Genomic DNA, 144,179 nt, shown 5'->3' with positions numbered 1-144,179 from the left:
TGAGGAGCTGCTATACTATTTTCCACAGTGGCTGTACTGTTTTACTCCAAATTAATTTTTTTCAACTATTTTGTTTTTCAGATCAAATATTTCCTCTTTTTTCTTCCTTGATTGTCTCATATCTGTTTCATATCATTAATATGCTCTATATTTTTGTCTATATTGGATAGGAGTTATTCTAAATTGTTGACTGAAAATTCCACTAATTATGATCCATGTGGCACGTATTGTTCTTCATTTATAGTAGCTGTACTCCTCAAGTCTATAGATATTAGGGCCTGTAAACATGTGTTTTTTTAAGGTGTTTCAGCTTCTCTGTCTGACAATGTGTGTTGAACAAAAGCCAAAATCCAAGTAAATATTGTACTCCTCCTGGTATTCTAAGGAATACGAAGGGATAAACCCCAAGAAAAAAGTGCCAGATCACAGTCTATGGCCAGGACTTCTCCTTAAGAATCTTAGGGAAACTATTTGCAGAATACTTCTCTTTGGGTGTTTAGAGTTGGAGAAGAGAAAAGAGTATGTGTCCAAGGCTACTTATCAATCCACTCACACTTGCCTTCGTCAACTCCTTATCTCTGGTGCCAGCTCCTGGACCATTATAAGTCAAGGTGCCATGGAGGCAGGAGTAGAACTTTAAAAATTCCTTTCAGCCTCTGCTCTCAGTTCTGCCTCCATCCTTCCACTTGCAGGTGCACAGAAGCACCGCTTTGATTGTGGAGACCTAGGTCTCTTACTAGAAGAAGGGGGTGGGTGAGAGAAATATACTCACTGCTCTGGTAGTATTTTCACTCACACCAGTGAATCCTATCCATCCTATACCAGGCTGCACCATTGAAGCCTATTAGTTCCCTGAATGTATCTTTAATCTTCAATTATCTAAAAACCAATAACAATTGATAGACTGAGTCCACTTGGAGGTTTCTGATAACTTCTCTCTTTGATTACCTAAGAGGGGCTACGGGTGGTTTAAGGGAGCAAAGGAAATTGATGCAGTTGTGCCGACTTCAAGAAGCACGTTGTAACATGGTGGAAGGGCTCAGAAGAGCTGAGATGAGATTGTTATTTGGTGAATTTGACACTGAAGGAAACACAATTAGTGGAGTTTCTCCATCTGGTAAGCACCTACACTGGTTGGGATAGAAACAAGTCATAGAAACAACTGCAGTCAAAAATCAGATTGGACTTTTATACTAGAACCAAATATTCTAAATGTTAATGACTCTTATCCCTGGGTGGTAAAATTGTGTATTTCTTTTCCTTCGTTTGTCAAACATTATGAATTTTCAAAATGCTCACCATGAGCTTCTATCAAATGCATAAATAATAGAAAACACATTTTAAGCTGAAGACTTACAGCTTTCCCACCATTCTCTTTATTAAGTGAACAAGGAAAAAATTTCTTCTCTTTCTGCCAAAGCAATTATAAGAGATGCTTGACTATGTAAAAAAGAGGATAAAATTAGCCTTTAGGAAAGTATGAGAAAGAGTGTGAGTTTTTGGCCAAAGAGGAGTAAGTTAAACAGAAGAAACTGGTCTTGAAGACAGTAGACAGAAATGGTTTCTGTCCATATCAGGCTGAATTGTTACACAGGTGATCTAACTGGCAGATTGATTGAATAAATTAATTATGAGTACTTTTAATGATATCTAGATAGGGAAAAGAAGTTGGCATAATCTCACTCTATAAAATACAAGCTACTTTTCAGTGAATTTTCACATTATCTGGTGCTCGACTAATTTAACTAAGTATATAAGGTCTTCTTTATATTTAACGTAAAATACTTATTTCCAGTATTGATGAAGGACCTACGTGACTCTAGAAAGAATTTGTAAAGTAGAAATTTTTTGGTCAATAAAAAGGGTTAAAAGAATGACTCAAATGCTTAATATAATAATAGCTCATCTACTTTTTCTAAATGGTAGAGAACAGTTCTTTAATAGATAAAACATACTTAGAAAAAGCTATTTTAAAAAGTAATTAAATAATCATATGGTATTTTAATTCTTTTATTTTTGATAGCTGTTATTGCTATCTCATTATTCTTTCTTGTATCTACAGTTCTGAGTATGTTCTTCTGTATGAGATCCATACAGTGAATAGTTGCTATTTAATTAAATTAATTAATTAACTAACTAGTTAATTAAAGGTTTTACTTATTTATTTGACAGAGAGAGACAGAGAGAGTGAGAGAGGGAACACAAGCAAGGGGAGTAGGAGAGGGAGAAGCAGGCTTCCTGCAGAGCAGGGAGTCTGGTGCGGACCTTGATCCAGGATCCTGGGATCATGACCTGAGCTGAAAGCAGACACTTAACAACTGAGCCACCAGGTGGTCCAATAGTTGCTATTTTAGTTGATGAAGAATACACCTGCCATATGACTGACCCATCCAACTCCAAGATATGCCCAAGGTAAATCAATGCATATGTCTGTACAAAGACATGTACATAAGTGTTCATAGAATTGTATTTGTAGTAGCCTGGAATTGCAAACAACTTAAATATCTTTCGACAGGGTCAATCAACTGTGTTATGGGCTGGCATACTATTCAGCAATAAAAATAAACTATTGAGACACAGAAAAACACAGATAAAACTCAAAATAAGTGTGCTGGGAAACAAGCCAGACCAAAAGTCTAATAACATATATTAAATTGAAGCTAATCTATCATGACAGAAAGCAAAACAGTCATTGTCTAGGGATGATGGAGGTGAGGGAGGGGTGGGAAGTAGGATAGACTAGAGTTAGCTTTATGAAGTACATTTCTTTTGTTTCTCTGCATTCTTCTGTGTTGACTTTCTACTTTGGTGTCATTGAGTTAGCTGTTGCAGGTTTGAATCTGACATCCTCACAAGAAAATAACTGGAGGATGGGGCGCCTGGGTGGCTCAGTGGGTTAAGCCTCTGCCTTCAGCTCAGCTCATGATCTCAGGTCCTGGGATCCAGCCCCGCATCGGGCTCTCTGCTTGGCGGGGAGCCTGCTTCCTCCTCTCTCTCTGCCTGCCTCTCTGCCTACTTGTGATCTCTGTCAGTCAAATAAATAAATAAAATATTTTTAAAAAGAAAAAGAAAAGAACTGGAGGAAAAGAATCTATCTCTTCTTGTGTATTGATCTTAAAAGAAAAGAATTTATTTCCAAATCCCTAGCAAACTTCCTGGGGTAGAATGTTTGGAAAAATAGCTACAGTTGCTCTACTCTGTATGCATGTGCCTTGTAATGTGACCTCTCAGATACTCCCATCCAGAGATGGATGCTAATTTTCCACTCATGAAACCTGGGTTTGCCTTTTTTCTTGCTTTGGCCAACAGAATGCAGCGGAAGTGACACTGTGCCCTTCTGAGTTTAAGCTTCAAAAGGCTTTTTTATGCCTTTGCTTTTTCTCTTGCAAAACTGTTCAACTTCAACTTGAACAACAAGGGCTTGTCTGCTGGATGAGAGACACATGAAACAGAAATGAATCTTCACAGCTGAGATCATTCTAGACCAATCATGAATGCCCAGCAAGTAGGCAGTTCTCCACAAATACATAACTGAACCTACCTGAAACAGAAGAATCACCAGCTAAGACCAGCCTAAATTGCCAACTCACTGAATTATCAAGTAAGCAAATGGTAACTGTTTAAAATTACAAAGTAGAATGTTTTATTACACGATAAAAGCTAAAATCCACATCAAACCTCATTCCATTGGCCTGAGAGGGAGTGGTTTTGAGAAGAGATGGGCTAAGTGAGGAAGAGGGACAGAGCTGGAAAAAGAAGGGCTCCCTTAGGAGAAAAAGGGGGAGGATATTGGTATGCAAACAATCATATGCATTTTAGTAACTCATGCCTTGAAATTTAAAATAGTACTTCTAGGTCAGAGGAGCATTGCACACAGTGATGGTTTTTAACTAAAGAGCCATTGCTTGCAGCTCTTTATGAACAGGGAGGAAATAATTGAATTTTGGTGGTGATATTTGTTCAATTTAATTCTGACTCACTCATTAGGAGGAAAAATGTGCTTTGGGCTATTTTGCAAAACCCAGTACTGGGATTATAATTTCCTTTACTTTGTTTATGAAGATTTAACTTACATAATTACATGAAAAATTACCCAGCAGATGTGTGTTTTCAACAGAATTCCATAGGGTTTCCTAGTATAGGGCACTTTTCAAATCGATTTTAAATTAAAGTAATTTAAAAGAGGAACAAAACTTGTATGCATATTCCTCCTGTTGGAATTATCAGTAGAGTATGGGGAGACATAAAGAATAAAAGGAAAGTAAAAGACTACTCTTCGGTCCATAGGAAACCTATAATTTAAGGTATCATGTCTTCCATTTGCTTTCAGATGTGATTATGATGGATTGTGCTTCAAAGCAATTATAAAGTTTCCATCAGCTGCATTTACATGGCCAATTATATGAATCTTGTCAACCTTCTGGCCCGCTACATTGTTGCTGAAAAAATCTGGTGAGTACTCATATACAGAACTTTTTTTTTTTTTTTTTTTTTTTAAGGGCATGATTATGTAGCTAAGGAGGCTCCTATTTTCAGCTTGGGCCTGTTAGAATGTTTCAGCTGGACAATAGTGTCTAAAGCAAGATAGATGCCTCATCATAGCACAGAACAATAGAAAGTCACAGGGCTACACACTTTGTTATTATATAAATTCAAGCCTTAAAGGAGGATTATATATTCTCTGTGCCTGTTCTTCCCCTTGAGGGTTTTCTTTTCAGATGGGGGGAAAAATACATCAGAAAACTTTTTCCTTTAAACTCTCACAGAAAAAAAATATATATATATATATATATATAAATAAATAGCTCAGGTTTTCCACTGAGCTATTATCAGTTTTCCACTGATAATTACCTATGTTTCTTGAAAATCACAGGTAACATTTATCACTTTAAACATCCATGCATTATAATAGGCTTAAGTAACATATAAGATACAGGTGAATCTGTGTCTGTCCAATGTCTGGGACAGAAAGCCATGGGGATCATCGGGATACAGGCATTTGTACAGGAAGGTCGAGTAAGGAACAGGGGCTGGTTTACCAGGAGCCTAGTGAGAGTCATACAATAAAGCAGAAACAGGCAAGAGAAACCAAAGGGAGCTCACACCAATAAAGAGGAGTCAGGGTGAGATCAGGGGTTAATTCCAGACAGAAAACTGAGAGCCGGGATGTTACAAATACCTTGGGGACAAATTTTGTTTGTTGTTTGTTGTGTCTTGGGAAGACTCTGTGTGTGTGTAAAAAGAGACAGAGGGGGGTGGGGAGAGAGAGAGAGAGAGAGAGGGAGAGAGGGTTGGGGAAGACCAGAAGTTCAAACAAACAGAAATTACTTGGTCTTTAGAAATTGGCAGGACTGGTCAACTAAGAAGAAACATGAGGCATCAACAGCAAAAATGATCTCAGGAACATTCCTTCCTTGTTTCATCTTAGAGCGGTTCATATTCTTCCTGTGAAGACAAGAGTCAACACCAAACAAGGTGGGGAGGGGCGGGATACCACTAGGTAGAAGTAAATGAGAATGTGAACAAACAGGGTACTGAATTAGTAAAGAATAGGCAATTTCCGGTTTGGGAGAAATCAAAGGCCACGTTTCTCTCAGCTTCTCTCCCATTTTCTCTTTATTTTTTGAATCTCCCTAACCAGCGGTATCTTTCAACTTTTCCTCACTGGGTGCCTAGTTTAATAATGGACTTTCTGCTCCTCCTCTCCCCTCAGAGCCATCAGAAGTTGCTAGAGACAGAAATGAACGATTCTGCAGGGATGCATTTATTTGGTACCGTTATACCATCATAGACTGCTGCACTCATTGTATAAAACCTCTGTGCTTGTTCTAGCTTTTTTACATTGACATTTCATCATTGGTGAATCAAAAGGAAAACCCAGTCTTGCAAGAGAGGCATGTGAGGTCTTCCCAAGACATTGTGTAGCCAAGCATCTACTCCACTTATACAAAATGTTTAATTGAATTCAACAAAAGCAATTCAGTTAAGTTAGAATTCTTTTTTTTTAATCATATAAATCAGGGTTTATAAATAAATCTGAATGCCTTTGGGAGTCAGGCAAAACACACACACCTATGAGGTGACCAGGTATGATAATACATTCACTTTGTATAAATAGGTGAACCTAATGCAGATATTATGGATAGATATTATATATCTATATGACACACATATATATGTATAGAATACATATAATATGTATAGAATATATAGGTATAGAATACATTTAATATGTATTCTATATCATCACTTAATGTAAATAGAGATAGTAGTTCACCAAGTATGAGAGTGAACTGGTATGAGAATGAAGTTCCTCTGAAAGTCACACAGATGTAATTTTGTTAAAACTTCCTTGTTCGTCAGATTTGATCCATGGGTCTCTAGTCTGACAAATCAAAATTCTGATATTTATTGAAATTTCTAGCATATTTTAGTAACACATGGACATAGCCTGTTTCTTTTTTTTAATAGGAAAACCAGGAAGAAATAAAATATAAAAATATAGATCAGTGAAACATTTGCCCAACTATATTCCATGGAATTCTGATTAGCAGGATGTTTATAGGGATTGCAAATCAATAAGAACTGAGTTTCTAGAATGGTGGAGGCATGCAATACGCATGTACGAAGAAATATATAATATAGTATGAGACCCTGAAGAGTGCTAGAAAAGAAAAATGAAGTGGGGAAAGGGAATGTTGTATGCAAAGCGTGGTGCTGAGGTGATATTTTTGATAGGATGTTCAAGGCTCTCATGAGTTGAGCTTGGAAGCCGACACCTAAATGAGCAAAGACTTAGAAGAATGTTCTAGAAAATTAGAAATGACTAAGTGCCTGAGGCTGGAGTGAGTGTGGTTCATTAGAGGGATAACAAGAAGGCTAATGTAACTATAGCTCAGTGAGCAGAGGGACAGTTATAACACCAGATCAGAGAGTGAGCAGGCTACTCACCATTGGCCTTGGAGGCCAAGGTAATGATGTAAGCTTTATTCTAAGGCCAAGGTAATGATGTAAGCTTTATTCTAAGACTCCACGAAGCCATTTTGACCATGAGAGGGTTCTATACTCACTTAGGTTATAAAAACCATCATCTAACTGTTTCGTGTATGTGAGACCCAGAACAGTCAAGTATTGAAGCTCAGAAACCAGTCACCATGGATGCCTGGCATCTGAAACCTCTTGTCTCAGAGCCTATTGCACTCACGACCCTTCAGCTTATCTAGACAATTATTAAGTGTTTTTACAACATACACAATAAACACAGAGGTATATTAATGATGAGGGAGCTGCTGTACATTTGCTATTTAGGAACCCATTAAATATAATCAAAGGAATGAACCTGTAATTGTGCAGAGGAGTAAAGGGAGAATTTTAGTATAGGAAAATCTCTTCAGTTTTTCTGAGAATCCTCTCATTCACACTGACAGTTTTAAGACCAGTTTTGGAATTGTTAGTGTCTCCTTTAAGCTTCTCAACTCCATAAAGTAGAAGGAAGTGCAAAGATCGATGTATTAGATCAGAGCTTCTCAACTTTAGTACCACTGGCATTTGGGGCTGGACTGTTTGACGTCCTTGCTGTGGGGAACTGCTCTGTGTATTTGCAGGATGTTTGGGAGCATCTCTGGCCTCTACTTATTAAATGCCAGGAGAATTCTTTCTCCTTGCTCCCCACTCCCCCCACTCAAGGCCCAGTCAAGACATTAGAAAATGTCTGTCAACATTGCCAAATATCTTCCAGAAGAAAAGTTGCCCCTGGAGAACCACTCTGTTCAATGACAGGAATAGTCTGTACCAAATCTTTTCTAACAACTTAAAAATATATATGAACATGGCAACAGCATGTGGAAAGCAAACCTGTACTGAAAAGCATCTAAACTGAAACACTCCTGGGAACTCAAGGCAGATTGCCAAGGCCTCGTATCAAGGTCACACTCAGTTCATTGAATCTTGATAAAATCTGCTTGAACTATTTTTTCTTTAATTGAAGTGGTTCCTATGGCTCAAAGATAACTCAAGCAGGGCAATGACAAACCTGATGTCTTCACCCAACTGGTAACTAGAGGGGTGGAGATGAGACTCCGATCTGCCTGACTCCAAAGCCTATTTTTTTTCCAATACATTATGCTATGTTCTGTCAAGAAAACCAAGGATTCGTTTTTATAGTATGCTCTGGATTGTAGTTTGAAAAATTAAATAACTATTAGCTATCTCTTCCAAAATGAATTTCTTTTTTTCTGAATTGCAATTATTATTATTAACAATAATTTATTATTATTATTTATTATTTATTATTTTATTATTATTATTTATTATCATTTCTGATTGCTATTATTATTAACAATAATTGTCACAGTAATAAAATTTATTATTATAAATTATAAATTTATAGTTATAATTTATAAATTATAAAATAATTTATTTTTATTATTTATTATTATTTCTGATTGCAATTATTATTATTAACAATAATTGTTACAGTAATAAAATTTTAAATAGCATCAAGTGACATATGCCGAGGACTTACCATGTGTAAGGCACTCTGAGAAATGTTTTATGGGTATGATTTGAGTAAATACTCATAATAACCCAATGAGCTAGATTCTATTATTGTCCACATTTTACAGATAAAATTTATAATTAGGCAGAAATATTTCTTAAATAAAATATTTACTAGATAAAAGAAATATTTACTAAATGCCTGGACCTTCATTAAATCCTTCATATGCATTTAGTCTTCATAACACTTTTATGAGACACAAAGGATTTTCCTTTCCATTTTGCAGATGAGCAAACGGACATGTAGAAAAAAGAAGTAACTACTCAAAATCTTGGAAGTCATGTAGCTGGTATTCAAATATGTCTTTGACACCAAATCTACTATCTAACATCCTAAATATTTGTTATCCTTTCCTGGTATCAGTGGTACATTAAGACATGAAGACAGTCGTGAGTGGATATAAATGCCTTTCCTCTCACAAAGAGCTAGCAGTAAATACTTTCCAAGTGATTTTGTTCCCTTTTTCACATTAAATCTCTTTGTATAGAAACATCTTTCTTAGAAAGGAGTTCTATCTTTGCATGATTTCTCCCTTTCCCTGTACTCTCCTGCCTCCCCCTACCAGGGGCTCAGACTACAGAGTGCAGAAAGTGCGAGGACACAGAATAAAAGGAAATGTCAACCAGTAAGAATTAGACTTCACTTCCTGTCAGCAAGTACAAAAGGTGAAAAGTGACATTTGCTTTGGCAAGCCAGAAATGCTTATGTTTCTAGTCACACTCTATCTTTATTCCCTCTTCCAGGCTTCATCTGAAAAGTGTCCCCATTAGAAGCACAGGAGAGCAACAGGCCAAAGAACACATTCTCCCTTTAAATATGGGGTGCTGGAACAGATCTTAATTTATTAAACCAAGATTGAAGCTTGATTCCCTCTGTCTCATCGAAATATTTTGACAATGATAAAAATACATGCATTTGACTTGTCACTTATTCTTCAGGATTCCTTCTGTCATGACTCATAGAGACTACAAACTCATAGGTACTACAGCAGGAAATATAAAAGGGGTTTATTTTTTTCCATTCTAGAGGTGTTCTATTCAAATGGACTGTATACGAGGTGTCTGGATGACTCAGTCTGTTAAGTGTGTCTGCCTCCAGCTCAGGTCATGATCCCAGGGTCCTGGGATCGATTGAGCCTTGAGTTGTGCTCCTTGCTCAGTGGGGGCCTGCTTCTCTCTCTCTCTGTGAAGCTCCCCTTCTTTGTATGCATGTGCTGTCTGTCTCAAATAAATAAATAAAATCTTAAAAAAACAACAAATGGATAGCCTAACAATTTGCATATATATAGCTTACGACACAAGCCCTCATGTTCTGATATAAGAAAGATGGCTACATCAGCCAATGATAAACCATGATTGAAAAGTAGAGTCCATTTATTAAATCATTGATTGTAAAATGACATGACCACAGAAAGCAGATGTGTAACCGAAACGGGTAAATTGAAACACCATAAATGATGGTAGAGAATGGTGGGGAGTGTGGTCTAAGTCGGTATATATGTTTTCTCTGAATCAGGCGCTCATGACTCGACGCTAGTAGGATTTTGTTATGCAAGAATGTGGGCTCTGTGTTGCCAGATTTTGATTTATAAGAGGAACCGGAAATCCATATTTTCAAGTTAAATCTTCTGACATTAAAGTGTTGTTAGATTTCTTTCTCCTTTAAAAAAATACTACTTATTCTGTTCATATGTAACTTCACTTGTAACGGATGGATATTGATTTTAGAATGTAGGAGCTTTGTGGTATTTTGCACCCTGCTCTATTTAGGGAAGCTTTTATAAAGGCTTGATGAACCTCAGTATTTGAACTCACTTGAATGGGCATCACTTGGGAGTGGAGCTTGTTACAAATTCATAACCAAAGAAATTCCAGTTTGGTGGGTTGGAGGTGAGGCCCTGGGATTCTGCTGTGAATGACAGAGTAAATATACTTTAAGTGCTATCTTAAAAAGTGAGATGGAGGGGCACCTGGGTGGCTCAGTGGGTTAGAGCCTCTGCCTTCGGCTTGGGTCATGATCCCAGGGTCCTGGGATGGAGCCCCACGTCGGGCTCTCTGCCCAGCGGGGAGCCTGCTTCCCATCTCTCTCTCTGCCTGCCTCTCTGCCTACTTGTGATTTCTGTCTGTCGAATACATAAATAAAATCTTAAAAAAAAAAAAAGGTGAGAGGGAGGAACCTATTGGATCAGGGATTGACAATCTATGGTTTATGGACTAAATCCAGTCTTCTGACTGCTTTTATATAAACAAAATGCATAAAAAATAAAAATGGATATAAACAAACAAACAAACATTTCTGGGAACATAGCCACATCCAATTCATCCATGTATTGTCTAGAACAGTATCATGTGACAAGGGCAGAGGTATAGTTTTGATAGAGACTGTAGGGGCCTCAAAGCCTAAAATATTTACTATCTGTCCCCTTTATATAAAAGTTTGCTGACCCATTAGACAAAGTAGGTCCTATGTCTTCAAATCTCAATAAACGTATGACTTCTCAATATTACCCGGGTTCATAAAAATCCTGTAAAAAGGATCATATTACTGATGATGTTGATTTATAATTTGGTTTTGTCCAAAGCATTTCTCCTAAGCAAAGACTATCTTGTTGCTATGACAACAGTTACAGAAAGCTATATAGAGAAGAAAAAAAGGCAGCAAAACCAGTAAATGTTAGACTAGAGAAAAGGACAGTAAAAGGCTTGCGATTTGGTTTTGACTTGCAGGGGTGTAAACACAAGCATACCCACATTCTCCCCCATAGGTGAAATGGTTCCATATGACTCGGAGGATCCCTGCCCCTCCCACAGGCCGTCCCCTATTACCATCTCCACAAACACCATCTGTATGTACTGAGGAAGTGATTTCACAAATAAATGAGTCATATGCCAGAACTTTTCACTTGTCAGTAGTGTGGATAATGGGTTTATGGAGGATTAAAAAATAGATCAATGTTGAATTTCAGTTATCTTATCCTAAATTTATACGAATCTTATTATGACTGAATAGTCCCACAGAATCTGAATAGCTCTCATATTTATCAGTTTATTAATAGTCATGTAAGCCAGCTACTCCGTCGCTTCCATCTCAGCAAATGCCACAACCATATACCCTTTTCCTCAGCCCAAAAACCCTAGAGTCAAAATTAATTTGATCTTTTCCTTCTCTAGTCAAATCCATATAGCCACATCTCAGCCCCTTCGTGCTACCTACCACTCTGATCCAAGCTGCTATCATCTTGTCACTGGCCAGCTGTGGTCACCTTCTTATAGATCTGTCTACATGCTTGCCTGCCCAGAAGAGAGTCTCCACTCAGCAACCAGAGTTGTATTTTAAATACATAGATCAGATGACATGGCTCAAAATGCTTTCCTCCGTATCTTCACATCACGGTTAAAGATCCAAAATCCTTCTCATGGCCTGCCAGACCCCACGGATCTGGTCTCTGAGGACATCTCAGTCCTCATTTCCTATCACTCAGCCGGTGGTTACTTCTCTCTAGCCACAATGGCCATCGTCTTGCTTTTCAGATGCTTAGACACAATGAGTTCATTCCTGCCTCAGGGCCTTTAGACTTGCTATTTACCTCCAGCAGGAAATCTCTTCCTACAGTCCTTTGCTCTATGCTCTCTCTTATTCATGTCTTCTTCCCAAGGGGGACCTTTCCCAAGCATCCATCAATCTTTATTCACTTTTCCTACATTATTTTTCTTGATGGCATTTATCATCATATGAAACCCTATTTTACAGTAACTTGTTTACTAATATTCAGTGTATCCTACTCAAATGTGCCTTTCATGAAGGCAGAGAGCTTGTCTGTGTTGTTTCCTGTTTTATTCATAGCACCTAGACAAAGCATGGAAGAGTAGGCATTCAAATTTTACTAAATGAATAAATGAAAGAAGGGATGAATATAAATTTCAGGATTGAATTTCGATTGATTTTACTCTTTTTTTGCAGGATTTGAAGACATCAATATCTTGTACCCTGGGCCTATCAGGGCAGTAACTGCTTTGCATCCAGAAAAACATACCCAACAAAAGGATTAGATAGAATGGAAATACTTAACATAAAAAAAGTCCACTCCAGATTATTTAGGCTCATTCTAAAAAGATAAAAAACAAAACGAAACAAAACTAAGGGTATAAAAACTGAGTGCTCTGATCAGCAGAAAAACCAGAAGGGGCACCATTCCTTGGGGAGACTGTAGGTCAATGGCCATGCCCCACTATGCACTTCAGCCTTCTCCTGCCTCACAGTTGCCTGTTGTGTCCTTTGCTAACCCTTGATAGTTTTAGTTTCTGAATTTTCCATATGTAGCTGGTCATCTCACAAATACGTGAGGGTCATGAGGCTGAATGAGGTGAAGGAAGGTGACTGGGCTATTAATGCAAAATCTCTCACTTATCAAAACATACACGCATGTGTATGTACACCCGCACACGTACCCATGTACACACACACACACACACACACACACTCGGTGCAGGAGTCAGCTTATACAGAGATAGCACTTCATATCAGTTAGACAAGGGGGGTTTGGTATAAACATGGTCCGGAATGATCCAAAGGGCTTAAGGATTTCATGCAACCTCAAACTCTGTTTTGTCATTTGCACTCTAAAAGGTACAGGAGATGTAGATGACTGTGTAAAAATTCCTTGAAATAATCAAATGATCACTGATCAGACACTGATCATTTGCATATTGATGATACTGGGGTATCATGGAAATTGAGATAGACTGTAGCAAACTTCACATTGCCTTTAAGTAAGGTTTTTTAGGGAACTTTTTCTCCTCCAAATTTTTGCTTTGCAAAATTTATAATTTATAATTTCCTTTAAAAATACATAAACACACATAAATTTGTTTTATCTGTATGTATATTTTATATATGAATGTATATATACTATTCGTCTCACAATTAAAAAATGTAAACTTTTATCATATTATATCTTTTCTATAGTACTAAATAATTATAAAATCTGGGTTAAAACTTGTAAAATGATTGTAAAAACAAATGTGGTAGTCATACCTGTCTAATAGTAAATTAGGAATTATGAGTTAAGTAAGAATATATCTTTACAAATAGTTCTGATTTTCATTTTTATATTATTTTAAATTATTTTTCTCATAACAAAATCATTACAAAAAAATCAGGAGGAAAAACAGATATACATCCCATCTACTCATTATTAATAGCTTGAAGTATAAGCTTCTAAGTATTTTTCTCTTTATTTTTAGCATTTGTCAGCTTTTTCCAAGGGTCTGATACATGCATGCACATGTATTTTTTTTTTTTTTTAGAGAAGTCAAGTTGTATATATTATAAGGTAACATGCTTTTCGGTTTCTTAACTATATATTATGGACATCATTAAAAGTAAAAATTATGCTATTTAACTTTAGGCATTTATAAACATTTTATAAGAATTGTTCTTTATAATGTTTTTAATGGTTGCATGAGATTATATGAAATATTTAGCACTTATATAAGTAATCTTTTGTTAGTTTAATATTTAATATTTCTAATGTATTTAAATAATTCATGGAACAGACAAAATCAGTTGAAAACAAATTAGAAATTTAAGGATAGAAGTCCCTTGATCCCAAATTCTAAATAGCACGTAGCCATGCTTTAAGAAATATTTTCCAAAATGCCTATTGTACTTCATTCTCAACATGTTAGGAAAAAAGAACCCAGATTCATAGACTTACACATTTAGTTTTTGACCAGAATGTGGTTCTTAACACAATATAATTTCAATGTCAAGTATCAGCTGACTGAGTGGAACAGGACCATGCAGGGATCACAGTATAAGGAAGAGAAGAAGTGGTCTTGCCATCACCTGGAGTCCTACTTTGCTAGGACTAATGTGGACACTGCATTCCTGATTCATTTTTGGTCTTTGTGTTTGTCCTTAGTGAGTTTAGCTAGCTGGGAAAGGAAAGGTGTGAAGGACATTCCCAAGTTGCTTTTACTCAAATTATGGAAAGACTAAGAGATCCTGCCAGTGCAGTTTCAAGCCCCAGATTGCTCCCAGAGAATGAGTCTAGCTGGGAACATGAGCTATAAACATCTACTGGATCTCTGTACATAATGATCATACTCGCCAAATAAAAACCAAAACACATTCTATGCATGACCAGGGAGACTTGAAATCTGTACTTTTTTGGAGAATCTAGGAAATTCAGTACAAATCCAGGCATTTAATTCTTAGACTTAACCTCAGCTTGAGTATTTTATTATAGGATGAGATTTCTATAAATGTAAGGTCTCTCTGTGTTGTTGTAATTTTGTAGTTGGAGGATCTTCATGCAATTTATTATTCATTAATGCAATTTTCATAGAATTTATTATTCATCAATCTTATTTAATCTTCTTGCATATGGAAAATGCAGTTTTGATATGATCTGGGAGGGGAATAGATTTGAGTAATGCTCTGTTCTGATCCATTCCTGAGTGTCTGGAGGCAAAATCTGCACTGCTCACCAGACGTTCTAGGAGAACACCCATTGGAGTGTGGTAGGGATTAATGGAGTGACCTCAAGAAGAAAGGAGTCTCTCCAAGAGACTAGGTATACTCCTGTATGGGCAAAATCTGAAAGATTAATCCTAATGGGCTACGGAAATAAAAATGTAGGGAATATTAGTGGGGAATTTCCATGAGAAGTGATTTTTACTAAATAATTCTACCTCTTGACTCCCTTGTTCTTTTTGTGAAAGTGGAATGACTTACCTGACCTTGGGATATAGCCACTGGTCCATGTACTCAAAAATATGTAGCTTGTCTTTCAAAATTCCTGAACGGAGAATTTAATTTCTGATGTTTTGTCTCTTTCTGAGTTAGTAGGATGAAATAATTTTTCCAAGTGAAACTGTTCTACAGACTGAATTTCCTCTCCCATACCCTACCCAAAGATCTAGCCCGATGGAAAGGCAGGAAAAATTTAATGTAGTTGCTCACATTTAACTGATTTTTCCTACTTAGACTTTATGATACTGAGTTCTCTGCTGACGTTTTTGTCTTATTTCTCAATTGGTTCAGAACTTAGGTGGGGAAGGGAGGTGCTATTTATTAGATTTTCCTTCTCAAAGACACTAAAAGTAGGTATTATTATTATTCTCAATTTTATAGTTGAATGAACTGGGGCAGAATAAGACTATGGAATATGTCCATATTTGTACACATGAATTTGGATTCAAATTGATTTTGTCTTTCATGTTCTTAACCAGTACAAGATGCTACCTATTAATTACAAGATGCTACCTTTCAATTATTATCAAAGAGCATAATTAGTTACCATATAATGATTTATTTAATTCCATTTTACAAAGTAATTAGCTAGAGATATGAATTATTACTACGTGGATTTTTACTATCCAATTCTATAAATCTTCATCTTGACATTTAAGAATCTCTGTTAAATGAAACTCCAGGTAGTTACTCCTACCAAAAACTAAATGAAAATTCTAAAATAAGTCTCTTTAACTTTATTTAGGAAAAAAAAAAGTTAGAAAAATAGCACATATTTGTACAGATTCAGTCTTACCCGCAGGGAATTGACATGTCAGGAGATGTTATTTGCTACCAATTCAAGTAGCAGCTGCCAAAAGCTTAATTGCCTAGACACAATTTTTCACTCCCTGGGACACATTTTTCACTCTTCTTCAATTTGCTATTTGGGGTTCTGATTTATATTTGTGTAAGTGCCTGCAGTAGAAATTTATTTACCTTAGGGGTCTAATGTTCTCAAGTACTTTCTCCTTCTGACACAATTTCTTTTGTGGCCCTGGACACCAGAGAATGGGTTCTTGCTGAGGGACAAGCCAGATAATCAGGGATTGTCTAGTCTATTAATAGGCATAGGAAGATTTTTCTATACTCTTTTGCGGCCCACCTCCCAGTTGTCCAACATAACAACTATTTGCTCATCTCCCTTTTATCACTAATTGCTCACTGTTACCTAGAGATACCGTTTTTTTTCCCCCTCTTTAGTAGCAAACACAAATTCCATATAGACATCTCTAATCCAAGATCGATAATTGCAGAAAAGATCTTTATACCATCTTCATCACCTTGACAATGTCCTTCTGGAAAGGAAAACGATCCTTGATCATCAACAGAATTGTTAGACCAGAGAAAACCACACCAAAAAGCAATTTGTGAAGAATCATTACCATAAAAAAATGCCTAATTTCTCTTCCAAATATATGGTTTCTTTGCAAAACAATCCATGTCATTTCTTGGTAATTACACTGTACATGTGTTTATGCTGTCAAAAATCAGGATGATGAGCGATTAGCTGTTCTTGTTTCATGGACCCTTTTTCCTTTCATCTGAAAACATTGATTCTTCGTTGTCCTGCTTGTGTTGTTTTCATTATGAATCTATCAAAAACAAATGTTCTGACTACGTTAGCTGAAATTTTAATGAAAGCCTATTAGACTTGGCATAATTTCATGCTGAATCTGCAGTAAAGAGCTCTTCCAGAGGCAAGAGAGAGTGAGGTGGATATACCCTTTCACACAGCAGCATTTCCATTCCCCTTGCACATTTTCAGACCAGCAAATGCCCTCATTAATGTGTATGGTTATTGGTACCGAACAGTGAGGCACATGTTTAATAGAAGCCCACAGATGATTCACCTCGGTTCAAGGAGGTCCTTTCGTTCTTCCAGGAGATTGGATCAGCATTTCTAATATTTGCCTCACAAGCAAAAGGGTGAAGAAAAGGGAGCAAGAAAAAGAAAAGAGCTTGGCAGAAAGGGATTAACTGAGATGGGCCATTACGGGGATACAAAATTACAGTAAGAGAAAAATTACTCACAGGCAATATTACTAGAGGGAGGGAAGTCAATATTCCCAAAAGGGGATACTGACATTTGGGCTCCTGAAACGCTATGTTTCTGTTTCTGCATTTCAATTCTTTCTTTGTTTGTTCTATCATCATTTGACATATTTTTATTGAATTCCTACGTGGTACTAGACACTGAACTTGGCTTTGAGAATAAAAAAGAAAATAAGACAGGAGAAGGTTCCTGCCCTTGTGGGTCTTATATATAACTTAATAAATCATTCTATAATTGCTTCTATGAGAAAATTACTATCTCGAATAGGATCTCTAGCTATACTAAGAAAGGCTTCTACAAAGCTGAGGATTATACAACAGTGTTATCGGAAATGAACAACCTATACACACTCAGAATTGACCCCAAGAAAACCATCTCACATTGGACACTAAGACAGCTCGGAACTCCTGATCAATCCACAAGTATCTTAAATGACACTTTAGTCCATTATCACTTAAATGAACACTTTAGCCCATTATCCTCATTAGAAAAAGATAAGAAGTTTATTACATTGCCCCCAAATTGTTTTAACTATTACAAATCTTCCTTGGGTATGAAGGTGAAACAACCCTTCAATTGTAGCATCTGGCACCAGAACAATTTTATTGTCGTCATTGTTATTTTTTGTCTTTTTTGTTGTTTTGAGCTGTTTTTCTTTAATTTTCTTTCTTTCTTTCTTTTTTCTTTTTTCTTTTTTCTTGAAAAAAGTCAGGTGCTATTCGATAAACATCACAATACAGTGTGAAACCCTAAAGGCTTGTGTTTCAACTAGAGCCAAAGTAATAAAAAGAAAATTTAGGCGTCTCTAATATTGTAAAGACAGGATTTTTGTAATCGTTTCTTGATATTGCTGGAGGCTCCTGAGAGAAAAGAATAGATAGAGGAGAAGGAGGAATCGCAGCAAGATGGTTAGATGCTGGAGTATAGGAAATGAAAGTCCGGATGAAACCTCCAGTTGGCGGTAGGGCTAATGTGGCAAAAACTGACACGTCTTGTAAACGATTTAAATTATGAGACTCAAAATCTTCTGTAAACATTGATCCAAAATATTTTCCTGTGTGTATGTTTCTTTGTTTTGTGAATTTGTGGAAAACAATCAAGAAGGATCCATTTCACATCAGAAGTACTCGATGCAGAACAAGAAAAGCGCAGGCAGAAGGAGGAGTACGAAGCAGATAACCGGCAGAATGTAAGCTCACTGCGCAGCTGCAAAAGTCTTCAAGAGGACTTGCAGTTGCCTCCAGATATGAATTAGAGAAGTCAATCTCCTTTGGATAGGCTCTAGATTTTACCTATGAGAGTTTCACAGCCAAATCAAGATGAGATATACCTATAGTTCAAGTGTGTTTCATGTGACACCCAATAATCAATGACTGGAGCAAAATATTTTCACTCCTTTGAAATTTAAAACCCATTTCTTTCTTTTTTTATAGCCCATTTTCAAATGTAACGCCACCTGCACTAATTCTCCTGAGAGGGACTCGTGTGATAATAATAAAACAGGCACCATTTATCCTTATTTTACAAGTGAGAAATGGAGGTCAAGAATGATTAAGGGATTTGTCAAAGGTCACATGCATAGAGAATGAAGTTGTTTATGAACCCACACTGTCCCAGTCTCAATACTAAATGTTGTCTATTGTTGTCTATCGGATAAATTTTAATAACAATTATCATGACTATAATTACAGGGGAAAGAAACTCATTTACATCTTAACTATGAAAGAAATAATTAACAGATTCCTAAATTCAAAAGCAGAATTTTAATAAAAGTTTCTAGTGTGAAAACTAGGTCATTTGCATATTTTTCTTTGACTTACATACCTAATTGCCAGGGTATTTGCATTTTTCTATCTGGTTTTGCCAGCATATCCAATTCATCTACATATTCTTCTTCATCTAGTTGCTGAAAATGGGTGGCCTTTCCTGCCCATAATTAGAATTAACTTCAGCTTCAACACACTTCAAGAAAGGGAATTTTACAGAGCATAAAAAAATACTTTCAGACTCAAATCTTGTCAACGCTTTTAAACAATGAGTAGTTATTGTGATATTCTTCTCAAAATGCCCGACACTGTATAAAGCAGGGTTCATATTGAAGGTATTCTACTAACACATTCATACAAATACTTAGAGGTGAATAAAGAGGATTTATTTTTTAATGTACTAATATTTTAACACAGGCATGTGGCACCAATGGGTTATATATTCTCTCTCAGTTCTCATAATATCTATCCCACTTAGCTGACTTTGATATTAAATCTCTAAATTTAGAAATTAAAAAGAATAGAAATCTGATTTACTGAAGTGGATTTCAACCAATGTAATTAACACTCCACAAATGCTCATAACAAGTGCCGCTTCCTGACGGCGAATGGGAGAAGAATGAGGTACAAACAAGGCAGCTGCAGAAGAACGGGAGCAGGGTGGGGGGTGCAACAGTCTTTTCTATGGTCCCCTCTGCTCCCATTCTCTTGCTGCTGATTTGTTTGTGCCTCGTTCTTCTCCTGTGCGCCATCAGAAGGCGGCAAGTGGTGCACAAACAGGGACGTTAAAGACCTGATAAGGCAAGATGCAAAAACTGGTTTTTCTAGGCAGGTGGAGAGAAAACAACTATTTCCATTTTCTTATCAAGAACAGACCAATAATTGAGATTACTTTGTCTTTTTGAACAGAGCAAAAATCGACTTTCTATCTTATACCAGTGTCTTTAAAATTTATTCATTTCGATCATAGTCCATCCTGACCACACCTAAAACTCGTTTCCAAAGATTTCCCTTCACAAACCTTCTACAATTTTCCTTCACCTTCAGATTTTGTCCTGAGGCATTTCTTTCCAAACAACCATCTCATTTAGGACAGAATTACCTTCTTTTACCTTCAACAAAAATGCATTCCCATTCCTCATCTTTCTTACATATTTCCCACTTTTCCACATGCAGAGTTGCATCCCTTATTTTGGTCAGTCTTACAGTTAGCAGAACTTTTCACTCTTCAGAAACTTTAATCTCCAGTGAAGACCAAGGTATAACCAGATATGAATTGTTTCACCTGAATTCTTAAATGTCAAATTTGTGAATCAGTTAAGCACAAAACATGCTTACCAACAGATTTAAATATTCTAAGTTCTTTCCAATAAGTCAAAAGCACAAACCTATGCCCAGCAATCAATGCCTTAGCACTTTATCCCATTTGGAAGAGACCTTGATGTCCAACAAATTTTAATTCCATTTATCATCTAAGCAAAACTTTGAAGTTTCAGGTTACCAACGACTTGAAAGTTATCTTAACAATTACCCATGAAAACTTTGAGACAGACAATTAACTATCAGTTTAGTCATCTTTTTGTTAACAAATTCCAACAGAGATAATATGAGCTTATTTGACCTTCAGCAAACTGCAATAGAATAAGTCTTATATTTAGTGCTGATAACTTTAAAGATGTGTGTATCTTAATTAAATCAACAAAATTAAATTACTTTAAATACTGATTTATGTTCCACCTAGGCCCACCCCATTTTCAATTTCTGGCTGAGACACTGAGGTCTGTAAAAGCTACAGAAGAGAGTGAATAAGAGTCCAAGTAGACCGTATAATATTCGGAATTGGTTTTCCTTTAGCATGCGGAAGTTTTAACTCATGACTTACTTTTTCCCATGTCTGTGAATCTAAAGTCCCTAATATAGGTTCTTTAATTACCTTTAATTAAAGGTTCTTTAATTACCTTTAAAAGCTCCAAAAGTTTGCCCTAGCTGACTTTTGCTTCCCCCGCCTTTAGGAGCTCGTCTCAACAAACACACGTAAGGGCGATATTCATTTGTGCTTTTTATATTACCCATGCCCTGCCATAAGTATCCACCGTTCACCAGCGGGAAAAAGGCACGGCCATGCAAAGACTCACTTTGGGGCTTTTTCTCCTCTTTCATTTCAAGTCCCTCATCTCGTTTCTTGTCCCTGTTTGGGTGCCACTTGCGTCCTGACGGCAGCCCTTGCCTCCAGTCTTTTCTACTGTCGCCCTCTGGTCCCATTCTCTTGCAGCTGACTTGTTTGTGCTGTAGTCTTCTCCCGTGCACCTTCAGGAAGCAACAACAAGAAATTCAGGATTCTACAGTTTTTGTGCTTAAATTACAGTAGGTTTATCTAAACAAAATAAATAAATAAAACTGAAATGCATATCATTTTACTGTTAACTCATTATCTCTACAGTCCATGTGCATTTGCAGTGACTTTTACCTTTATCCTGAATATCATGGGCAAGAGGCCTTCTGTACCCCTCAGCTTGACTCAACTTCAGGTAGGATTCTTCCTGATTCTAGGCTCCTGACCTCCCTCTTCTTAGAGCATTTACTTTAGGGCACTTTTCGTTCTAAATTCTTTCTTTGCTCCTTTGAGATATAAATCTTCTCTCAGGCTCTTACAGTTTTATAACCCAGAATGTCTTTCTCAAGGCCCTGAGAGCCATGCCTTTCAAATGTAATCACCCAAGGAGATATCACTCCTATCTCCCAGCCTCTGTGGGAGCATAGTAGCTTAACTTCTGTTAATTAACAAACATCCGTGTCCAATCACATTGACCACATACTCCCCAGATATTCTCCAGGACTTTACTATGAGCTCACTCCAGTGCTTAAAAACAACCCCAGCTTTTTGTTTCAGTGGAGCTAAATTCAATCTTCCGCTCTTATTGCAATCATCTTGAGTAGTGTTCCTTGCTTTAACTCTCTGTGGTGCAATTTTTCTTTGACAACCTCTGCCATTGTTATTGTTATGATTTTTGGATCAATTACCATGTGCTAAATACTTTGCTGAGTGCATCACTAAAGGGTGTCTTATTTAATTCTCACAATAACCTACAGCTTATTCTAGGGCCCATTTTATAGATGGGGGAACAAAAACATGTAAGAGTTAAGTAACAATACACTCTCTATAAAGGGGCACTTGGCTTTCAGAAAGGAGGGGGAGGGGAGAGAACGAAAGAAGGAGCAGAAAGGGAGAGTGGGGACAAGAGGGGAGAGAGAGAGCTGAGACACAGAGAGAGAGAGACAGAGGGAAATTATATGAATAAGCAAAAACCTTCCCTAGGAAATTCTGGGGTCTAGGGCCAAATCACACTGCCTCTACACACTGGTTATCTTCACATAAAGTTTTTAAGGAAATAAAATGATAATCATGAAGAAAAATTCAATTAAACTTTCAAATCAAACTTTACCAGAGTCCTGTCATAAGGAATAATACAGGAAACTCAGCTAATAATAAGTGGGTAGAATTACTTCTCATTCTTTATGTATTTTATATGTATAGTTCCACTGGGGACTTCATGATTTGGAGAGGAGATAGGCAACACAAGATTCAATATCAACTCTCTTTCTTGGTCTCTGGATATGAGTGGTAAGTAATTAAAACAACAACAAACTAAACAGCAATAACAACTCTCTTTTTAACCCAAATGTACAGCATCTTACCTGCCTATTTTTCTCTATTTTAAAACATTGAATTCTATATAAATACAATTTTAGTAGTGTAGTGCACATACCTGGATCTGGTACACAAATCTGAGTGACACAAAGATCTGTTTTTACCATTTTCCACACTTATACTCATGGTTGGTGTAGACACAGTTATGACAATGTTATGTGTAATGTCATCTTATATTCTTTTTCTCCAGATACCCCTTTGTGTGTGTGCATTTGTGTGCATGTGTGTGCACGTGTGTGTGTGTGTGTGTGTGTGTTTATGTGTTTGAGTGTGAACAAGATCTGCTTTCCTTGGACTTCCAAGAACTTGGATATTCACCTTCAGACACTTGTTTATATCCTAATTTTAGATGGTTATAATCTATGCCTTTTATATATTCATGCCCACCTTTCTCTGGGACTATGTCTACATGTCCCCCTGCTCATAGCCTAGTGAAACTGCATTATTTGCATGATAGAAGAGTACTTCTACTGTATCTTTTACTACAGCATAACTGACCCACTTTTCTCCTCATAGCAGATCTTGCCGATAATGGTATGTGCTGTTCTTCCAAATGAAATCTATCCTTCAACTTCAGCTTCCATCTCAGTTTTAAACCTAATGGCCAGAATCTGAAAGAACCATAGAACACTTGAAAGAACTTCCCAGAAACAATGTGTCTTAAGGGAGAAATTCCAAGTGGGATGTGAAGTCTGAATTTGCTCTAGGATATAGAGACCATATGTATAAGCTAGAAGACGGAAAATTCTACCTGAGGACCGACATTTGGTTGTGTAGTTGTCAGTACTGCGGGCTGCTGGCTCTGACTCCCACTTTGGAATGGATTTTGCAGATTCTTTTCATGGTTCACCATTTCATGCTCTGCTTCACTCATTGAGACCCCCATGGTCTACCTTGTGCCAGAGCAACCTGTCTCAATCCTCAGGACAAGAACTCATGTGTGACACAGAGGAAATACTGAAATGTCAATAGTTTCCCAGCCAGTGGCGGGGTCTGGTTAACAGAAAGGGGATGGCTTGGAGGAGTGAGTCATGAGAAATATATCTTGGGCTTAGATACTTACTTGCATATGTTAGAGCCCTCCACTCAGATGCTTCAGGGAAATACTGGTCTTACCTATTTGAGGAGAAGATTGTGAAGAGGGGGCAGTACTGATTCTGTCACCCATATTGTGTCAGCCCAAACCACCACATGTATTGGTTCTCACCTGGTCTAGAAACTCTTTGGACCTCTTAGTATATTTCCATTTTCCATTATGGCTCTGAATACATATAGTGACCCATTTTTTTTTAAGATTTTATTTATTTATTTGACAGAGCGAGACAGGGAGAGAGGGAACACAGCAGGGGGGCGGGGAGAAGGAGAAGCAGCTTCCTGTGGAGCAGGGAGCCCAATGCTGGGCTCGATCCCAGGACCCTGGGATCATGACCTGAGCCAAAGGCAGACACTTAACGACTGAGCCACCCAGGCGCCCTGTGACCCATCTTTTTACTGTTTATTTTAAGGAATTCCTCGCTTTCCAGGTTCCATAACAGTGAAGAAAAGATGAGTGATGTCAGTTTTAATTCCTTATTGTTGGTTTCTAATCACCACAAACTTTGTAGCTTGAAACAAAACAAATTTGTTATCTTATGTTGCTGGAGATCAGAAGCCCATATTGGGTCTCGCTGGGCTAAAAGTAAAGTACTGGTAAGTCTGCATTTCTTTCTGGAGGTTCTAGAGAAGAATTTATTTTCTTATCTCTTTAAGCCTCTTAGAGACTCCTAGCCTTCCCAAGCCCTTAGACCATTTTCCCCATCTTTAAAGCCGTCAATGTTGCATTTCTCCTTGACTGTCCATTTGTAGTCACAGTTCTCTCTGACTCGTCCACTTCCCTCTGCCACTGTAAGGAGCCTTGGAATTATACTGAGCATACCCAGATGATCCAGGATAATCTTATTTTAAAATCAGCTGGTCAGGAACCTTAATTCCCCTTTTTTTATGTCACCTAACATATTTACAGGTTTTGGTAATTAGCCATATTTGGGGAGTTAGGCCCATGATTCTGCCTACCACATCAGTGAAGCCCATCACCCCCAACAGGTTACCTCTAGCTCTGCAGGTATATCTGCTGTCAGTTTTCATTACTTGTTTCTTGCAGTATCATTAGGACATAAGCACCGATGTCAGGCCTGTCATTTTTCTAGTTTTCAATGTTCACTTGATCAACATCTCAATTTCCATCTGTTTTTCATATACTGTGTTTAGTCCTCCTAGAATTCTGTTGCCTGGGAGACACTCACAGGATTGGAAACATGTCAACAAACCTGGAGAGATGTTGGACTTTACTTGGAATTGTGAAACTTGTATTGGTGTCAGATAACATAGTTTGGAGAAAAGGATACAAGTATGTAAAGGGGCTGCCCTTCCGAGAAGTAGTTAAGAGAAGTGAGATATTTTTAACATGTGGTGGTTTAAAGATTTATCTCAGTGATGAACTAACACAGCCTAAAACAGGCACTTTGTATGCTGTCATTTTTATTCTTTTTAATGAAGCAGAGTTATGATGGCTTTAAAGAAGGTGTAGAATTATAAATTGAACTATTTAATTATTATATTCAAAAACAGCAGGTGTATGGTACAAATAAACTGTGGACTAACAAGAAATCACTGGTTGTCACTTCTGTAAAAACAGAGGAAGAGCACTAAGCAATTACATAGTTTGGTGCTGCCTATCCAAGCACAACGATTCTTGTTGATTGTCTCTAGCAATTAGCATTTTCCATTTCACAAAGCAATTATTTATATTCCTTTTGTCCTAATGGATTTTATTAATCACATCCATCAACCATACAAACAGCATTTATTAGCTCTGGAAGTAAAATATTTAAAAGGTTGCATTTATTTCTTTATCAGAGAGGCAAACACTAATTGAAGAAATCTCTTGAAACCAGGTCTTTCTGTGTGGATCAGATGATACTGGCAGCCCAGAAAGGAGATAATGAAAAAAATCTCTGCAGAAATCAGTTCTGGTTCTCTGCTGAACTCCCCATCTGGATTTCTCTGTTAAGTGTCCCAATCTCCTTCAAAATCATGCACTAAGGATCTCTGTGTGATAGATGGCTGCAATTAAAAAAAAAAAAAATTGCCATCTGGTACTTGTAAGTCACTATCCTAGATGTTAGAAGGGTACATGTAGATGGATAAGAAATCATAAATGTCCTCAAAAATGTTGAGAGTGGCAAAAATCCTTAACAGCTAAAACAGAATGAAGGTAAACTAAAGTATGACCGAGTGGTGTGAAAAAGGTCTAGGTGGGAATGGATCAAGTGAAAGTAAGAGGAACTCCTGGAATGAAGATGATCTCTCAGAACCATCTTGAGATTAACTGATGGTTAGATTAATGAAAGCACAGCGTTGTGGCTGGGCAATGAAGGACATATGGAATTTTGATATGTTGAGATAGGAACAGGGGTTGGCAGAGACAACATATTTCAAACGGAAGAAAGTGAGCAGCATTGCAGGGTAGAGAAAGTCTTGTAGTACGTTCAGGAAATGGTGAATGGGAACAACAGTCCACCTGCTCTTTCTTTATCCACAGATGTCTCTGGACACCATTCTTCACACTGTAGCCATGCTAATCTTTCAAAAAAAAAATGCAGATATGATCCTGTCCTTCCCCATCTTAGAAACCTTCAACGGTTCCCAATTGTTCTCAATAGAGACTGATAAAGATTCAATAAAGCCTTAAACTGCCCCCACACCCATATGACCTGGCCCCTATCAAAACTTCCAGCCTCATCTCTTATTTCCACTTATATTGGAACCCCTAGTCACATGCTTTAAACCACTGCATAGTCTGACTTCCATTGGTACAGAACCCCTATGGTCTCACTGCTAATCTCCACCTTTTTACCTATCCCTACACAGGTATGACGACTTGGCTTTCTATAGTTGTTTTTCATCTTGACTTGACAGTTGAGGATTCTTTAGGGCTCTAACCGCAAGGCAGTAAACATATTTAGACTCAAGGGACTGAGTCTGCTCCTTACTACTTTAAGGTGTCCTCACTTGTTTTCCTCTTCTGCTTAGAATGATTTCATTCCCTCTAATAACTCCTCATCTTTAGAGCCGAATTTCACCTTCATTTCCTTAGGGCACTCCTTTGACACAGAAGACTTGATTAAGTCCTTTGGTTAGATAATTTTGAGGCAGTTGTACGTTTCCTTTTCTCATTAAAATTCCAACTGAAAACAAACTTTGAAAATTGTCTGCAATATTTAACTTGCCTTCAAGATGGTTTATGTTTCAGAAGACTGCATATGGCTTGTTAAAACAGTATTCTGTGTAGTACCATAGGGCCTGGCAACTGGTGAGTCCCAAATAAATGCTATTAAATAAATGAACGTATGAACACATGAGGAGATATGATTAAGAGGGCAGGTTAGATCCTGGTTGGGAAGGACCTTGAGTTCACATCTAAGGATTTTGTGTAAAAAATAGGAGGACATTCAAATCAAAACCACTTTGAGATATCACCTTACACCAGTTAGAATGGCCAAAATTAGCAAGACAGGAAACAACGTGTGTTGGAGAGGATGTGGAGAAAGGGGAACCCTCTTCACTGTTGGTGGGAATGCAAGCTGGTGCAGCCACTTTGGAGAACAGTGTGGAGATTCCTCAAGAAGTTAAAAATAGAGCTTCCCTATGACCCTGCAATTGCACTACTGGGTATTTACCCCAAAGATACAGATATAGTGTAAAGAAGGGCCCTCTGTACCCCAATGTTTATAGCAGCAATGGCCACGGTCGCCAAACTGTGGAAAGAACCAAGATGCCCTTCAACAGATGAATGGATAAGGAAGATGTGGTCCATATACACTATTATGCCATATACAGTATTATGCCTCCATCAGAAAGGACGAATACCCAACTTTTGTAGCAACATGGATGGGACTGGCACTGGGTGTGGTGAAAAAACAATGAATACTGTTATGCTGAAAATAAATAAAAAATTTAAAAAAAATAGGAGGACATCTGCATTTATAAAAATATTTGTAGGCAGAAACTAATGTTTTGATGTGAAAGGGTAGGGCTATTCAATAAATTATAACTCCCTTTTCATCCAGGCTGGAGTCCTAAATCAATTCAAGATAGATACAGAAATCTGGGTCACATTCTATTTTGTTTTCTGTGTATATAGACAAGCAAGTTCTTGTTCTCCACTTCGTCCCTTGTCTGCTCTCTATGTCAACAGTTTTTCTTATGGAAATTCTCATTTTTTCCAGCTCCAACAGCCTGTCTTTCTCTATTATACTTGTATTTTTCTATTGTTTCTTTTCTAATAGTAACAATGAAGTATATATTCCCCCAAACTCCAGCCCCTCCTTATTTCTTTGGGCCGGTGTTTGATTCTTAGAGACACAGCCTTTTAAATTGTCTTTCTTAAATTTTTTATCTGCACTATTTTGATTTTTTTTTGCATTTTTAGAAAAAATTGTGGTAAGATCACTTAACGAGAGATCTACCCACTTAACAGATTAAATATACAACATAGTGTTGACATCTATGCACAATGTTATACACCAGATCTCTAGAACCTACTCATCTTGCATAACTGAAATTTTATACCTGTTGACTAGCAGCTCCCCATTACCCCTGTTCCCAGCCTTTGGCAAACTCAATTCTATGGTTTGCTTCTATGAGTTTGACTACTGTAGATACCTTGAAAGTAGAATCATATGGTAATTTTTCTTCTGTGACTGGCTTATTTCCCTTAGCATAATGTCCTCCAGGTGTATTCATGTTGTGGCATATCACAGGAATTCCTTCTTTTTTAAGACTGAATAATATATTTTTGTTTGTTTTTAAAGATTTTATTCATTTATTTGACAGAGAGAGGCACAGAGAAAGAGGGAACACAAGCGGTGGGGGGGGGGGGGGGAGAAGCAGGCTTCCTACTGGCAGGACGCCCTATGGGGGCCCGATCCCAGGACCCTGGGATCATGACCTGAGCCGAAGGCAGACACTTAACCATCTGAACCACCCAGGCACCCCAAGGCTGAATAATATTTAATCATATGCATATGCCACATTTCTTAACCCATTCATGTGTCAATGGACATTTAGGTTCTTTCCACATTTTGGTTTTTGTGAATAGTGCTGCAATGAACATGAGAGTGTTAATATGTCTTTGAGGTCCTGATTTCAGTTCTTTTATATAAATAGTATAGCTGGATCGTATGTAGTTCTATTTTTGATTTTTTGAGGAGCCTTCATACTATTTTCAATAGCAGCAGAATTATTTTGCATTGTTACCAACCATGTACTAGTGTTTCCTTTTCTCTACATCTTCACTAATACCTGTTTTCTTTTTATTGATAATAGTCGTGTTAATAGATGTGGTGTGTTATCTCATTGTGACTTTGATTTGCATTTCTGTAATGATTAATGACTTAACATCTTTTCATACACCGGCTGGCCATTTGTGTGTCTTCTTTGAAGAAATGTCTATTCAAGTTCTTAGCACACTTTATAATTGTATTACTTATATATTGCTGTAGAGTTATTGTTGTTCTTTACACATTTTGGAAATTAGCCTCTTATCGGATATATGGTTTGCAAATATATTCTCCTATCCTGTAAGTTGCCTTTTTACTCTATTGTTTCCTTTACACTGCAAACCCTTTTTAATTTGATGTAGGCCTGGTTGTCTATTTTTGCTTTATTGCTTTACTTTTAATGTTTTAACCAGAAAATAATTGTCAAGGCCAATGTCATAAGGATTTCCCCGCATGTTTTCTACTAGGAATTTTATAGTTCTTAGGAACTATAGACTTACATTTACAACTTTAATTCATTTTGATTTGATTTTTGTGTATGATGTAAGATAAAGGTACAATTTCATACTTTTGTGTGTGATTATCCAATTTTTCTAATATACCATTCTTGAAGAGATGATCCTTTCTTCACTATGTATTCTTGGACCCTCGTCAAAGATCAGTTGACTATATAAACATAGATTTGTTTCTGATCTCTTGATTTTGTTTCAATAATCTATATATCTGACTTTATGCAAGTACAGTAGTGTTTTAATTATGGTAGATTTGTAATATATAATGATATCAGGAACTGTGATGCTATTAGCTTTGTTTGTCTTTTTTAAGGTTGTTTTGGCTATTCAGAGTTTTTTTGTGGTTCCATATAAATTTAAGGATTGTTTTTTCTGTGTCTATAAAAATGCCATTTGGGGGGCACCTGGGTGGCTCAGTGGGTTAAAGCCTCTGCCTTCAGCTCAGGTCATGATCCCAGAGTCCTAGGATCAAGCCCCGCATCAGGCTCTCTGCTCAGCAGGGAGCCTGCTTCCCCCTCTCTCTCTGCCTGCCTCTCTGCCTACCTGTGATCTCCCTCTCTCTCAAATAAATAAATAAAATCTTTAAAAAAAAATGCCATTTGGATTTTTGTAGAGTTTGCATGAAATCAGCAGATCTCTGAGCAGTATGGACATTTTAACATTAAGTTCCTATACATGAATATGGGATGTCTATTTATTTGTTTATATCTTCTTTAATTTATTTCATCAATGTTTTATAGTTTTCAGTGCATAAGTTCTTCATTTCCTTAGTTATGTTTATTCTTTTTGATCCCATTATGAGTGGGATTACTCTCTTAATTTCCTTTTCAGATAGTTCATTGTGTTTAGAAACATAGCTAATTAATATGCATCCCTATATTATTGCAGCATTATTTACAATTGCCAAGATATAAAAATAATCTAAGTGTCCATCAATTGACAAATAATAAAGAAAATGTAGTATGTGTACACACACAGGTACACATACAAGCACACAGGAATTTTATGCTGCCATTAAAAAGGGATGATCTTGTGCTATTTAGGACAACGTGAATGGACCTAGAGAGTATTTTGCTAAGTGAAATAAGTCAACTAAGAAAGACAAATACCATATGATTCTATTCATAAGTGGAATCGAAAAAAACAAAAACAAAAAACAAACAAACAAACCCACAAATGAATAAACAAGCCAAAAGCAAAATCAGACCTATAAATACAGAGAACAAACAGATGGTTGTCAGAAAAGAGGAGGGAGGGAGATTGGAAAAAAATGGGTGAAAAGGGGTGGGAGATACAGGTTTCCAGTTATAGAATGAATAAGTCACCAGAATAAAAGGCATAACATAAGGAATACAGTTAATGATATTATAGTAGTGACATAATGAGACAGATGGTAGTTACACTCCTGGTAAGCTTAGCATCATGTATAAACTTGTCAAATCACTAATTTGTATACCTGAAACTAATGTAACATTGTGTGTCAACTATACTCAGATAAAACAAACAAACAAATAAAAACAAAAAAACCACCACAACTAATTTTTTATGTTGATTATGTATCCTGAACTTTACTGAATTCTTTTATCAGTTTTAACGGGTTTTTTTTGAGCCCTTTGGGTTTACTGCATATAAGATCATGTCACCTGAAGACAATTTTATTTCTTTTATTTGTTTTTCTTGCCTAATTCCTCTGGCTAGGACTTCCAGTACTATTTTGAATAGAAGTGGTGATAGTGGATATCCTTGTCTTATTCTTGGTATTAGTGGAAAAGATTTCAGCCTTTTATTGTTGTGTATGTTACCAACAGGCTTTCATATATGACCATTATTATATTGACTTAAATTCCCCTCTACTGTTGAGAATTTTTGTATAAAAAGATGTTTTATCAGATGTTTTTTCTATATTCATCAAGATGATCATATGATTTTTATTTTATAGTCTGTTATATGATATATCACATTAATTAATTTGCATATGTGTAACCATCCTTGAATACAAAGGATAAATCCCACTCGATCATTCTGTACGATCTTTTAAATGTGCTGTTGAATTTAATTTGCTAGTATTTTGTGGAGAATTTTTACATCTCTATCTACCAGGGATGTTGCCCAATAGTTTTCTTTTCTTGTAGTGTTTTTGTCTGGCTTTGTTATCAAAGTAATGTTGGTCTCATAAAATGGAAATGTTTGAAAGTGTTCTCTCCTCCTCAATTTTTTTGAAAGAGTTTGAGAAGCATTAGCCTTAATTCTTCTTTAAATGTTTGGTCAAATTTACCTGTGAAACCATCTGACCATGGACTTTTCTTTGTCAGGAGATTTTTTTCATTGTTTATACAGTCTCCATTCTAGTTATAGATCTATTCAGAGTTTCTATTTCTTCATGATTCAATCTTTGTAGGTTGTAGGTTTCTAGGAATGTGCCCATTTCTTCTAGGCTATTCCACTTTCTGGCATGAATTATTCATAGCAGTCTCTTATGATTTTTTTTTTATTGCATTAGTTGTGATGTCTCCAATTTATTTCTGATTTTATTTGAGTAATCCCTCTATTTTTCTAGTTAAAGTTTTGTCAACTTCAAAAAAAACCTTCAAAAAAAACCCCTCTTAGTTTTATTTATTTTTTAAAAATTGCTTTTCTAGGGGTGCCTGGGTAGCTCAGTGGGTTAAGCCTCTGCCTTCGGCTCAGGTCATGATCTCAGGGTCCTGGGATCGAGTCCCGCATCGGGCTCTCTGCTCTGCAGGGAGCCTCCTTCCTCCTCTCTCTCTCTCTGCCTGCCTCTCTGCCTACTTGTGATCTCTGTCTGTCGAATAAATAAATAAAATATTTAAAAAAATTGCTTTTCTATTCTCTAATTTATTTTTCCTCTAATGCTTATTACTTCCTTCTGCTAATTTTAGGTTTGGTTTATTCTTGCCTTTTTATTATTTATTTATTTATTTTTTTAGTTCCTTGGGATGTGAAGTTAGGTTATTTATTTGAGATCTATTTTATTTTTTAAGGTAGGCATTTATTGCTATAAACTTCCCTCTTAGAACTACCTTTGCCAAAACGTGTAAGTTTTGTTATGTTGTATTTTTATTTATATCAAGATATTCTCTAATTTCTATTTTTATATCTTTTATAATCCACTGGTTATTCAAAAGTATATTATTTTATTTCTACATATTTATGAATTTTCCACTTTTCCTTTTCTTTCTGATCTCTAGTTTCATTTCATTGTGGTCGGAGAAGATATTTGGTATCATTTCAATCTTTTAAATTCACTAAGACTTGTTTTGTGATTTAATGTGATTTATCCTGCAGAATGTTCTTTGTGTGCTTGTTAAGAATGTGTTTTCTGCTGATATTGGAATGTTCTGTATGTCTGCTAGGTCCATTTTACCCATAGTATTAAAACCCAGTGTTTATTTCCTGTCTGGTTGTCCTATCCATTTTTGATATTGAGGTATTGAAGTCTCCTAACATTATCATAATACTGCCTGGTTTTCCCTTCAGTTCTGTTGGTGTTCACTTTATATATTTAGGTGCTATGATGGTGAGTGGATTTATATTTATAATTAACATATCTCCTTTGTAGATTGATACTTTTATTATTATCTAATATTCTTTATCTTCTATGACTTAAAGCCAATAGCCATGAGGCTTATATGAAATATCCTAAAATTGTAGCAGTCTATTTTAAACAGATAACTTGTATTGCATTCAAAATCTCTATACACTTACTCCCATCAATAACTTTGTTACTGATTTCACAATTTATATGTTTTTATATTGCATACCCATTAATATATATATTTACTTATAGTTATTTTAAATACTTTTTCTTTTAACTTTTATGCCAGAACTAGAAGTAATTTACCCAGTACTATTACAGTGACATGGTATTTTGTCTTTGTGAATATATTTATTTACCTTTATCAATGAGTTTTATATTTTTTATGTTATCATCTTTTTATTTCAAATTGAAGAATTTTTTTTAGTGTTTTTTTGTTTGTTTGTTTGTTTGTTTTTTGTAAAGCAGTTTTGGTGATGATGAACTCCTTCAGCTTTTGTGTGTCTAGGGAAGTCTTTATCTTTCCTTCATTTTTGAAAAGCAGTTTTGCCAGGTGGAGTATTATTGGTTGAGAGATTTTATTCCCCCTCTCAGCACACTGAATATATCACACTTCTTTCTATTCTGGAACGTGTCAGAGAAACCCATTGGTGGTCTTATGGGGTTTCCTTATATGTGACAAATCACTTTTCTCTTGCTATCTTTGACTTTTAAATGATCTATCTTTGACTTTTCACAATTTTATTATAATTGTTCACAGTGTGGATTTCTTTAGTTCATCTTATTTGGATTTGGATGTACATTTTCTTTTCCAGATTTGGGAATTTTTCAACCATTAATTCCTTGAATAAATTTTATAGTCCTTTCTCTTTCTTCTGGGACTCCTATAGTGTGTTAATAATCTACTTGATGGAGTCCCAAAAATCCCTTAAAGCTATCTTCACTCTTTTTTATTTTGTTTTTCTGTTTGCTTCTCTGACTGGATTATTTCAAATGACCTATCTTTGAATTCACTGGTTCTTTCTTCTGTTTGCTTTAGTCTGCTGTTAAACCTCTCTATTGATTTTTCTAGTTAACTTACTATGTTCTTCAGTTCCAGAATTTTTCTTTGGTTCTTTTCAAAATTTCCTCTCTGTTACAATCTTCCTTTGGTCATTGCTCTTTTGAGACCATTGATCATTTTTATGTAATTTGAATTCTCTACCCAGTAAAATACATCCCAAAGTCATTAAAGATTGTTCTTTGTTTCACCTTGTTACATGTCTTCTTCATTTTTCTTGACTCTTGGTTGGTATTTACACATTCAAGAAACTGCCACTTCTCCCAGTCTTTCCAAATTGGCCTCCTATCTGCAAAAGCCATCAGTTAATGTGCCTTGTGCTTTTGTGGGCCTCTTAAAACTCTGTGCTAGTCCAAATGGCCATCTTTGTTCTTTGCTGCCCCCAGGTGTCTGAAGCAAGTGCGTGCCTACTAGTTCAAATCACCACTTTGCTCTCTGTAGCCCCCAGGGAACTAGCATAAGCTTAGCCTGTCAACTCTCTGAGACAAGCAAGATAGAAGATAGTCCTCAGGTTCCACCTGGAACAGTTGGGGCATTGTATTTGTAGTTCAACTTCTTTGCTCCTCATTGGGAAGCTGGGAGCTGGAGTGCATGGCCACTCATCATTCTATCATGACCCAGAAAGAAGAGCTGTAGTGAGTGCTCATATGCTAGTTCTGCCACTTTATTCTTCATAGCCCCCAGAAACTAGTATATACCTGGCTCCATCAGCTCTCCAAGAAGGTAAAACAGATGTCAGTCCTATAGGAAGCATCCAGACAAAGTTGGGAAGCTAGGTATGCAGTCCAACTCATCACTCCTGAGGAAGAAGTTGGAAACTGGGGGTTCTCTCCCAGTCATGGAGCACTGTGATGGGGGGGCTTGGTGAGAGGGTGTCTCTGCTTTTCATACTGGTTTCTATGTTGTTACTTTCACACTAGTCTGGGGTGAGGAGCCTCTTAGCTACTTTCTGGATTTTTCACAAAAGGAACTAATCCATTTGTTGCCATTGAATTAATTGGTGGCTCTCTGGGGAGGAGGAGAGTCTAGGACTTCCTATCAACAATCTTTTTTTTTTTTTTTTAAAGATTTTATTCACTTATTTGACAGACAGCGATCACAAGTAGGCTGAAAGGCATGCAGAAAGAGAGAGGTGGAAGGAGGCTCCCTGCTGAGCAGAGAGCCCGATGCGGGGCTCGATCCCAGGACTCTGGGATCACAACCTGAGCCGAGGGCAGAGGCTTTAACCCACTGAGCCACCCAGGAACCCCATTCCTATCAACAGTCTTGATGATATCCCTCCCCTGGAACATTTTTATTGAGTTATTTCTCTGCTTAACCTTCTGTTGGTAGAAGCCTTAATTTCAAGTCCCTTAAATATAAAAACACAGCAAGTTCTAAGTTTAATTAATACATTTGAGGCTGTCTGGTTCAACACTGCCCTTAAGAACCTGGAGAAATAGCAGTTCTTTCTCTTGGCCTTGGAGGTAATTAAAAGCAACATTAAAGAGGAATGGAATTCAAAGCAGGTCATCTAGCGTTACTTATCTCTATTGGTTAAAAATAATTTAAACCTCAACTTCTAATGTTCTATAGCACTTACAGATTTTAGATACCTATGAATTTTGAAGTCCTAGTCTCCTGATTCATATTTGATTAAAAACCCCAACAAAACAGTAACTGAAAATTTACTTTTTGCAAAGTGAGCTTTCCATGGGACTAAAAGAGTCTCTTTGCTAATAATCCTTATGGCTCTTGTGCTGATGGCATAGGTGCCTGAAGAAGTCAAGGTCAGGCTGCAGGGGACTGCACATCAAGACTCTTGCATCTCAGGTCTATAGAGTTCTATGCTATAGTCTGAACTTGTTGGGCCCCATTCCACATATAAACAACCAGTAGCCTATGATCCACACTATCAAAGCTGTAGGACTCTGCCAACTTTAAAATTTCACATAAATCATATTTAACAGAGTCAAATTCCTACATTTCTGTTCACTCTGTACAAGAAAGAAATCATCTCCACAATCATAAAAATCAGCTACCTGGGACAACAGAACCACTGCAGATTACTAAGGTAAAAACCACTCAATACTGATCTCACTTAAACTAATGCCTAAAGCCATTGTCCCAGTTGTACCAGTTATTTAGCTCAATTCCTATTCTACTCTGTATCTTTTCTAAAATTTTCCAGCCAACATGCCAACGTTTATATCTTAGAAGTTCTACTAAATACAACTTGTGTTTGTTCTGTGTCTGAATTGTGAACTATTTAAGAGGCATATGAATTTAGCAGATAAAGATAAAAATGTGAAATTATTGCTGATATTAGCCATATTGAGAAATGTGGTTTACATATTCCACCCCCACCACACACACACACCCTCAAGAGAGAAAAGATCCAAGAATTTCCCACACGGGCAGAGCCTGATCCCATAAAGTTAATCCAGTTCAGAGAGAGCAGACTAGACTGTACCTTGACACAGGCAACTGTGATGTCTCTCTCTCTCTCTCTCACACACACACACACACATACACACATACACACATGGGCAGGGAAGAGAGAGTCAAACCATGTAAGTAAAGTATTTTTCTTATTTGAAAATCACTCCTCCTTCTCTAGGGAGCAGTGATTGAAACATGGTTCAAAGTACGAGTAATATGAGAGATGGGAAAGTGATGTTCCCTTCTAATGCTGGGAACAGAGAGTCACACTATGGCCTTAAAATAAAAGGTCTTATCTGCTAGATGTATCTACTCTGATGGCAACATCTAGCTTGAAGTAAGAATATCAGTTATTGACTGGATCATAGACTGGAGAAAAACGTCAGGGGAATGATGTAGGAAATGTCCTCATCTGAGATGAAAGTTGTCAGGTTAACCTGCTACAGTTTACTGGGGGAAGTCAAGCCCTAAATAGCAACTGACCCTAGAAAGATAAAAGGTACTAAGAATTCTTTTATAACTAGGGGGCAGTGTCACTGGCAACACATCTTCTGACTACGATTGACAAACCAGAGTTTTATGTTGAATTTGGAGTCAAAGCCTGGTAACTATTACTCTGAGAACTAAATTCTTAACCTCAGATCATTGCTGCCTTGCTGAATCTGTCCACTAATATAAAGACATCCTAATGCTCTGAAGTAGAAAAACTACAAATCTATTACCTAAAATTGAGAACTCACCCTCATTTTGATATTCCCTTCCCTTATGCAGTTCAGGTCTTTTCTAAAAGCACCGGACAGTGAATAATTATACATTTAGTGTAAACGTTTCAGATCTGGATAAAGATTTGTAAAAAGTCTTTACATGCTGCCTCTTTTTCATAAATATTTCTTTGTGTAGTTCTAATTGATTCTTCATAGAATTGTTCTATTTATAAGTCGTATTACCAGAGAAAGATTGTCTTTCACTGTTGGAAATACTTACTGTTTCCTGGACACTTGGATACACATATAACAGTGCAATGTTGGCTTTGAGATCATATCTAGTATTAAAAGAAGTAGTTCTGATTTTAAATTCCAAAAACAAGTGTCAACCCTGTTAATGCCTCATCACTGTTATGGACTTGAATAGGTAAGATTTTACATAAAATAAAGGAAACATAAACAGCAATTTGTCAAGACAGAAACATTGCTAATGTGTGACAGACTCCTTTGGCATCCCTCCAGAAAGACAATATTCAAAATTTCACAGGATTGAATGTGGGTTTATAACATTTCACTGAATATAGGAGATGAGCAGTTATCTATTAGGAGCAATATTATCTTTGAAGATCAAGGACTCTTTTCTTTAGTAACAAAAATTTTTCCTACTTTGTTTAGAGGAATCAAATGAAGGCTTCAGAAGAAAAAATATTACTGATAATCATCATCCATTTCAAACTCACCTGTTGTGGGAGTAGTTTGAATGACTTACTAAGGATGTGACTTTTACTTAACAGCATATCTGGAAGAATTGAAAAGTGAATGTGGATGGTTAGCATGAAAAAAATTGTGTTTTAAGATGATTGCTCTGTTTATTCTAAATCAGGCTGGTTTAGAAAGTAGTTTAGAGGCAATTGTGGTTCTTGCTTTTGTTGACCTAGGACTTTCCCAACACAACCCACATTCTGGTGACAGAACCCAATGTCCTTGCCCTTACTCTAATCACATGGTAGGTATGTAACCCAGGACAACCAAGTATTGTTCTACCTGACACTGTCAGGTGACATCCTAAGTCTTGGGTCACATCACCAGAGAGATGTACATCAGAAGCTGTCAATTCTAGTATCCAATCTTCCCAGTCACACTGACAGATTGAGGTGAGCCCATGATGCAAGAAAACCAACATGAGTCTTCTCCAGGAGTTTTTCTAATTAGACCTGGAGAAAAACAATCTCTTCCTTTTTAGATGTCGTGTGCTGATTGTATATCATTCTAACAGAGTGAGACCGTGTTCCTATTCTCCTCGCTGTGGGCAAGAGCTTGTTGTGCAGTAGAGAATAAAGTGAATATTCTGAGGTAAAGCAGGAGAGAGAAAGACGAGAGTGAGGACACATGAATGCAAATATGAAGCTTAATGGTGTCTAAATTTCTGTCCTTTCCATGGTTCAGTTTTGAACAGTAGTACATGTCTGCTATTATTTACTTGTTTTTAAGACAATTACGTAGAAAGAGCTAACTAAAAAGGGATATAGCCTCAAGGTCTTGCAATTCTTCTCAAGAGCAGAAAGACAAATGTAGATAATTCTACTTTCCCAACAGGATTGAAGAATGAAATGAGTCCTGAGCCCTCAAAATATGAATATTCTAGAAGGGAGGGGAGGGGAGTGGTTACCTAGACAATGGAGCACTCCGTGAATCCAGGGCTCTGTGAGGGCACATATTTCATGCAAAAAATAGCAACTGGTTCTTGTGGCAAGATTTAGGAGGGGGGGGAGCAGAGTGATAAGATCATAAATTAATCATTTGTTGTACTTTATTTTATTCTGAAAATAATGATGCAGCACCACTGAAGACTCTTCCAAGTGAAAGAGGGTCATGTTCTGATATGTATTTGAGATAAACAAGCTTATCTTGTAACATGGGATATAAGCAAAAGAGGTTGATCTAATCACTTAGGACTGATCACTAATCAGGAGTGATTAAAATAGCTGAGGTAATAAACAATACAATATAAAATACAATAATAGTAGAATCATGTACAAAGATTGTTAGCAAGGCTGAAGAAGTAAACAGATTCAAAGAACTGTGAAGACTCAAAGATTTTGCTGCTGATTGAGAATGGTCATATATAGGCAAGAGGAATAGAGGGTGGTTTAGGGACCAAGTGAGAACAGGGGGAAAAGGTAATACACTTGGTTTTAGTCTTTTTGTACCACTTGTTCTTATGGTAATTCCAGATGGATAGTTCTAGAAAGTGGGAGGAAATGTAGACCTTATATTTAGAGGAGATATTACACAACAGAGAAGTATCAGCAAAAACAAATTTTTAGTTATCTCTATGAGATACAAATTTCAAAACCAATTATTGAGTAGAAAAGGAAGAATTAAAAAGTACTGTAATCAATTATTTAAGACTACCTAGATGATATTAAATTAAAAAGTACTGTAATCAATTCTTTAAAACTACCTAGATGATATTAAATTAAAAAGTACTGTAATCAATTCTTTAAGACTACCTAGACGATATTAGTTCTATCAAAAGAAATATTGAGAGGAGATTTTATGGGATTCTGAAAGGATAGAGCATGGCCTACTGTTTTTCTCTCCTCTCCACCCACAGTGTGGACTTAAATTTGTTTCAGAGAAGAGCCATATAGTCATTTACATTTCCTTATGTGGCAGTGAATAGATAGGTAGTCTAAGTTCTTCTGTTAAGGTGGTATAAGCCTGAGAAACAACAGTGTTGGTCCCAGCATGATCTGAGTTTCTGTAATTTGGTGCACTCATCTGCGACTATATGATGCCCTGAGTTGGACATTTCAGTCATCTTCTCTTGCTTTTTATGTGGGCATGTGTAGTTAACATATGTGTGCTCATATGTATACCTGTGTGGCTTGTGTGTCCACAGCATACGCATGCATGTGTGTATACAGGTAGGTATATGTGTGATCTCTTTCTTCCAAACTAAAATTACCTGAAATGAAGTACAATCTTGTTATTAGATGAATTAATTTAGCTAAGATATAAAATTAAATGATGTTTCAAGGTAACCATAAAGATGTGATTCCAATATGAAATATTTTTTGAAACTATGTTAAAGACTCAGCTTGCTGTTTAAAATGTAACAGTAGAGTGTGCCCAACTTAAACTAAAATTATGATGATATGTTTCAAGTAGATATTTAATAAACCAGATACACCAGCTTCAGTACCCTTGAGAAGGCTCATATAATTAAAATAGATGTTTTTCCCACTTACTAATAATTTTCAGTGAATTTTATTAAGGGTCTTATTTAATTTTTACCACCTTTAATGATTAATCAAACTGTACTCTAAATACAAGTTTATATCTTTTTGTTCTAACTGGTTGCTCAAAATGCTGAGGTTCTAATTTTCAGAAATTGCTGCTTTATTTTGGGCCATTACTATTTGAGAAATAAACTGCTGCTGTTCAGAGTTCTAGTAGCTCACACAATTAACCCTAAAATTTAAAAAACACATTTTTCATATTCTCCATTATATACAAGTATTTCTCTGTATTCTTCTGTAACAAGAGAGAAATGATGGTTCTTGAATACCAAACAATGTGTAAGAGTGTGGGGGTGTGTGCATGTCATTACAATATATCCTATGAAGTCTGTGTTCATTATTTAATAAATAAAGTGTCAAGGGTAATTTCCAAAGATCTATGAGCACATGGCATGCATAAGTAAGTTCATTATGGTAATACAAAAAGCTAGAGAATAAATATTTATAATTCTATAAAGACTGCTTTTTCCTCAAGTGAATCTAATTAGTATTTCAATCACATTATCTAAATCAGGTACATGATAGATTGAAGAGCTGTATCTATAAATATATCATACCATTCCTGAACTTTGTCTTATTAACTTTAAATTCCTAGGATAATTATTAATTTCATTGGCCATGACATATGTAAAATATACTACATTCCTCTAACATAGATGTTATAAATATCACTACATTTTGAGATAAAGTAATTAATTGGTTGGCTAAAATACAATGTGGGAAATATTTCTATGTTAGATACTTAGGAGTGTGAGATAATCCAAAAATTAAGAATTGATAAATCTCAGCTGAGTGACATAAGTCAAGCAGAGAGAGTCAATTATCATGTGGTTTCACTTACTTGTGGAGCATAAGGAATGACACGGAAGATACTGGGAGATGGAGAGGAGAAGTGAGTTGGGGGAAATCAGAGGGGGAGACAAACCATGAAAGACTGTGGACTCTGAGAAACAAACTAAGGGTTTTGGAAGGGAGGGGGGTGGGGGGGGTGGGTGAGCCTGGTGGTGGGTATTATGGAGGGCACATATTGCATGGAGCACTGGGTGAGATGCATAAACAATGAATTTTGGAACACTAAAAAAAATTAAATCAAATTTTAAAAAGAAATATATAGATGAATTATTCAATCAAGGAATTCCAGTTACACATTTGGAAAATTAAATATAATAGAAAATTGGTTTCAAATAAGCAGAAAGCCAAATTAATTCTTTGTCAAATATCCATATCATTAACTCTTTCTTCATAATATTTGTAACAAAATTAATAAAATTGTATGATTCTTTACCCACACACACAAAAATAATTGATAAATCTGCATATTATAAAGATGCTATTTGTATAATTACAGTCATTACAAAGTACTACATTGTCTTTAGTGTTCTGTTATGGATAAGGGACTAAAGACCTACAACATACCAAAAATGTATTTTTTCCTTTATCTTTTGCTTTTATTTCTGGCAGTTTGTTTTCCCTGGTAACTGAGCATGAGCATGTGGCAGGCACAGCAGGCCAGAATTTCTTCACCCAAGGAAAAGAATCAGAAGAATGATATACCACATGCTTTTTAAATAAGAAACTGAATTATGCACTCAATGAACAACAGAAAATAGTATTAATCATATAAATGCTTTTAAAATTAAAGAAATGGAATTATAATCACAAAAATTATTCCATTTTAAGGATTAATTTCTAGCTAATGTCTTTTTTTTTTAAAGATTTTATTTATTTATTTGATAGAGATCACAAGGAGGCAGAGAAGCAGGCAGAGAGAGAAGGGGGGGGGAAGCAGGCTCCCCACTGAGCAGAGAGCCCGATGCAGGGCTTGATCCCAGGACCCTGGGATCATGACCTGAACCGAAGCCAGAAGCTTTAACCCACTGAGCCACCCAGGCTCCCCTTTAGCTAATGTCTTTGTTTTGCCCAATTCTCTTTTTATATACTTGTTGTGTTAGTTATCCACCACTGTGCAACAAATTACTTAAAAATTTTAGGACTTAGAACAACAAACATGTATTATGTCCCAGTTTTTGTGGGTATGAAATCCAGGTGTGGCTTTGCTGAGGAGACTAGCTCAAGATCTCTAACATGGTTGCAGTCAAGCTGTTGACCAGAGCTTCAGTCATCTTAAGATTCATTTCCATGACAATGAAGATATTGTCTGAAAGAAGCCAAAAAAATTCACTTCTAAGCTCACAAGTGGCTGTTGGCAGGCCTCAGATGATCCTTTTCTAATTTCACTCAAAGCCCTGTGGTGTCTAGACAAGGCTTCCTTGGCAACTGGTTTCTCCCAAGTAAACAATCCAAAAGTGAGTCAGGGAAGGATTCAAATTGAAAGTTACAGTCGTTTTATAATCTAATATTGGAAGTGATATCCCATTACTTTTGCCATATTGTATTCATCAGAAATGAATCCTTAAATCCGGTTCATAAACCAGGGGACAAAATTACACAAAGGTATAATTCACAGAAGGCTGAGGTCATTGGAAGTTCTATTAGAGGCTGCCTACCATATCTGTTAGCTCTTTTTAGGAAATTTCTCATCCAGTTAGGTTATTTGGAGACATCATAGTTACTATATGAACATTAACTTACCATAATCCTCACAAGTTCTTGAATTCCTATGTCAGAAGAGTATTGAATTGTCACTTCGAACTGTTCATGATTCTCACCTGTCCTGTCTCTCATTCTCCTGAGACATGTTTAATTTTAGACATGCTTCTCAATCTCTTGCTAGCTCCCCTGCTTCATCCCTCAGTAGATAGTTGCACATTCCTATTTCTAAGAGAAAATAAAGCTCATCAAGCATTTGATCATTAATACTTTCCACTTCCTACCATATCCCCAGCACACAGATTGATAAAAGCATGTGTTCTTTCCTACTTTTTTCTTTCTGCATTTCAGAGGAAGATTTTATTTCTCTTCTTATAACTTTAGCCAGCCTTTTTGGGATTGGTAGAAGCAGGTCAGCTCTGTTTTCAATAAATGAATTAGAGTTCCCCAAGCCTCCCTAAAGAGATGAACCATTTAGGATGCTCTCTTCCCTGGAAATTTGGATTTGTTGGGTTGAGTCGTGGACCTAAGAATTTTCATTTTAGTCAGGACAGCAGGTGATTCTTGTCTTCAGGGAAGTTTCAAAGTACTGAGTAGCATCATTTAAGAGTAAGACTATTTATTAAATACTCATCTTGGGGAATGCATTTACCAATTACTATGGAGAATAAAACTATGTATTAGCAGAAAGTGTCCCAAAATTAACTTCTAAGAGATGAAACAAAACATTTCCTGAGTGAAAATAGCTAAGATGAAAATAGATCTATAACACATTTTAGTTACAAACAAGGTATTGGAGTTGTTAAGTGAATTAAGTGATTGCAATATTCTGGTAGATGTTCTTAGGGTAGGTGTTCACAGAAAGTTGTCTGAGTAATACTTTTAGTAACTTGAACATTTTTCTTTTCTGTTTCTAAGGACAGAAATGCAAGAACATTGTGATAGTAGTTTTGTTAAATTTGAGAAATGGTGAAGTTCAAGGAACTACATGGGTGTATTTGAAGTGAAGTGAAAACATGAGTTGTTATGACATCATTTAGGAAAGGTGAAGTTGGTGGAGGACCTCTGAAAACTTGATTTGATCTGTTACTATAACGCTTGGATTATTCGTAGGAGAAGGTGGATTTGTGACCCAATTATGCTTGAAGAAAACTAACATGTTATCGAGTATCTACATATCTGCTTCCAGGCTAAGAATTTTAAAACCATTATAAATTAAACTCACGGGCACACAGCCAGCGAAGTATTATTATACTCCTTAATAGACGAACAAATGAAGACTCAGATGTGATCAAATCACAGTGCAAGAAAGTGATAGAGCTGTGAAGCCAATCCAACTCTAAGCCAAATTAATTTCATTTCCTATTACTATAGTATTACAATGTCAGCATTTTTTTTAAAGATTTTATTTATTTATTTGACAGAGAGAGATCACAGTAGACAGAGAGGCAGGCAGAGAGAGAGGGAGAGAGGGAAGCAGGCTCCCCGCTGAGCAGAGAGCCCGATGTGGGACTCGATCCCAGGACCCTGAGATCATGACCCGAGCCGAAGGCAGCGGCTTAACCCACTGAGCCACCCAGGCGCCCGATGTCAGCATATTTTTGAAGTGTGTATCCAGGGTGGTTTGAATAGATGATCATTCTTGGAATCACATTGAAAGAGAAGGAGTGGGGGGAGGGAAACTAAATTTGCAAGCACTTCAAATGTTACATTGAGAAAGATAGTATTCTATTTGAGTTAATGATGAGGAATCAAAATGCTAGTGTTCTTCCTTTACAACTTGAAAAAAGCCTGACATTTTAAAGTTATGGGATATTTTCACAGGCATCATTTAACCACTTTTATTTGACTTTTATTTGTTTTCTTGAGAAATGAAAATTGAATTTAATAAAAATGGGATCTTTTGAATGTTTTTAATTAAAATAAAAAAAAAAGTTTTGCTTAAAATTTCCAAAATAAGGGACGCCTGGGTGGCTCAGTTGGTTGGGTGGCTGCCTTCAGCTCAGGTCATGATCCCAGCGTCCTGGGAACGAGTCCCACATCGGGCTCCTTGCTCCGCAGGGAGCCTGCTTCTCCCTCTGCCACTCTGTCTGCCTGTGCTCACTCTCTCTCTCTCTCTCTCTCTGACAAGTAAATAAATAAAATCTTAAAAAAAAAAAAAGATTCATTTAAAATTTCCAAAATAAAATAGGTAAAATATATCAAAGAATTATCTCCAAATGTCAGGATGAACATTACAGAAGGAGACCAAATAGTGTTTGATGTTAATTACAGCTGAATAGTAACATGATAAACTATTGATTTAGCATCTTTGAATCTCCTTTTAAAATAAAGTCATCACCTCTTATTACGTCTATTAGAAGCAACTTCTAAGGCTAGTTCTAGGACTATTCTACTTTTTAAAATCTAGATGGGGAATCTGAATCTGAACTTCTTTCTTCATGACCCAAACCTCACTGTGCCCACCACTGGTTCTTACTTTCCAGAAAATCCTCTGTCTATGACAGTTCATATCAACAGCCCACCCCACTTCTTCTGGTATGACTGTTGCTGTAGCAAATAACAACTATCCCACAACATCTGACTTCAGTGCCACCTCCCCGGGCATAATTCTCCAGCAGGCATTGTTGAAAAATCTTTGGCTCCAACTCTGACATCTGCTCTCAGACCCTCTCTGGCTGGTTCCTAAGACCCAGGAGAGTTACAAGGTTCTGATCAACTCAAAGGGCATTCTTTAAACACTTTAAAAGGTACAAAGTGCTCTAGACCTGTAGGAGATTCTTAGTAGTGCTTTTTCTCCTGAAAAGTTCTTATAGATCCCATTAGAATGGGTCATCGTTTAAGTGATGGCAAGACATTGAAGGGAAAACCTCAATTTTCCAGATGCCAAAGAGCTATAGAAGAACATATTTAAGGATGGATAATTACCTATGGAAATAATGCTATTTAAGGAGCAATAACATTCTTTTTCATTTCAATCTGATCATTCAGCTAAGAATAAAATGAAGAAAAAAATCTGCATTTGAGATGGGGATCATAGTGGGGCTAGAACTTGAGGAAATTAGGTAATAAAACATTAATTCCATTCCTAGTATGCATTTTCAGTTTATCCTTTTATATTCATGTTCCATGTGAACACTGAAATCCAGATGCATACTAATTAGTAATTAATATTCATCAACTTGTATAACAGTCCTCAACATAATGGTGATTAGCTTTAGATATTTATAGTATCATGATTAACTAGTTAGAGAATTGCATCATTTTCATTAGAATGACATTATGTTCCGTAGGAGAATTTGTGTTTTGATACTGAGAAAATGCAATAATGCTTTACAACTCTACATTTCAAGGCTACTGAACATATTTGTTCATATACCTTGTGAGTAGTCACTTCAGTAAAATTGAATGGATAAAGAATTACTTTCCAGAGAGATCTTTTTTTAGTCTTACTGTTGGTTTACAACGATCTCAGGAGCTTCCCAAGTGAAATCTGAAACCAACCTCCATCTGAAAAAGGAGGGAGAGACCCAAAAAAGAGACAGTCTACTCCAAATTGGTAAATGGAGGTTTTAATAAGCAAAGGGAACTTACCTACGAGGCCTGTCTTAGATGGCAATTAGATGAGTAGATCCCCACGCCTGCCACCAAATCTTAAGAGTTTATACAGAACTGTTAACTAGGTTCAGTCACATATACAGTGCAGGTGTTTTCAAGGGTGTTCTCATGTCACTCTCTCAAGGCTGTGTCTTTGGAGCAGCCTCTGGGAACAGGACAGGCAATCAGAACCTGTGTTTCAAGAGCAGGGGTAGGGTAATCGCCCAGGTCCCGCTCTGGGTGAACTGTTAGTCATATCTTCTTGATGACCTTCCCCAACATTTCCTTTATTGTGACCAGTTTTGTAATCTCATACACCTCCCCTTTCTGCAGTGGGCCCTGAATGGTCAGCAAGGGGTTTCATTAGCATGAGGCGGCTCCTTTGGAAGCTTTCTGGCTGCGTTGGAGCAAATGCCACAGCAATACAGACACATGTAAGAGAAAATAGAGATTAAGACAATAATTCCCCAAAGTAGGGACAGCTTTTTTATAAAAGCCCATGATCTGAACCATTGACTTATTAAGTCTCCTAAGCTGGGAGTTGACTCAGGGCATTTACCTGTGTTCTTATGTGATTTAATAAAAATGATACATGAGTGTATTTATCAGATAGGAACATGTAATATTTTGTTTGGATAATGGCATAGGTGACTCCTTGCGAGGCAGTAGTAATATCTAAGGCCATTTTATTTGAGGGGAAAGCTTTTCTCATTTAGAGCATTTCAGTGTTCAGAAAAGACAAGCTTTGTTGACTATCATTTAAGTGTTGCTGAAAGAATTTAGTTAAGGGCTTCTATGTGTACTATAATGTTCTCCAGGCCATTTTATTTTGGAGGACAGCTTATCTCATTAGAATCATTTCAGTATTTAGTAAGGACAGGATTTGTTGGCTCTCATTTAAAGTTTTCTGGGTGAATTTTAGTAAGGGCTTCTATGTATCCTTCTATAATATCCTCTAGGCAATGGAGGAAACAAGGATGGTGATCAAATGATCATAGCAGTGGAAAACAGTGCCTATCAGCCTTTGAGGGGAGGAAAGTTAATAGCTTTAAGAACTTGACCTGCTATACATGTTGGCCACTCTCAGGCATGAGAAGATGGACTGGAGATAGCATATGCTAGACCAGGATCACCCCCTCTTTTTTTTTTTTTTTTTGCCTCTTTCAATGGGGCATGTTCTATTTTGGGTATAATATGTTGGTGTCTGGAGTTCTCAGTAGCATAACACATTGATCCACAGTTAGATTTGGGACAATAGCTGTCTCCCATGACTCCCATACCTTTAGAATTTTTATCTTTATAGTTTTGGGTATTTCAGCAGGGATCCCCAGTCTGGCTTATGGGAAAAAACACCCTACTGGTTGGTTATTTAAATATATTAAAGCCTGGAAAAGTATTTTAGTCTATCTGGCTGAAGATGATCTAATTTGCTGTGTGTGTGTGTATATGTGTATATATATACACACACACACATACATATATATTTATATACATATATATTTATATATACATACATACACACACACATATATATATATATTTTTTTTTTCTATCAACCTGGGGAGATGTAACCTCTATTCAATGTCATGTATTTCTGTCCAGTCTTACATATTATGATCTGTGACCACCAATAATTATTCATTCAATGAGTGGTACTCAGTATTTTAATCCCATAATGGTGGCAACTTTTTTCGCATGGTGGCAAGGGAAACCTGGGTTAGGCCAGATGCAGTATTCATATAAACCAAGACATCTTTAGAGTCCTCATTAAGAGTGAAGGGGCCAATATAATCAATTTGCCAACCCCTCACTGGCAGATTCTTTTGGCATTTGCCTCGGGCATTTTTTAGAACACAGAGGACATATTGTTATAGTATTAACCAAGTAATTGCATTTTAAGGGCAATCTGGCATCCTTGGCAAATACCATCTTACTTGGGCATTGTGATGGACATTCCTTCCGTGCACCCAATCTGCTCTATCTACTGAAGGGTCAGTAGCTAGAATTCATACCTGAGCTAGGGCATTAGCTTCCTGATTCCCAGCAGGAGTCAGTGACTTATAAACTGAGACCTGGAAAACAGTGAGGATTGCCTCAGGGTCCTGCAGACAGACTCAAATGTCTTTCATATATCTTGCCCCCATAGTGCTTATTTATGATTATTCATGGCTGCCCATTCTCCAAGTTATAGAGTTAATCTCCTTAGAACAGCCTGTCATTGTAAAGGGTTAATGGCCAGGGATTATGAGTAATCACCAGCCAAACCTCTCTGACTTTAGTCCATTGGCTGCTGCCCTGTGTATTTGTTTTCATGCAGATGTGTCAGTGTTGGGCTGAATAGTAGTCAATGTGGGTGGATTTTCTCAACTGGACTTCTGTATACCAGGCATCAGCGAGAATATCCCACCCCCTCTTTGCAGGCTGTAGGCACTGCCACAGGAATAGGGGTGGGGCATCTGGATGATCTACACATTTGAGGGTCTAGTAGCACTTGCAGTTTTAGAGACAGTGAGCTGGTGGACAGGATGCTCCTCTTCTGCAAATAGGCATGCCATGTAGTCAGAGTGGGAGTTTGAGCCATAACAAAGGTGACTCAATAGAACATATTTTTATCTTTCCCCTTGATAGGAAGGGAAGTTCTTACCATGATGAGCTATTCCTCAGTGAAAGGCTCTGCCTGGAGGAGTGCTATATACTCAGTGAGAAACTGTTACTGTATGGGGGTATATTCGCTTCTGCCCCCATCCAGAACTAGGACCACTATCGTCCCTCACATATGAAGGCACAGTGATATTAGTTATCAGAAACTGTACTTGGCAAGTCTTTTCCATGAATCTCCTTGAAAACAAAGCACTTTTGGAGGAATGCTTTTTTTTTTTTCCTGCCAAAACATCAGCAGAAAATAATAACTGTTTGCCAGTAACAAAAGACTCAAAAATGGCCATGGTTAAAGATCTGATGAAAATTCATTATAATGCAATTGACAATGGAATTTGGTTATTTCTGTGACATACATTTTAAAATTACGACTGGTAACATTATATAAGGACATATCAGATCTTTAGCAATTTTATGTAAATATATCCTAAAGAAAGTTCAGCATTATTTTTAACAATGCTTTTTATGAAATTTAACATACATAAAAGCTACATAGTTTTAAAAAACTTAGTTCTTTCCATAAAGAAGATTAAGTTTTTAAGTGATCAAACACCTAATACAGACAAAACACATTACTCTTTTGTTTTCTAGGTAGGTTACATTTAAGGTAAATGCAAACGTTTGTTTCTATATATTCCTTTTATTAAGAGCAAACTGATAATCTAAGAAAATTTTCTCTTTTTTTAAATTTTTTTTATTTTTTAATTTTTTTTAAAGATTTTATTTATTTATTTGACAGAGAGATCACAAGTAGGCAGAGGCAGGCAGAGAGAGAGGGAAGCAGGCTCGCCACTGAGCAGAGAGCCCGATGCGGGGCTTGATCCCAGGATACTGAGATCAGGACCTGAGCCGAAGGCAGAGACTTAACCCACTGAGCCACCCAGGTGCCCCGAAAATTTTGTCTTTTTAACAGAGAGAAAACCCAATTCTAATTTTTAACCACTGTAATTTTGATTTTAAAACTATTTATTTATTTATTTTTATTTTTTATAAGATTTTATTTATTGATTTGAAAGAGAGCACACTGAGAGAGAAAGAGAGCCCAAGCAGGCAGAGGGAGAAGCAGACTCCGCCCTACCCTGGACAGGGAGTCCAATGTAGGACTCAATCCCAGGACCCTGGGATCATGACTTGAGCCAAAGGCAGATGCTTAACTGACTGAGCCACCCAGGCACCCCTAAAACTTTTTTTAATATAAATCCACTTTAATCCTAGCTTGACTATATAAATTTTTTTTCAATATTCTTTGCTTTATAAACTTTCTACAACTTCTTCTATCTACTTAGGTTTTATTAAAAACTTAGCCGTGAATCAGACAACATCCATTCATATGGTTAAAGCTTGTCAGTGATAATTATGATCTTATGGAGGCTGTGGACAGTATTTTGGGGCAAGGAAACTACCACACAGTCTATTTTTAAGCCTCCCCAGTTCCCTTCTTAAAAATTCAGTTTCTGTGGGTATTGTTTTTGTTAACTCCTGGGTGTTTATAATTGAAACACTTGATAAGATGTACAACTTCCTGAGACAGATAAAGAACATAAGATTTTTCCTAAAAGTTTTGGGTTAAATTGCTATTTACAGTTTTTCTTTGTATTAGAAATCTTTTCAGAGATTCCTTCTCTTAGCATCTTAATCAATCTTTTTCATAAACACTTGGAACTTAATCTGTGGCTGTTTGCACCCTTCTAGCTTTGCAGACCAACATGCAAAGATCTCTAACTTATTATTCTGCTCTCCCATTTTGTCTGCTAGCCCTGAAGCTAGCAGATTGGTGGACAGTCCCATGTCCTTCTCTAATATCAACTCTTCTTCTAACTCTGTACCTCGATCTTTAGTCTCATTGGTCATTGGTGGCTAGCACACTGTCCACAAGGGAGACCAGCCCATTGCTGTGCCCATCTATTTTCTTCTTTGTGACAATGTGGCATGCAGTTTTTCTGCATAGAAAAACTTACAACAGCCAGCATTTTCAGGGTACCCCCATATTCATGTGGTGGTCCATAAGCATCTGAGACCACTCTTCACAGATGGAATGATGTGGGGATTTCCCCCACAGATGCCTCTTCCCAAGGCCCATTTCTTAGGTCTCCTGGATGGCTTTCCAACTGTTGGCTCAAGACCCTCTTGGGAGTTCCTCAGTGAAATCTGAAACTGGGCTCTTAATCTGGAGAGCAGGGAGAGATCCAGGAAAGAGGCAGGCCGCTCCAGATTGGTAAGTGGCTGTTTTAATAAGCAAAGGGAAGTTACATATGAAGCTTGTTTGGGTGGCAGCAAGATGAGGGAATGCCCATACCCACCTGCTGAGTTTTAAAATTTTACACACACACAGAGAGCTTGACTGGGTTCAGTCAAGTTTCCTGTGCAAGTGTTTTCAATATCACATCACTGTCTCTGTGCTATGTTCTTGGAGCAGCCTCTGGTAGCAGGAAGGGCAAATGAACCCCACATTCCAAGGACACAGGTGTGGTGAGAAGCCTCTGATCATCCATCCAGGTTCAGTTTATGGGTCAACTGGTGTTCAGGTCTTCTTGGTGACTTTCCTGAACAATTATCTTCCTGACTTTTTTAATCCATGGGAGAAACTGATCTGTCAACAAGGATTCTGAAGTCCAGCTAGCCTCATTCTAGGCCGTGGAATGCAGGCAACAGGCAATAACTCTCAAGGCCCCATGCCCTCTCGACTTCTCAAGGACATAGCCCTAGCACTTACCTTTTGCTTCTCCTGCCCTCTTTGTTCTTTCTACTAAGTATTTTGCATCAACTGACAAACCTGTTATTCTACCACTTCAAAATGTCCTCTTCCTATATGCCTGTGTGCTAAGCATTATTTTTCTCGGCAACATCTTTCATCTCCCTTGATGCCACTGTCCCATTTCACTTTGGTCTAACAGCAGCCTTTGACCCAACCGATCATTGCCTGATTCTGGGTTTTAGAACACCACATTCTACTGGTTTTTCCTCTTACTTCACAGACATCTCCTTTTCAGTCTTTTTAGTCGATTATTTCTAATCTCTCTGAATTTTAAAATATAGACTTCTCACGGCTCTGTCCTAAGACTTTTTCTCTTTTCTACTTCATTTACATATCTGGTGATCTCACCCAGTCTCATGCCCTAAATTCTGCTAACATGTCAACAACTCCCAAATTTATGTCTATAGCACAGATCTCTTCTTTGACTTCTAGACTAATAAATTTGACTGAATACATTCCCACTCAGAGATAAGAATCTCAAACATAATATTTCTAAAATTAAATTCTTGATACTCTCCAGGAAAGCAGCTCATCCTACAGTCTTCTCTAGCTCTATTGAAAACTTTGTATTTCCAGCAGTAAACCAGACATGTTAAACTGATCCTTAACTCTTTCTCATACGCTGCATTCAATCATTGATCAAATCCTGTTGTCTTTACTCTCAGAATGCACTCAGTGCTGACTACTACTCACCTCCTTTATTGCTACTGCCTTGGTTCAAGCCACTCTCATTCATCCCTTGAATTATAGGTTCCAAACTGTACTTAAGCCTCTATGATCTATTATCAATACAGAAGCCTGTAAAAATTTAAGTCAGATCGTGAACCTCCTTTCCTTAAACTCTCCAGTGGTTTTCCTTCTAACTTGGAGAAAAGGCCCAAGTCCACACAGTGTCCACACAATCTAACCCTTGTTACTCTGGCACAATGACTCCCTTGTCTTGTGCTAGACATGCTGGTGTCATGACTGTTCCTTGAGCAATTAAGTGTCATTCCCACCTCTTTCCACACTTGCTGTTCTTTCCGCCTGGCATGCTTTCGTCCTAGATAGCCTCATGTTCTATTTCCTTATTCTTTTTCCCAGGAAATACCAATATTTTAGTGAGGGCTTTCTTGACCACGCTATTTAAAATTATCCCCCTTTAGAATTTCCTCTTCCTATGCGCTGCTTTATTTTTCTCTATAAGACCCATCACCTTCTAACATATCATGTAATTTACTCATTGATTTTCTTTACTATCTTACTGCACTGTATTTTGTTTTTCTCCTGTATAGCTCTCTTTTTAGATTCATTTTTTATTTATTCTATTTTTCTACGCTCATTTGTTGCTCTTCACATAGTCTTTTACTGTTTTTTTAAGTGGTTCTAGAGATTACAACTTACATATATTACAGTCTAACACAATTTTTACTTTTTATTGCTTCCCAGGCAATGCTCTGATCTTAGAACACTCAATCTCTGTTTGCCACCATTTTATTTTTTGTGCTATTGATTTTAGTCATTTTAATTCCACATGTATTTTATACCTAACAAGATGTTACTCTTATTGCTACGTTCAGTCAATACTCATTTATTATTCACTCACATGTTTAATCTTTGCTTTGCTTTTTATTCTTTCCTGCTTATCTGTGATTCTCCCTGAGATCACTTTTCTTCTATCTGAAGAACTCTTTGTAGTATTTCTTCTAGTGCAGATCTCCTGGCAGCAGATTTTTCTCAGTTTTTGAATAGAAATGTCTATTTCAAATTTATTTCAAAAGGTATTTTTGTGGAAATAGAATTCTTGGTTGACATTTCTTTTCTTTTAGCAGTTTAAAAATGGTATTCATCAGGGTGCTCCAAGTGGCTTAGTGTGTTGAATGTTCTACTTTCGATTGTGGCTCAGGTCATGGTCTTAGGGTCACGAGATCAAGCTCCTCTTCAGGCTCTGGCACAGCAGGGAGTCTGCTTGAGTTTCTTTCTCCCTCTGCCCCTTCCTGTGAGCAAGCTTTTTCTCTCAAATAAATAAATAAATAAATAAATAAATAATTTTTAAAAATTAGGGGCGCCTGGGTGGTTCAGTGGGTTAAGCCTCTGCCTTCGGCTCTGGTTGTGATTTCAGGATCCTGGGATCGAGCCCCACATCGGGCTCTCTGTTCAGCGGGGAGCCTGCTTCCCCCTCTCTCTCTCTGCCTGCTGCTCTGCCTACTTGTGATCTCTCTCCCTCTGTCAAATAAATAAATAAGAAATCTAAAAAAAAATTGAACAAAAAATAAAAATGGTATTCATCATCTTCTCATTACTATAATTTCTACTGATGAGTTATCAGTGCTCTCATTTCTCCTTTGAAAGAAATGTGTCTCTTCCTCTCCTCTCTCAACTTGGTGGCTTTTTTTTTTTTTTAAGATTTTATTTATTTATTTGACAGAGAGAGAGATCGAAGTTGGCAGAGAGGCAGGTAGAGAGAGAGAGAGGGAAGCAGGCTCCCTGCTGAGCAGAGAGCCCAATGCAGGCTCCATCTCAGGACCCTGAGATCATGACCTGAGCCGAAGGCAGAGGCTTAACCCACTGAGCCTCCCAGGCACCCCAACTTGGTGGCTTATTTTTGCATTTTTCTTGTTTATTTTTAAATTCAATTTATTTAAACTAAAACTAAACAAAGCCAGTACACCCATTTCTCTACCGCTCCTCTTCTTGCCTTTGGCAATCATCAATCTGTTTATTTATTTGTTTACTTACTTATTTTTATCTATTTATTTATTTTAGATTTTACATATTAGAGAGACCATGTGGTATTTATCTTCCTCTGTCTGACTTATTTCACTTAGTGTAATGCCCTGAGGTTCATCTATGTTGACACGAATGACAAGCTTTTATCTTTCTGATAATTGAATAATGTCATTTTATATATATGAATATCTGGAAAGTGAATTGTCTGGGAAGTGAACAATTTCACATATATATATGTATATATAATTATTCACACATATGATATATATATTCATGTATATTTTATATATAATATAGTTAATGTATATATTATGTATTTGTATATATAAAATATATTTTCACATCTTCTTTAACCATTCATCCATTAGTGGATAATTAGATTATGTCCATATCTTTGCTATTCTATATAATGCTTCAATAAACATGAGGGTGCATACATCTTTTCGAGTTAGTGTTTTTCTTTTCATTGGATAAATAGCCAGAAGTGGAAATGCTGAATTATATGGTAATTTTACTTTTAAGTCTTTGAGAAGCCTCCATAATCTTTTCCATACTGGCGGTACCAATTTACAGTCACCCAAACAGAACAACAACAATTTCCTTTGCTGCGCATCCCCACTAAAACTTATTATTTCTGGTCTTTTTGTTAACAGCCATTCTGACAGGTGTGAGGTGATATCTCGTTGTGGTTTTGATTTGCATTTTCCTGATGATTAATGATGTAGAGCATCTATTCATAAACTTTTTATCTTTCTGTATGTCTTCTTTGGAAACATTTCTATTGAGATCTTCTGTCCATTTTTTTTTTAATTGGATTTTTTTGTTATCAGGTTGTATGAGTTCTTTATATATTTTGGGTATTGACACCTTAATGAATATATGACTTGTAAATATTTTCTTTCATTCAGTAGGCTGCCTTTTCATTTTGTTCATGGTTTCCTTTTTTGTGTAGAAGTCTTTTAGTTTGATTTTGTTCCACTTGATTATTTTTGCTTTTGTTGTTTTTGCTTTTGGTGTCAAATCCAAAAAGTCACTGCTGAGACCTATGTCAAAGAGCTTACTGCCTGTGTCTTCTAGGAATTTTATGGTTCCAGGGCTTACATTTACGTCTTTAATCCATTTTGAGCTAATTTTTGAATGTTATAAGATAGCAGTTCATTCTTTTACATTTGACTGTCCAATTTTCCCATTTATTGAAGATACTGTCCTTTCCCCATTATATATTTTTGCCTCCTCTGAGGTGAATTAATTGACCATGTATGTGTGGGTTTATTTCCTGCCTCTGTATTCTATTCTATTGATCTATGTGTCTGTCTTTATTCCAATACTGTTTTAATTACTATAGTTTTGTAATATAGTTTAAAGCCAGGAAATATGTAGTTTTAGCTTTTCTTCTCAAGATTGCTTTGTCTATGTGGGGTCTTTTATAATTTTATACACATTTTGGATAATTCTATTTCTGTGAAAAATGTCATTGAAATACTTGTAGGGATTATACTGAGTCTGTATATTGCTTTGGTTAGTATGGACATTCTATCAATATTAATTCCTCCAGTTTGTGAGCATGGAATATCTTTCCATTTATTTCTGCCTTCTTCAATTTATTTCATTAATGGCTTATAGTTTTTAATATAAAGTCTTTAACCTTATTGGGTTTTTTTTCCCCAGAATTTTTTTTAATGGAATTGTAAATGGGATTGTTTTCTTAATTTCTTTTTCTGATAGTTCATTATTAGTGTATAGGAATGTCACAGATTTCACATACTTATTTTGTATCCTGCAACTTTATTGAATTTATAAGTTCTAATAGTTTTTGATGGAATCTTTAGAATTTTCTACATACAATATTATGTCACCTGCAAATAGTGACAGTTTTACTTCTTCATTTCCTATTTGGATGTCTTATATTTCTTTTTCTTGTCTAAATGCTCTGGCTAGGATTTCCAATACTATGTTAAATAAAAATGGTTAAAGTGAACATCCATGTCCTTGTTTCTGATCTTAGAGGAAAAGCTTTTAGCTTTTCACCAGAAAATACGACGGCTATGGTTTTGTCATATATGACTTTCATTATGTAGAAGAAAATTCCCTATATAGGGAACAAGGTGTTGGGAGAGTTTTTATCATACATGATGTTGAATTTTGTCAAATGCCTTTTTCTACATCTGTTGAGATAATCATATGATTTTTATCCTTTATTCTGTTTATGTGGTGTATCACACTGACTGATTTTCCAGTATTGGACCACTTTTGCATCCCTGGAATAAATATCACTTGATCATGGTGTATGATCCTGTTAATGTATTGTTGAATTTCTTTTATTATATTTTGTTGAAAATTTTTGCATCTGTTGTCATTAGGGATATTAGTCTGTAATTTTCTTTTCTTGGGGCATCCATATCTGGTTTTAATATCAAGGTAATGCTGACCTCATAAAATGAGTTTGGAAAAGTTTTACTTTCTTCTATTTTGGCTGGGGTGAGAGTGGTTTGAGACGGATATATAATAACTATTCTTTGAATATTTGATAGAATTCACTAGTAAAACCATCTTCTCCCAGACTTTTGTTTGTAGGGAGGTTTTTGATTAAGGAATCAATCTCCATACTAGTAATCAATATGTTCAGATTTTCTATGTTCTCATGATTCAGTCTTGCTTGGTAGGTGGTATGTTTCTAGGAATTTATCTATGTCTTCTAAGTTGCCCAATATGTTGGCATATAATTGTTCTTGGTCTCATATCCTTTGTATTTTTGTGGTATCAATTATAACATGTTCCCTTTCATTTCTAATTTTATTTATTTGAGTCCTCTTTTTTTCTTAGTGAGTCTAGTTAAAAGTTTGTCATTTTATTTTATCACAGAATCAGCTCTTAGTATTATTGATTTTTTTCTATTGTCTTTTTAGATTCTATTTCATTTATTTCTGTTCTAATCTTTTTATTTCCTTCCTTCTATTAACTTTGATCTTCATTTGTTTTCTCATTCTTTGAGATATAAAGTTAGATGGCTTATTTGAGATATTTCTTATTTCTTAAGATGGCATTTATCACTATGAAATTCCCTCTTAGAATTGCTTTTGTTGCATCCCATAATTTTTAGCAAAATGTAATTTACTAAATTTTCATTTTTGTCTCAAGAATTTTTTTATTTCTATTTTGATTTATTTGACCAATTGTTCAGTAGCCTATTGTTTAGTGTTTACAAAGTTGTGAATTTTTCAATTTTCTTCATGTAATTAATTTCTAGTTTCACACCTTTGTGGTGAAAAGATGCTTTATATGATTTCAGTCCTCTTAAATCTATTAAGATTTGTTTGGAGGTCTAAATTACAATCTGTCAAGGAAAATGTTCCATGTGTTTGTGAGAAAAATGTATTCTGTTGTTTCGGATGGAATGTTCCATAAATATCTGTCAAGTTCTATCTGTCATTTTAAGGGCAATGTTTCCTTAATTATTATCTGTCTGGATTACTTAACCATTGATATAAATGGTGTGTTGAAGTCCCCTACTATTATTGTATTGCTATTTGTCCCTTAAGTCTGTTTATATTTGCTTTATATATTTAGGTGCTCCTATGATGGGTGCATAAATATCTACAAATATTATGTCTTCTTTTTGGATTGATCCTTTCATTATTACTGTGTGCCTTTCTTTTCTCCTTACAGTCTTCACTTTAAAGTGTATTTTTGTCTGATATAAGTATAGCTACTCCAGCTTTCTTTTGTATTTTTTAAATTTGCATACAATATCTTTTTTTTCATCCCTTCACTCTCAATCTGCATGTATTCTTAACATCTAAAGTGTGTCTCTTATAGACAGAATATAGATGGGTCTTATTTTTTTAATCCACTAGTCACTCAGTGTCTTTTCACTGAAGAATTTACATTTAAAGTAATTATTGATAGGTATGTACTTATTGCCATTTTGTTAATTTTTTTCTGGCTGTTTTAATAGTTTCTTTTTTTTTTTTTTTTCTTATTTTCTTGCTCTCTTCCTTTGTGGTTTGATGACTTCCTTTAGTAGCATGCTTATATTCCTTTCTATTTATATTTTGTGTATCAATTATGGGTTTTGTTTTATGGTTAGATGTGAGCCTCTTACAGCAATTTAATATAAGGTCTTTGAGATCTGGAATTTTGTCTGTTTAGTTTATTGTTATATAACCAGTGTCTGGCATATAATGAGTGTCAAAAAATATATTATTATAGTGAATGCATAAATCAATTAATAGATGAAATAAGTGTAAAACCTAGTGAAGAAAACAAGGTTAACACTTACGAAATACAATAGAAATGGCAAAAGATTGTATGGAATTAAGATAATAAATTTAGAAGAAAGAAACATTTAAAGACCCAGCAGATTTGGTGAGCATCTTGGGGGAGATGCCAATGATACAAAGAAAAATTGACATTTGATTAATGAATTATGAGATCCTAAATCATCTACTGTGCCTTCCAGAAAAGACACCTGCTTCCTCCTTTCTCAGATCATTCCATTCATATTGTAGTCCTGGACACAAGTTGACTATTTTGGTTGAGTAATCATTCCTCCATCTTTGCCAAAGGGGAAAAATGTCTATTCTCTTTATCCAGGCTCAAATATTATCTCTTTTTTTCATTTACTAGATGATAAACTCTATAAAAATAGGTATTGAGGGGCACCTGGGTGGCTCATTCGGTTAAGCATCTGCCTTCAGCTCAGGTCATGATCACAGGGTCCTTGCTCAGTGGGAAGCCTGCTTCTCCCTCTCCCTCTGCCCTCCCCCCATTCATGCTCCCTCATTCTATTTCTCTCAAATAAATAAAATCTTTTTTGTAAAGGTATTGAATCTGTTTTGCAAACCACTGTTTCTCCAGTACCCAACACGTAATAAACATAATATAAACATTTGTTGAAAAAATAAACAAATCTTCCCTGACTTCCACATTACCAATACTTTTCCATCTTTAAATTTGTAGTGTATTTTTTTATATTTTATCTGGTGTTGTATTATAGTAGTCAAAGGTATTTTCTGTATCTACAATAACCTTTAAGTATTTTGAGAGTCAGTCTAAATCTATGCCATGTTTGTCCTTTTCACTTTTCCTTCCCTACAAGTGTGTTATGATATAATGCACAATCATAAGTATTTAAATTACACAGTGTATTAGTTAAATATTGCTGCCTTAATAAATAACTGCAAAACTTCTGGGTCACACGACAATAAACATTTACTTTGCTCATGATTTTGCAGTTTAGTAAGGGCTCAGCTACTCCAGTCTGGGCTTGATTGAGAGGCTTTCAACTTGCAGTTTTAGTTTGGAAATGTTTCACATGACCCTCATCCATCTTGGATCAATGGGTTAGTTAAGTATGTTTTCTTTCTTTCTTTTTTTTTTTTTTTGATTTTATTTATTTTTTTGACAGAGAGACACCGCGAGAGAGGGAAAACAAACAGGGGCAGAGGGAGAGGGAGAAGCAGGCTTCCCGCTGAGCAGGGAGCCTGATGTGGGGCTCGATCCCAGGACTCTGGGATCATGACCTGAGCCAAAGGCAGACGCTTAATGACTGAGTCACCCAGGCACCCCAAGTCATGTTTTCATGGTAATAGCAAAGGGCAAAAGAGCAAGCTAAAACATGCAATGACTCTTATGGTCCAGGTTTAATTGGAACCATTAATTAACGGCCATTTTTACCCATTTTCCATTTGTCAACACCTGTTCCAGGTCTAAGCCAGAAATCAAGGTGATAAGGAGATATATTCTGTCAATGGTGGAAAGAACTGCAGAGTCACATGACAAAGGGTGAGGAAAAAGGGCAGGCTGAAGGACATGGGCTAATAGTCCAAACAATCACATTCAGTGGTTTAAAATACATAATAATAATACTAGCACATGAAGCTTTACAGGGTTTTACAGAACCTTAATTCATTGCTCAACAATTTTGACTGCCCACTATGTGCCAGGCACTGGTCTAGCTCCTGAAGACACAAATATGAATAAGAGACAAAACAGCATTGTGAAATGAATGAGGAAGTAGTGACTCATTTTACAAAGGAGTTTCATGATTACCTTAGTTCATATACAAGGTGAACAGTAGAGCCTGGAATTAAACAGAGGTTGATTTTCTTTACATACGATCTCTATACCACTTCCTAATTTACCTACACATTTTGACAGGATAAAAATGCCAGAATCCATAATTTAAATGCAGAGACAAGAGCAGAGATGGTGTAACTCTGTTCTATATTAATGCCATTGGATAAATGAGGGTAACTTGCTTAGTTTACTGACTCTGTCAGGCCTTATGTGTGTAACATGCTGCTCTCAGCTAAAACAGTCTCCTGAAACTCATCTTCTCACTTTAAAAGAACTCTTAACTACATCATTTGAGGGCAATAAAACTTTAGACTCCAAAGGAAAAGACTTTGAAAAGAGACATTACGAGAATATGAGAATACACCTTGAAGCTTTATCAGTGAAACAAAATCACAAAATCCTGCATTCCTCTGTTGTTGCCCTGTGCGTTTTCACATTGCCTTCCCCCAACAAGCTGTTCTTCATAGGAACATATTGATTTAATCGAATCTTACAGCTGTGGCTGGGAAGTGTCCTGAATAACAATAAGGCTTTTATATGGAATATGACTTAATTTAGAGAAGAACCGCTGATGCAGGACGGCAGATTCATTAAACTGCCTGGCTGATCAATGTACTACCATTTGGAAAAGCTAGACTAGGAACTAAATAGCTTTTCATATTGGTTGTCAGACATTCTTTTAAATATCTTGTTATAGGTTATGACAGATGGATGAGAAACAGCTTTCAGTAATCAGAAGATCAAGCCAGCAATTTGAATCTACCAGAAGGGGAAAATCACCTATGTACAACAGGTGCTGTTCTTAGCTTCAAATTTCTCAAGGAGAGCTCTGCATCACATCAGAAGTAAAATATGGTTCATGCTCTCTGTGGTAACAATGACCATGGAATACAAATCCTTTATTATAAAGCAACTACTTCCCATGTTTTCCCAATTTACAGTGACTAGAGAGCTCCATAAGTTCAAGTGGGAACATTGTTGTTCCTATAATCTGTGCCAGTGAAGGTATTATTTATAAGGAAGTCACTGAAGCAGAGTCTTTATCCAAGAATTTCCAGGCCTTCTGCTTCTTGTTCTAGAAACACTCGCATCCCTGAGATATCCTGGCCATACGCACCAGACCTCAGTTGCACAGTTCATTGCTTGGTTCCAAATCCCCAGGGAGTTGTCTTACTCAGCAGCAACCTGCCCTGTTCTAACTAGCCCAGTTAAGATTAAGAAATAAGGGGAGATTTCTTGCCTCAAAGAACAGTCATGCAAACTTCAGTGGGTTGGCAGGGGATCTGAAGTGCAGCCCACCAATAGAGAGTCACAGTTATGGACCTGAGAATTTTTAATTTTAGCTCTTTTTCAGTGGGAGTTCTATAGCTGCGGCTATGACTTTTTAAATGCTTTAATTTGATATAGCAGTGATTATGCTCTAATCGCTTTCCTGCTTGATGAAATCCTAGCCCCCTGTGGAAAGATGTGTGTATTGGAGGCTTATTCAGAATTGTGCTCTTATTACTCTATAAAAAATAAAGGTCACAACATGTCAAAAATAAAGAAATTTTTCTATATTTTCCCTTCCTAAATACCATTTCTAAACAAGGAAATAAAAGCACCATGAAAATATGTTGGAAATGGTATTTGTTGTTGGGAGAAAAAAAAAAATCATGACTCCATTTCCCTAAGTCAACCCATCTGTGACACCATTGTCCCATTTGTAGGTTGCCAACACATTTTATCTCACCTTACTGTTGAGCTGATTAGAACAAGTAGACTAGTGAGGCATTACACAGAGTAGTTTCATTGAAACATGGTATACATGAGGCTTTACAATAGCCCAGATGCAATGACCATGACATTGAATATAGACAAACCAAAGAGATAATTATGGAAGGAATTATGAGGTTTGAGGAGAAGTGCCAGCACGAAGGCTTCCCAACTAACAGGCAAAACCCCCAGTAAGTATCAGCCTGGTGAATGGAAAACGGCACCAGAGGAATCCAACTGGTTTGGGGTCAATAGTTTAGTTGACCAAGAGCTGGAAAACTTCTTATATTTAGATGGTAAATAATTAGGCTTTATAGTCCATATAGTGTCTTTTGCATCTACCCACCTCTATCAATATAGGATATAAATGAATGATATTGTTCTGTCAGTACAACTTTATTTACAAAGACAGGTGGTAAGCCAGATTTGACCTGCTGACCTTAGTTTGCTGACGTAGTACTTGAAAGAGTCAGGCAGGGTGGGGAGAGGCATAGACCTTGTCAAAGACAAAGTGGAATGGCTATCGAGGACTTAGGTTTGGAGTCACAGGAAATTGGGTCAGTTACTGAAATCACGATAAAATTTTCAGAATAGAATCAGTGGTAAGACAGATAAGCAGAGCATATCTGACTGATAAGCAGCTTCTCAGACACCCCCCTCCTCTGACAGAAAGAACTGTTACCCAAATCTAGGTGACACGATATACGAATAAGGGGCCATCTCATGTAGTCCAAAAGGAACTGAATTATGGCAACCCTGAAAGAATGTTAGAACTGGAACTTGACAAATATTTTGTAAGTAATAGACTAAGAAAATTACAAATTTGCCTGACCAATATAACACAAGAGTCATATTCAAACTCTAGTTATATTACTTGAGCAATTAACTATTATCTGCATGGTTCTATCTTTTGAATAAAGAGGTAAGAAGAGTACTTAAGTAATAAAGTACTAGAAGGGCAAACAAGAGATCCAAAATACTTTAAATCCAGTCTTTGGACTCACCAAGTCCCCCAGTAAAAAGTAAAAGCCACTATTGTTATTATTTTTATGTGTGTGAAATCAAATTTTATTGCACTTAAAAAGACACCATCATATTCTTTTTAATATTTTAAAACTGCTGTGTTGTATGAAATGGTCTTCTAAAAGGATTCTTTTTTAAAAATTAAACATTTTTAATTTAATTTAATTTTTTCAGTGTTCCAAAATTCATTGTTTATGCACCACACCCAGTGCTCATGCAATACGTGCCCTCCTTAATACTCACCACCAGGTTCACCTAACCCCCCACTCCTTCCCCTCCAAAACCCTCAGTTTGTTTCTCAGAATCCATAGTCTCTCATGGTTCATCTCCCCCTCTGATTTCCTAAAAGGGTTTTTTTAAGAAAAGGATAAATAAAAAGAAAGTCATTACATATAGATTCAGTGTAAATTCACTTGGATTTTGATTCAGAGTGAATACCAAATTCTTTTCCAATTAGAATATGACGATTATGACATTTTATGACTATTTGATTGCTTTTTCCTCCTCTTCTTGTTCCTTTCCCTCATTGTCTTTTTGCATGGTCATAGGAAAGGAAAAAGTAGGGATCTTCATCGGGGGCAAAAGACATGCTTCATTTTTAAATTAAATACAGAATAATCTCTAATGATACGGTGCAGATTAGGAAAAAAAAAAACTAGGGGGGAAAAAAACCCTTTCTCACATTGTGAAAAATTAATAAAAGAGATAAAATTTAGATGATAGTAAAGACTTAAAGTATTTTAGGACATACGTTTTACTCAAGTCTTGTGGGAAGTCCAGCCCTGAAACTTCCTTTAAATTGCATGTCATTGATTTAACCATAGCAACTAGAAAATAATAACAATAGCAGATAAAATTGAGCTCTTGCATTATATTCAGTCTACATAGATTGACTAACTTAATGCTCAAATTGTATTTAAGAAATAGGCATCATTATTACTTGCATTTTATAGGTGGAGAAAACTGACCTACAAATAAGTTAGGTAATTTGAGAAAAGTGACAGTAAATAGCAGAGTCAAAATTTTCACCCAGAAGATCTGGTGCCAATGCCCAAATACTTACCTCAAGGATACATATGCTGGTGCTTCTCATTTTCATGGGAGTGTGACTATTTCTAGACCAGTGTGAGAAACTTGTTCTAGGTTGCCTGGGAATTTTATTTATTTATTTATTTATTTATTTATTTATTTTTGGTTTTCGCACTGAAAACCCTGCCCCTTGGTCTCAAGCAAACCAGGGCAATTGATCACACTGCATATATGTGAAATGTGCTCTGTAGAAGAAAGCAAAAAGACCTCAAGCTATCAAAATAGCTGTCATAAGATCTATTCAGCAAAGTTCAGGCATTCTGATTAGAAAAGAACTATCTATACCATCACAAAGTGCATTTAAACTTAATTTCAATGCAATTAGAAACCTCAGTTTAGCTGCAATTAGAAACTCTAATTTTGGCAGAATTGGTTAATTGACTTCCCAACTAAACAGGAAGGAGCTAAAAAAGAGCAAGAGGTGAAACAGAGAGAGAAGAAACTAAAAATCTATAAGGAAAAAGTCGAGGACATTTAAGGACACTAAAAAGACACTTAATTGTGCATTAGTTAGGTACATTGTATTTGTCAGTGACAGAAAACCAACTTGAAGCATCTGCAGTAATAATAGAAATTTACCTGAAGTACTTGCAATTGGGGGATAGATGCCATTAGAGCTTGCTTCCTCTCATTATTTCTCTTTGTGGTGGCCTTATCTCTCAGTCTGCTTCTCTTTTTGTGTTTCAGCACGTGAAACCAATAGTTCTAAATATGGTGTCTTTAGCCATGAGGGAAAGAAATGTTTACTTTCATCAAAATTTAAAAACACTGGGAATTTTACCCATTTTCCTAGTTTGGATCATGCAAACATAAGTCTGAACCAATAGTCTGTGGCCAGAGTTTGGGTCACATAAGAACATGATTCTTATGGGCATCATGTTGTTGGGGGTGAGAATGGCATTTTTCAGAAGGAGGGGGACCCTGTGTTCATACAATCCTCTGTTTGGCTGGATAGCATACTTCCACATCTACTTTCAACCAATTCTCAACAACATTCTTTCTTGCTTTTCTTTCTGTACATGGATTATCAAATGTTACCATTGATGTGTTTCAAATATTCCACACATAACCACAAAATCTCTTCTTCCTCTACAATCAGGAAAAAAATTAAACATTTATGATTTTTACAGAATTGTTATTTATAAAAATATACTAAGCCTGACAAACAGGAGGGTGGGAGTGGGAAAGCATGGGGTTACTCTTCTCCCGGTTCAGACTTGCCATATGATATCAATATCATAGCTTAAGTCAAGGCCTCCTCAAGTTACTCTGGATCATGCCCAGATCATACCTCAAACAGTACTTCTATTGCTGCTAATAAATTTAACAATCCAAGATGCCTAATGTGCAATGTTAGAGAAAAACTTAGACCAAACTCTCACTTCAAAAGAGAGAAGGAAGGTTAACAACAGGCTCAATATGTCTCGATCCATTAGAACACAAATTCCATAAGGACAGGGTTTTTTGTTTGTTTAATTCATTTATTCCCAGAATACAACACATAATAGGCACCAGTATGTAACTGTTAAATAGATGAGCATCCTTTCCTTGTTTCTTTCTCTGTAGGAATTGTGTGTCCTTGGTCAACTGATATGACCGCCTGAGATCCTAGTCACTGTTCTGGATATTGCCTTGAGAGAGAAAAGAAATATATTGAAATCGTTATGGTATTGAGTGGTGGAATGCCCTTTAGGTTGACTGTAAAATGGATAATCGCTATTCAAATCTGAATATCCACAGTCTTCCGCTATATGTGTCTTCATTTCCTAATTGAAGTCTTCAGTTCCTGAAAGTATAGCTATGACCTACAGAAGTAGCAACCAACTCTCAGAGTTACAAAGTTCATGCAAGGTTTCCTTCTATACTCATCTTAGCTTTCAATAGATGGTAGAAAATACTACCTCTGAAATTCAGGCATTTGGCATTTGGCAGGATTCAGAGAATCTGGTAAGGAGTACAGATTTCCAACAATGCTGTAAATGTCATAATATGGTTCTTGTGAGGTGTGTCGATGGGTTTATTGAATGTCTTGGAGATATCACATTTTCTTTTTTAAAATCTCCAAAAGCAGAGATAAAGATGAAACTATAAATGTCATTTGTGGCTATATAAGTCTGAGGTAATATGCTCCTGTGCTACTTTGTTTTAAGAAATCACGACTTTACCGCTCCCTCAGTTAGTGTGGCTTTGATAAGTCCCAACTCCTCCTTCTGGCCTCCATGCAAGGTATGTGGCCCAAGCCCAATCCAGCAAAGTAGTTCACAACCTGGCCACAGTTATTGATTCAAAAATGGGCCTGTGACCCAGGTGAGCCAGTAAAAGTGATCCCTGGGCTGTTTAACTGGACTTAAGAGAAAAACAGGGCCCTTTTCTCTGGAAACGTTAGTAAACCTAGTGCTTGCAGGGATCATAGTTGACAACAAAGGAAAAAAACATTCCTATGACTGAAGATCGTTCAGGGATGAAGACAGAAACCTGATGACATACTGTGTGCCCTGAATATGACATTGCTTAAGTCAAATCTATCCTGGATTTTCAGTAGTATATGCCTTCAAATTTCGTTTTGACAGAAACTAGACATTCTTGGGTGGAACTTATTATGTTTTCAACCAAAATGTTCCAAAAGAGTTTCTCATTATAGCAATTTGAGATAAGAATATGTAGTGAAATATTCATAAAGCTCTTTGAATACTTCATGAAAAAGATTATATTGTTGGTATGAGAACTTGAAATATAAACATCTGTAAGGTACAAATACTATACAAGCAGAAATGCTAAATAACGAGTCATAGAGATAGAATGATGTACTCAAAAACTTCTAGTTCTCAACTAAAACAGATTCCATCTAGAATAATAGCTTCAAAGTCTCTCTAGAATTCCAGCAATACTATCAGATCGATGTACAAAATAGTGATTTTTCTCAAATCATATAGAGTATTTACACTTATTATTTACATGAATGTTCTTTTTTTTTTTTAAAGATTTTATTTATTTTTTGACAGAGAGAGAGAGAGATTACAAGTAGGCAGAAAGGCAGGCAGAGAGGAGGGGGAAGCAGGCTCCCTGCTGCGAAGTGAGCCTGATGTGGGGCTCCATGCGGGGCTCGATCCCAGGACTCTGGGAAAATGACCTGAACCGAAGGCAGAGGCTTTAACCCACTGAGCCACCCAGGCACCCCTATATGAATCTTCTTAAAATTAACTTTGACTTATGATTTCTGGAAATAATAGGTACAATTTCTTCGTGACTTTCAAGCAATGATCATGTGTGATATACTTTCCTTAATAATAAGTAAAATTTCTTTTTTTAAAGATTTTATTTGTTTATTTGATAGAGAGAGATCACAAGTAGGCAGAGAGGTAGGCAGAGAGAGGGAGAGGGAAGCAGGCTCCCTGCTGAGCAGAGAGTCTGATGCGGGGCTCGATCCCAGAACCCTGATATCATGACCTGAGCCACGCAGGTGCCCAATAAGTGAAATTTCTTATGTCAAAGTGTGAAAACAGAATATTGAGTCTGGCAATACTTTCAATATAGCAATAGAGAAAGTAGCTCTTTTTCATCAAAAGATATAGAAAGATGATTGACTCTCAAGCTTATGTTAAGTATGCAGACATTTAACTAATGAAGTAAAGTTTATGTATTGTTTGTGAACATTAACAATTTGCTTGTGAATCTTTGTGTGTAGGATCATACTTATTTACTAAAGCCAAGAAATCAGTTGAGTAGCTTACCCAGAAAGGCCTATTAGAATGTAGCCTAAGTATATAGTTCGTAGGATAATCCTTTTATCAGGCATGTCTAATAAATTTAAAAGCTCTTTTCTTTATTAAATAGATACTTGTAAATAAAAGAAATTTTGTTTTCATGGTCTCTGTCAATTCCTTTTCTTCTCTTTTTTAACCTAAGCCTAATGGACATCTTGGGATGGTTAACAAAACCTAGAGTAATAGAACTGACAGTATAACAACAAGGTAGAGAATAAATTAATGGAAAACAAGATAAATTTGTTCTGTGGTTCCTGTAGATCTGAAGGCCATAAGAAAATATTTAAATAAATCTTTCTTGTTAGGAATAAGCAAAACCACACTAGTAGATCATAAAAATGACAAAGTTATATTTAGCAGAGGACAAGTATGTTTGCTAATACTGCTCTGTGAATAGCACCAATTTCAGTATTCCTCAAGCATGGTTTGTGAAATGAGATTTACACGAGATTTGGCAGTGCATAAATTACCCTGGAGGCACAAGGTATGAATCTGTGAAGCTATATTAACAGTTTCAAAATAACCACACATTTTTTTTTTTAATAAAGTGGTATGGTGCTGCACTGGGTTCTATCTTGTTCTAGCCAAAAGAAGTCTAGTCATTATTTTACAAGCATCTCTTGTAAGCAACCTCTGACTGTTAGATTAGCATTTTACTAGGCACTGAATGAAATGCAGATTTAAGAGTTTAAAAAAAAAGGAGACATTTCTACAGATCAAATCCCGACCTGGAATTAAGGTAGGAGACATAAGGTGTAGTTTTGCTTCTCCCAACCAAATATGTGTCCCCAAATTGGACGTATCTTCAACTATCTGAGAACAGTTTTGCTTTGTTTTGTTTTAAGTCAACTGTAATATTAGGCTAATGGTCTTTTAGGGTCATTCCTATCTTTAAAATTCTATAATTTTATTATATTTTATCACCCCTGGGAAACAAAAAAATCTGATTGTTGGAAAATAGGCTCATGAATGTATCAGTTGCAAATATATAGAAAGGCGGCCATTTAATTATGGATATTGAATCTATACGTTACTTTAGAAGAAATTGTGCAGAGTCCTAAAAATTCTTTGACTTCTCCTTTTAACCCTTCTCCATAATAAACTGTTCCCTTTGCTCTTTTTGTTAATAGCACTTCAAGTGTGCTTTTATTATAGTGTGTGCTTTCTCTTAGGGCCAGCTGTACAGTTCTCTTGCACATGTCCCCAGCACCCCGCCCCCCATCGGAATTCCTTGAGGGCAAGATCTACCTTACTTTCTCATCTGTAGTGCCTGCTTGACATAGATTTGGCACTTGAGAGATGTTTGAATAAATAAAAGAATGGGTGATCAAACACTTTTAGAAAAGAGTAGTTAGAAAAAGAAGTTATTACTCCAGAGAATAAAAATTTTACTTTCAAGATAATACAAAGTGCAAAATATACAGATAAAATATTACTAAGGTGACATTAGTTGCTAATATATTTTCTCCATTCATCTTGCCCATTGATACTTAACAATCTACAATTCAATTCTATTTTTCCCTAGGTAGATTTTGTTTTTGTTTTTTTTTAATCTAGCATGATTTTGGAATAGCGGTCTGATAATTGCTATCTATTTTCTTTATTGTAAGATGGTCAGGGTGAGTGCTCAAAGTTATATGAAAGGGTAATAAAGTCTTTAAAAAAAATGGTGAGTTTCTGAATGCAATCATAAACCTTTCACATAACCTTTCAGTTCAAGACAAGGATGATGGTGATGGTGGCTGTGGTGGTGTCATTGATGATAACAAACTTGATGAAAATGACCACCAGTACTGTTAATTAACGAGTATGGAGTGCTTACTGTGTATGAGGCATTTTGAATATAACAACTCATTTAATTCTTGTAACACCTTATTGAATTGGTTATTATTCTTTTGCTCCATTTTTGAATAAAGAATTAGCTTTAAGGAAGTAAGCAAATGGACTATTATCCCACAAGTCACAATTGGAAGAGCTAGTTTAGAACCCAGATCTTTTGGGGAGTAATCATAACACTCTATTGACAATCAAACCAAGCGAACTACAAAATTGAATCATAAACAGAATCAAACTGTTAAATGTCACCAACATGTTGTATTATATTAATTCACTTTTTTCTTTTTTTTAATTTTACTTTATTTAAATTCAATTAATTAACATATAGTATGTCATTAATTTCAGAAATAGAGTTTAGTGATTCGTCAGTTACCTCTAACGTCCAGGACTCATCATATCACTTGCCCTCCTTAATGCCTGTCACCCAGTTACCCCTTCCTTTATCCCTCATCCCTTCAGCAACCCTGAATTTGTTTCCTAGAGTAAAGAGTCTCTTATGGTTTGTCTCTCTCTCTCTCGTTTCATCTAATTTTATTCATTTATAAAATTTATTTTACCAGGACACCTCGCTGGCTCAGTCAGAAGAACATGTGACTCTTGATCTCAGGGTTGTAAATTCAAGCACACATTGGGTGTAGAGATTACTAAAAAACAAAATCTTAAAAAAAATGTTTATTACTGGGGTGCCTGGGTGGCTCAGTGGGTTAAAGCCTCTGCCTTCGGCTCAGGTCATGATCCCAGGGTCCTGGGAGCGAGCCCCGCGTCGGGGGCTCTGTGCTCAGCAGGGAGCCTGCTTCCCCCTCCCCTCTCTCTCTGTCTGCCTCTCTGCCTTCTTGTGATCTCTGACTGTCAAATAAACAAATAAAATCTTAAAAAAAAAAAGAATGACTTATATCAAGTCATTCACAATTTAAAAAAATTGTTTATTACCTATAAACGCATTTTGCTGCAAACTCAGAAACAATTAAGAAGTAGATAGTGCTACTTCTTCAGTAAGGCGAGTGACATCACCTTTTCCTACCAGTTCAACTTATTTCAGCATCTGAAAATACAACCTTAAAATGTCTATGAGCCAGGAGTTAGGATGTGAGAAGCTATATTTGTAACAGAATGTCTGAAAGATAAGAGATTCCTTCATCTCTCTAATCTCAAGTTTGTTTCTGGATCAATCTAACAGAAAGTGGCACAAGTTCACTACATTTTTCACCACTTACATCATTGCTTTTACTGTGGCATTCATGTAGGAATTTTTAAAAAACTGTCTTACATTAATCTCTATCATAGGGATATACTTGAGGTCACTCACCCAAATAAATGTACATGGAAGATTTTTGTTCTAGGCCATTTTCAGGAAGTTTATTTATTCTAAACAACCAGCGTATTTTTATTGTATGGATCATGCTAACCTTATAAAAGATATTTCTCTTTTCTTTAGTCAACTAGTATACTTTGTCAAATTTCTTGCCACTTTGAATTATTATGCATGAAACTTGCCTCTAAGTCTTGTCTTTCTGTGCACAGCACACTTTGATACCATTTCACTATTTTTCCATCATTCTCTTTTCACACTGATATTTTTTACCATTACATTATTACAATTTCATGTTTTTTAGTAAAGTCTTCATTTCTTAAGGAATTGTTGAAAAGTACAACAAAAACTTATGATATACCATATGCTGGCTAACTGAACATTAAAAAGTGCTTCACGATACTTGGAGTCTTGTTTGTGAAAAATCCTATACACAGGCTAAGTTTAAAAGTCCAAGAATGGCCATGAAGACACAAGACGGACAGTTTTGGTGGTAGTCAAGAAAATAGGACAGATACAGAAAACGAGAGTGTCCTTTGTCAGGACACTATTAAATTATTTTCTGTAGTGTTTTTTGGTGAGGAAGGGAGGAGCATGACACTCAGAGAAGTGAAATGAAAGAAGGCTGAAAATAAACTCCACCAACTATTTTGCTGGTACTTTATTCTGTCTCTTCAAAACTCAGTATTGCAGGACATCTTGGGTTTTCCCCACACTAACATTTTCTTATTACCTCCACTTCAGGAAGAATTTTGATAAATATATCGTTGCCTAAAATGATGTAGGAAGTCAAAGCGTGTGTTAAAAAACAATTTCACATAACTATGTGGATGGAACCAGAGGATATTTAAGCAAAATAAGTCAGTCAGAGAAAGACAAATACTGTATGATTTTACTCATATGTGGAATTTAAGAAACAAAACAGATGAACATAGGGGAAGGAACAGAAAAATAAAATACGACAAAACCAGAGAGGAAGCAAAATCATAAGAGATTCTTAACTATAGGAAACAAACTGAGGGTTGCTGAGGACAGGTGGGTAGGGGTGTGGGGTAATTGCGTAATGGGCATTAAGGAGGGCACTTGATATAATGAGCAGTAGGTGTTGTATGCAACTGATAAATCACTAAATTCTACTTCTGAACCTCATTATACAGTATATGTTATTGAAATTGAATTTAAATAAAAAATTTTAACAAAGAATTGCACATATAGCTGCTCTCTTCAAACATTAGAACTTTGGAAAGATCTCCTGATCATGGTGAGGGTCACTAATAGAACTTTTTTGAAATGCAAGAAAGAAACATTTCACCTACTGAATAGTTTGAACAATTTTTTATGGATCTGATTTCTTGGTATCCTAAAGTCATTTTAAGGAAAGTAAATAAAACTTAAATATCTTGAATATTATGTATAATCGTCAGTTCACCATCATTTAATACTCATTGGTTATTGCACTGATTATCGATTGCCACATGAATGCTACATAATAGAAATTCATTAGAGACTTTAACTAGCTCATGTGGTTGCATGGTTTAGCTAATTTGGCCCAGGGTCATGCATGGCATCCATATCCAGGCAGCTCTGCTGCCATTATCTGGGCTCATACATAGATGTCTCTGGGACTTGTCTGGTTCCCGGCTGATCTAGGATGGCCTTGACTGGGATGATGTCAGTGAGCTGGCACTGCTCCATTATCTTTTATCCTCTAGTAGTCCAGCCCTGGCATGTTCTTATAACAATAGCAGAGGTGCACAAGTAGGCAAGACCAACTGAAAAGGCATCTTCAAAACTCACTTTGGTCACATTTACTGACTTCCTGCTAACCAAAGCAAGCCACATGGGTGAGGTTAGAATTGGAGTAGAAGGGCACTATAAAGTTATGTGGCAAAACAGCATGGATACAGGGTCAGGTGAAAAATTAGGGCCATTTTGCAACTAATACTACACAGAGTTGTGTTTTAGCTACTTTATAGCACTGGAGGGTGATAGAGTCCATGCTTTCATAGGATTCCTGAATCTTGTAGCACGTAATTTGCTTATTAATATTCTCCATGGGAGAAGAATTTCTTGATCTTATTAGTGCTTCCAAATGAATATTGCCTATACTCTTCTCCCTATCTGTCCATGCAGGAATTTGGAGGGAGGTGAGTTTCATTTGGCTCTTTTCTTCATGACTTGAAGGATTAACTGACATTATTTAATGACAAGTATAGAGTAATGTTCTCTTGCACCCAGGAATGTTATAAGGAGATAAAAGTGAAAATGAAATGACAAAGGAAATGAGCCAGAAAATAAGACCTCTGGACAATTAAAATTCAGCACCCAAGCTTAACAAGTAAGAATCTTTTAGGTAGATTGTATAAATTCAGCTTATTATGGATTTTAAAAGAAAACAATTTTGAGGTTTCTTATCGCCATGAACAGCTGCTGGGCCTCCAAATGGAATTTCCTAATGAGTGTGGAAACGAAATCTGTTTCTTTATTTCCCAGATACCCTGCATTCGCCTGGCTACTAACCAACACTGATCAGCTGTTCTTCCCTATTCTACAGACACCTGGTCTTACCGCTGACATTTGAATTTGGAAGGAGTACATGCTTTTTTCTAAACATTCCAGATATTATCCCCTATTTATACTGTACCTGGCTTTAGGACTGACTATAATATAAATGTCAAAAGCTCCCTGGTCTTTCTATGAAATACAATAAAGTGCTTAGAGGGTCTTAAGGGGTCTGTGGCAGCCACTCTCCCTTCCTTCTTCTGTATTTGTCAGTAGTGTGGAGATTGAGAAGCTTAAATCTGCATTTCTCAAACCCTTTTGCAGTGAGGGTTCTTGATTTCATTTAGGTTATCTGATTAGGTTGGAACATGGGAGGAAGCAGAATCATACTTTTATGACTTGCTGCTATGGCTGCTGGAAAAGTTTGGTCAGGAAGTCTCTGGAATTTTTTGCAGTTACTTTAGCTGGAGATTTCAGCTAAATTCCACGAGCCATTGTGAACAATCCGGTGTTGGAAGTTTCAGCGAATGTTCATCAGGTGTTGGAAATGTAGATTTAAGCTGCTCCGTCTCCTCACTACTGACAAACACAGAGGGAAGGGAGCATGGTTGTCATAGTCTCCTCATTGAGACCCTCCAAGCGTTTCATGATGCCTCACCAGGTGTGTGAAGTAAGAGGCAGGGTGTAGTAGTTAAATACTGACTTTCTGACTCCTGGAGGGAAGCTAAGGCTGCATGTTTGTGAAGCTAGTAATTCCTGGGGGGTGGTGGTGGGGAAGTTCCCACTTTCACATTTGTTATAGTCAAGATAGCAGCTCTTAGGGTGAGCTAGTTTTGTAGTGTTGTTGTGGTCTCATTCCTAGAAGACTAGCTTCTCAGCCTTCCAGTGATTTTTTTAAGTATTCGATTCTCTTTATTAAATGTCATTCTGTTTAAAATACAGTCAGTCCTTGAACAACACATGTTTGAATTGTGCAGGTCCAATTTTACATGGATTTTTTTTACAGTACAGTCCTGTAAATATATTTTCTCGTGTGAATTTCTTAGTAACATTTTCTTCTCTCTTTAAGAATACATACAAAATATGTGTTAATAGACTATTTATGTTATCCGTAAGGCTTTCAGTCAACAGTAAGCTATGAGTAGTCAAGATTTTGGGGAATCAAGAGTTATATGGGGATTTTTGACCGCATGGGGTGGAGGGGAACAGCACCCAAGCCCCTGCATTGTTCAAGGGTCAACTGTTGCTAGCTTTCTTTCCGTTATTTCCAACTGAATCCTGACATTATGTAATCATGCTAGAACCAGAGACATTGACTTAGTTACCTCCTTGTCTGACCACCAAAAATGAAATGTAAGATATAGATTCATTCTATTACTTCACTTTTTTTCACTTTCTTTATTGCTTTTCAAAAAAAATTTTTGGGGTGCCTAGGTGGCTCAGTCATTAGGCATCTGCCTTTGGCTCAGAGCATGATCCCGGGGTCCTGGGGTCCAGCCCTGCATCGAGCCCCCTGTTCCGCTGGAACCCTGCTTCTCCCTCTCCCATTCCCTCTGCTTGTGTTCCCTCTGTTGCTCTCTCTCTCTGTCAAATAAATAAAAAATCTTAGAAAATTTTTTTTGTTTATTTATTGCTCTTCAAAATTATGAAATATTTCAAGGTCATAAAGTGAAAAATAATGTAACAGACCTGGGGTATCCACTCTAAGATTGATCAAATGTTGGCATTTAGATATATTTGCTTCAAATCTTGTTTTTTGATTGAAATATTGCAGATATATTTAAATACCCCCCCAATCCCACTTCCTTTTTCTGTCATTAGAAATAACCAATGTCCTATAAAATATACATGTATCCCATGTATATTTTATGCTTTTACTATATACATATATAAACTGATAATAATATGTAGTACTATTTTGTATTAGTGTACTTTGTATAAATTATTCCATGTTGTCTAAATCATGTTTCATAATTTGCTCTTTCAATTAATATTACATTCCTAATTTTTCTATTTTTTATATATAGATCCAATTAACTTATTTTAACTTATATTTGTTTTTCCATTGACTGATTATACCATTCCTCTACTGAGATTGTTTTCAAGGAGTGATTTTCTAATAACATCTCAAAATCAGTATGCTAATAATTGAATTTTTAATGTCCCCTGATCTTTCACAATGGCTCCTGTAATTGATCTCTTTGATTATGCCATTTACATGGCATTTACATCTCCAATCCTTTCAGCTTCAAAGCTTTGGGATCATTATGTTCATTATTGATCAATTCATTAAACACTGGATTTTTTTGTCAGTCTCTATGTCTGTGCTAAAATGTCATCTCCAAAGCGAGGTATTAAAGTAGCTTCCTCACCCCCTCGCTCAACTTACTGTAGCAACAGGCTCTTCCTTTCAGAACATTTATCGTAATCTATAATCAATGTTTATTTATGTGCTGGTTTATTCATTGTCTGTCTTCTTCAATCAACTGTGAGATCTGCAAAATTTGGAACTAGATCTTTATGCCCAGCAGGAGTATTAGAACATGGTTAGGACTCAGTAGATATTTAAGTGAATGAATGAATGTATGCATGCATACATGTGTTGTACAGCTCATTGAATTGTAAATTCAATCAGTCACATTCTAAAGAATTTTTTTCTTTAAAACATCAGTATTATAAATATAAGCATGACACATTTACAAAGAAAAGAAATATAGCAATAATGAAATGCCTTTAGAGCTTAGCACATTGCCTGGTCATATGTTTAAAATCATAGCCATTAGAAATGGTAAATATTTTATGCATGTAAAGTGTTCTTTTTATTTTTACCTTAGGAAATTACCCAAGATCAAAATCACTTTGTCAAACATGTGAACTATTAATTATAGCAGTACCTTAAATTTTTCATATGAATTAATTGCTTCCTATTAATAGCATGAATAAAAAATAATTAAGTATAATTTCAAATACATATAAAAGTACAAAAATAATACAGACACCTATGTACCACCACCAAGATTAAACAGATGCTAACATTTAGCCATATGTGCATAGAATCTGTCTTTGAAAGTGAAAAATAATACAGATTCCATTAACCCCTCCTTCTCGTTTTTTTTCCTCCCCACCAGTAACCCATATTTTAGAGTTGTGTATCTTTCCTGTAATGTCATCATGTATATAAAAAGCATTATAACTGTTTTGTGTGTGTACCCTGGGGCCCTTATTTGAGAAACAAATACATAATTACAAAACAAAGTTAGATGCAAAAGTGAGTAGAAGAAGAAAAAAAATCATGACATATTTAAAAATGTACAGAGTTGATAAATTTCACAAGTATTTCACAATCCACAAAAGTAATACAGTTTTTTTAAATAAATTGCCTGATCTACCACTATAATACATGTTTTTCTACATCTGTGACCACCTAGTTCTTGATTACCTCTTCCCATGACACCACTTTTTTTTTCATTTTTATAGAGCAATTAGAAAATTGTTATCCTTCTAGCATGGATGAACTAAATTTATTTTTATTATTGATAGATGGAGTGTATTAAATTTACTACTTCACACATGGGCTTCCTTGTTATCATGCTGATCCAGATTTTTGCACCATATACCTGAGGATTCAGGAGGAAGGAACCCTTGCTAGTGAAGGTCATAAGTTCCGTTGGAGGGCAGCAGCTGCTGCTGAGGGACTGACTGACCTGTCTCCAGAAGGTAATGCATGCTTACTGCTTCACCATCTTACTTCCTCCTTCGTTTGTTAAGAGAAATCAATGTAAATATTTTACTAATTAAGAATGTACATCATTGATAATTTCTCTCTCTATTGCCTACTCTTCCATATCCTAAAACTAAAAATTTTATTTTTAACCGTGTGTTAATACTCAGAAAAAAAAAAATCCTCCCTGGAAAGAGGCCTATGCAAATGAAAGCTGCCAAAACTTAAGGTCCATTTAACTCCATTTTAAATTTCCCTTCAACTGTGTTTGATCATATTTTACACACATGGGTTCATTTTGTATTTTTAAAAGTCTTTGTGGTTCATTCAACTTTAATTTTGAGATTATTCATGTTGATGCATGTAGATATAATCTGTTTCACTTTAACTACTGTCAAGTATTCCACTGTATAATCAACACCATTTAGTTTTTCTGTTCTTTTTCCAAGAGGTATTTCAGAGTTTTTCCTATTTGTTTTTGGTATTATAATTAATATTGCAGAAACGTTCTTCTACATGTCTCCTTGAACATGTGGGGTACTGTCTCCAGGGTAACCAATTAGAGTACAATTCAGGGTTATAAGATGTGCCTACCTTAAACAAATTGCTAACCACAATGACTTTATGGTTTTATCTTCTAATAACAAGAGTCCTTGTTACATTTTCATCAACACCTCATGTTCCCATCCTCATTAATTTTGACAGTCAGCTGGATGTGAGAGTGATTCTTAACTGTTATCATTTGCATTTAATTTTTACCAGTGATGTTGGACTTTTAATACTTACTATTCATTTTTACTTCATTAACTGTGAATTTTCCACTTGCATTCTTGGATTGTTTTTATTGGGTTTGCATCACTTTTATTTTTATTGATTTGAAGAAGTTCATTGTGTTTTCCAGTTGCTAATTCTCTGTTACATGGGTTATAGGTATCTTCTTTCCATCTGTGAGTTATCTTTGCTTGTTCTTCATCTCTTTTGCTGTGCAGAAGTTTTCAATTTAATGTAGCAAAATTTATAAGTTTTATCTTTTGCTTCACAAGTATGAGAATATTCTCCATCCTGCCACAAAGATATAGTCTCATGTTTTTTGTTTTTTGTTTTTTGTTTTCTTTCCTAAAAGTTCTAGAGTTCTCTTACACTGAATGCTTTGATGCTTTTGGAATTGAGTTGAGGATATCACAAACTCTGAAATATTTTCCATTTATTAAAGCAGCATTTGGTTAATATACTTTCTTTTGCCATTGATCTGTAAAGTCAATTAATTTACTTCATCAGAATTGGAATCCCGACTCCACTCTTACTATGATCTTAGGTAAGTTACTTAACTTCTGACATTTCTCAGTTGACACAGCTTCAAATAATGCACCATATGGAGGCATTGTAAAATTAAATAAGTTAACAAGTATGAATTTTTTTTTTTTTAAAGATTCCATTTATTTATTTGACAGAGAGAGATCACAAGTAGGCAGAGAGGCAGGCAGAGAGAAGTGGAGGGAGAAGCAGGCTCCCTGCTGAGCAGAGAGCCCGATGCGGGACTCGATCCCAGGACCCTGAGATCATGACCCGAGCCGAAGGCAGCGGCTTAACCCACTGAGCCACCCAGGCGCCCCACAAGTATGAAATTTTTAAGTGAGTTCTTTCCATATATTAAATACCCACTAATAACACCTTAGTAAATTGCACCCTTCTTTCTTTCCCTGATGGTGTTAGGTATAACTAAAGGTGTAAAGATGAAGGCCAAAATACTACCTTTGTTATTAAAGATAAGTTAAAAAGAATAGTTTCTGGGAGCAAGTTACTATGCTTATTTATAACTTCAGAATTAGGCAGGCTTTTTCACTTACTCATGGGCAAGGCTGGAATAGGGCAGACTTTCACAGGTGGAAGGCACAGGTAGGTAAGAATTACCATATTTTGCTAAGATGTTCTTTGAAAATTTGGCATAAGTAAAATTTTATTCATAAGTGGTATTGAGCAACTCATTTCTTGTACTGTTCTTGTTAAATATTGATATCAAGACTGTACTGTTTGTTTTGACTTATTTTTCTTGGGAATAATTTGCATAATACTAGGATCATTTTTATATTAGAAGTAGAGTAAAATTTCTTTATAAAATCACCTGGACCGAAATCTACCTACCCACCTACAATGGGGTTTATTTGTGTGTTATGTGTAGATCCTCTTCCATTCTTCATTCTCTTAAAGGATTATAAGACTATTCAGTTCTTCTACTTGTTCTTCAGTGAGCTTTTGTAAATTATATTGTTCTAACAAATTTTCATTTTATCTAAATTTTCCATTTTAATGTGATAGAATCACTTACAGTATGATGTGATATTTAGAAATATTTTTATATCAGTTAATCAGTTAATTTCCTTTATTCATAGTAGCATAGGAATATGTTTGTGTGTATGTGTCTGCATGCATTTGTGTTTATATGGGTGCTTGTATGGGTGCCTCTTTTTTTTTCTTAGACAATGTCACCAGAATTTTATCTAACTTATTCATTTTTTCAAAGCATCAACTTTTGGATTTGGTTGATATTTCCTCTTTGCTTGCATTTTTTTTCTATTTTTTACTGATATTTATGCCCTGATTTTATTTTCCCATATTCCCTTTATCTGGTTTCTTTGTTGGATGCTTATTTCTTATTTGTCAATATTTCTTCTTACTATAACAAGCATTCAAGGATAAATATTTCCCTCCTATATGGTTTTAGCTGCATCTCACCCAATTTAATATAGTTAAATTTCCATTACATTTTCTATTTTCCCCATGATTTTGTTAAAAGATTGTTAAAGTATCCAAATAAGAGGAGACTTTGAGTTACCTTTTTATACTTTACTTTGTGTGGTTATATATTATTTGATACTTTTTTAATTTTAAAAACTTTTTATATCCTAGTGTATGCTCATTTTGAAGAAAAATTCTATGACTACTTAAAATGAAAATGAAGTTTCTGTCAGTTACAGGATTTTATCTACCCAGATATGAGTTCAAACCTATCGGTTTTATTATTAAAATTCATTCCTTCATTGAACAAGTATTGAGTCACTCTTCTGAGCCAGTCATTTCTTTTCTAAGTATGAGAATGTAGTTGCAAACAAAAGGAGCAAACTCTGTTTTTCAAGGAGCTTGTATTCTAGTAGGGGAGGAGAGATAGTATGTGAATTAAGAATAAATAGATATGGTAAGTGAGGTGGTAATAAAGGATATGAAAAAGATAAAACTGGGTAGATTGAGGTGAGAGATGGTGGTTATTTTTTATGGGTTGGTTTACTCTTCGGGTAGGAGGCAGAACAAGTTCAATGGGTTGGGGAGAGATTCTTTAGTCAGAAAGGAGTAAGCAAGATGGAAGTGGTAGAGCATGAGGTTAGAGAGTAGGTAGACAGATCAAGATGATGAAGAGGATACTGATAATAAGACTTGGAAGCAGTAGGCAATGGAAATGAAGAAAAAAAAAAAAAGATTATTGGTTTGCCAGCCGACCAGGATTGAAACAAGAGTTAGGATATCCAAGTTCTTTATCTGGTTCATTTACTAACAATCTGGATAAACTTGGAAGATTTATTTAACTCCTTTGATTCTGAAAATTCTCATCCAAGGGTCCTTCCAAGTTAAAACTTCTGTACCAAATAGGAATGAATTATAGAATCTGTGGGATAGATCATTAACTCACTATGGTGGGATTGACTTATGGACAGCTTCTAGGTTTCTCTTCAGTCCTAAAAACTGGAGAGAGACAATGGCTTGTCAGGTATCCCAACAAAACATGAGGGAGCTTTCAATTTGACAACAACTGCACTTAGGTAGTACAAGTATCATATGGTTATTTTTGTTGTTATCCATTTAGAAGCACTCTGGAAAAAAGTAAATACTTGGGCTTTCCTCAGAGATTTTTGAGACTGACTATATATTGTCACTACTGAATTCGCAGTGGTACAATTCTGTGGTACAACTAGAAAATCTCAATCCAAAGGATGATACTAACTATGCAAAAGGTTAAGGAGGGTTACAGTTCCAATCTTAGGGAGAAACAGTTGATTTGGCTACCCAAACTAATTAGGCTGTGTAGGAAATAACCATGAAGGAAAGCTGTATTTCACTAGAATTTCAATTCAGAGTTAACAAGATACAGTTTCAACTCAGATTTGTGATTAATCCAGTATTTTTATACTTGTTATTCTACCAAGAATTACAATAAAAACAGCAGTAACTTGTTCCACACTACTCCACCTCTCTCCCAATTTCTGTTCTCACAGACAAATAATTTTAGTTTAAGCTTTATCTGATCTTCTGAATAACACACAACTTACTATTATTCATTTGATACTATCCAGTTTCTCCCTCTACTGCATTATTTCTATCAGCATGAAAACATGCAGTAACAGTCCAATCTGAAGAAAAACAGAATAGCTTATTTTGATGTTGGTTTCTCCACCAGTAACAACCAGATTTTGTTACTCCCCTTTGTAGAAAAATTCTATTTGCTGTTTCCAATCCTCACCCCTTCCATTCTCTCTAAAATTAAGATTTTGGTCCCCATCATTCCACCAATACTAGTAAAAGTTATCAATAGCTTTCATCGATGAAGTCACTGCTCTGTTTTCTGTTCTTAAATTCTTTTTTTTTTTTTTTAAGATTTTTCTTTCTTTATTCGACAGACAAAGATCACAAGCAGGCAGAGAGGCAGGCAGAGAGAGAGAGGGGGAAGCAGGCTCCCCGCTGTGCAGAGAGCCTGATGTGGGACTCGATCCCAGGACCCTGAGATCATGACCAGAGTCAAAGACAGAGGCTTAACTCCCTGAGCCACCCAAGCTCCCCTGTTCTTAAAATTCTTGATTAGCAAGCAGGTACTAACACATCACTTCCTCTGTGATACGATCAGGTGATTTAGATTTCTACTGACTTTAGTCTTTTATTTTCCCTCCTACTTTTCTGATCACCATTTATCAGTACTTTTAAATTTTTTTTTCATAGACCTTTCAACTTTCAGTTGCTTCAGAGCTCAGTCCTTAAACAGTATGTGCACATACATCGTGATATATCCTAAACATATATGCATATGTATGGGAAGAGCATGTTTCTCTCTTTTGATAAATATGGAGACAGCCTCAAATTTGCAACTGCTTACTCTACATCTCCACTTGGATCGCACATAGATATCTAAAATTAAATGTACATAAAACTGAAGAGCTGGTCTCTTCCTCCAAATCTGCTCCATCCTTAACTTTCCCAAAGTTAGCTGATGGCAACTCTGTCTTCATTTTTTACTCAGCAACAAAAAGGGAATGAACTATTGATACATGCAGTAACTGGGTGAATCTCAAAGGCTTATAGTAAGTGAAAAGAGCCAACCTTATAATGTTACAAAATTCATGATTCCATTTATTTGACATTTTTTTAAAAAAGATAAAACACAGCTGTGGAAAACAGTTCAGTTGTTGCCAGATGTTGGGAGTTTAAGGGATAGGAACAATAGAGGATATCGTGTTGAAGTATTCCTAGGGTGATAGAACTGTTTATATCTTAATCATGGTGGCTGTTATGTGAATCCGTATGTGTGTCAGAATTCATAGACCTAGCTACCTACAAAACATCCTTTTTCTATATGCTAATTTTAAAATATAATTTAAAAAACTTGGAGATACAGCTAAAACAGGACTAAGAAGAAAATTTTTAAACTAAATGTCCATATTTAAAAAGGAGAAAAGCTTAAAATTAATGATTTAAACATTATGAATTTAGGAAAAGAAGAGTAAATTAAAGCTAAAATAAATAGAACTTTTGATTTATTTTTGTGGAAGGTAAAGATTTAGCTTACTTACAAGCCTATACATAGTTTCCCCTGTGTCCCTTTATAGAGTTTGCCTCTTCCACATTGAAAATGTGGTAATAACTTCAAGGTAACTTCAAGGTTCACTGAAGTCAGTGAACTTCTTAAAATTATTATGACTCTTGTAATATACACATTTCATTTTTTGTGCAACTTTTCCTTGTAGGTAATAATTGCTTGTATTTTGATTGTCATGTTTAAATTTCCTATATAACTGTCTTTGGTTTGAATGCAAATTTTTTCTTTGTATAAGCATACATATAACATAATGAATTAAATTTGTTTTGAAGATATGCGTACTGATATTCTGTCTTCCTATTAAATCTGGACTGAGTGCTACCTAAACTGGCTATTCAGACTTCTCAGGATTTTCGTATGCCATTAATTTAGGAATTGCTTTGTTTTCTCTTGTGTCTTAGATACTATTTTTCTTCTTTCTTATTTGCCACCCTTTGTTTGGTAAATAATTTTTTCCCTAGGATTTTCCCAAGAAGTTATACATGGAAGGTAATTCTTTTGAGATGTGTCATACCTGGTAGTTTAGTAGGATAAAGAACTTCAACATAAAATTACCGGGGGGAGGAGTCAAGATGGCGGAGAAGTAGCAGGCTGAGACGACATCGGGTAGCAGGAGATCAGCTAGATAGCTTATCTAACCATTGTGAACACCTACAAATCCAACGGGAAATCAAAGAGAAGAAGAGCAACAATCCCAGAAACAGAAAATCGATCACTTTCTGAAAGGTAGGACCTGCGGAGAAGTGAATCCAAAGCGACGGGAAGATAGACCCCGGGGGGAGGGGCCGGCACCCGGCAAGCGGCGGAGCGACGGAGCACAAAATCGGGACTTTTAAAAGTCGGCTCCACTGGGAGACATCGCTCCAGAGGCTAAACTGGGGGGAAACCCAGGCGGGGTCAGCATAACCCCAGGACCCGCAGGGTCACAGAAGGACTGGGGGTGTCTGAGTGCCACAGAGCTCGCAGGTATTGGAGCGGGGAAGCCGGCTACAGCGACAAAGCCGAGGAGTGAGCTCTAAGCCCGGGGTTACCTTGTGCCGGTCGCAGGCTGGGTGGGCTCGGAGCGCGGCCGGAGGCCGCGGAGACAAAAGCGACCCGGCGCTTTTCTCCAGCTCCAACAATTCACTGCTTTCCTCGAGGCGCGACCGCAAGCCAGGGAGGCGGGACTGTTGGGCGCTTTGCTCTGAGAGCGCACTGAGGAGCGGAACCCCAAGCTCTCGGCTCCTCCGGGCCGAGAGATTGGGAGGCCGCCATCTTCATTCCCGTCCTCCGGAACTCTACGGAAAGCGCTCAGGGAACAAAAGCTCCCGAAAGCAAACCCGAGCGGATTCCTTAGCCCGGCCCCTGGCAAGGGCGGTGCAATTCCGCCTGCGGCAAGGACACTTGAAAATCACTACAACAGGCCCCTCCCCCAGAAGATCAACAAGAAACCGATCCAAAACCAACTTCAGTCACCAAGAACAGCGGAATTCCACAGCAGGAGAAAGCAAATCCTACCTGGACAAAATGACAAGGCGGAAAAACTCACCTCAAAAAAAAGAACAAGAGGCCGTACCGAAGGCTGGAGACCTAATCAATACAGACATAGGTAGCATGACAGATCTAGAGTTCAGAATGACAATTCTCAAGGTTCTAGCCGGGCTCGAAAAAGGCATAGAAGATATTAGAGAAACCCTCTCCGGAGAGATAAAAGCCCTTTCTGGAGAAATAAAAGAACTAAAATCTAACCAAGTTGAAATCAAAAAAGCTATTCATGAGGTGCAATCAAAAATGGAAGCTCTCACTGCCAGGATAAATGAGGCAGAAGAAAGAATTAGTGACATAGAAGACCAAATGACAGAGAATAAAGAAGCTGAGCAAAAGAGAGACAAACAACTACTGGAACACGAGGAGAGGATTCGAGAGATAAGTGACACCATAAGACGACACAACATTAGAATAATTGGGATTCCAGAAGAAGAAGAAAGAGAGAGGGGAGCAGAAGGTATATTGGAGACAATTATTGGAGAGAATTTCCCTAATATGGCAAAGGGAACAAACATCAAAATCCAGGAGATGCTAAGAACGCCCCTCAAAATCAATAAAAATAGGTCCACACCTCGTCACCTGATAGTAAAATTTACAAGTCTTAGCGACAAAGAGAAAATCCTGAAAGCAGCCCGGGAAAAGAAGTCTGTAACATACAAGGGTAAAAACATTAGATTGGCAGCGGACCTATCCACAGAGACCTGGCAGGCCAGAAAGAACTGGCATGACATATTCAGAGCACTAAACGAGAAAAACATGCAGCCAAGAATACTATATCCGGCTAGGCTATCATTGAAAATAGAAGGAGAGATAAAGAGCTTCCAGGACAAACAAAAGCTGAAAGAATTTGCAAACACCAAACCAGCTCTACAGGAAATATTGAAAGGGGTCCTCTAAGCAAAGAGAGACCCTAAAAGTAGTAGATCAGAAAGAAGCAGAAACAATATACAGTAACAATCACCTTACAGGCAATACAATGGCACTAAATTCATATCTCTCAATAGTTACCCTGAATGTTAATGGGCTAAATGCCCCAATCAAAAGACACAGGGTATCAGAATGGATAAAAAAACAAAACCCATCAATATGCTGCCTACAAGAAACTCATTTTAGATCCGAAGACACCTCCAGATTTAAAGTGAGGGGGTGGAAAACAATCTACCATGCCAATGGACATCAGAAGAAAGCTGGGGTGGCAATCCTTATATCAGATCAATTAGATTTTAAGCCAAAGACTATAATAAGAGATGAGGAAGGACACTATATCATACTCAAAGGGTCTGTCCAACAAGAAGATCTAACAATCTTAAATATCTATGCCCCTAACATGGGAGCAGCCAACTATATAAACCAATTAATAACAAAATCAAAGAAATACATTGACAGTAATACAATAATAGCAGGGGACTTTAACACTCCCCTCACTGAAATGGACAGATCATCTAAGCAAAAGATCAACAAGGAAATAAAGGCCTTAAATGACACACTGGACCAGATGGACATCACAGATATATTCAGAACATTCCATCCCAAAGCAACAGAATATACATTCTTCTCTAGTGCACATGCAACATAAAATTACCACTTATTTTTTTGATAAGTTTTGTTTTTTAAGAAGAGTTTGTGTTGTGGAGAAATTGAGAAGATAGTACAGAGAATTCCCATAGACCCCCCCCACCACCACCACCATTCCTCGGTTTGCCCCATTATTTTTTTGTTAGCTTTTAATTTAAATTCCAATTAATTAACATATGATATAATAGTGTCAGTAGTACAGTGTAGTAATTCAACATTTCTATACAAACCCAGTGCTCACTACAACAAATTCATTCCTTAGTCCCCAATACCTATTTAACCTATCATCCCACCCACCTTCCCTCTGGTAACCATCCAGTTTGTTCTCTGTTGTTGAGAGTCTGCTTCTTTGTTTGCCTCCCTTTTGTTTTCTCCTTTGCTTAGTTTTTTGTTTCTTAAATCCCACATATGAGTGAAATCATATGGTATTTGTCTTTCTCTGACTTATTTTGCTTAGCATAATACTAACTCCATCCATATCATTGCAAATGGCAAGATTAATATATGCACACACACATGGACACACACCACTTTTTCTTTATCCATTAACTGTGAAAACTTCAGCTTTTCCATAATTTGGTTATTGTTAATAATGCTGCTATAAACATGGGTATGCATGTATCCCTTCAAATTAGCATTTTTGTAGTCTTTGAATAAACACCTAGTACAGCAATTGCTTGATGGTAGGGTAGTTATATTTTTTAATGTTTTGAGGAATCTCCATACTGTTTTCCAGAGTGGCTGCACCAGTTTGCGTTCCCATCAACAGTGCAGGAGGATTCTATTTTTTATTTTTTTTTTAAGCAGGATTCTTTTCACGTCCTCACCAACACGTTTTGTTTCTTGCATTGTTGATTTCATCCATTCTGACAGGTGTGAGGTGATATTTCTCTGTAGCTTTGATTTTTATTTCTTATTGATCAGTGATGTTGGGCATCTTTTCATGTGTCTGATGGTTATCTGGGTGTCTTCTTTGGAAAAATGTCTATTCATGTCTTCTGCCCATTTTTAATTAGATTTAATTCTTTTTTCAGGTATTGAATTTTATAAGTTCTTTTACATACTTTGGATACTGACCCTTTATCAGATATGTCATTTGCAAATGTCTTCACCTATTCAGTAGGTTGCCTTTTAGTTTTGTTGATTGTTTCCTTTGCTGTGCAGAAGTTTTTTATTTTGAGGTAGTCCCAATAGTTTATTTTTGCTTTTGTTTCCCTTACCTCAAGAGACCTACCTAGGAAGAAGTTGTTATAGCTGATGTCAAAGAGGTTACTACCTGTGTTCTTCTCTAGGAATTTTATGGTTTTTAGGTCTCACATTTAGGTATTTCATCCAGTTTTAATTTATTTTTGTGTGTGGTGTAAGAAAGTGGCCCAGTTTCCGTCTTTTTAGTATTGCTGTCAAGTTTTCCCAACACCATTTATTGAAGAGACAACATTTATTTTCCATTGGATAGTCTTTCCTGCTTTGTCAAAGATTAATTGACAATATAGTTGTGTGTTAATTTCTAGGTTTTCTCTTCTATTCTATTGATCTATGTAGCTATTTTTATGCCAGGACATACTACTTTGATTACTACAGCTTTGTAATATAATTTGAAGTTCAGAATTGTGTTGCTTCCAGTTTTGCTTTTATTTTTCAAGATTGCTTTGATCTTTTGTGGTTCCATACAAGCTTTAGGACTGTTTGTTCTAGTTTTGTGAAAAATGCTGTTGGTATTTTAATAGAGATTAAATTAAATGTGTAGATTGCTTGGGGTAGTATAGACATTTTAATATTTGTTCTTCCAGTCCATCAGTATGAAATATCTTTCCATTTCTTTGTATCATTTTCAATTTCTTTCATCAGTGTTTTATAGTTTTCAGTGTATAGGTCTTTCATCTCTTTAGTTAGTTTATTCCCAGATATCTTATTATTTTTGATGCAATTGTAAATGGGACTGATTCCTGATATCTCCTGCTTCATTATTGGTTACAGAAATGCAATAGCATACAGTTTCTCCCATTATTAACATCTTAATTAATATGGTAATTAAAAATAATAAGCCAATATTGATATATTATAATTAATACATTGTTATCTAAGGTACATAGTTCATTTAGGTTGCCTTAGTTTTTAACTTTTTCTGTTCCAGGGTCCATCCAAGATACCAAATTGCATTTACTTGTCACATCTTCTTATGCTTCTCTTGGTTGTGATAGTTTCTTGAACTTTCCTTATTTTTTATGACCTTCATAGTTTTTCATAGTATTGGTTAGATATTTTTTAGGATGTTCCTCTATTGTAATCTGTCTGATGTTTTTCTCCTCATTAGACTTGTATTATGGTTTTTTGATGGAAAGATCATAAAGGAAAGGTGACATTTTCATCCCATAATACAAGGATATATGCTCTCACCAGGATTTTTCACTGTAAATATAATTGATCATAATCACTTACAGAGATAACATTTATCAAGTTTCTTCACTAGAAAGTACATCATTTTCCCCCTCTTTCCACACTGAATTCTTTGGAAGGGAGTCACTCTGCCTCACACTTAGGTTCTAGGGATATATGCTATTCCTTTTGAGGGCTGAATATCTATATAAATTTTTGGAATTCTTCTGCAAGGGAGATTGATCTAATCTCTCTCATTTACTTATACAATAATTTATTTATATCAGCATGAATTAATGGATATTTATTTTATATACTTTGGGCTATAATCTAATACTACTTTATTTTGTTTCTCAAATTGTTCCAGCTTTGGCTATTGAGTCAGCTTTCAGTTAACGCCTATGTTCCTTTCATATATCCTATAAATTTATTTATACTTTCATTTAGGTTTATTTCATTTTGTTAGCACTTCCTTAATTTCCAGCATGATGAGATGCTCCAGGCTCATCTTGTTAACTCTTTGCTCTGGTCCTCAGTCAGTCATTTCTCCAAGGAGCATGGTTACCCCTATTGGAAACCAAGATATAGGCATTATTTGTGCTCTAAACTGACTAGAGCCATCACTCATTATTTAACAACTGGATAAACTGTTGGCAGCTAGGGGCGAATCTATTTAAAGTTTTATGTCCTTGTGTTTTTTTGTTGTTCATTGTATACAATTTAGAAAGTACAGAAATATGTACATATTTTTATGTACATGTATATAGGCTCAAAATCAATTTTTTTGCACTTTTAAATAATATGGACTTTTCTTTGTCATTAATTTTTTTTTCATTTTTAAGTGATTTTACAATTTAATTCCAGTGCAGTTAAAATCCAGTATTATATTAGTTTCAGGTGTATAATAGAGTGATTCAACAATTCTATGCATTATTCAGTATTCATCACAATGAGTGTACTCTTACATCATTTATGATGGGTGTATAAAATTAATGGATGCACCTGATATTTATATTTGTAAAGTTAAACGTTTAGGTAGCTTCAATTTTTAACATTTTAAATGGAATGACTATTTTTTAAAATTAATTTTCAATTACTTAGAGTAGATTTCCAAAAGTATATTTTTCTGGTCAAAGAACTTGCATATTCAAAGCAAGATATATTTTGTCTACTTATTTCCCAAACAATAGCCGTATTTATTCCCAGTACAATTATATGAGACTGTTCATCTAAAGATCAGACAACAATAATATTTTTAAATTTTAATTGATTAGAAAAATATTATCTTATTCTGGTTTTGATTTGCATCTTTTATTTCCAAGGAGTTTGGTTGTGATTTCATTGTTTGCCTTCACAAATAGATAATGCAAATGTCAGTTAGACCCTCCATCTGTTAGTTCTTTCCTGGTTCCAAGAAAGATCCACCTGGGCATTTCATCAGCTCATTTTACTGGAGATTGGGAGGATCAAAGAAGGGGATACTTTGCATACATAGACCACAAAATTGTTTTCTCCACCCTAACTCCTACCAGTTCTCACTGCTGCCCTTCATTTCCTTCTCATTTTTTTTTTCCTAGGATTGGTTTGAGGCCATAGTTAGGTACCACTGTGTTTGTACCCTTTTTTGCAAGTACCTTTCGAGATATTCTTTAGAGAAATTCCATTGAATACATTTGCTTCCATTTCATATGTCCATAGTTTCTCTTTCCAAAATTTTGTGTTGGGTCCTTTATTAGATGCTATTTTGAAAATAAATAAATACTACTTATTTGTTTTAACATTTTCATTTATTAGATGCCAGAAATATGCCAGGCAGGCATGATAGATAGATAGATAGATAGATAGGCACTGGTGATAGAAAGGAAATACCACATGCTTTTACTTTAAGTTGTTTACAACATTGTGGGAGACATTTATAGCCTCATGACTGTTTTGAAGCAAATGAAGATTAATTATTTTAATCACAAGGAGCCATGAAGCTCATGTTAGAAGTGCCTCTAGAAAGGAAATGTGGCTCTCACTTTAGTAATTCCCCATGGAAACCATCTGAGAACATACTCAAAATGTCAAAAAAATGAGGAATGAAAAAGACCTAGAAATAGAAAGGGACAGAGGGAAGGGAGAAGGAATAGGAAAAAGAAAATGAAGCATATACAAAGAGAGACAGGGGAAAAAAAACCCAAAATACATGTGCTCAGGAGATGTAAATATATTGAAAAATTGGAAAGTTCAAGAAAGAATTAGTAAGACAGGGAACTTTTGTATTTCAAACTTTTGCAATATTTTTAACTTTACCTTTTTTTTTCCATCTTCATTTTTCTGTTTCAAATATAGACCTAGCTCCAAATTCTGGTTATTGCTTTCCCTGGAATGTTTCTCAAATTCAATACTTCTCTCCTTTTTTTTTTTCTTTTTTTTTTTTTTTAAATCTCTACAGTCTCCAGGGGTTCATTGTTCTATACTTCCCTCTTCCTCCCACAGGCCCCAGGGACTTGCCTACCTGCTGCCATCATCAGATCTTCCATCTGTATTATATTCCACTGGGGCTCTGCATGGAAGAATGTACCAGTCCCTAATTTCTCCCTATGCTGCTGTTCTTAAAACATCCACACAGTTCTTTCTGTGTTTCTTAAATTTATTTTCTTGTGTGATTTTGTTATGGATAGTAATTAAATTAAAGCAGATAGCAATGAACCATTAATAAGCCCTATCACCTACTGACAGTAATGATAATTATTAAACTCTAGATGCTAGGCTTTGTGATAATACCCTTGCATTTAAAATTCCATTTAATCCTAACTACAATTAGATGAGGTTGTGTTAATCTATGAAGTACACAGAGGAGGAACCCAAGTCACTGGGAGATGGGAAAGTGGCTAAATAAAATTTACAGAAGGATAGGAAATCTTAAAATAATGAAGAGATTATTTTCATTTTTTATTTTTATATTGTCTAAATTTTAGGCAGACAACATGTTGACTTGGTAGACGTATGTATTGTAATCTGACTGACATTGTAGTGACAGTTAGTACCTCTGTCATATCACATCATTGCCATTTGTGTTTTGTGGTGGGAATAATTAAGACCTAGTCTCTTAGCAAGTTTGATGATGATAATACAATATTGTCTAGATTCACTATATTATGCATTAGATCTCCAGGACTGATTTTTCTACTAGTTGCAAGTTTATATCCTTAAACAATAGCTCTCCTATTCCTATTCATATGTTCACTGTTTTTTTTTTTAATTAAAATTTAAATCGTACTTGGTTTAGACTATTATTTCAGAACTAATTCCTTATTGTTGTCACTCCTGACAAAATCATTCTTAGCCTTTCATTTGATCATTCTTATTTCTGGAAGTAGAACTTGTTGTGTGCCCCCTTCCCCATTTTTTCCCCCACTGAGGTCTCACACTAAAATCTATTCACCTTTTCTCACTGTTATTATTGACTTCATTCATTCATACATTTAACAAATTTGTTGAGTTTTATTGAGTGCCATATGTTATTGAAGATACTCTGGATATAACACTGAACAAGACAGATACAGACAGTCCCGCCTTCCTGGAAGTTGTGTTCTAGGAGGAAGAAAAGTCAATAAATAAACAACTCCTAAATAATTCTAGATTTTCTTAGTGTTATGAGGAAAATAAAGAGGTGACTATAAGTAATTACAAGGGTAGCCATCTTTAAATAAGATGATCTTGTTTTCTAAAGCACTGACTTTTTTCCAAGGCCTGAATGAATGATGAGAAAAATCTAAATAGGAATTCTCTGGGGGAAATAATATTTCCTTTACAGAGAAGAATAACCTCAAAGTCCTTAGAGACGAAGGAGAGAGAAGTAAAATATAAGGTCAGAATGGTGAGAAGCACAGTCTTGTACTCACTGATCAAAAGAGTCAGGGATTCATTGGAATTGCAATGAGAAGCCATTGGTGAGATTTAAGCAGAAGAGTGATATAATCTGAATAGTTTTTTTTTTTTCTTTTTAATATGCTACAGATGCTGTTCGGCCAAATGAAATTTTAGGTGCCAAAGAGTGGGTGATTCAAATTCTTCAAGGCTCATATGAGTTCTATTTATATCCCTGAAGAAAACTCTGCATTCTCAGAGTTCTTTGGTTTCCTGCAAGAAACTTAATTTAAGAAAACTCTTGGCTATTCCTTTCCCGTGAAATTAGACCACTTTCTTGGTGTTTCTTTTTCATCCACAGAGGGAAAGCAATGAGATTTAACATCTCCATAAAAGGAAATTAGTGATTATGTTTGTAGGTCCTTGGATTCATGGAAGAACAATGTCTTCCTGGCAGTTTGGGTCCAATAGTTTGAATGTATGGCATAACCTATTACGCACAGGAGGCAGGTGGGAAGAATCCCGCTCTTTTCCAGCTGTGAGACAGAGGTCTAAGCATGTTCTCTTTCTGGGCATTGGATTAATTTTCTGTAAAATGAGAGGCTTGGTCTAGAACAGAGCTTCTCAAATGTGACTGTTGACATTGTGGGCTGCATAAGCTTTTTTATTTATTTTATTTTATTTTATTTTATTTTATTTTATTTTATTTTATTTTAGTTATTATTTCTTTTCAGTGTTCCAAAATTCATTGTTTATGCACCACACACAGTGCTCCATGCAATATGTGCCCTCCATAATACCCACCACCAAGTTCACCCAACCCCCCACCCCCTTCATCTCCAAAACCCTCAGTTTGTTTCTCAGGGTCCACAGTCTCTCATGGTTTGTCTCCCCCTGCCACCCCAATTTCCCCCACTCACTTCTTCTCTCCATCTCCCAATGTCTTCTGTGTTATTCCTTATGCTCCACAAGTAAGTGAAACTATGATAATTGACTCTCTCTGCTTGACTTATTTCACTCAGCATAAACTCTTCCGGTCCCATCCATGCTGATACAAAAGTTGAGTTATTCACCCTTTCTGATTGAGGCATAATACTCCACTGTATAATCAAAACCACATTGAGATACCACCTTACACAAGTTAGAATGGCCAAAATTAACAAGACAGTAAACAACATGTATTGGAGAGGATATGGAGAAAGGGGAACCCTCTTACACTGTTGGTGAAAATGTAAGTTGGTGCAGCCACTTTGGAAAACAGTGTGCAGATTCCTTAAGAAATTAAAAATAGAGCTTCCCTATGACCCTCCAATTGCGCTATTGGGTATTTACCCTCAAGGATACAGATGTAGTGAAAAGAAGGGGCATCTGTACCCCAGTGTTCATAGCAGCAATGGCCACAGTCACCAAACTGTGGAAAGAACCAAGATGCCCTTCAATGGACGAATGGATAAAGAAGATAAGGGCTGCATAAGTTTTGTTGCGAGGGACTGCCCTGTACATGTCAGTGTCCTTTTTTTTTTTTTTTTAATATTTTATTTATTTATTTGACAGACAGAGATCACAAGTAGGCAGAGAGGTAGGCAGAGAGAGAGAGGGAAGCAGGCTCCCTGCTGAGCAGAGGCCTCGATGTGGGGCTTGATCCCAGGACCCTGAGATCATGACCTGAGCTGAAGGTAGAGGCTTTAACCCACTGAGCCACCTAGGCACCCCCATGTCAGTGTCTTTATCAGCATCTCTGTCTTCTATCCACTACATGCCAATAACATCTCCTGAATGATTAAGAATGCTTCTTGACATAGTCAGGTGTTCCTTGATGGGTAAAATCCTCCATAATTTTGAACCACAAGTTTAGAAAGATTTTTTTACATTTATGCACTTAAATTTTAAATGCATAAAGAACTCCAGCAATAGTCAGAGATTTTTATGCACTTTTGATATTCTACATTATTTAGGAAGATATTTTATTTTTCTTTTCTTTTATTTTTTAAAGATTTGTTTATCCATTAGAGAGAGAGAGAAGGAGCAGAGGGAGAGAATCCTGAAGCAGTCTCCCTTCTGAGCATGAACTCAGTGCAGGTCTTGATCCCATGTTCCATAAGATCATAACTTGAGCCAAAACCAAGAACTGGACGCTCAATGGTCTGAGCTACCCAGGCACCCATAGGAGAATATTTTCTGCTAAGAAGTGTTAAGATTCCCCCCACCCTCTTTTCTCCCTCTTTATCACCATGACCCTAAATCAATGCTCTGAAGTGACTCTTACTATAAAGAAAGTGCTAAAGTCAAGGTGAATATCCACTTCTCAAAAGCTGGTGTATAATGAATCAAATGTTGCTTGTTCTTCAGGTATGTAAATTTCATCTGTTTTTTGAAGGACCAACAATTCATTAAGGGAAGATGAAGTGGTTGTACATTGTAGTATGCAGGAATAGAAAGTAAATCTAAGTAAGGAAACTTACATTTCTAGATAACTACAACCTTATTTAAATTGGCATTTTCTATTATTTCCCAACATTATGGAAAGAAATATGCCAACTAGGGTAAAATGAACTTCAAAATATTGTATTTCACATTTAGACCAAATGTCTGCATTGCTTATGATACTTCTCCAAGAATCTCAAGTGAGTCATCATCTTCTCAGTCCTTGAAACCCCACCTGGCCACTGTTACCTTATTATGCCATATTACATGTGAGTCTTTCCCATGCTTTCTTTTCTTGGAATACTTTCCACCCATTTTCTATCTATCCAAATTCTACTGATCCTTTAAAATGCAAATCAACCATTAGCTTTTGGAAAGTCTTCTTTATCTAAAACTTTCACATCATTTTGATACTGCTGCTTTATGCTCACAAATACCCTGTGTCTAATAAGAAAAACTGAAGAGCCCAGTTTGGAGGCTATAAATTATCCAAGAAAAAGATGATAACCAATTAGAACAGGGCACAGGCAGAATAAGTGTCTTTTATTGAAAATAAGTGTATAGATTTAAGATAAAATTTATACATAGAGCCAATCCCTCACAACTTGGCTAAGGATCAAATGGTGAGTGAGGGAAAGGAAGGATGTAATTTATGGAGACTTATATGCTTTTTTTTTTAACTTTGCACTAGAAAAAATGGAATATAATATTTTCCCTCTACTCCTAAGAGGAAAATTAATAGTTCTGGACTGGGTTTAATAAGCTATCAAAGTATATGGTGAAATACAAAAGAGTAAGAAGTCTGACAGGAAGAAATCAGAAGACATTCCATGAGTAATACAAAAGCTGGAGTCAGAAAGCAGTGCACTAAAGGAGGCTCCATGAGTTTTCAATCAGATTGCAAAATATTTGCCCTAAAATAGGGCACTTTGGCTTCAAAGTGATAGACCCTGCAGAGATCCAGTATGAGGAACTTTGTTCAAGGAGTCTTGTGAAGTCCTTTTATTTTTTCCTTTATTTATTATTTTTAATAGACTCTTTTTTAGAGCAGTTTTTAAGCTCATAGGGTAATCAAAGAGTAGAGATTTCCTATGTACCTCCTTTCCCAACACATGTGCAGCCTCTCCATTAATTAGCATTCCCCACCAGAGAGGGATATTTGTGACAACTAATGAATCCATGATGACATCATTATCACTCCAAGTCCATAGTTTGTATTAGGGTTCATTCTTGGTGTTGTATATTTAGTGCATCTAGACAAATACAAATGGCATGAATCTATCCTTATAGTAAGCATATAAAGTAGTTTCACTGCCCTAAAAATCCTCTGTAATGAAGATTTCTTCCAAGTGTTTAACTGGGAACAATATTGGAATAACAAATATGAAACTCTTGATTCTACTTTGAGGCCCTTCTTACCTGCACGACTGTTTTACAAAAGCCCCTGGACCTGAACCTAGCACAGTTGCCACTCGGGTAGGGACAAGCTCTAGCAGAACTTCCTAGAGAGGGCATCTTGGCCTTCTTATTCCCACCAGTCCCTACAAGTACTACTGCAGTGGAGGAATCACTCTAGCACCTGTTTCAGGAGACTATCCAGGCTAATCCTAGGACTGGAGACTGCATAGGTGCTGAAGGAACAGAGATGCTTGTGTAGAAAGGCAGCTTTCCCTGTAGGGGAAGTTACACCTTGACCAGAGTGTAACTCAGTGCTCTGAGGCTAGAGCATGGTAAGGATAGAGACACAGATGTTAGATACTTGGTTAAGGACAGAGGCTTTATATTTATTTATTTATTTGACACACAGATTGAGAGAGAGAGAGAGAGAGAGATCACAAGTAGGCAGAGAGGCAGGCAGAGAGAGAAGGGGTAGCAGGCTCCCTGCTGATCACAGAGCCCCATGTGGGGCTTGATCCCAGGACCCTGAGATCATGACCTGAGCTGAAGGCAGAGGCTTAACCCACTGAGCCACCCAGGTGCTCCAAGGACAGAGGCTTTAAGTAAGGGGTGTTGCTGCTGCAGGGTGCCTTTCAGAGGATGAGAAATATATTTTATTTTTTACCTAATTTCCCTTTTCTGGCCCAGAATCCCATCTAGGCTGCCCCATTACCTTTAGTCATCATGTCTCCTTAGGCTCCTTCAGACTGTAAAATTTTCTCAGATTTTCGTTGTTTTTGATGACCTTGGCAGTTTTGAGGTGTATTAGTCAGATATTTTGTAGAATTTCTCTCAACTGGGTTTTGCATGTTGAAGTTGTTGTTGTTGTTGTTGTTGTTTTTACCATAGAAAAACAAGCATTATGAATTTTAGGGAGGAAGATCACAAAAGTAAGGTTTCAAACTCTTCTTCTTATCAAGAATACATACCATCAGTATGACTTATCCATGTTGATGGTAGCCTTGATCACCGGTCTAGGTAGTGTTTGTCAGGTTCTCCACTTTCTTCTTCCTTTCTATCCTGTATACTCTTTGAAAGGTAGCCACTGTGGGTAGCCCACTCTTAAGGAGTGAGGGTTATGTTCCTTCTACTTGATTGGGAAATACATAAATTATTTGGAATTTTCTATATAGGAGATGTGTCCATTCTTCTTTTATTTGTTCAATCAGTTATTTATTCAATCATGGATTTATATCAATATAGACTCATGAATATTTATTACATACTTTGAGCTATAATTCAGTACTAAATTATTTTGTTGCTCAAATTGTTCCAGATTCGGCTATTGCCTTCTTTCAGTTGGCTCCTATGTCCGTTTGCCATACCCCTATCACTCTGTGCATGCATTTTCTCATTTTCTGGCAGACCATATTTTGTAAAGTATAAAGAACTTAGAGAACACAGTAAACGTCCACAAGTCGAGACTCACATGTACCAAATATTTTTAAAAATGCCAATCTCCAGATTCTATCTCAGGAAAAAAATTCTGTCCTGCTGAGAATGGTGCTAAGGAAAAAATGGTGGGGAGGATATTTTTTATTCTGCCTGACAAAGACTTGACCAAAATTTAGTTAGGCTCCTAAGTCCTCTTCATAAATAGACATTGTCCTTGGACCCTGACTTCAGCCTGTCTAGTTCAGTTTTAGAGAGAATCCTGTCAAGTTAGTGTAGAGACAATCTTCCACCCTTGCTATCTGGTCAATTCCTTATCCTTCACCCTTGATAACTCATCACCCTGGTCTGTCTTGAGCAAAAATCCCCCTGGACCTAATGTCTCCTCTTAGTAATTTTCTACCCACTGACCCTCTCACTCTGCTCTTTGATTATATATCCCCATTTGCCCTTGTGGTGTTTAGATTTAAGCACTATCTCTCTATTATTGAAATTGTCTTGACACCTTTTACAAAATCCCTGAATACAGTATTCCTCACTGTTTTAGTCTGTGTCAGTGTAACTTTTTCTCTAATAAGCCTCACTAAGATTTAATCAATGAAAGTTAGTCATCTGGAGTATATAACCAGGAGAATTACATTCAAAATCTCCCAATGAAAGGTCAATTATGCATTATATGTCATCGTATGCTGGAGAAAACCAAACCATCTATGCTTGCTGTCTTCTCTCTCTGAAGAGTGGTGATTGAAATGTTCTGTCTTTTGAGATGTGTAGTAGAGGGGCCTCCAATCATCAGGTCTTGTTCAAGGAGCCATTCTTTTTCATGGCACATATCCAAAGTCTCCTATTGTCATTACTCTTTTGAACCTGTGGTTCAGGGGCCCCAGTGAGTTACTGAGTGTTGGCTTCTTTTCTAACAGACCCTTCATTTTCTCATGTAGGTTTTTGGCCTCAGTGATTGTGGTAATGGGGTCACTCAGACCTGTGGAATCTGCCTTATAGGGAAGATTCCCTTAGTCTGCTTATCTGTGACAGCCTGAGATTATCACCAGCTGCTTCAGCTACCATGGTATTTTTTGGTGTTTCAGAAGCCTGTGTCCCCAGGAGCTGGTGGAGACCAATATTCCTGACATTTGTTTCTCAAGACATGATTTTTCTCAAGTCTGAATATTCTTAATCTTAACTAGCATGCATTTACTTCTACCCCATCTTTTTTTCTCTCATTTTTTTATTATGGTAAGAACAAATACCATGAGATCTATCATCTTAACAAATTACTAGTGTACAGTACAGTACTGTTAACTATAAGCACAGTGTGACAAAAATATCTCTAGGACATATTCATTTGCATAACTGAAACTTCGCACTTGTTTAACATCAACTCCCCATTTCTCCTCTTCTAAACCCTGGTAACTACTATTCTATTTCCCACTTCTATGAGTTTGACTATCTTAGGTACCTCACCTAAGTGGAATCATGCAGTATTTGTCCTTCTATGTGTGGCTTATTTCACTTAGCGTAGCGCCTTCCAGATTCATACATGTTGTATATGGTAGGATGTCTTTTTTAAAGGTTGAATAATATTCTTTTGTATGAATATGCCACATTTCCTAAACTGTGCACTCTGCCTAGATAAAACTCCTAAAAACCCCTAGACAACTTCATTGTTGGGGCTTAGCTCCCCTAAGCCCCTCCCATATGGGAGTTTTTCTTTCTGCTCAATGAAACTTTTGCTTCTTACCCTCTTGTTGCCTTATCTGGATTCTCATTCCTCAAGTGTCTTTTAACAATCTGGAAACACTGAGGGGGTAACAGTGGGTTTCCTAAATAAGCTTAAACTTCATTATATATTATTTGGGGAAAAATTTAGGACCCTCTTTATTTCAGTCTTCCATTTCCCAAGTTGTTTGTTTGTTTGTTTGTTTGTTTTTGGTAGGGGTGGGGGGCGGGGGGGCTTAGCTTTCTACTGTCAAATTGGTCAATCAAGATATATAACAACAAAAATTAAATAATACAGCCAAACTTTTTTTTTCTTTTTCCCTAAGGAATAGAAAATCATATCTATCTTAAAACTTAGAATTAGTGTTATTATTAGCTATAAACACATTATATACACAAATATAATAGGATCTTTAAATTCAAGTAGGAATTCATGGTATCATAAAAAAATAATGATACTACATTGTGAAACATACGGATACTCATACTTAGAGACACAGGGTGGCTCTGCCAGTTAAGCATCTGCCTTCAAGTCAGGTCATGATCTTGGACTCAGGTTCCATCCTCAGTGGGGAGTCTGCTTCTCTCTCTCCCTCTGCCCTTCCCCCAACTCATGTGTGTTTTTTTTTTCTTTCTTTCTCTCAAATAAATAAAATCTTTTTAAAAAATTTAAATCATATTTAGCTCAAACTCCCAAAAATAACAATCACAAAAACATGAGTCTTTGGAATTCTAAGTGCAGAGTGCCACAGTGATCTATACAAAGAGAGAAAATCTGCATGGTTGACTAACAGTTTTACATTAAAAAGAAGGAAGATTATATCTTCATATTTAGAACTACAAATCTTATGCCACACAACAAATTTAGGAATAGGCAAGTAGAGGAAGATCTACAAAGTCTGAAATGAATTAGTATCACCTTCAGTTGCCTTTTTGTAGGAGTCTCTTTTTCATGTAAATGATATGATATTGTTCATGTTGGTGATACTATAATGAGAAAAGCCATATGGAAATGAAGTCAGTGGTTATTAGAGGAGAAAAAATAAGTAGTATATTAGTCTCAACTTGGTGGAAGGCTTGCAAAGAGGGTTGGCGGGGATTAAACAAAAGGCTAAGAAGATCACAAGGCGATAGTCTTGACTTGTAAATAGAGATGATCAAACTGAACCTGCTGACCTGGGAACCTCTCAAGTACCTATTGTACTACTTGATGACTTGGTTTCAGCAACAAAAAAAGACCAAAGTATATAGATCCAAATAGATATATCTGTTCTACCTTGGGGCTATTGTTACATAAGAGCAACTACTTGTCCTGAGAGGTACATGGTGAGATTATTTCAAAAATTGACTGGTTGGTTGCTTGCTTATTGTCTGATGGGTCTAAATCTGCATTGCTATCAATGGGATTTGAGCCAGCTGAAAAATAATTAGGTGTACAGTGGAGTCCACATCATACACATAAACTGAGATGTAAATGCACTAAATATTCTTAGTTTCAATTAGATGGTAAAACAATAGATTTTTTTATTCTTATTCACTTTATAATGTTCAAGCATTTATTGTTTTTAATCAGAACAAAACTTAGTAAAAAAAAAGAAATAACTATAAATACTTCAATCAACAAATTCACATTTAGCAAAACTTTTTGTATTTAGTTTAGCAAACAGTTATTGATTACACAATATGAACCAATGTACTCAGCAGTGAATATAGAGATATAAATGGGATATAGTCCATTTCTTTAAAGGACTTACCATTGATGGTGATCATGGAGGGACAAAAAGATACTTAGAAATAATATTATTATATTGAATTTTGAATACATTTGTTCACAAGAGGGATTTCTTATTATAAGTTGATTATTATGAGTACTAATTATGATTAGTTACAGTGTGATAATCTCTTTTTGACGATCACCATTATAATGAGTATAAAGTGTTATCTTATTTTGGCTTTGATTTGTATTTTTATAAATGTTAATAATAAGCATCTTTAAAAAATTGTTACTGAAGTATAGATGATATACAATGTTATATTACTTTCAGGTGTACAACATAGTGATTCAACAATTCTATACATTACTCAGTGCTCACAACAGTAAGTATAGTCACCATCTGTCATCATGCAATGTTATTATAATTGCTAAGTTGTTTCAAAAACAACTTTTTGAAAAAAAATTCCCCTTTCATATTAGCATTATCAGAATGTATTTGTGTGTTAAAATTGAACACACTATTTTTTATTTTTTTAATTTAGGGTGTTAGGATAATACAAAATAGAAGTTAATTTGCATTATGCAGGGAACATAGAACACATTTGTCAAAAAGACAAATGAGAGGATGAAGTTTCTACCTGGATGGATAACTTGACTTCTGGGACTAAGCCCAAGTCTATTGCATTTAGCTTATTCAAGCCATCTCATTTTCCTTTGGTTATCAAAGGAGAATCCCCTCCACTCCACATGTTTGTCAATCAGCTCAGAAAGCTATCTAGATCAGGCTGAAATCCACAGGTACTCCCATCTTTCAATGATGACAAATGAGCTAAAAAGCCACAGAGAAATTCTCTACCACCATCTTTGGCATCAAAAATATGGGTGGAGGGGGCGCCTGGGTGGCTCAGTGGGTTAAGCCTCTCTGCCTTTGGCTCGGGTCACGATCTCAGGGTCCTGGGATCGGGCCCCGCGTCGGGCTCTCTGCTCAGCGGGGAGCCTGCTTCCTCCTCTCTGTCTCTGCCTGCCTCTCTGCCTGCTTGTGGTCTCTATCTGTCAAATAAATGAATAAAATCTTAAAAAAAAAAAAATATGGGTGGAGGGTAAGGTAAATAAATAATATAAATGAATGTAGCATGTGGGGCATGAAAGCAACTGTGCTTACATGGAAACCATATTCAGTTAGAAGGGCTTGGCCATTATTCATCTCCAGCCAATTGGTACTGCATAGAAATTTGTGCTCAATGTTTCTAGATTATCAAATTTTGAAAGAGAACCTGAACATTCAGATTTTTATATGAAAATTTCTCAATATGTCAATCTTGTGTAGATACTGAGGGCAATGAGCTTGCTATTCACCTGCCCAACCCAGCTCCTGCAGATTCCCATATTCTTCTTTTTTTCCCCCCACTATTTCTGGAGAAAAGGAGAAATTTGGGGATATACTTTTTTAGAAGTAAAAGGTCTGGGAGCACCTGGGTTTCTCAATCTGTTAAGCTTCCAGCTGTAGCTCAGGTCATGATCTCACTGGGTTCCACACTCAGCAGGGAGTCTGCCTGAGGATTCTCTCTCTCTCCCTCTGCCCCTCCTCCTGCTTAAGCTCACTCTCTCTTCCTATCTCAAATAAATAGATTTAAAAATTTAAAAAAAAATGTCAAAGTCAAAGGTCTCTATCTATATAGAGTTGACCAACTTATGGCATATGTGTCATCATAGTACAGTAAGAAAAAATAGTTTTTTCAAAAAATAGTGCTCAATCAATTGAATATCCCTATGGAACAAATACATCTTGACTCTTATTTCACCTCATTGACCAAAAAAAGTCAATTATGTATGGGTTTCAGATACAAATGCAAAAGTAAAATGATAAAAACTTGGAGAAAGAAGAGAATATCCTCATGACTTTGGAATAAACTAGATAAATAGCACAAATAAAACACTAACAATAAAAGTAAAAATATAAAAATATGACAAAAATTGTACTATACCAAATTAAAGGTTTTATTCATCAAAAGATGCTGTTAGTAGAGTCCAGGTGCAGCACTATTTGCATTATCCCCTAACTTTAAACTACCAAATACCCACAAATAGTAGAATAAATAAGTATGTAATTGTATATCACACAATGAATGCTATACAACAAGAGTGACCACTCTACAATGAAATGTAATAATATGGAATCATAAATGTAATTTTGAGAACAGTACATAGTCCTCTAGTTATATAAAGTACATCTTGCAATACTAAATACCACTGGAAGGGAAGATAACGCTTACTGTTAAAGGCAGTGACTGCAACAGAGATGACGTTGACTTCCCCATTGTCAGTAGCACTGTTTCTTGACATGGGTGCTTGTAAAAATGTATCATGCTGTAGATTTGTGATTTGACCACTTTTCTGTTGGTATAATGCCTTTAAATAAAAATATTTAAAACCATAAGGCAAGGGTCTTAAGCTTTGTTCAAACTGCTATCTCTAGAAAGATTTAGAGCAGGCTGGCCTCTAGGAAATATGTCAAAGAACTTAAATTAGGATTTTGGTTTGAATTCCAAACAGAAAATTCTTCCACATGTTTGTAAGTGTGTGCAGATTTCCTACAACCCTTTCTCAATCTTCACTTTGTCGTGGCTCAGTGCTCATTTTCTCTTTGTTTTACTTACTTCTCTTTGTCTCTACTATTATTTCTACTCTCAAAGGAAAAGCATGTGGAGCCAGAAAAGAGATTTGAATTCATGTTGCACATGAACTTCTGATAGATAAAACTTAGAGTTGAAGTGTTATTATGTGATGTCTACAATGAATACAGCATATAGCTGGATGCAAAATACTTAAGGAATGACCAAGTTCTACAGAATGCTTCCATCCTGCTTTTATTTTTAAACAATTATTTTTTGGGGGGGGGTAGGGCAGAGGGAGAGAGATTGAGAGAGAATCTGAAATGCACTCTGTATCCAGCACAGAGCGCAACATGGGGCTTGATCTCACAAGCCTGAGATCATGACTTGAGCTGAAATCAAGAGTCAGAGGCTTAACCAACTAAGCCACTGTGGCACCCCTGCTTCTATCCTGTTTTAAATGAGATGTTCAAGGACAGCACAGCGTGATGGTTAACTGCATGTGCTCTGGAACTCACTACCTGAATACATTCTAGCTTAGTGACTTAATGAATTCTCATTCCTTTATCTACAGAGTGGGAGTAATTCTAGTATTTATGTCCTACTGTTGTGAGGCTTAAGTGAAATTAAAACACTAGAGTCCTGTGCACATACAATTTCAGAGTAAGTGTGTTCAATAAATACCATTATTATAATTTTTTTCAATACTGGTGGGATATAATAAAAACAGCAATTTAGGGTTGGCTTTACTGGTCCATAATTTCCTGGCAATGTGAACTTGTATATTTAACTACACGAAGCCTCCTATTTTTTTCTGCAAAGTGGGGGAAATAAACCAAAATGAGATAAAGTATGTGAAAGAATCTAGCCCTGTCTTTGGTCACATGATAAACCTGCACTTTGTATAATAAATGCAAATTCAACTAGGTTAGTAGAGAATATAATCAGTGTTAGTCTGTGAACACATTTTTATTAATATAAATTTTAAATCTCCATTCAGACATTAATACTGAGTGTTATGTAATAATATATATAAAAGAGAGGGAAAAGTTCTTCCATTGACATAAGAGCCTTTTTAAAAAAATTTTTTTGAAGATTTTATTTATTTGACAGAGACAGAGAGATCACAAGTAGGCAGAGAAACAGGGAGAGAGAGAGGGGCAAGCAGGCTCCCTGCTGAGCAGCGAGCCCAATGTAGGGCTCGATCCCAGGACCCTGGGATCATGACCTGAGGTGAAGGCAGAGGCTTAACCCACTGAGCCACCCAGGCGCCCCAACATAAGAGACTTTTAAAACGAGCATAACAATTATACCTAAGAAGCATGGTCTTTAAGTCATAGAAATGAAAATGCTGTATAAATGTGAAGGTTTATGGTTAAGATAAATTTTATTACATAGCAAGGTCAAAAAGGTGGTTCTGAAAGTGAAGGAAAATGGCCAGTGTTGAGGACTTCTCCCATTTGTCTTTGAGTTCCTCAACCGCCCAGAGAGATGACCCCACATGCACTATGGAAGGGATACATGCATTTATTAGATCAAAACCAAACCAGTCAGCATCCTCCTTGCCCCAGTTAAGAAAATAAATTAAAAACAAAATTTTAAAATAAATGAAAAAATATGGTAGAGATTCCAGGGGCTTTATTATTTCCATAATATAATTGCTCTTTGGGAATTACTGCAGTTAAAATGAGTTGAGCATTTTTTTTTTTTTATTCCATCTAGATTATCTTCCCATCTCCAATTTTCTGGGGATGTGTATCAGTGTTCAGAAGAAAGCAAGGGCTATTCCTGCAGAAGGGCTTTGCCTTTGGAGAGTGTCAGGAAGGATGAGTCACTCTTAGAATTGATTCCAGTTAATCTGTTGCCAGGCCTTATTTACTAATGCAGTCATCTAAATCCTGGTGTCCATGGAACAGAGGAAGGCAAATTTGTCCTTGTCATTACATGGCCAAAGGCCTCCTTTGAAAGATAGAAAAAAAAAAAAAATTAGGCTGCGAATTCATCCATAAAATGAAAAGACAGGTTACCTGGGCAAAGGGATCTGGAAGAGAAAGACTCATTTTATTAGGAAGGTCTTAGTGTTCTGTACAAGTAGCATACACTTGTGCAGAAGAGTTGATTATTTGTCACTATTATTCCCAATCCTGCAGTTAGTCAAGGAAAAACTAAAATTAATACTTCATTATTACTGACTATATATAATGCTCATTCAATGGCAACATTACTGAATTCAGAGACCTTAAAAGACTCACTAAAACATTTAGATAAAATAAAAAATTGAGTCAGCTTGATTTTGAAAGATCTCAAAGAGTAAATATAATCTTTGCTGCATGAAGTGATTGAATACTAAATCGGGAAAGAAATGTCTTCTAATTTCAACCATCGTTATAGATATATAAGATTATACAGTTAAAAATGATCTGTTAAGAGTACTTAAAATTCCGGGACGCCTGGGTGGCTCAGTTGGTTGGGCGGCTGCCTTCGGCTCAGGTCATGATCCCGGTGTCCTGGGATCGAGTCCCACATCGGGCTCCTTGCTCGGCGGGGAGCCTGCTTCTCCCTCTGCCTCTGCCTGCCTCTCTGTCTGCCTGTGCTCACTCTCTCTGACAGGTAAATAAATAAAATCTTTAAAAAAAAAAAAAAAATAAAATAAAAAAAAAAAAAAAAAAAAAAAAAAGAGTACTTAAAATTCCTATATGTTTTTGCTATTTAACAGCAAAAAAAAAATTTAAAGAATACAGAACATGAGGACCTATAAAAGTTCTAGATCTTTATTTTATATACCTTATAAAATAAATTATAAAATTATAAAATATGTTTTATATTTTATATCTTAATTTTCTGACTATTGAGCAGTATGACTTTTTTTAAATGATAAAAATGAGTTTTATAAAAGTGAGACTAGAACCGAAAGATTCCCAGATACCTTGCCAAAAGGATTAACGTCCCTTCTGGTTTACACTGGTTGTAGAACTTGAACAACCGAAGAAAAAATACAAGTAACAACTAACCTTACCTCCCACTGGGATGATAATAAAAGTTTGGACCTAATAAATTGAAGAGAAAACTAGATTTAACTTATGGAAAGTACTTTTGTCCTCTTTAATTCATGATATACAGATAGAAAAAGAGCAATAGAGATTGGGTGTTGTATGTTTCATAGGTCCCATTCCATTAAATGCATCATTGAAAAGGTGTTGTGTTTACTTCATATTAATAAGTGTTAGATATAAACACTACAATTAGAAAAATGAGGAAATGTAATATCTATCATATCAAATCAAAGTTTAATCAAGTAAAAAATGAGGAAGTGTTGACTGAATCACATAATAAATTCTGTGTACTGGGGAATGAAGATTGGGAGAAAGATGAGGATTGGATGAAGATTGGTAGATTTTAAGAAAATCTCTCAACTCTGCACTCCACTACCAGTGCTCTCAATTCCACTTGATTAGAATAAAGACCACAAAAACAATATCAGCAAATGCATTCAGCTTGATGGATACAAAATGGCTCTATAGACACATCAAAAAAGGCATTTTAAAAACTTTGCTTTGAGAGATGAATTAAATCTGTGTAATTTGATGTTCTTTATTTTTCTCTTACTGCACTGAAATTTTCCACTATCTCTTTTTTATAGCCAGCATTTCTAGTGTTTGCAAAGAAAGCATTTAGTTTTTATTTACTTAATAAAAGCCCAATAGGCAAGATAAACATTAACTCCATTCTTGAAGGAAATGAGGTTGGCAAGAAAGAGGGCGATGTTCTTAGAACAGAACTAATTATTAAAACAGGGAAAGGATGGGTAGAATAAAGCCAGATTAAATAAAAGTGTTGAAAAATTATTATAGCTGTAATTTCTTAGAATCTCCTGTGCAGTAGGCTACACTTGTGTAAGGCTCAGTGGAGAATACAAATAAAATATAATGTAATTTGCTGTCAATGAGTTTTCAATCTCATTGGAAAGACTAATATATACCACTTTTCCATTGTGCAGAGAGATTTAGTAGTGTCATGATTAATAAATTATATTTTTACTTCAATAATTTAAAATTATATTTAAAGTTAAATTAGCACTATAGTAGAAGACCTGAGTGCCCCTTTAGGAACTACTATATCAGAATGAATTTCCATTACTAATACTATCACCACCATGGCCACCACACCACCTACTTACTGGGTGCCAACAATTTGCCAGGCACTGTTTTAGTCCCCTTACATTCATTAGCCCATTTAATTCATGAAACAAACTGTGTTGTGGTATTCACAATTACTACTCCTGTTCCACAGATAAGGAACCCAGGTTACTGAGATATTAAAGTAACTCTCCCAGTTTCTGAAAACCTTCAGTCTACTGCCTGAAAGGCAAGGGCTAAAAGATGTCAAGTTCCCACATAGGGAAAACTAGATATTTTGAAGTGTCTCTGAGGTATAGAGATACTAGAAAAAAGAATGAAAAAAAACCTTTTTTTTAAAAAACCTTTTTAAATGCAGTTCTGGACTCCTAGGAATTTAGGGAAACCTTAACCAATGAAAATAAACTTGTCTGATCAGAAAAGGAGGATATGAGAATAAGGAGTAAACTACAATTCTTCTAACAGTTGACTTCTTAACAGAAACAATGGGAAAAGAAGATAAAGAAATAATTATTGTCAAAGTGCTAGGGAGGTGGGTGACAAAGTAGTGATAGGGAGTGTTGATATAGAATTGTGTGCCTACAACAATTACCTTTAAGAATAAGAGTGAAAAAATGTTTCAGATAAACAAAAGCTAAATTTGCTACCAGCAAGCTGTCACTAAAGTAACTTCTAAAGAATGTATTTTTACTTTTAAAAGGATGTACTTTTAAAAGAGGAAAATTACCCAAAGTAGATATTTAGGTTGCAAGACAGAAGAGTGAGCACAGAAACTGGTAAGCAGAAAATACACAAATTTCATCTGTATGGGAAAAAAACCCATTTTTTTTAAAGATTTTATTTATTTATTTGACAGACAGAGATCACAAGTAGGCAGAGAGGCAGGCAGAGAGAGAGGAGGAAGCAGGCTCCCTGTTGAGCAGAGAGCCCGATGTGGGACTCAATCCCAGGACCCTGGGATCATGACCTGAGCCGAAAGCAGAGGCTTTAACCCACTGAGCCACCCAGGTTCCCGAAAAAAACCCATTTTTAAAAAGTCAAAGATAATCTAGCTCCATCCACATTGCTGCAAATGACAAGATTTCATTCTTTTTTATGGCTAATATTCCATGATATACATATATATCATGGAATATATGATATTCATATGTCATGGAATATGACATATGAATACATATACATGGAATATGATATACGTATGTCATGGAATATCATATATAGCATATATATAAATGACATATTATATCACTTCTTTATCCATTCATCAGTCTATGAACACTTCAGCTGTTTCCATAATTTGACTATTGTTGATAATGCTGCTATAAACATTGGGGTGCATATATCCCTTTTAATTAGTAATTTTGTATTCTTTGAGTAAATACCTAGAAGTGCAGTTGCTGGATCATAAGGTAGTTCTATTTTTAAATTTTTGAGGAAACCACATACTGTTTTCCAGGGTGGCTGCACCAATTTGCATTCCCACCAATAGTGTAAGAGAATTCCCCTTTCTCTCCAACCTCACCAACACCTGTTGTTTTTTGTGTTGTTGGTTTTAGCCATTCTGACAGGTGTGGGATGATATCTCATTGTGGACAAATACCATATCATTTGATTTATATGGAATTTAAGAAACAAAGCAAATGAGCAAAGGGGGAAAAATAGAGAGGCAAATCAAGAAACACTCTTAATTATAGAGAACAAACTGATGGTCACTGAGAAGAGGGGAAATGGGCTGAATAGGTGGTGGGGATTAAGGAGAACAATTGTGATGAGCCCCGGCTGTTTTAAGTGTTGACTCACTAAATTTTACACCTGAGACTAATATTAAACTCTATGTTAACTGGAATTTAAATAAAAAATTAAAAAAAAAAAAAGCCAAAGAGAAGAAAAGCTAAAATCAGGCCAAATAGAAAGCATAAAGTAAGATTGTAGACACGAATTAAAAACACAACAGTAATAAAAAAAATGTAAATATGCTGTATTTATCAGCCAACAGATCAATATTATAATGTTCGATGGAAAATGGTCCAATTATTTTCTATTTACAAGAGACGTACTGAAGCTATGAGGACATGAGAGTTTGAAAATATCAGAAGAAAATCTGTATTAGCTACATTAGTACAAAAAAGTCTTTAAAGGACATTATTTTAGAAACAAAGTCCTATTTAATAATAGATCAATCAATAAGAAAATTATGTAAATTTAAACTTGTATGTACAGATCAAAATAGCTTTAAAATATAGAAAGTTGGGGTGTCGGGGTGACTCAGTTGTTTAAGTGCCCGACTATTGATTTTGGCTCAGGTCATGATCTTAGGGTCCTGGGATCTAAGGACCCAGCATGGGACTCTACGCTCAATGGAAAGTCTGCTTCAGGATTCTCTCTTTCCCTCTCTCCTCCCCCTGCTTGTGTGTGTGCTTTCTCTCTAAAATAAGTGTTTTTTTTTTTTAATCAAATAATTTTATTTATTTATTTTAGAGAAACAGCATGAGCAGGGGAGGGGCAGAGGGAAACGGAGAGAGAGAATCCCAAGTAGACTCACCACTGAGTGTGGAACCAATGCAGGACTTGATCTCACACCTCCAGATCATGACCTGAGCCAATATCAAGAGTGAGATACTTAACCAACTGAGCCACCCAGGCACCCCAATAAGTAAATCTTTTAAAAAATATATAGAAAATCAAAATTATCAGATCTGTTTGGAAGAAATTGGCAAAACATTTAGTACCATGGGAAATTTTCAAACCTTATCTTTCCATTTTTGTTCAGACAAATAGACAATCAGATAAAAAGTTGGATGAGGTATGCAATATTTGAAGAATACAATTAGCAAACTTGATTTAATGGACATATATTTGAAGCCTTCACCCAAGAATCAAGAATGCACATTGGTTTCAAGGACACGTTGAATATTTATAAAATCTGACTATATAGGCCAGAAAGAGAATCTGAAACTTTAAAATGTTTTTAGAGTATCTAATGAAACATTTTCTAAACATAATGCAATTAAGTTGTAAAATAACAAAATGATAAATCTCAAAGCTTTATATGTTAGAAGATTTTAAGACCTACTTCTAAATATTTCTAATATCAAAGAAGAAATCGTAATGGAAAGTAAATATATGTAGAAATAAGCATGACATAACATTAGAGGAAGAATGGATGTGACACTCTTGAGGGAATTTAGTTTTAAGTGCTTATACTGAAAGAAAAGGAAGTTTATAAAATGTGAGGTAAGCATCTAATTGAAGAAATTAGAAAGTGAAAAAAGAATCACCCTAAAGGAAGTAAAAGCAAAGAAGTAATAAAAAGTAAAAACAGATAAAAGCATTAAAAAACAAGAATTCAGTTCTTTGAAAACACTAAAAAAACAGACAAATATATGAAAATTTATCTAGAAAATAGGAGTGAAGTCACAGGTAAGCAATATTAGAAATTTAAAAGAGGACATAAATACAGATATAATGGATTCTAAATAGGAAGGGTCAGAATAACTTCACATTAATATAATAGAAGTATTAAACTTGACAAAATCTAGAGGCCAAGACTCATCAACTTTTCTCTTTGTACTAATTAATATCATGGTTATCCTAAAGGCGGGAACACTCTATTTGCTAGGGAATTTAAATTTATGTTTGCCTCTATTAGCAAAAGCTGATGTTTGAATTAGTTATATAAGCATGGACTTATGGATTTAAATTTAAATTTAAATTTAAATTTTAGCATTGTCCAATTCACAGTGTTTTTGAGATGTGGTTTTCACTGGATCAGGGATCCTTATTAGAAGGTCCTTATTGTTCCATTTGATCTATCAGAGCTATGGGTATAAAGATCTCCCCAAGGTATAAAGGGCTGAAAATTAGAAAGCCCTCTTCTTGAAAGTCTTCAAAAGCCAGACATCTTGCCTTTCCCTCCAATTTTCTCTTTCCAAATCCTGTAAGAAAATGAAAGAGAAGTAGGGAAATTATTGGAAGAAGTTTCTCCCAATTCACTGGGAAAGAATGGAAAAAAAAAAAAAAAGGTTGCAACTCATCTACTTCGTGAAATTTTATTTTTAGAAAAATCAAGGTGGGAGGGGTGCCTGGATGGCTCAGTTGATTAAGCATCCACCTTTGGCTCAGGTCATGATCTGGAGTCCTGGGATTGAGCCCAGCATTGGGCTCCCTACTCAGCCAGGGGTCTGTTTCTCCCTTTGCCCCTCACCCTGCTCTCATGCTTGCTCTCTCCCTCTCTCAAATAAATAAATAAAATCTTAAAAGAAAAAACAAAAAAGAAAACTCATGGCCAAACATAGAAAATAAGTTGTTGGAGTTAAGCTCTGACATATGTTCTTGGAAATATCCCCAACTCTATGAAAGTGGGCCAATAACAAATAATACATAGATTTTACATTTGTCCAAAATTTGGTGTCTGGAGTTAAACAAAATAATTTCTGTAACCCTTGCTTTATCACTGATTGTTTAAATGCTTCTTTTATAAAGTAGGGTTAATAATGGTATTCTGTCATAAAAGATAGATAAATAATATACTTAATGTACTTATCGTAGTGTTTGGTGCATGGTAAGCACTCAACATATGTTAGCTATTTATATATATTGTAGAGAAAATATTTTGTATTTACCTGTATTAAACATGCTTTAATATTTTTACTTTTTCTAATATAGTACAAACTTGCCAGTTCTCCTTTGCTCTAAGATTGTGCTCTTTCTCTGCTGCTCAATGTTCTCTTGTGTGTTAAATGATGGGGATAGTAGTACTTAGTGGCACTTTTTTTTTTTCTAATATTCTTACCAGACAAAAGCAAATACTGAGGTAAGAGGAGAAATAAGAGAAAGAAAGGCAGGGCCATTATCATTATTATGATGCCCTAGAATTTGTGTAAGGACTAGGTTTCAAAATGTAAAAATACTGAAAGCATCAAGGGCTGTTAGGAAAGGTTGAAGGATAAAGCATTAGAAAAGAGTAATTTTACCAGTAGATTTTTCTAAAATTATTCTCAGAATTTCAAACATGTAAAAGAACTTGTTAATCCTCCTGTTTTAATTGATGAATCTGACCATGTAAAAACTGTAGAAAAATAAACTCAGCATTCTACACCCAAATTTTTATAGGAGGCTTTTTTTGTGTGGATACTTTAGAATTTAGGAAAACATTATGCACAGCTTTCATTTCCTAATTAAGCAACACCTTCAATAAAGCCACCAGTGGCTTATCAGTTGGATTAATTAGAACAGCTGCTGCCCCTTCATTTTACCAGCTGTTAAAAGTTCTCCATGGGGGGGCACCTGGGTGGCTCAGTGGGTTAAAGCCTCTGCCTTCAGCTCAGGTCATGATCCCAGGGTCCTGGGATCGAGCCCCACATCGGGCTCTCGGCTTAGCGGGGAGCCTGCTTCCTCCTCTCACTCTCTCTGCCTCCCTCTCTGCCTACTTGTGATCTCTGTCTGTCAAATAAATAAATAAAATCATTAAAAAAAAAAAAAGTTCTCCATGGGCTTGATGGATCATACAGGTAATTAAACAACAACAACAACAACAACTATATATATATATAATATTAAGTAATTATAACTTTTCTATATTGTTTAAACAGATACTCTTAATCATAAAGAGGTGCTTCTTTAGCTATTTACAAAAAAAAAAAAAAAGACCCATAATTGTATGTAGTCCTATAGGTATATCTATGTTCCATAGGATTTAGTTGGCTCTTAAATTACATAACAATTAAATTTTATTTGAGAGTAAAAAAAAATTGTAGTTCATCTATGTGTGTTACTTTAGATGACTTTTTCCCATATTTAACTCATTGCTGACATTTTAAAAACTTGACTCAACAGACTAAATGCACTATTACATGTAAAATTTCTAACATTTCTGAGGGGAAATACAAATATAAGTAAGACATGGTCAGTGAGCTTAAAAAACATTTAATAGGATAAAGTCAAGACAAATCTGAGAAGTCAAAGTAAAATTGTTGGAACATTTTTTGATTTCCCCACAAAAAATCATTTTTTGATTTTTTTGATTTCCCATTATTTCAATATGTATAATCAGGGCCAAAAACGTGAACATGAAGATGACAGTAGCAGCAGAAATGGATTACATTTTTTATTGTGACCACAACGTAGTTAAAGGCAGGTCATACATATTTACATCCTTAAAGGAGCTTTCCTACAGTGATCCCACAGTATTTCTAAAGCTACAGGGCTTGTCTTCAATCCATCTTGGTACTTTGGAATAAACTTGCCTCACTATGATGGTCCCCTGCTTATCACTTTCCTAAAATCATGATTGTCCTCTACCTCTACCATTCTTTTATTGTTTTAGGGATTTCATTCTGCTGCTTCTTATTAAAATTGAAGTCTAGGGGCACCTGGGTGGCTCAGATGGTTAGGCATCTGCCTTCGGCTCAGGTCATGATCCCATGGTCCTGGCATCAAGCCCCGCATCTGGCTCCCTGCTCGGATGGGGTGTCTGCTTCTCCCTCTCTCTCCCCATTGTCCCCCTTGCTAGTGCTCTCTCAATCTCTCTGTCAGATAAATAAATAAAATCTTAAAAAAAAAAAAAATTGAAGTCTAAATTTTACGTTTTCCTTTCCCATTGTGTCTTTTGTTAGTATCATTAGAGAAATTTCTTAGTTATGCCAAACTGATATTCTGTTACTAAATATTATCCCAATATTAAATAATTTAGTCAGTAATCATAAGATAAATTTGGATGATTCTTTGAATGTTTGAAATAACTTCTCAAATTGGTATATTAAATATAAGTTGGGGAATTTCATGTTCAATATTCAAGTTAAACTTACTAATAAAAAATATTTAATACGTTCCTAAGAGGAAAAAAAGCTTTTGCTGCCTTTAAATATTCTTTCCATTAGAAAGTCTATTCAGAAACAGTTTATAAGATGCAAATTAATCTCAAGAGAGGGGAAAATAGAAGAGCTGCTTAGTCTTCCCCGGAGATACGATTATAAAATGAAAATGAATCTGACACTCAGCAAAAAATGTGTAAATCCATTGAGATTTGAAGAAGAAAGAAACGAACAAACCAAAGAAAGACATGGCACGCCATTATTTCCCTGAAAATTATAATACCAATTTTCTAAATGTGTTGAAAGGGATGGCATAAAAGGAATCAAACTCTTGGATATAAGGAAAATCGGGGAGAAGCTTTATGGCAATGACAGTTGCCAGAAGTAAGAAAAAAAGTTACTCTTTTATGTCTTTCTACTCACACTTTAAAGTAGAATCTAAGAACTCCAAGTAGATCTCTGACTCTGAAAACACTTTTCAATATTATATACCCAAGATATTTCCCTTTATGTGTTTTTACGTGTATAAAACATATGGGATCTTATTACAAAGTTCTCCGGTAAGAATTCTATAAGATTTCCCAAATTACAGTTAGTAATTACCTGTGGCTCTTTTAAAACATGTCCATAGATTCTTTGATACTCTTCTTCTCAATAGGTGAAGCTTTTTCATCTTTATTTGAATGTGGGCTGCACTTAGTAGCTCACCTCTAGGGAACAGAATACAGCAGAAGTTAGAGGATGTCACTGTTGACATTACATTTTAAAAAGACAGTGATCTTTGTCTTAACTCTGTCCTCTTCTCTCTGTCTCAGATCATATGCTTTGGGGAAGCCAGCTGCCATGTTTTAAGGTAGCTGGGCACAGGAAGGGGAGGATGTGGAGGGTGCTGGCTGCCATGCTGTGAGGCTATTGAAGCAGCCAAAGTAAAGGCCACATGGTGAACATGCCATAACCACATAAATGAAGTCAGAGGCAGATTTTTCTAGATTTGCTAATACTTATGTGAATGGGCTTGGATGTAAATCTTCAGTCTGACCATGAGATGATAGTGTTCCTGTTTGAGAGCTTGGCTACAACTTCATGAGAGACACTAAGCTAGAATCCCCCAGCTAAATCACTCTTGAATTTCTGGCCTACAGAAAGTATGAGACAAGAAATGCTGGTTGTTTTAAGCCACAAGTTTTCTATGTTGTTGCACAATAGTAATTAATACACTGAAAGATTAAAATAATAAACACGATATAACTTCTTGTTTCACAGATTTATGAATTTTTTAAAGTATAGCTCTCAAGTAATATACTTGAATAATACAATTATTTCTTATCTTGTATTTTATTGAGTTGGAAACTTTTTATGGTTAGCTGATATTTACTTGATAGCCAGAATTTAATTAGTATTGACTACAAAAACATTTTTTTAAAGATTGTATTTATTGACTATAAAAACATTTTTTTGGTTAATTTTTGTACAGAATCACCCCTGAAATAATTGTGGCCTCTGAATTATTGGCAATAACTTCCAAATTACCTAAACTTAAAGGAAATATATGTAACCCATTATCTTCTTTTATTTGATTCAAGTGTTACCATATTTGTTAAATGTTTGATAATGATCAAAGAAAACTGAGTACAATATTAAGAGAGTGTGATATTTGAGTTCAAATTTCCTGTCAAATGTGACTTGATAAAGATCTGCATTATGAACCAGTAAGACATAATTTTAATTAAATTTAAGTATTTTCTCTACATAAGAGTCACTAGAAAAAAAAGCAATTTTAGGGAATTTTAAAAAAATATTTTATTTATTTATTTGACAGAGATCACAAGTAGGCAGAGAAGCAGGCAGAGAGAGAATGGGAAGCAGGCTCCCTGCTGAGCAGAGAGCCCAATGCAAGGCTTGATCCCAGGACCCTGGGATCATGACCTGAGGTGAAGGCAGAGGCTTAACCCTCTGAGCCACCCAGTGACCCAACTTTAGGGAATTTTTATTGTAAAACAAAAACCCTGCAACTTACGGAAATGAGCAGTCCACAGGCACCTGAATGAACAAACACACCGAATTAGTCAAAAATCCTTCAATACAAATTTAAGAACATATTATTATGGACAGTGAATTAAATGAGTTATGTAGTTATTAAATATTTAAATAGGAGGAATATTAAGGGCCTTTTCAAACTTTTCTTTAGTTAAAAAAGACCATAGGGAGATGAGAAGTCTCGATTATATATGAAGTCAATAATCAAGTTAAAAAAATAATGCATTTAAACAAAAAGCATCAACAGTTCTTATTTGTTAATACTTTGATTCTAGTTAACACCATATCTCATACTATTAATCACACTATACTATGAATGTTTCTTTACATATTAGGTGACATTAATGAGGGCTTAAGGTGGATGGTCATATTTGTTACTAAATTACATGACTGGTATGTATCTTTTAGGAATTCTTCACACATTTCATAACGTAAGTGTTATACCATGTTATACTTTAATAGTTTTGTTTCTATCTTTGTCTTCTAAAACTCTGGTAACATTGAGGACAAGAACTTTGTCTTATACTTTTTTATTTTTTTTTTTTTACTCTCCTCACTGTTTGGTGCATTACTGATACCATGGAGGGCATTGAATTGAAACTGGTTGATAAGGATGCCTGGGTGGCTCAGTTGTTTAAGTGTCTGCCTACAGCTCTGGTCATGGTCCCAGGGTCCTTGTATCAAGTCCCACATTGGGCTCTTTGCTAAGTGCGGAGCCTGCTTCTTTCTTTGCCTGTTCTGCCTGCTGCTTCCCTGCTTGTTCTTTCTCTCTCTGATAAATAAATTTAAAAAAATTTTTTAAATTGGTTGATAGTATGTTCGATTGGAATCAATTTCACTTTAAAGAATTATTAGAAGAGGTTGTGCTCCTCTGCTTGGACTTGTTGAGGAAACTTGAAGGAGAACATCAAACTCCTATTGAAGTATCTATGGAATATTTTTCTTCATTTCCCTTCATATTATTAGAGAAAATTAAAAATAGGAGTGGTGACCTGTCATATGAAATGATTTATTGTCTCAAAGAACTTAAAATATTTACTGAAATTCTCTGTATTGATAATAATGTGGCTCTTGTCAGTGTATTGAAAGAATAAAAGAATCTCAAGATTATATTTTGTCAGTCAAAAGAATAAAAGATCCCATGATTATATCTCTAAGAATATTTTAAGTGACAGAGAATAGCTGAAGTTAGCATTACTCTTTGTAGAGACATTCCAATTTTAGAAACATTTCCAGGGGAAAGACATAAAATAACCTTCCTCTGATCAGCCAAACCCAGATAATTTTCTTTAGCACTTTTTCACCAAAATACTAAAATACAGACTACTAGCAGCTTGAAGGATACTGAAAGGAGAGTAATCAGGAAGAGTACGGGCTCATATCATGTCATTTGGACATTGCTGAATGAATTTGAGATATCAGTCTGAAAAGGAGAAGTTTTAAGTTAAAAAAGAAAAAGCACTTTCAAGTATTTCATGTTTTATTACTAGTAGAAAGGCACGACAGGACGTTTGTAAGAAATAGAATTCAATCTAACGTAAGGAATAACTTTTAGATAATTAGCAATGCCCTAAAACATGATTTTGGAAACCAGTTGTTGAGACTGAAATTTAATATTAGACAAGGTGATATCTATGGTGTCTTCAAACTCTTTGATTCCATAACTTCATAATTTACCCATCTACAAAAACATCTCTTTCTCTCTTCTATATATCTATATGACTACATTCACCTTTTAAAATTGTCATGGTAGGTTTTTGCAAAAGTGGAGATAAGTATATGGTCAATCTACCATACTTGTAAGACATTTCCTATGAATTCCTGCCGAGAAAATCAATCTTAATCTTAATTATAATACATCTGACTTCCTCCATTGTGCAAGTAATTCTGCTCCAAATATGACACATGCATTCTTCCTATTCTAAACTCTGATGCTGTCATTATCTTTCTCAAAACTAACAACTAATTTTTTATATGGAAACAGTTTACTTAAAATCACAGGTCCAAAATTATAAGTAACATTTCTGAGTATAATTGTCTAGGTACTTTATACTCCAATACAATATATATATATATCTTTTTATACTATATATAGCTTAGTATATCTTACTATATAGTTTAGTATATTTTACCATATAGCTTACTGTATCTCTAAATGGCTATCTGACTTTGCTTTTTCAGTGACTTTATATACTTTTTTCTCCTTTCCATTTAAAATCATAGTGTCCCCTTTCACCTTTAAAAAAAAGAAAAAAAGATTAATAATAAGTATTTTCATTTGACACTCAAATATTACCCAATTCATTAAAAGTTTCTGATTCTGCATAACTACTTGCATTCTTTTTCAAAACTGCAAAGATTTTTTTTTTTTTTTTGGTTACTAGCTTATGTAATTTTTCAGGAATCTGTGTCACGTTTTAAAAAAACTCAGATATGATTGACACATAACATCATATATATTACTTTCAGGTACACAACATAGTGATTCAATATTTGCATATACTGTGAAATGATTACCGCAATAAATCTAGTTAACATTCATTATCATATGTAGTTACACTAATTTTTTTCTGGAGAACTTTTAAAATCTGTTCTCTTAGCAACTTCTAAATATGCAAAAAGTTTGCATATTCCAGCAAATTCCAAATATGTGCAATTCAGTATTATCAGCAACTTCCAAATATGCAATTCAGTATTATTAACTGTAATCACCATGGTGTACATTATACCTCCAAAATTTATTCATCTCAGAACTGGAAGTTTGTACATTTTGACCCCCTTCACCCATTTCACCCACTACCCACTCTAACCCCTGCCTCTGGCAACCTCCAACCTGCACTCTGTAGCTCCGTAACTATGGGCTTATTTTTGTTTCTTTAAAGATTCCACGTATCAGTGAGATCACACAGTATTTGTCTTTGTCTTGACTTATTTCACTTACCATAATGCCCTCAAGATCCATGCATTTTGTCACAAATGGCAAGATTTCATTCTTTTTTTAAGGGCTGGATAACATTCTATTATATATGTATCTACCATTTTTTTTTCTTTACCCATTTATCTATTGATGAACACTTAGGTTGTCTCATGTATAGCCTATTGTAAATATGTTGCAATTAATGTGAAGGTATACATGTCGTTTTGAGCTAGTGTTTCCTTTTTTCAGATAAATTCTAGGAGTGAAACTGCTGGATCTTATGTGATTCTATTTTTAATTTTTTGAGGAATCTCCATACTGTTTCCCACAGTGGCTGCACCAATTTACATTCCCAACAGTGCACAAGGGTTCCCTCTTCTCTACATTCTCACTTACTTCTATTTTTTCTTGTCTTTTTGATACTAGCCATTCTAATAGTGTGAAGTAATATCTCATTGTAATTTTAATTCACATTCCCTGATTATTAGTGATGTTACACATCTTTTCATGTACCTGTTGGCCATCTATATGTTCTTTTTGACAAAAATGTCCATTCAAATCCTCTTTTTTTTTTTTTTTTTTGAGAAAGAGTGTGCGTGCCCTCATGAGCATGGGTGGAGGAGAGGGGGAGGGACAGAAGCAGAGGCAGAGAGAATCTTAAGCAGGCTCCATGGCCAAAATCAAGAGTTGGATGGTTAACCAAGTGAACTACCCAGATGCCCCCCCATTTTTTAATTGTGTTTTTATTGAGTTGTATGAGTTCTTTACGTATTTTGGATATTAAGTCCTTATCAGGTATATTATTTGAAAATATTTTCTCTCATTTAGCAGGTTGTTTTTCATCTTGTTGGTGGTTTTCTATGTTGTGCAACTTTTTAATTGGATATAGTCCCACTTGCTAATTTTTTGTTGTTTTGGCTTTTGGCATCAAATCTCACCCCCCAAATAGTCATCAAGAGCAAGCCCAAGATTACCACCTGTGTTGTCTTGTAGGAGTTTTATGGCTTCAGATCTTACATTTAAGTTTTTAATCCATTTTGGGTTGCCTTTTATGTATAATAAAGATGATGGTCCATTTTCATTCTTTTGCATGTGGCTTCCTGTGTTCCTTTCTATAATCTACTTTGTGTCTCAGAATGATATGATAATTCTATACCCAAATCTTTCGTCATTAGGAATTTTGTATTTTTAGCCTAACTCTGATCAGAGTCAGAATTCAATGTTTATATGTTGAATTGGATTGAAATGGCATAATTCCTCCTATAAAATATAATTTTTGAAAGTCATGGAATTTTTTACCACGTCAAATAGGTGTAGTTAATTCATGTCCCTTATAGTGAACTATTGATTCAGAAGTTTTTATTTAAACTACATCAGTCAATAGAAATTATTACTCTTTCATTAGGATGTTTACATAGATCACAATTCTCTCCCCAGTAACTGCTCAATAGCTACTAAAGTAAAAATAGTATCACTGTGTACCTAACAATGAGTATGGTTTCAAACCAGTTACAAAAAATAAATAAAAATAAATCCCATTCTAGTATTTACTAGACTAAATCCAAATTAATTTGGATTTAATTAAGATTATTGGAGTTTGCTTGTGTTGAAAAAGCCAAAAGAGAACTAGAGGTATAGGGTATTTTGAAAATGTGTGAAAAAATAAAGGAAATGTTATGAACAATGTTTTCCTTGATTTGTGCATAAATATATTAATAAAAGGGAGATTAAGTTAATATTGAAAAGATTAATATGTTTACAGTTTCTGTATTCAATTGAAAAATAGTTTATATGTTAGTTTTCATGTGTACAACATAGTGACTTGGTAATTAGATGCTTTACAAAATGCTCACCATGATAAGCATCTGTCACCACACAAAATTATTACATTATTGTCTATATTTCCTATGCTGTACTTATCTCCTGACTTATTTATTTTATAACTGGAAATTTATACCTCATACTTCGACCTGTTTTTTTTTAATTCTTTCACCCTTCTCCCCTACAGCAACCACCAATATGTTCTCTGTAGTTATGTCTGTCTCTTTTTGTTTTTCCCTTTGTTTCTTAGATTCTACATATAAGTGAAATCACATGGTATTTGTCTTTCTCTGACTCACTTTACTTAGCATAATGCCCTCTAGGTCCATCCATGTTATTGTGAATAATAATATTTCATGCCATTTTATGGCTGAGTAACACTCTATTCTGCATATTTACAACATCTTTTTATTCATCTGTTGGTGGACTGCTCGGTTGTTTCCATATTTTGGCTATTGTAAATAAAGCTACAGTAACATGGGATACATTTATCTTTGCAAATTAGTGTTTTCATTTTCTCCAGATAAATACCCAGAAGTGGAATTACTGGGTCATATGGAATTTCTATTTTTAATTTTTTGAGAGAAGTCCACATTGTTTTCCATAGTGGCTGTACCAATTTACAATCCCACCAACAGTGGATGAGGCTTCCATAATCCTACACATTCTCACCCATTCTTGTTATTTCTTGTCTTTTTGATACTAACCATCCTGATAACATGTGATGATAATCTCATTGTGGATTTGATTTGCCATTTCCCTGATGATGAGTGATATTGAGCATCTTTTCATGTTTGTTGGCTATTTGTATGTCTTCTTTGGAAAAATATCTATTCAGGTCCTCTGTACATTTTTTAATCAGATTGCTTTTTGTTGTAACATTGCATAAGATCTTTATATAGTTTGGCCCATATAGCTATTATCCCATTATCAAATATATCATTTGCAATTGTCTTCTCCCTTTTTATTTTATTCACTGTGCAAATACTTTTTAGTTTGATATAGTTCCAGTTGTTTAATTTTCCTTTTTTTTTCTTTATCTAAGGAGACATATCCAGAAAATATTGCTAAAGCTGATGTGCAAGACATTGCTCTATGTTTTCTTTTAGAAATTTAATGGTTTCCGGTCTTATAGTTAAGGTCTTTAGTCTTTAGTCTATTTTGAGTTTATTTTGTATTTAGTGTGAGAAAGTAGTCAGTTTTATTCTTTTGCAAGTAACTGTGCTGTTTTCCCAACACCATTTATTGAGGAGACTTTTTTCCACATTGTATATTTTTGTCTCCTTTGCTGTATATTAATTGACTATATAAATGTAGATTTATTTCTTCAACTTTGGCGGTTCTTTTTAGTATTTTCTATCTCTTTGTTGAGTTTTCACTAAGTTTATGCACTTTTCTCCCAAGTTCAGTTAAGTATCTTCATGACCACTACTTTGAATTCTTTATCAGATAGACCGCTTACCTCCATTTTGTTTAGCTCTTTTTCTGGGGTTTTGTCTTTTTCTTTCTTTTGGATATTTCTCTATCTCCTCATTTTGTTTGACTCTCTGTGTTTCTTACTATGTATTGGGCAGGTCAACTACAACCTTAGTCTTGAAAGTTAGGCAGCTGCCTGCAGTGATCAGCTTTGACTACTGCAAGCACACTGGCAGGCAGGTCTTGCCCCTGACAAGGCTGACAGAAAGGTCTCACTGCACCCACTGCAGGTGCACTGCTAGGTGCTGCTAACTCCTGCTGCAGCTGAGTGAGAGACCCAAATATGGCTACAGCAGGCAGGCTGGATGTGTGGGGCTAACTCCCTACTCCCAAGGCAGAAGTTGCTCTCAAGGTGCACTAGGCTGTCTGCCAGATGTGACCAGGGAATAGTTACTCCAGGGGTATGCTTGTCCCAACTGAGGCCACCTGCTCAGTGTGGTCATGTGGGAGCCACAAGTGAGGGGCCCTTACTGGAGAAGATGGACTCAGTGGGGTGGATCCACAGTGGAACACCTTGGTTGGGCAATTAGTGCTAGTAAGGTAGATGGAGAGTGTCAGAACTGTTTCCTGCAAGTGTCTACCTAGCTAGGCTGAAGGAGGGCAAGAAAAATGGTATCCACTAGTGCCTCCATTCCTAGAGAAAGCTTCAGCAGATCCCTGTCCCTCTGGCACATGTTCTAAAGTTAGTCAATCTTCACATATACTACAGATTCTTTTCAAACTGCTACTTCCAAACTGGGTCTTCGTCCAACAGCTATATCATCTGGCTCTTTAAGAGTGGAGATTCAGTTTCCTTTAGCCCCCTGGTTCTTCCAAAGTTAAGTCTTGACAATTTTCCAAGCTGTTGGAGCTAACCCCCACCAATTTTCAAAGCAAGACTTTATGGAGCCTTGTCTTTCTAGCACAGGCTTCCAGGGCTGGGTGCCTGAATTGAGGCTTGATACCTTTCTCAGAGAGTGCTTCCCTGCTTGTGATAGCCCTCCTACTTGTGAGTTATTGTCACACTGGGTGGGGATTTGGTTCCCTATCACAGCTCTTCCCTTCCTACACTTCATGGTGTAGACTTTTTTTCTTTTTTCTTTAAATGCTTTGAGGAATGGAAGGTTGGCTCTACTAGTCTCAGATCATTTTCAGGTTAGATTACATTACATGTAGTTGTTGCTTGTGTATGTCTGTGGAAGAAGGTGAACACAGAGCCTCCTACTCCAGCATCTTCCTAAAATGTTTACAGTTTGGGGGGCACCTGGGTGGGTGAGTCATTTAGGCATCTGCCTTTGGCTCAGGTCATGATCTCAGAGTCCTAGGGACTGAGCCCTAGTCAGGCACTGTGCTCAGTGGGGGGTCTGCTTCTCTCTCCCTCTGTCCCTCCCCCCGCACATTTGTGCTATCTCTCTTGCTCATTCTCTCTCTCAAATGAGTGAATAAATAAATCTTAAAAAAAAATGTTTACAGTTTTAAGCAGTGGCAAGCAAAATAATAAACATGATGATTCTTAGCTTGAAAAGTATATCACATTTCTCTATAAAGTGACCTCCAGACCAGCTTGACATGCCACCTCATTTTGATTTGTTAAAGTGTGCCTAATAATGTGTCTCAAAAGGTTTATTTGATCTTTTCTTAGTATGCTAGGGCTTGACATTTGGTGAAAATTGGGTATTGACATAATTACATTTGAGTCAGAATTTGGCAATTGCTTTCTCTCATATTTATTTTTAGATCTCTAATATTTAAATTTACATTAAGGAATGGTGGAAAACACACCCATTGAAGAGGAACTAGAATTAAGATCCCACTTTTTTCTATTCATACTCCAGATTATTTTTGTTAAAAAAAAAAATTCTAACATGTCCCTTTAATCAGTGTGGCTTGAGTCCATATTGTGAGAAAAACAGCTGTGGTTTCTGAGAAAACTCTCCAGAAAAATTCTATGGTATGAGTCCTTGTGGCATATTTCAATATCTTTCTCTCCATCTGTGATTAAAAATAATAATAGAAACAATAGAAATTAATAAACCAAATTATGCAAATTTCATATTTAAAATTCAAACACAACTAAGACTTGTCTAACCACAGTGGAAAAAGGAGAGAGGAATGTCAAGGGTTCGTAGAGGCAGGAAATCTAAGAAAATGATCCCAGTATACACTCTGGTTATGAAAGTTTTACTCTGAGAGCTATAACAATACCCTGAATTTATCACAACTATGGCAAGAGCTGAGGTGAGTAAGAATGAGCAAGAATGAGATGGAGAAGAATCAGAATGTGAGGGAGGAGAGAGGAGGCATACAGGGTGTGAAGAGAACCTACTGTGAATAGACATCCCAAACATCACAAGTCATACATGCATGTTGTGAAGCTCAGGGGTTGACCCTGAGAAGCATAGATAATGTCCCTTTACTGAGGTTGTTGAGACACCGGGGGATAACAGTGCTAGTGGCAAAAACTAATTCTGGATGTGGTTAGAGTCAGAGAATAAAGGAGGTGGGCTAAACACTGCCTCTGCGGCAGCCAGGAAAACAAGAATCCTTTTGTGGGAAACCTGAGAGGTTAACCAGGACTTTCCCTTCATTGCCATACAGCCATTTTTACTCATTTTACTCTGTAAATGGCTGTCCCAGGAAAATCTAATTTATTTAAAGATGAGTTACAAAAAGAAAGAAGCAGAAAAGGAAGAATAAGAGGAAAGATGAGAAGAAGGTTAAGAGAAAGGGAAAAGGAAGGAGGAGAAGAACTGGTACTTCATCAATAGTAGAAAGAAGGAAAAAAAAAACTTTGGGGAAAAAAGCAAACTATATAAACATATTTTTTAAACCATTTATTAGAAAATATATGGCTCAAAATAGAAAAAAAATATGATCTACCATGTCTATACAAACTGAAAAAAATTAATTGTTGCTTCTGAGAAGATAAGCACGAACTCAGGAGTTTAAGGAAGAAATCATGAGACAATGAAAGGAACTGTGACTAGTCTAAATATACCAATCACAACTGCAAGTGGTCTAAATATACCAATTAAAAGACAGAGTTTCAGGCCCAAATATATATCTCTAGAGGAAACCCACTTTAAATATAAACTCAGATTAAAAGTGAAGGAATAGAAAAAGATACACCATGTTAATAGCAACCAAGGGACAACTAGAATACTTGTATTAATTTTATGTAAAGCAGGGCTTTGGAATAAGGAAGATTATTAAGAATAAAAAGGGGTATTACACAATGGTTAAGAAGTCAATTCTCCAGACACCTGGGTGGCTTAATTGGTTAGGCATCCAACTCTGGATTTGGGCTCAGGTCATGATCACATGGTCATGAGACAGAGACCAGCATCAGGCTCCACACTAGATATGGAACCTGCTTAAGATTCTCTCTCTCCCTCTGCCCATCCCCCAACTCCCACCACCTAGGGCTCACAGCTCACACATGTATATGCACACATGCACCTCTCACAAAATAAGTCAATTCTCCAAAAAGTCATAATATTCATAAATGCACTTAACAAAAAGAGATCAAAATAAGTAAGGTAAAATCTGATGGAGCAATAAGCAAATCTTTTATTATAGCTGAGTTCAGCACTCATCTTTTCATAATTGATAAATCAAGCAGGCAGAAAATCAGTAAGAACAATTGATAAGAACATCACCATTCGTCTACTTGATTTAATTCATAGTCATAGAAGAGTCTATTCAGTAATAGCAGAATAAACATTCTTCTTAAGCTTACATAAAACATTCATCAAGATAGATTATATTACTAGGCTATAAAATAGAGCTGAGCAAATTTAAAAGAATAGAAATCATACAAAGCATATTTTCACACCATACTGGAATTAAACTAGAAACCAGTAACAGGAAAAAGTATCTGAAAATAAGTAACATACTTCTAAATAACAAATGGGTCAGAAAAATTTTTTAATATTTTAAATTATAACAAAATGCAAATATAACTTTCAAAATTTGTGGAATGCAGTGAACAAAGTGCTTGGAGCAAAATGTATAATATCAAATGTATGTATTAGAAGATAAGAAAGATCTAAATCAATAACATGCATTTTCATCTTAGGAAACTAGAAAAGAGCAATTTAAACCTAAAATGAAGCAGAAATAAAGGAAATAAAAATTAGAGCAAAAGTCAATGATGTTGAAAACAGTAAAGAAATAAAATAAATAAAACCAAAACTTGGTTGTTTGAAAAATCTATAAAATTGATAAATATCTACTTAAGTCTAATCAAGAAAAAAAGAAAAAAGGCACAAATTATCAACATAAAAAGTGAAAAAGGGATTCTTAAGGATATTAAAAGTTAATAAAGGTATCCAGAGAGCAACTCTATGCCCGCAAATTTGACAATTAAGATCAAATGGGCCAATTCCTTTAGAAGACATAAACTGTCCAAACTCAAAACAAGGAGAAATAGGTGATACGAATAGCCCCATATTCAATAAATAATAACCCTCTAAAAAAGAAACACTGGGCCCAGATGGTTTTAGAGGTAAATTTTACCATACATTTAAGAAAGAAATGATACCAGTTCTCTACATCTTAAACTTCCTAACTTATCATAAGAGGCCAGCGTTACCTTAATATTAAAATCAGTAAAAAGACATTACAACAAAATAAAACTAAAGACCAACATCTTTTATGACCAGAGATGCAAAAATCCCCAACAAAATATTAGCAAATCAAATAGAACAATGTATGAAAAGAATTACACACCATGGCTAAGTGGGATTTATTACAGGTATGCAAGGCAGGGTGAACATTAGAAATCAATCAGCATAAGCACCATATTAACAAATGAAAAAGGAAAATCAGGGCACCTGGGTGGCTCAGTGGGTTAAAGCCTCTGCCTTCAGCTCAGGTCATGATCCCAGGGTCCTGGGATGGAGCCCTGCATTGGGCTCTCTGCTCAACAGGGAGCCTGCTTCCCACCCCCACTGTCTCCCTCTCTGCCTACTTGTGATCTCTCTCTCTCTCTCTCTCTCAGTCTGCCAAATAAATAAATAAATAAAATTTTAAAAAAATAAAAAATAAAATAAAACTCACATTAAAAAGCTAACATGTAAAGAACTTCTAGAAATTCATAATAATAATACCAAAAATCCAAAGAATATGAATGGACAATTACAAGTATGTGAAACACAAATAATTCTTAAACATATAAAAGGTATTCAACTTCATTCCCAAGAAGAGAAAATGAAAAGTAATACTACACTGAGGTATTGCTTTCTATGCATTGAATTGGAAAAAATAAAATGAACCTTGTTGCTAAGGTCTGGTGAAATAGATACGCTCATGCATTGAGCACGTTAATGTAGGTAATGTAGGTTTTTATGATTTCTATATTTGGAAGTACAGGGCATGCTTACTCAGTGGTATTGTGGGTTTGGCTCCAGACTACCACAATAAAGTGAATATCACAATAAAGTGAGTCAGATAAATATTTTGTTTTCCTGTGCATATAAAAGTTATGTTTATACTATGCTTCCTCTCTGAAGTATGTAGTCGCCTTATGTCTAAGAAAAAATGATGTACATACCTTAATTAGAAAGTACTTTATTACTAAAAAATGCTAACCATCATCTGAGCTTTCCGTGAGTTCTAATCTTTTTGCTGGAGAAGGGTTTTGCCTTGATGTTGATGGCTGCCGACTGATCAGGGTGGCGGTTGCTAAAGATGGGGTGGCTATGGCAGCACTTAAAATAAGACAACAATGAAATTTGCAGCAATGACCGACTCCTCCTTTCATTTGAATACTTAGAGTCCATTTGTGGGTTGTTAATTAGCGTAATTACAATATTGTTGTATTTTAGGGAGGCCTGAGGAGAGGGAGAGAGATGGGAATAGCCGTTTGGTAGAACAGTCAGAACATACACAAGATTCATTAAGTTTGCCATCTTATATGGGCATGACTCATGGCATCCCAAAGCAATTACAATAATAAAGTCCAAAATCTCTGATCACAGACCACCATAAGAAATATCACAATAATGAAAAAGTTTGAAATATTGTGAGAATTACCTAAATGTGACAGATACAAAATGAGCAGGTGCTGTTGGAAAAATAGCACCAATAGACTTAACATACTGTTGCCACAAACTTTCATCTGATGAAAAATTCAGTATCTATGAAGCATAACATATGTATAGTGAAATGCTATAAAATGAGGTATGCTTGTATATAAAATTTGAAAGGTATAGACTCTTTAATCCAGCAAACACAATTTAAGTAGTTTTTCTTATAGATATAATTGCATATATGTGAAATAATTTATGTTCAAGCTTATTGAAGAATTGATACTTTATGTATCACATCAATAGACTGAAAGCAACCTATATTTCTATCAAAGAAGAGTTTTAATTAAATAAATTATAATGCATCTATACAATGGAATATTTTGCAACTAAAAAGAGCTACTTATAGACTGGTATGAAAATATTTTAAAGATATTTTTAAAAACTGCACTGAAGTATGGATGCTATAACTGTCATAAAAAGAGGGGGAAATAAAACTGTAGTTGATCCTTGAACAATTCAAGGATGAAGGGCTCCCACCGCCACAGTTGAAAATCTCTGTATAACTTTTGACTCTCCCAAAATGACAGCTAATAGCCAACTGTTGACCAGAAGCCTTATCAATAACATAAATAGTTGACTGATACATATTTTATATATTATATGTATTATATACTATATTCTTACATTAAAGTAAGCTATAGAAAAGAAAATGCTATTAAGAAAATCAAAAGGAAAATACATTTACAATACTATACTGTATCAAAAAATCCACATATGAGTGGAACAGCACAGTTCAAACTCATGTTCAAGAGTTAGCTGCATATATTTATAGTTTCTTGGTATTTACATTTAAAAAAACTCTGGGGAATATGCAACAGACTCATAACAGTGGTTTCATGTCTGGGAAAATAAGGAAGTAAGGCATGACAGACATTTTTGAACCACACATATTTAGTGCCCAATTCTTCAAAAAGTTTTTAATGTCACCATAAAAGAGGGTAAGATTTGAGGTGCATGTCTCTGCCTCAGCATCAATACCAGGCCTTTGGGTCCAGGTGGAGCCATAGATGCTTACTGGCACCCCCAGCTGGCTCACTTTAGATCAATTTAGGTAGAAGATGGTTGAATAGGTAAGTAAAAAGAACTGTGTTTTCAAAGATTTATAACTCTTGGGATTCGTGGTAGTTTTGTAATGTCCCAAACTGAGCATGACATTGAAAGAAGGAAAATTCTAATATTCCTTTCTGACTCAAAAAACCACTTTGGCCTGGCAGACAGCTTTAGAGATCTAGTAGGAAGAATTTAATTAGGGGAAGTAGAGATTATTAGATCAACAGATCTAATAAGATAAAAGCATGATCTCTCCAGCTTGCTAAGCTTCAATGAGTCATAAATCCACAATTTTGGTTTTAAGATTTATAAAAGCAGGTAAGAACGTGCTAGTCCCTGATGTCCAGCTGGAGGGGATGAATTTTTCAGGCCATATCTCTGCTAGATTGATTCTAGAGAACCCTGGTCCTGAAAGTCACCACATGCAGCACTAGAAGCAGCAGAGACCAGACTGTGGAGATACCTGAGGTCAAGAGTGGGGGATAACAGCCTGGAAGGGAATACAAATAATAGTATACCCACTACAGGCCATATAACGACAAAGAACACTATTGGATTCAAACAAGTAAGAGTAATAAGGAAACAGAAGTTTTCCTGAAACTGAAGCCTACCTTAGCCAAAGACTATTGAGCAGGTAAAGGATTAAAGCCATGAAAGAGAATTTACTAATTTGTAGGCACTGAACATGGGAGGGCTAAGAGATCATTTGCAAAAAATGGATTCAGTTCTCCACACCTCTCTGTATTCCCAACCTTTACAATGTAACTTTTCAATATTCTCTCTCAAAAGAAGTCACTTAATCTACTCCCTTGAATCTGGGCTGGCTTTGTGACTTGTTTGATTAATAGAGTGTCCAACAGTGACGATATGCCTTTTAAGTGTAGACCCCAGGAGACCTTTTGGACTTTCACTGTCTTTCTCTTGACAAAGTCTATCACTGCCTTATGAACAAATTGGGGCTAAACTGCTGGAAGATGAGAAATTACCTAATCAGTACTAAGTCATTCTTAACTGAAGCCATCAGAGACCAGCCAGCCCCAGCCAATCTTGACTCAGATCAGCAGAATGCTCTATCAGTTACCCCTTCAACCCATGAAAGATAATAAATGGTGGTTATTTCAAGCTATTAAGCATTGGGATTTTTGGTTACCCAGCAAAAGCTAATGATACAGGAGATTTGAACATAAGAGAGAAGGAAAGAGAGAAGGAGGAGGAGTGCCTGGGTGGCTCAGTGGGTTAAGCCTCTGCCTTCGGCTCAGGTCATGATCTCAGGGTCCTGAGATCGAGCCCCACATTGGGCTCTCTGCTCAGCAGGGAGCCTGCTCCCCCCTTTCTCTGCCTGCCTCTCTGCCTACTTGTGATCTCTGTCTCTGTCAAATAAATAAATAAAATCTTTAAAAAAAAGAGAGAGAGAGAGAAGGAGGAAGGAAAGATGGAGAGACATGGGGAGGTGGGGGGATGTGGGAGAGAAATAAGGCAGGGTACTCATATTTACTTAATAAGAGTGTCTTTCCCTGCTCCCCAGCAATTTAAATGTTAGTAGTAAATATAGGAGTTAAGTTAATCATTTCATCAATTTGTGGTCACAATAATTAGCTTATGAAGTAGAACATCATCATGACCGTTGGGGCTGGCAGAACAACTTCAGTTTTCAGATTACTAAGCTTTCACAACAATTATACCACCTTTCTCTCACAATAAACCTGTGAAATAGGTAATTTCACCGCTTAGGAAATATCTTAGGAAACTGAACAGACTGGGCCAGAATAAAGCAATCTGTAAATGGCAGAATTGATCAGCATTCATATTTCATGAATCCACGTTCTGATGGTGCAAAGAGTAAAGAAGAAACTGGTATGTGATGTATCTCAAATTTTTATTATCCTGAAAGTTTCTATAGGAGAGTAGCAGGGCCTCACTGATCGCTGATATCTATATTTACCCAAGCTTCAGTCGTCGTTTATATTATAAGTTTGGGAATATTATTTGAATACTTTTCCCTAGATCCCTCAAGTACAAAATGATGATTTTCATTATAAACGACTTATTATGAGGAGTAAATAGCATAATACGTGAAAAACAATTTGATCAATGGCACATGTTACCATAATAGTAGCTGTATAAAGGGATGCCTGCGTGGCTCAGTGGGTTAAGCTGCTGCCTTCTGCTCCCAGGGTCCTGGGATCAAGTCCTGCATCAGGCTCCTTGCTCAGAGGGGAGCCTGCTTCTCTCTGTGCCTCTGCCTGCTTGTGCGCGCTCTCTCTCTCTCTCTGACAAATAAACAAATAAACAAAATCTTTAAAAAAATAGTCGCTGTATAAAATAATCAATGACTGGCACAGGTGACATGATAATTAAATATTAGTTGAAACTAATAAGAAGCAAACTAAATGATCTCTCCTTTATTCTTATTAACTTGAACGTTTTCTGCTGTGTTGGACATAAGGGGCCATGTCTTCAAATATGTGTGCCAAATTCTTCAAATGATTTGGTGAAAAGCAAGCCTAAGCATTCCCTTATTGCTTTTAATCTGTGATTTAATGATTAAGAATATATGGAGCCTTCACCATTAAATAGTGAATGAAGCAAGTTGATGGGGATTAAGGATGAATTTGTGATGATCACAGGTGTTGTACGGAAATGCCAAATCACTATATTGTACACCTGAAACTAATATTAAACTGTACAGCAGCTAACTGGAGTTTAGATAAAAACTTTTAAAAAAGTGAGTGAGAATAAGAATTGCCTTTCCAAATTCAGAATAAATAAATGAATGTTATAAAAAGTACCTTGCCTGCTGACATAATTGCTTCTTTTCATTCTGAATTACAAGACTGGAAACTGAATATAAGAGAGAATCTTAGAAGAAAATTGTAAATATAGACTGCATCAGCAAAATGCCAAAACAGATCAGGCAATTCAATAAAAGTTTCAGTCATTTGGAGAGATCATTCCAGCTTCTCGTCATACATCCAGATTGACTGCGGTTTTCACCGACAGGGCTATCTTTTAACTGAATTTACCAGGTTGTTCGTATTGCGGAGATACCATCGTGATCACCAACCTACCATATGTAGTCTCAGGCAAATTTAGAATCACACTCCTCAGAGAAAGTGAAACAGACTATTGCCGCATCTTAAATTAGGAATTAAAAAATAATCTGTGATTCATCAATGGCACTTAATGAAACCATTCTCTCAGTGATAAAAATTTCTTCCCATTAGAACAAAATTTGTTTACATTCAAAAAGTATAAGAAGGGCTCAGACTCTTTGGATACTTTGCCATAATCTGCATTTAATTTTTATCAAAATTTTAAATTTAATTTGAACACTTTATTTCAGATGAAGCCTAAGAGCATTACAGGAACATAAAGAAATATATGCCTGATAACACTCTTTGAGACATTCTTTCTGATCCCTCAGTACTGAGGCTTCTACCCTACCATAGGTAACTATCATAGTAATTTTTGAGAAACAACTCTGTGTAACTTATAAACATGGAGAGAAAGCAGGACATTCTTACCCTGCAGGCAAGCCCCACCCTTCTCTGATGGTGTGTATTTAGGAACACCTTGGATGCTCTTCAGCACAAGGCCACGCTTTCCCTTTCCCCCTTCTGTCCTACAACAGGGTTTTCCCACTGTAGCACTATCGCCATAGCTGTGGGAGGATGTTGTGGTGGATATCCTACACATTTTAGGATGTTTAGCAGCACCTCCCAACTCTACCCACTGGATGCCAGTAGCCGCACTTCCCTCATCCAGTTGTGCCAATCAAAAATGTCTCCAGACGTTATCAAATGTCTTCAAGGGGGCAGAAATCTCCCTGGTTGGAGCTACTGCATTATAGGCTTTGGGATAAACTACCACTTTGATCTCTACCACACCCATTCCCCCAACACCTGTAACTAGAAAGGCTACTATCAGGATTTCGGGTTGGTAGAAGTCTGCTCAACTTCCACCAAATGGGATCCCCAGAAATCTCCATCCTAACAGAGACATACATTTGACCTAGTGCTAGAGAAGATTTGATGATTTCCACATTCAAGGGCCACTTAATTTCCCAGTGGGAAGTAACTGGCAGTGGGAAATATATAATTCTTTTTCCTTTGAAAACAGAAAAGTGGATGAGAGAGAAAAATATAAATAAATGCCTGAAAAATTCTTTAATTCTGAGCTTTTTCACTCAAAAAGAACACCACGAATAAGAACCCAGAATTTCGATCCAGCTGCTTTCTGAGTCCTTCCTTTGATATGAGACATCAGTCCTACACTTATTCCCAGGAAAATTCTGTTCACTAACTCTCTTTGAAAAAATAACTGGATTAAAACTGCAGCTACATCACCAAAAAATAATGAAAAGGATTCAGAGAGATCTAAGTGTAAACACAAATTTAGACTTGTTTTTGGCCAAATCATTTGAAGAATTTAGCACCCATATTTGAAGAACTATCCCCTGAGGTCTAACACAGCAGAAAAAGTTCAAGTTTAGAAGATTAAATAAAAATATATATCATATAATCTTAAAATACGTCATGTTTAAATGTCTAAAGAAAACCCTCAGTATTTTCATTATTAACCATCTGTTTTCAGTTAGTCTTGGCTTTATAATTCTTTTTAATAATAACGGGACTAGATTCATTGTTTACGTATAACACTGAGTGCAAAAGATAATGATGTATTGTGGTGACTAACATAACAGAGTTAAAAAATAAATAATAAAAAAAAGAATAATGGGACATGGTTTCTTTAACACTTCCATAAATAAAAGGCTCATTTTAATGATTTTCCCAAAGTAAAAGAAGTTTGGTCCAAAGATAAATTGGTACTACTACTCCCATAAACAGAAATCTGTGAGAAATTTAAATGACCTTTCTCCAGCTTCAAAAAATTATTTCCACTAGAAAACTTCCATTGAAAGAGCAGCAAATCACCCTTGCACAAAAGAATGCAGTGTGTAATGCCTTTCAGAGGCCGGGCTCCCAGAGCTTTGCTTTGTAGCACAGGATGGCTTAACAATAGATTTCAACTGCAACGGAAGCACAGAACATTCGACAGACCCAAAAAGGGACTTTCAGGTAAGAACTACAATTATACATGAACACAAGCAGCAGCCGAGACAGCAGGAGCGAAAAGCTGTCCCAAAGTAGAGAAAATCTGTAGGAAAGAATGATGATGTCCGAGATAAGGTTGTAGGAGGAAAGCAAAAGTAATTGAGAGTGTTTAAAAATGTATACCAAGTTTTGAAATGTGAAGATGAAGGGAGACATAGAATTGGGCTTCAGACTCACCTTTCTGTCAGTCCTGAATTCAAGACAAGCTCGTGGTGACATTTTTTCATTTTTGACATTTATGCCAAAAATCATATTTTTAAATAATGGCTTCAAACAACATTAAAGATTTTTTTCTGGTAGTTTTCCTAAAGTAAAGGAAATTTGGTCCAAAAATGAATTGGTATCACTTCTGTAAATAGAAATCTGCAAGAAACTTAAATTTTTTTTTCAGTTTTATTGAGAAAGAACAGACCTATATCACTGTGTAAGTTTGAGGGATACAGCATGATGGTTTGATTTGTACATTTTGTGAAAGGATAATCACAATAGGTGCAACCATCATCCATCTTCTCATATGGACACAATAAAAAGAAAAAAGAAGAAGAAGAAGAAAAAAAAAGGTTCCCCTGTGAGGAGAACTCACAGGATTTATTCTCTTAGCAATTTCCTATGTATCATTCATCAGTATTACCTATAGTTATCATGTTATGCATTATATCTTAGTACTTATTTATCTTACAACTGAAGTGTGTACCTTTTGACCATTTTCCTCTAATTTCTCCTCCCCACCCCCACACTCTGCCTCTGGTAATCATAAGTCTGATTTCTTTTCCTATGAGTTGTGTATCTTTTTTTTTTTAAGATTACACTTATAAATGAGATCATACAATATTTGTCTCATTGTCAGATCTATTTCACTTAGCATAATGCCTTCCCATTCCATCCATGTTTCACAAATGATAGGATTTCCTTGTGGGTTTTTTTTTTTTACAATGGAATAATACACATGCCACATATATATCACAACTCGTCACTCATAGATAGACACATAGGTCTTTTTCCATGTCCTGGTTATTGTACATAGAAGTATAGAAGTGGGGGTGCATGTATCTTTTCAAATTTCCTTTGGCTGTATTCCCAGAAGTGGAATTGTTGGATCATATGGTAGTTTGTTTATTTGTTTGTTTGTTTTTAGAATCCTCCATACCATAGTGGTTGTACCAATTTACATTCCCACTAACAGTTCACAAGGGCTCCCTTTTCTCCACATCCACACCAGCATTTGTTATCTGTGAGAAACTTCTGAATGAACTCTGGAAGACTAGGTAACAGTCATTAGAATATCCCTGGTAGACCCGAATACAACATAAATTCACCAAAGGCTCCAACTCCTGAGATTTGAAATTCATTTTCTAGTTTAAGCAGAGGCCGTCAGTCTCATGGGACTGTTACCAGTCCATGAAGTAGAAGGGTGAAGGTGGGCAGAGATACTAAGATTCCTCTGATGCCACCTGTCTCTCTTCTATAGCAGGGGAGTATAACTTCCCCCAACCTTCTATTTTTCTCTCTGCTGTCAGACTAGCATCTTAGTCACAAGGCTCTCCCAGCCTTTCTCAGATCCCTCCCTTCCTTATTTTATTTATTTATTTATTTACTTACTTACTAATTTAAAAGCCTCTCTCTTGATATAATCCTTGTGTGTTAATCCAGCTTCGATGTCTGACCCAGACAAAAATGGAGCTTGTATTTTTAAATCAGTATGTTCTCAGCTTCCTGATTTTAGCTGATTTTGAAATTCTAGGGAAAAGCAAAGCACTGATATATTCAGAAACTCTTTTCTTTCCATGTTTCCTAAAAATTCTCCCAAAGGCAAACCCCAGAAGAAAATGAAATGGAAGAAACAAAATGTTCACCATATATTAAGTGAAATGAGACTTTGAAAAAGCAAAACAATTAGTAAAATTATGATCTTTATGTAAAACAGTATTCATGGAATGAAATAATGCATCATAGTAGGTGTTTTAATTGTTTCTTATTTTTACTGTCTTCCAAGTTTACTTAATGAACATGTTAATATTTATTGTTATATTGGTAATAAAAATAAAAACATATATGAAATGGGTTAATCAGGTCAAGGATAGAGGGGTGTGAGATAAAAATCAAACAATTGCAATATATGTTTTATATCCTTGCACATCTACTTTCTCTAAAAAATAAAGAGGAGAATTTTGAGTGGCTCCTGGTAAATGCCCATTTGCTAGGTTGGAAATTTTCATTTTTCTGTTAGAGCAAGTATAATCCTGATCTTTGGGAGTTAGATTTCTTCAAGAAATTTCATCCTCCTTATTACTACCATATGAGATACATAGAGGAAGCTCTCAGATTCTTGTCCTTCCTCACTGGCGATCACTACTGGAGAGCCTGACTAGCCTTCTGGGTACCTCATTGCATTCTGCTGCACTCTGAGTACCCTAAAAACATATAACAGTTCCATTAACCTCAAAATCAGTGAGGTAAACTAGGGAAAAAAATACAGTTTTCTTGATTTTCCATCACATATCTTCTTTTGTTCTAGAGCTCCAATTCTCTAAAGGAAGAAACATTACAATTTCTAACTAAATACAACAATTTCTTATTAAAGATGACTCCACCATATGCAGTTAAAAAAATTCTTATAGGTAAATAGTTACTACAAGATTCAAAGTTCTCATCAGATTTACTTTCCACTTAAGGGGCTCCCCTATTCTGTTCTCATTTCCAAGATCATATCTGAGTATGGGAAGAAATATAGCTAACCTCATGGCATTTGGGTATTGGGCTGATGATGGTGTTTCATGTTCCTTTGCCTAAGGAGAATCATCCAACATGACTCTATGGTTTAGTATCATTTCTCAATCCTTTTTCTGCTAAAGTATCCATGCATTGTTTGACTCATGGTCTTTTCATTCTCTTTGATGAAGGCAAGACATGGTGGTTCCAAGGAGGTTAGCCATCTCCTTCTGACAGGCATCCTACCTTTGCTCTAAATAATGAGATGCCCCAAGCTATGGCATGACTCTCTTGTAATCTCAAATTTGGGAAATCTACCTTCAGGATCACTTCACCACCCATGATGGTTATCTCTCTGACAAGTTTACCAGCTAGCGCTCTCAGCCATATCCTGTGTCCTTGTTGGGGGTACTCACAAACTTCTGGAAACCCTCCATTCCATGCAGTTCCTGAGGAGGCTTGAGTTCAACACCACAATGAATATCTCCTTCAACCATTTTTAATCTTCTCTGTGTCTCTTTAGATATGATACCATGCTGACCATGTGGTTTTTTTGAGGGTTTTGCATTTTCCAGAGAAATATCTCCCAATAGATATATACATAGTCTCTTACTCTGGAGTTTGCCTCCCTAAAAGCAAAAAAAGAAATCAGTTAACTAGTATCTTTTTTTTTTTTTTTAACTACACAACTCATCTCTCAATAGGTGTCCATGATCAGAGGAAAGGCTTTCAAATTTTTTTTTGTGGTGACTGAATGTTTCTCAATGTGGTACTCCTCTGCTCTGTGTGCTACAATGATGTTCTTTTTTTGAGCAGTAAGCCTCATGGCCTTGCTTTTATTGCAAAAGGGCTGCTGGAGAAGGAAAAGAACAAAACTGTATTACTGAAATAGATGAGACACTGGGTGCTGTTCCAACACCATTTGCTAGCATTTGAGCGACTTACACCCTTTTAACTTCTTTAGCAAGATTGTATCTTCCATATATTTATTTTTAAAAATTAAGTATCATTAAGTAAACTAAAAGTCAGTTGCAGTTACCATCTCCATTTTATAGATATTAAAAGTGACACACAGAGAAGTGACATTATTTATCCTATATTTCTTAACTAAGAAGTGGTATGTCTAACATTCTAACCCAGACTTAGCTGAGTTTGGAGCCCTCAGTTCTTCAACTTCATGGATTCTAAAGTCCCATGGCCTATCACACATTCTCTCTGTTTCTTCTTCATGTAACCTAATCTTCTGGCTTAGAAAAGATGGAGAGGGGGTAGGGAGAAGAATTCTAATGTTGGGGATCCCATAATCAACTCCTTCTTCAGCCTTATCCTCCTCAGATGGGCAAGCAAATAATCCCAAGGCATTCGCTCAATACCCTGACATTTCTTGGTAGGGAAGGAAAACTTTTCCCTCTTTCCTTTTAGGTTCTTTGATTGGTCTAATAATTAAATTGACAAAAGACAGATTAACAGGAGAAAAAAAATAATTCTTACATAGGGCAGTTCATAGAAATAGGAGTGTCAAAAAGTTGACCAAAACAGGCAGCTTTTATACCTTATTAGACAAAGAAACAATGAATTTGTGAAGAATTGACAAGACAAGGAAGTTTGGGCTTAGGGTGGTAAATTAGTGATGAAGTCACAACATTTCTTTATATGGTCTTCTTGGTGGTGGTAAGGATTTCTCTCTACTTCCTGGTACAGGGATATTACCTTTCATATGGGAGATTTATTTCCTGCTTTTGAGGGGACAAATCAGGGTCAGAATGTCTTTCTTGCACTGGCTATTTCTTAAGCAACTTTAGTTTAAAATAATCAATATGCCAAAGTGAATATTTGGGGGCTGCCTATCCTGAACCTTATAATTTTTTTCTTGGATGACAGTTCTATTTATTCATTCTCATAAGAGTGTGAATCTCTCAGCTCTTAAGAAGACCTATATCTATATCTAACAACTACTCAGAAGTCTCTGAGTAGTTGTTCAAACCCTTGGTTTATACAAGAATTTGATTAAAGCCTTCCAAGTAGAAATAGCAATTACTAAGCACAGATCAATGCAGAAACAGTGTAAAAATTCCTCACTACTACTACCCCTCCTTCACCAAATGCACATAAATAGAAGATAATAGGAGAAAACAAAGAAGAAGGAAACAATATGAACAAAAAATGAAAACATCAGAATGAGGACATTAACAAAGTCACCTATCTGAGAGCATTTTATTCATTACTATGGTTAAGGAGAGGTTGACAATTGAAGCTAATTTCACATGTCTATTTATAGGTACAATTTGTGACTTAATGGTAGGTCAATGTAGTTAAGTGCAGTTACTACATTATTATCTAAAAAAAGTCTTTTATCTCCAAGTTTAATATTTCTAAACAAGTAAGTTGCTTATTTCCTTCTAATCAGTGTACAGACCATAATCTCGGGACAAATGGATAAAGAAGATATGGTCCATATATACAATAGAGTATTATGCCTCCATCAGAAAGGATGAATGCCCAACTTTTGTTATCAACATGGACAAGACTGGTAGATTATGTTGAGTGAAATAAGTCAAGCAGAGAGAGTCAATTATCATATGTTTTCAATTACTTGTGGAGCATAAGGAATAACACAGAAGACATTGGGAGATGGAGAGGAGAAGTGAGTGGGGGGAATCAGAGGGGGAGACAAACCATGAGAGACTGTGGACTCTGAGAAACAAACTGAGGGTTTTGAAGGGGAGGGGGTTTGGGGGTTGGGTGAGACTGGTGGTGGGTATTATGGAGGGCACGTATTGCATGGAGCACTGGGTGTGGTGCATAAACAATGATTTTGTAACACTGAAAAAATAAAATTATATTAAATTAAAAATAAATAAAACTATTGTACTTTGGCATAAAAATAAATAAATAAATACATAAATACATAAATAAATTTAATGTGTTTATTAACCAGATGCTAGAGTTAGATGAGAATAGTGAAGATCTGAATGCAGCCGTATATAAAAAACAGATAAATAAAAATAAGTATTTTCACATCTCTGTGAGATAAAAGCCTAAGCAGACATTCAATCAAATATATTTTTAAAACTTCAGTCTTATTCATTCAACAAAGTAGGAAGTAGGCAGTCTGGTGCTTTTATCCTAAAATGACATTTTTAAAAATGTTGCTCTAGTGAAAGTGGGAAAAAATTTCTTGCTTTCATTTTGTGCAATTTGAACTACCCCAAATCAATAGCTTGAACTTCTTAACTTTGTAACATCATAAGAAATGACACTTAGCTGATTATTTCTCAAAATAGCACAAGTGGACCCACTTTGTCCAAAGTACTCAACAAAGGACCTCTGCTGCTTCAGCCCAGACACAGCTTGATTGCCACAGAGAGGGAAAGCTCTGACTGTAGAGAAAGCCACATCTTAGTACTAATATCTTTTCTCTGTTGGAGCCTACTTACTTTGCCTCTTTGAAATCCATTTATTTACCATAAAATCAGAAATAATGAAGTTTTATTTGGCTTTCAGGCTTTGGTTGATGATTGTGTGGTCATACAAATTTTATTAACTTTCCTTTCTCATGGTCATATTCTAATATTTCTGCCTAGAAAAATTCTTTTTTTATAATTTTGGTTACAGTTGCTTACTTGTGCCAGTAGAGAATACAATTTCATATTATCCATTTTTTACCTTCCAGTGTTTGATTTCTATGCATGCTATGTAACCATTCCTTAGGCTACACGGAGAGTATAATAGAAAATGTAAAATTCTTGTCTTCAGAGAGAAGACAATTTAATAGTAGAGTCAAGATAAAAGCATCTGAATTTGTAGTGGCTGAAGGAAAAAAAAAGACTTATATCTGTTTTTTTGTTTTTGTTTTTTTTTTTTAGATTTTATTTATTTATTAGAGAGACAGCACAGAATGGGGAGCAGCAAAAGGAGGGAGAGGGAGAAACAGGCTCGCAGAGCAGGGAGCCCAATGTGGGGCTTGATTCCAGGACTCTGGGATCATGATTTGAGTTGAAGGCAGATGTTCATTGAATTAGCCACCAGACTCCCCAAGACCTATATCTGTTTTAAGCAGGATATCAGGTACCCTACATAATTTCTTAGGAAGCCAAGGAAGTTAGGGGCTGTGAAACCAGAAACAGTTCCCTAAATTACACTCAAGTATCACTCAAAGGGAGATGGTAATGTTGCCACTGGAGCCCAACACGGTGGCTGGTAACCAGAGCACTTTGGATGGTGGGCTCCAGATTTTTCCTGCTTGAACCTCTTTAATTAGTCCTCTGGAAACTGGACCAGCTACCACCATCACTTATATGGTTCCTACATAGAGGCTTCATTTTGATTTTATTATCTTCTGATTCATAATTCAGCACAAATACAGATAATTGGCAGATCCTAGGACACTTGCCAGCACTGTAGCTAAAAGAGAGTCTGGAAATACCAGAATCTGACTTTCACAGTGGAAATGCACAAAGGGAAGAATTCCCCTAATACTGGCGGAAGAGTGTTTAAAGCTTTGGAGTCACATTCAAAGGGAATGGCTATTAATGATGAGACAACACTAAAGCAAATGAAATACAGTTGTACCTTACATTATAGGATAAAATACTGAATTATGTACTTTAGATTATATGTCTTCTAGGCTTTCCAGCAGCAGCAGTCTTTAAGCAAGACTGTTAAGAATAGTAATATTAGTTGAGGACTTACTATGTTATGAATATTTTTGTGCATTATCTCATTTAATCTTTATAATAAGCCTAAGAGATGATACCATTATAGCACTTGTGCTGAGCTATATAGTAGCCTCCTAAATATGTCCACATCTAAATCACCAAAACCTGTGAATATGTCAAGAAACATTGTTAATGCAAGGATCTTAAAAAGAGATTATCCAAAGAAGCCCAAATGTAATCTTAAGGTCCTTACAAGAGGGAGAGTCAAAAAAGGGCATGTCACAATAGAATCAGAGTTGGAATAATGCACTTTGAACAAGGGGAAAATGGGACATGAGTCAAGGAATGCAGGTGGCTCTTAAAAACTGGAAAAGGCAAGGAAACAGTTTCTTAAGAGTCTTGAAAAGGAATGCAGCTCTGTCCACATCTTGATTTTTCTTCCTGTAAGACCCATTTTATACTTCTAGCCTCCAAAACTATTGAGATAATAGATTTGCATTGTCTTAAGCCACCAAGTTTGTGATAATTGTCCTAGCATTCATAGAAAACCAGTATGACCCCATTTTACAGAGTGGAAGCCAAGGCTCAAAAAGTGTAATTTACTTGCCCCAATTTTCATAGATAATGAGCAACAGAGCCAGGATTTAGATCATGATTGCCTAACTCTAAAGCTTGCTCACTTCCTTCTCACCCTATGCCTTTGTCAATGCTATAGGCATTGGTTTTGGTGAGAATATGATTCCTGGGGGCAGAGGAGAGGAGAGTATCTCATGGAATTTCAGTGAC

Source organism: Martes martes, assembly GCF_963455335.1.
Source record: "Martes martes genome assembly, chromosome: 2".
NCBI lineage: Eukaryota > Metazoa > Chordata > Mammalia > Carnivora > Mustelidae > Martes > Martes martes.
The sequence above is the reverse complement of the archived record's forward strand: the minus strand, read 5'-3'. Positions refer to the sequence as shown.